At 40.3% G+C, this 144,179-nt stretch overlaps 6 protein-coding genes, 1 long non-coding RNA gene, 3 other non-coding genes and 1 pseudogene across 14 annotated transcripts; 4 read left to right on the top strand and 7 right to left on the bottom strand.

Annotated features, from left to right (window-relative positions):
* Positions 1-16,067: 16,067 nt before the first annotated feature.
* On the bottom strand, positions 16,068-16,174 carry LOC141616527 (small nucleolar RNA R71). Its single transcript, XR_012530871.1, has one exon. It is a non-coding gene; the product is annotated as a small nucleolar RNA R71 (small nucleolar RNA).
* A 19,006-nt stretch (positions 16,175-35,180) lies between these two features.
* On the bottom strand, positions 35,181-35,287 carry LOC141616661 (small nucleolar RNA R71). Its single transcript, XR_012530994.1, has one exon. It is a non-coding gene; the product is annotated as a small nucleolar RNA R71 (small nucleolar RNA).
* Positions 35,288-47,890: 12,603 nt separating this feature from the next.
* Positions 47,891-47,997, bottom strand: LOC141616660 (small nucleolar RNA R71). Its single transcript, XR_012530993.1, has one exon. It is a non-coding gene; the product is annotated as a small nucleolar RNA R71 (small nucleolar RNA).
* Positions 47,998-60,085: 12,088 nt separating this feature from the next.
* LOC141614352 (SAP-like protein BP-73) lies at positions 60,086-61,549 on the top strand (annotated as a pseudogene).
* Positions 61,550-65,972: 4,423 nt separating this feature from the next.
* On the top strand, positions 65,973-71,664 carry LOC141612083 (uncharacterized). 2 transcript variants are annotated; one of them, XM_074430794.1, is made up of 4 exons: positions 65,973-66,090; positions 66,780-67,076; positions 68,770-68,828; positions 70,532-71,664. In XM_074430794.1, exons 2-4 carry the CDS (start codon positions 66,822-66,824, stop codon positions 71,439-71,441), a joined length of 1,224 nt encoding a protein of 407 aa, XP_074286895.1. In that variant the 5' UTR covers positions 65,973-66,090; positions 66,780-66,821; the 3' UTR covers positions 71,442-71,664. The 2 variants fall into 2 exon arrangements, with proteins under 2 accessions (XP_074286895.1, XP_074286896.1); XM_074430795.1 differs by having other exon boundaries at positions 65,974-66,090; positions 66,792-67,076.
* Positions 71,665-74,254: 2,590 nt separating this feature from the next.
* Positions 74,255-81,555, top strand: LOC141612082 (uncharacterized). Of its 2 annotated transcripts, XM_074430792.1 has the most exons (14): positions 74,255-74,417; positions 75,637-76,037; positions 76,630-76,804; positions 77,586-77,669; positions 78,176-78,417; positions 78,501-78,714; positions 78,932-79,011; positions 79,441-79,525; positions 79,712-79,843; positions 79,938-80,051; positions 80,134-80,181; positions 80,538-80,622; positions 80,716-80,772; positions 81,126-81,555. In XM_074430792.1, the coding sequence occupies exons 2-14, from the start codon at positions 75,814-75,816 to the stop codon at positions 81,260-81,262; spliced, it is 1,677 nt and encodes a 558-aa protein (XP_074286893.1). In that variant the 5' UTR covers positions 74,255-74,417; positions 75,637-75,813; the 3' UTR covers positions 81,263-81,555. The 2 variants fall into 2 exon arrangements, with proteins under 2 accessions (XP_074286893.1, XP_074286894.1); XM_074430793.1 differs by lacking the exons at positions 74,255-74,417; positions 77,586-77,669 and having other exon boundaries at positions 75,697-76,037.
* Positions 81,556-93,847: 12,292 nt separating this feature from the next.
* On the bottom strand, positions 93,848-95,080 carry LOC141614351 (uncharacterized). The gene has a single exon (XM_074433103.1). The coding sequence runs from the start codon at positions 95,078-95,080 to the stop codon at positions 93,848-93,850; it is 1,233 nt and encodes a 410-aa protein (XP_074289204.1).
* Positions 95,081-99,378: 4,298 nt separating this feature from the next.
* On the top strand, positions 99,379-102,319 carry LOC141612081 (uncharacterized). Its single transcript, XM_074430791.1, has 2 exons — positions 99,379-99,620; positions 101,696-102,319. The coding sequence occupies exons 1-2, from the start codon at positions 99,457-99,459 to the stop codon at positions 102,018-102,020; spliced, it is 489 nt and encodes a 162-aa protein (XP_074286892.1). The 5' UTR covers positions 99,379-99,456; the 3' UTR covers positions 102,021-102,319.
* Positions 102,320-102,446: 127 nt separating this feature from the next.
* Positions 102,447-110,860, bottom strand: LOC141612080 (11S globulin seed storage protein 2-like). 2 transcript variants are annotated; one of them, XM_074430789.1, is made up of 4 exons: positions 110,750-110,860; positions 103,607-103,881; positions 103,055-103,522; positions 102,447-102,969 (listed from the first exon to the last, which is right to left on the bottom strand). In XM_074430789.1, the coding sequence occupies exons 1-4, from the start codon at positions 110,778-110,780 to the stop codon at positions 102,580-102,582; spliced, it is 1,164 nt and encodes a 387-aa protein (XP_074286890.1). In that variant the 5' UTR covers positions 110,781-110,860; the 3' UTR covers positions 102,447-102,579. The 2 variants fall into 2 exon arrangements, with proteins under 2 accessions (XP_074286890.1, XP_074286891.1); XM_074430790.1 differs by lacking the exon at positions 110,750-110,860 and adding an exon at positions 105,865-106,282.
* A 177-nt stretch (positions 110,861-111,037) lies between these two features.
* Positions 111,038-116,389, bottom strand: LOC141612079 (protein root UVB sensitive 2, chloroplastic). Of its 2 annotated transcripts, none has more exons than XM_074430786.1 (10): positions 116,208-116,389; positions 115,957-116,109; positions 114,253-114,341; positions 114,090-114,174; positions 113,410-113,469; positions 113,236-113,329; positions 112,925-113,022; positions 112,572-112,751; positions 112,059-112,181; positions 111,038-111,768 (listed from the first exon to the last, which is right to left on the bottom strand). In XM_074430786.1, the coding sequence occupies exons 1-10, from the start codon at positions 116,223-116,225 to the stop codon at positions 111,343-111,345; spliced, it is 1,326 nt and encodes a 441-aa protein (XP_074286887.1). In that variant the 5' UTR covers positions 116,226-116,389; the 3' UTR covers positions 111,038-111,342. The 2 variants fall into 2 exon arrangements, with proteins under 2 accessions (XP_074286887.1, XP_074286889.1); XM_074430788.1 differs by having other exon boundaries at positions 115,957-116,088; positions 116,208-116,310.
* An 11,265-nt stretch (positions 116,390-127,654) lies between these two features.
* Positions 127,655-129,914, bottom strand: LOC141615201 (uncharacterized). Its single transcript, XR_012529706.1, has 3 exons — positions 129,785-129,914; positions 129,579-129,687; positions 127,655-127,812 (listed from the first exon to the last, which is right to left on the bottom strand). It is a non-coding gene; the product is annotated as an uncharacterized LOC141615201 (long non-coding RNA).
* Between the last annotated feature and the right edge of the window lie 14,265 nt (positions 129,915-144,179).

Raw genomic sequence — 144,179 nt, 5'->3', positions numbered from 1 at the left:
AAAAGGTAAATAACAATAAATAAAGAAGGATTTACACCCTCAGACTTACATGTTTGACGAAACGAGATGAACTAAGTTTATGATTAGTAATGCTCGACTCGAATGTAACGAAAGTGCCCTCGTAAGAGGAAAACGATAAAGATTATTAAGTTGATTGATTGTGGAGTTGGTCAAATTGGTCGGTCATGCAAACGAGGCTGGTACTCAGAAGGATCCGAGCTTACGTGGTCGAATGTTCAAGCACGTAGACGCCAAAAAGTAAGAACGTGATCTAGAATGCAAAGGGAGAAGAGAAGGGAGGACACTCACGTGAGAAATATGAGGAGCGAAGGCTCCTATTTATACTAATCACGTGAAGGAATAGGGTTTTCGGAGAAACTTTGGAAGTGAATCTCGAAAAGATATGAAAAGATACGAAAAAATACGCAGAAAAGGACCTGGGAAGAGGCGCAGCAGTCACTGCGTCTCTTGGAAGAGGGGCAGCACCTGCTGCGTCTATTCCCAGATGGTTTCCTCCTGCGGAAGAAAGATTTCCATGTTTGGTTTATGGAATAACGGGATAATCTTATTTTCCTTAATATTTTGTATGAATATTACGGGAAATTCTTTACCCAAGAATAAAAGATTGTGAAAGATTTATAAAATATGGAACATCCGTAACATTCCAGAACATTCTGACTCGGGATTTAGCAGTTATCAGAAAATGAAGACGGTTTTAGGCCCGGACTCCAAATGTACTCTAATTACTGTCAAAACAACCGTATCGGCGCGTAGATGACAACTAAGAGGTAGACATCAGTGTTTCAGCAATCACTTGACGATAAACTTACGAACTGTCACAAATCGTTCCGTGTACCAAACATGCGGCCCAATCATCACCGGGTGGTTTGCGGGAGGTGTAGAAATGAGGTATCTACAGAGCCCCCACTTTGACTGAGGCTTTGACAAGGCGAAAGTCAAAGTATACCCATTAGGTCAATCGAAGATTACAACCTGACGACTATGGCGACGCAAGGTGGCCCAAGGGGTCTGAACCAAGGACCTGTCGTCGGGAACATTTTAGAGTCTGTCGACTATCGGGGAGGGTCGTTTAAAGTCCATTAGACTACGTAAGGAAGCTCGCCAGCCATAAGAAGAGACCATACCTGAAACTTCTTTTTTGAGAGGCTTCCAGAGATGCATGGGAGCTAAGGGTGAGCGTAGGATCTAAAGGATAAGCGTAAGAGCTAAAGGATAAGACCTAAAAGATAAGTAAGGATTGTGTTAGGGTGTGGGATCCCAAAGGAAAGCATCAATGGGAAGGAGGCCTAAAATATAATTTCAAACTGAGGGGTAACTAAGGCTTGAGTGTAAGAACTCTGCCGGTCTGGGAGCTTCTGGAGAACAACACCTTTATCGCACTCCGTGGGGAAATAGGAAATATTGTGGGTAGCAGGACACAGGCGGGAACTGCTGGGAGAAATCTTCTTGGGTCGTCTTCAAACAAACTTCAGAAGAACTCGAGAAGGACGATTGTATGTCACGAGCTCTCGTTGGGGAAACTTTATCAGGAATTTATCTCCATGTCTCGAGAGGGATTGTCTATCCGCTTACTCTCGCTGGGGGAATATAATGAAGGCGTGTCGAAACACCTGTCAAAGAATACCTGCTCGTTGTGACAAGCAAGGTCTTGGAAGCAATAAATAATGTATAACAGTCTATATTTGGCTTAGAAAATGCGGGTCTGAATGAAGAATTATCGTCAAACAGACCAAAAAAGATAAAATGGCATCGAGGAAGAGGCGCACCAAAGATGGGCCCACAAATAACGAACTCATAACGAATTTTTGAAAATTCGTATGAAGGGAAGCTAAGAAAGAGGCGCAGCAAGAGCTGCGTCTGTTGGAATAGGCGCAGCACCTGCTGCGTCTGTTCCCGGAGGTGTCTTTTCTGCGTAAAAACGCGATGAAACAGAGGGTTTCATTCATTTGTTTCGAAACATAAATCATCAATTTCTCTCTCAAACTTCAACCATTTTCGCCAAAATTTGATCCAAAAGCTTGCATTCGCCATGACTAATCGAGGTATGTATATCATTCTTGCATTAATCTTCTATAATGGACGAATTGGATTGACAAAATTTTGGGTTTTCAACCCTAAAATGTCGAAAATTTGGGGCTTTTCCCCCAAATGATCTTGCCTTGTAAAATTGACCATGTAAATGGCTAATTGGTAGTATATGGATCATAACCATGTATTTGTTTCGAATTTTCATTGAGTTTTGAGCATTTGAGTGAAATTGAGACGGTTTCACAGCTAAACCGTAAATTGCTTCGAAAACGGCCTTAGGCTTGCCCATTTGCGATGAAACTTGACATTCGGAATCCTTGAATGATGGGTAAACTGCCTACCCTCTTGGAATTTTGGTTTCTGACGGCTCTTTCATGGCACTTTTCTAGGGCATACTCGCCGTTATAACGAAATGCTGCCGAAATTTCGACTCGAACCCATGACTAGGCTTCAACTTAGGCTTGACTTAACCCAAATTACCACATGAGTGATCGGGTTTGTGGGAAAATTGCCAAAGATGGCGAAAAAAGAGCGATTTTGGGCTTCTAAAAACCCAAAAATCTCCTAATCAAGGCTCGTCGTCACTTGACGCGGCCTAAAGTTACTTTAACGTTGCAGGTGACGAGGCTTCTACTTCTGGGAGGGCTCCCATGGAGATAGACACTGCTATTGACGCTTCTCGTGCTCTCGAGGAGGCTTTTACTGCGGTGATGGCTGCTGAGGACGAGGTCCAGGAGGAGGAGGCTGCTGAGGAGGAGGAGGCCCCGAGACGGGCCAATGTGGGGCGAGGAGGTCGCCAGCTGAGGGGAGCACCTGCGTGGGCTGAGACCTGGGACACAAGGCACTTGCTTTGGGCTGCGGAGGGTCACCTGTCCTATAGGACGGTGAAGAGCTTGGTAATCCTTGAATTCATTACTCATCACTCATATTCTTTCGTTTCATTTGCTCCAATTTCTTTTCCAATTTCATTCAAACTAACGATAGCTTTTGTTTCAAATCACAATAGGAGCCCGGGAACATCAGATCGTTCTCGGGTTACACGACGGCTATGGAGTGTTACGAAAGGCTGTCGGCGAAGGAGCGGGCCATGATCGAGCGGGGAGCATTCGGCGCCCTGGTGTAGGCTTGGAGGGATATCGCGAAGAGGAAGCTGCGGGCTAACCTCAGCCTGGTCCGCGCTTTCTTGGACCGATTCTGGGATACGACTTCCACTTTTCACATGCCTTTTAGTGAGGTGGGAGTCACGTTGGAGGCCTACGGCATGATCTCTAGGCTGCCATGTGGGACCGAGGTGGTGGAGTGACCGGAGACTGCCATGAGGGTGGACTCGGCCGAGGCTAGGAGGTTGATCGGTTGGAACTTGGCGCCGAAGGCTGTTACAGTGCCTGGTTTGGTGCCTAGTTCTTATGTCCGAGACTACTTTGCGGGGAAGACCCCGGCGCTGGTGGTGATCGACGGGAGAGAGATGGCTCCTCCTCCCTGTACAGCTGAGAAGAGGGCCCGCTTGTGGCTTTGGTGGTTTCTGTCTTCGATCTACCTCGGAGACAAGGGAGAGAGGCTGTCGACGAAGCTTCTTCCCTTTCTTTCTAACCTGAGCTCCCTAGGGCGTTGGGACTGGGTCACTGCTGGTTTTGCGGTCGTCATCTGCTTCATGAGGGCCATGGTTCGTCCGGAGTTGATGGAGAAGGGGACTTCTCCTGGTGCTGTTGGCCCTGGACTACTGTTGGAGGTATGAACCTTCATTTGGACTAATAGTCACTTCTTTTCCTTATCGAATTACGAAAGATCGTTTATTGACTATCTTGCTTCACAGGCGTGGGTGTACTCCTACTTTCCGAGCCTCTCGCCCAAGAGGACGGAGCCGCTGGAGAAGGCTTATCCCGTTGTGAGGGATTGGGTGATGTGTCGTACGAGGAGCAAGCGCTCCTCTCACGGTGTCTACCGGCGGGATGTGAACGCTCTTCAGCTGGACAGCGTGAGCATCTCACTTATATTCGTTTTGCTTCTTTATTACTTTTTAACCGATCATAAGAATGATTTCTTGCTTGTCTTTCCCCAGTGGGTGCCAAGGCCTTGGGCAGATTACGCTGGCGCTCCACCTTTTGTGGCTGAGGTCCTTCGACCTAGGAGCTCGAGCCGGTTGCTGTTGAGGACGTCGATGGGTCCTATGTGGTACTTGGGCGAGCGCTTGGCTCGTCAGTGCTCTCGGGACGTCTTGACGGTTCCCATCGATCCTCCTAGGACGATGTTCAGGGAGCCTTCTGAGGCTGAGAGGGAGGCTGACTTGGCTGGCGTTGGTGGTGACGCCCTCCTCTTTCCTGGCGAGGACTACTCGGCGTTCCTCTACGGGAGGTTGGCGTAATGGCCGGTTGTGGTAGGTGCTTTATCCTTCTTTATTCTTGCTTTTTGAGAATACGATGAAAGATCACCGATTAATGAGAATCATTTGGCTTTGCAGGAGGTCGAGGCGGCGGGCATCAAGCCCCCAGAGTACCCCGAGACCCTTGAGTACACTGGCGCGGCCGGGAGGACGACGATCTCCGAGTTGCGTGACTTTGACGTGGCTGTGACGGATGCTGACCTGGACGATTGGCAGCATCTGGTTCGGAGGGTGAGCCTCTAATTTGTATGATCTTTTGTGTAAGAACACATTTGATTGAACTTATCCAATTATTAAGAACTTCTTTTTTTAAAGTGCAGGTTGCGCCGTCCCGGTTTGTGGTGTTATGGAGGGTAGCCAACTGGCTGCGAGCTACTGTCGTCGAGGCACTTGTCGACGGTCGAGGTCGTCAGGTATGAACCTTTCTTCATTTTTGAATTTTCTTATTTCTTATGATTGCTTGAAATGATTGACATGAGCCAATTTTGTTGCCTGCAGAGGGAGCGTGAGCTGGAGCGAGAGCTTGCCCAGTCTCGGGAGGAGACAGCTCGTCTGCTGAGAGAGCTCGAGGTTCGCAACGCCGAGGTTTCTGCTCTCGAGGCGAGAGTTGCGGAGTTAGGCGGCGACCAGTAGTAGCTTTGTTGTTGTTTGTTTTTGTTGGTTGTATCTTGCACATTTGTATATTTTAGGACCTGTATTTTGGACATTTTGGATTTTGCTTGGGGCTCGAGCCCCCAATTTGTTGTACATATCCCTCTTTTTGGTTGTATATGATGGCCTGAGTGCCTTTGCTGCTGGGTTGTGTTGCTTGTACCTGCATGTTAGCTTTGAACAGGTTTGGTAGATAACGGTTTACGTCGTCATGCTGCCGAAATTTACATAGAAGTTCACGTAAAACATACATTTGACGATGTATGGCCTAAATTAGCGCAAAACAAATGACTCACAAGTGCGAAAAAATGCAAAAAATGCAAAAAATTTGCCGGAAATGACCGGACGGTAGGGAGGGTTACCCCCAAAAAAATGAAAAAAATAGAAATCTATAAGTTAGAAATGTAGGAGCGAAATGATTCCCCAACAAAGAAATAAAATAAATATATAAGTTTGATTTCCTAAAAAGGAAGAAAATAGAAAGAAATATATAAGTGTGCTAAAATGACGAAAATGCTGATATTGCTTCGAAATGCGCATCCGCGAAATTAGGAAACACGAACTATGGTAATTTTCACGTATTTACCAAAATAATAACCCGTATGAATAGGAAATTATTCGTTAAGGAATTTAGGAAAGATCCAACTCGGAAATTCACAGAAACAATGCTGAGGAAGAGGCGCAGCAGGAGCTGCGTCCCTTTGAAGAGGCGCAGCAGGTGCTGCGCCTGTTCCCTGGTGTTTCCGTCCTGGCGGATTTTAGGAAACAGATTTTAGTATAAATAGAAACGTCGATAGAGGTTTTATTCACACAAATCTTCCGTCTCTTCCTCGTCTTATTACATAAAGTCCTCAAAATAATCCTTCATCATGAATACTTTAGAGATTCGTCTAAAAGAATGGACCAACGAGTTTTCCAACGTGGAGAAACACGACATGGGTGCTTATAATCTTGGATCATTGTTGAGCTTGAAGCTTATCAAGGTGGTCAAACCATTCCTAGATGCTTGTCTTGATTATTGGGACCCGAATTATCATGTTTTTGCTTTTCCCGGAGGTGACATTCGCCCATTTCCTGAAGAAATTGCCGCGATCGGTGGGTGGGACCCAGAACACTTGCCTGCTATTCCTTCTACTTCACAAGGGTATAAGAACAAATTTAGAGACTTGCTTGGATTGTCAAGAATTGAGGTGGACCGTCTAGTGACCTCGAAAGGAGTGCGAATGTTGGACTTTATTGACCGATTCATTAATAAGGCCGACCCCACCGTCTCTTATGTTGCCAGGCGAAGGCCTTTCGGATTTTGCTTGTTACATGTATATGTCCTTCAAGGGCATGTTGATGAGGATTTGAGAGATGATCCCCGTCTCCTGGGCCTAGTTGAGCAAATGGAACTGCGCAGGAGCCCAGCCTGTTTATGCTTAGGAGAGATCTTATTGGGTTTGGATAACAGGAAAGCCAATCGCGACCTACCTTATTTGGGAAGTCCCATTATTCTGCAGGTAAAAGAACGCTTTTCTTTTTCTTTTCTTTTCTTTTTTTTTCGTTTCTTTTTTTTTCTTTTTTTTTTCTTTTTTTTTTCGTCGTTTTTTTTTGTTGTTGTTTTTAATACCCGTTTTTGGTAGGTCTGGCTTATGGAGCGCCTTTGATTGATCGAGCCCCCAGTTCATGTTCCTTCTTATCATGCTCGCTCGATTGCAATGAGGACCAGGCTTTACATGATGGACTTCACTCGGGTCTGCAATTACTGGGGAAAACAAACTGAAAAGTGATGATGGCCCTTTGATTAGTTGGGTTGTACCATGGTGGCATCTCAAATCTGTCACTGGAGTATCTTCCTTGGATCCTACCCGATCTGTGCGCATTCCTGGCTTGGAATTCATGGTATGCATCTTCCCGGAGAGGTGATGAGACAGTTGGATCGGCGAGATGATTCCGAAGCTTGACACTGTCCCGCAGACTGCCGTGGTGCTTACTACTGAGAGCCGAAGGGAGTGGGCCATTAAATGGGCTCAAAGAAACGTATGGTTCTTGAACTCTTCTGTTAGTGCCTTATGGGTGTCGGACTCCTATCTGCGGTGGAGGAAAGCTACTACTTCGGAGGAGCGTGAGAGATTGAGGAAGCGCGAGCCCGTTGACTACAAGGTGCGCGAAGTGGAAAAAGAGAAAAAAAAGCATTTGACTGAGGGAGAGGAAGAAGCCGGGTTTCGAGTTGTTCATCCTTCGAAGAAACCGAAGACCTCTCCTGTCGTGGACAAAGTGATTGACAAGAATGGGAAGGCTAGGCCTCGAGAAAGACCGTTGGTAATTAGGTCCGAAGTGGCGCAGGAGCGTCCGGCTCAAGGTCGTGACAAGAAGTATGACAAAAATGACAAGGGCAAAGGGAAAATACAGGAATAGCCCGAGTCTTTATTATTATTTATTATTGTTATTAATGTAATAAGAAGGTGGGGTTTTTAGAATCCTAGCCTATTTTTATTTATTATGTAACGTATTATTATTATTATTAGAAATTAATGAAATAAAAGAGGTTAATTGGTTATGAAACCGTTGTGATTTTCTATTTATTATTCTTGTCGAATTCCAAATGCAATTGTAGATGTCCTTTTATTTACATTTTGAAATTAATGGGTTGTATCCTGTGAAGGATTGCCTACGTATTCATTTAAAAAATGAAATCAAACCCTTGCGCGTAGTTCAAGTAAATGTAAAAGAATAATTGTTCTAAGCAAGAGCTTGTAATGAACTTTAGAAGATAAGCATGAGCTTTTTACTTACTCTTAAGGTGCAATTTAGTTTATTTGATGATATGAGGATGACAATTTGTCAAAATGCAAGAGTAGAGTGACATTAGCTTATTTCAGCTTTGGCCAGGGGCCGTTTATTTCGTGCCACAAGAGCGGCACGTGAGGTTACGCGAGGCGCGTTTTTGTTCCTATTCTAGGAATAATACCGCTTTAGTTGGTCGAGGTTTGTCGGGTTGGCAAATTCATTCCCATCTAGGTCTGTGATTCTAACCGCACCCCCTGGAAGTATGGACTTGACTAGAAATGGCCCAGCCCAATTAGGTTTGAATTTTCCCCGTGGATCGACAGGTAAAAGTGCTCTAACCGACTTGAGTACCAAATCTCCTTCCTTGATGTTCCTTGGCTTGACCCTTTTGTTGAAGGCTCGTTTGATACATGCTTGATATGTTTGGACATTATGTAATGCGCGTAGCCTACGTTCATCCAAGAGAATGAGTTCTTCGTATCTATCCCTCTTCCAATCGGCTTCCGGGATTTGACTTTCGAGTAAGATACGCAATGATGGTATTTCTAACTCGACTGGCTGTACAGCTTCCATGCCGTAGGTCAAATAGAAAGGGGTGGCCCCAGTGGGCGTCCTTACAGATGTGCGATATCCCCACAAAGCAAAGGGTATTTTCTTCGGCCAATCTCGATAGTTGTCAATCATTTTCTTGAGAATTGTGACAACGTTCTTGTTTGCCGCCTCTACCGCACCATTAGTCTGTGGTCTATATGGCGAAGAGTGGTGATGCCTAATTTTGTGATTGGCTAGAAATTGCTCCGTCTCGGCTTGGAAATGGGATCCATTGTCACTAATGATCTCATGTGGGCAACCGTATCGACAGATGATGTTGTTTTGTATAAACTTTGCCACGTTTTTAGCCGTGAGACTAGTGTAGGAAGCCGCTTCTACCCATTTGGTGAAATAGTCAATTGCCACGAGGATGAAACAGTGACCTCCTGTTCCGGCTGGAGTTATCTTCCCGATTATATCGATTCCCCAGGTAGAAAATGGCCAAGGAGATGTCATCGTATAGAGCAAAGAAGGAGGGACATGTTGTACATTCCCGAAGATTTGGCAGTTGTGGCAATGTTTTACGTATTTGATGCAATCGGATTCCATTGTGGTCCAATAATACCCAAAACGTGTGATCTTCTTCGCCATCATGGGCCCACTCATGTGAGGACCGCATTCTCCATCATGAACTTCCTCCATCACTTTCCGCGCCTGTGAATGATCAAGGCAACGTAGGACTACACCAAGAGGTGTTCTTTTGTATAACTCTCCTCGCATGAGAACGTATTGGGAAGCTAGTAGGCGTATAGCCCGTTGTCCCCTTTTGTCCATATCCGGTGGATAGGTACCGTTGAGTTTGAAATTTAGGATTGCTTGGAACCAAGGCTCCTCTGTAATTTCCTCTTCATCGGTAATTTGGTGGACATAAGCTAATCGTCGTTCGATACACAAAGGCATTTCCACCATGTCATCTGGCATATTAATCAAAGATGCGAGTTTTGCAAGAGCATCCGCAAATTGATTTTCTTCCCGAGGTAGGTGTAGATAGGTTACGTGATCAAAGAATTGGGCAACTTGGTCTATTATGGCTTGATAAGGTGCTAAGCTTTCGCTTCGGATTTTCCAAGATCTCGTAACTTGATTGATGATCAGGGATGAATCCCCATGCACTCGGAGGTTTTTAATGCCTAAACTCGCTGCCGCCTGTAGTCCAATGAGACAAGCTTCGTATTTTGCAGCATTGTTCGTCACCTTGAAGTCGAGTTTGACAGAGATCGGTGTATGCTCGCCTTCAGGAGAAATGAGCAACACTTCTATTCCAAATCCTCTTAAGTTTGATGCTTCATCGAAATAAAGGTCCCAGGAGTCTACATCGGTTTGGAGTATATCCTCGTCTGGAAATGACCAAGTATCTATAGTTTGTGCATCATTGATGGGATTTTCTGCAAAGAATTCGGCAACGGCGCGCCCTTTTATAACTTTTAGGGGCACGTATTTGAGATCGAACTCTGAGAGCATCAATGTCCATCTTGCTAATCGTCCGTTGAGGACGGGTTTCTCGAAGAGGTATTTAACTGGATCCATTTTGGAGTATATTTTGACGGAGTAGCTAAGCATGTAATGGCGTAGCTTCTTCGTCGCCCACACAAGAGCGAGGCATGTCTTTTCGAGTTGTGAGTATTTACACTCGTACTCCAAGAACTTCTTACTAAGGTAGTAGATAGCCCTTTCCTCCTTTCCTATGGTTTGGGCTAGCATGGCGCCCATGGATGTTTCGATCACTGTGAGATATAAACCAAGAGGTTGATCTCGTTGAGGTGGCATGAGCACGGGTGGTTTAGCTAATATCTTCTTGATTCAGTCGAACGCCTTCTAACAGTCGTCATCCCACATGGTGTGATCTGTTTTCTTTAGCTTCTTGAAGATAGGTTCACAGATCATGGTGAGTTTCGATATGAATCGACTTATGTACTGCACTTTTCCCAGGAATCCTCTGACTTCTTTCTCCATTTGAGGTTGCGGCATTTCGATCAAGGCTTTGATTTTGGAAGGGTCTATTTCTATACCTCGTTGGCTAACGATGTATCCCAGGAGTTTGCCAGACGTTACTCCGAATGTGCACTTCTTAGGATTGAGCCTCATGTTGTACTTTCGTAGCCTTAAGAAGAATTTGCGAAGGTTCGCAATATGCCCCTCTCTATCCTTGGATTTGACAATCATGTCGTCTACGTATACCTCAACTTCTTTGTGCATCATGTCATGTAGGAGTGTGGTTGCGGTGCGTTGATATGTAGCTCCGGCGTTGATTAACCCAAATGGCATAACCGTATAGCAATAGGTTCCCCATTGAGTGACAAAGGCGGTCTTATGCATGTCTTCTATGGCCATCTTGATTTGGTTGTAACCTGCGTACCCATCCATGAAGGATAGTAACGCGTGATCTGCGGTATTGTCCACCAATATGTCGATATGTGGTAGAGGAAAGTCATCTTTAGGACTTGCTTTGTTTAAGTCTCTAAAATCAACACAAACGCGGATTCTCCCATCCTTTTTGGGTACGGGTACTATTTTGGCTACCCAGTCGGAGTACTCGGGAACTTTGATGAACCCGGATTTGAATTGCGTATCGACTTCTTCCTTAATCTTGAGAGCCCACTCTGTTCTCATTCGACGAAGCTTTTGTTTCACGGGCTTGAAACATGGCTTAATTGGGATTCTATGTTCGGCGATATCCCTGTCGATCCCTGGCAGGTCTTTGTAGGACCAAGCGAAAATGTCTTTGAACTCGTGTAGGAGGTCTATGAAAATGGCCCTTTCGGTAGGGCTCAGGGTTGTCCCTATCCTATGTTCTTGGGGTTCTAGTTCGGTTCCTACATTGATGGGTTCAGTGTTCTCTATTACTGGTCCCCCTTCCCCCTCTTGTAGTATTTCCTTGGCTATGTAGGGAGGTATCTCAATTGAGTCTGGGTCTGGGTCATCCTCAGTATCATCATAAACAGAATTGCATTCAAGATAACACAAAGAGTAAGCAGAACCTGATTTATTCATATTAAAGTTTGAGAAAAGTTGAAACAAAGAAGCCATCTGATCTGTGGTCAGTGGTGGTAAAGGGACAGCTGTTGGGGCATTTCCCGAACTACTGCTATTATTTGATGCTAAGCTAGGAGAAACAAAGGGAATGGGGGTGACGACATGAGGAGACTCCTTAGCGACTTCTCTAGACTCTGACTCTGACTCCGGCTCTGACTCGAATTCATCGTCTTCTGGTTCTCCTTTGAACATTACTCCTTCTCCAGTGGTGAGCTTGAAGAGTCTTCCTTGATTATTGGTCCACTTGATTGATTTTCTCCATCCTTTCTGCTGATTCGCGTTTGTTTCTGTGATTAATGCGGTAGGGTTGAAGTGGTTGTCTTGAAGTATCATGGGAATGATCTCATCCTGCGCGGCTCTAACAAATCGATCTTCTCCAAACAGTAGACTAACAGCTTGTTCGTCTAAGCAAGGTGCTTGACGGGCTTTGACGGTAGGAACCGTTTCTGGAGGAATGAAGTAGCAATCGTGAAAGATCTCGATTCCAGCTATCTTCCTTCCGAGGTGGTGCCAAGGTTCGGGAAATCCGTGAAAGAGTTCTTGACTTCCTTCCCTAACAAAGTATCCATTTAGTGTAGGGAAATATGGTCGCATTTGGACTCCTACGTGCTTACGGTTTTGAACTTGAGCAAGCATATCGAGGACTTCCTCTTTCGTGGGTTTGTATCCTAGGCCAAGTGGTATTCTTTTTTAGTTGCCTTCCTTGTAGGGTGCGAAGGTGTTTCTTCGGACAGGGTTCAAAGGCATTCCAGGGAAGTATCCCTGGGATTTGAGTATGTGGTTGACCACCAAGTTGGAGTAGGGATCGTAGTATAGGGGTGCCAATTCGCTTTCTATGACACTTATGCTTTGAAAGCCCCCAAGTTCATGTACTGGATCCGCAAGGACTTGATTATTTGACTTCTTTTCGATTATAGCCTTGATGGGCGACGAAGTGATCGTCACCACTTTGCCATTTAGTGGAATTTTGATCTTTTGGTGAAGGGTGGATGTTACCGCTTTGGAAGCGTGAATCCAAGGCTTTCCCATAAGTATGTTGAAGGAAGCTTCAATGTCCACTATTTGGAAGTTAACCTTTCGCTCAATTGGCCTTGTGGCTATGGTTAGGTCAACGAGTCCTACGACCTTTCGTCGTGTACCATCATATGCACGAACACCTTGATTGGTAGGGGTCCAATCCGACTCTTTCATGCCTAGTTTGTATGCCGTTTTGAGGGGTATGACGTTGACCGCGGAGCCATCATCTACCAAGGTCATTGGCACGTTCTTCTTTAAGCAAATGACAGTGATGTAAAGTGCCAAGTTGTGGCTAGCGCCAAAGGGTGGCAAATCTTCGTCTCAGAAAGTAATAGGATTACTTAGCTTCGGTGATTCTTGGAAGACCAAGTTGACTACATCGTCGGGTGTGGAGTTATGTGCTACATTTAGCTTGGCCAAAGCTTGCAGTAAAGCTTGGCGATGTGGGAATGAGCTTTCTACTAATTGCCAGACTGAAAGATCAGCCTTTGTCTTCTGTAAATGCTTGAGCAAATGATCAGTAGAGTCATCTTCGTTATCATTTGGTGTGATAACATTGGTTGGACCATTTTGAGTAGTACTTTGATATGGACGCCCCGAATGAGTTAGGTGGTCCACGTCTTGGTCTTCACCATTTTGGACTATTTCCTTGACTAGGGAGTGTTCAATGAGATAATCGTCTTCATCGTCATCGGCCCATACTCCATTTACTGTAGCTAGTTCCCTCATTCTCATGATCTCGTCCTCTAATTGTGTGATTTGGTTGACTAGTTTATCAACCAAGGCGACTATTTCTTGCATAGTGGCATTTTGAGAAAATATTAGTGGCGCATGTTCTTTAGGTGTCGCATTGGGGTCATGTAAAGTTTTCACCACATTTTCCAATTCCCAAACTTGCCTATCCACACTTTTTGCCCATGCTATGAAGTCGGCAATGGTAGGGGAAATGGTAGAGTAGAACCCTTCATTCTCGATCGCGTGGATCTTGTCTTCGACTGGAGAAATGAGGTGTGAACAATCTAGGGTAGATTCTTCACTTGTGATCACTAGAATTCCAAGAGGATTCTGAGTGTTGTTGGGCTTACCTCCCGGCGGTTTTGGTAGTCGGCCATCCTTTATCATGTCTTGAAGCACATTTTTCAATTTGTAACATTTTTCTGTGTCATGCCCCTTACCCTTATGATATTCGCAGTATGAGTTCTCGTCCCAGAACTTGGACTTCTTTTCAGGTTCGGGTGTAGGTCCTATGGGTTGGAGTTTGCCTTGTTTCATTAGCCTTTTTAGAGCATTGGAGTAAGTGTCCCCAAGATTTGTAAATTTCCTTGGTGGGGCACTCATCTTGGATGGTGATAAGTGCATATTTTATATACTTTCATCCCCTATATTAGCTCCATTTTATTTGTCATTTAGCACTTATCATAGTGTTTTGAGCTAATATTTGTTATTCTAGTGCATTTGTTTGTCTCCACATGTTTTGTAGGATACTTAAGCTTTTTGGAGCTAAAATACTACAAGATGAGCTACTAGAGTGCAATGGCTAAGCAAGACCAAATATTGGGCTATCATGGAGTGTTTGCATGGGTTTTTCATGAAGAAGTTGATGGACTAATGTGTGCAATACAATTGTTGTCAACAAACCAAAGTCAAGCCCAACTTCAAGTCCAAGTAAAGGTGGAAAAGATAGGATTCCAAGCTACCTAGGATGCCAAGAATTAAGGTCTTAACCGGGTGATTAATCGCACAATTAGTCACCAACATAGGATTCTCCAAGCAATTAAGAGGAGAATTAAGGCAAAGGAGCTGGAAACACACGACCCCGATCGGGGTTGCATGCCTCTTGGCTTTTACGTTATGCTCTCCTCTCCTATAAATAGGAGAGGTGTTCCAAAGCTTTAGGCATCCAATTTTACGTCCAAGTTTTAGTTTACAATAGCCTTAAAAATTATATTTCTCTCAATAGTTTTCATATTAGTTTACAAATTAGTTAATCTTGTAGTTCTTCAAACATTTGGTTCTAAGTTATTTCAAGCTTTTGGTTATACATTGTTCTTCCATACAAGTTCTCTACTTTTAAGGTATTTCTACTTATAGTTTATATCTCTACATTTCTATTTCAATTTATACATAGTTTATAATTAAATAATTTGTTAGATTACTTTAGTTTAATTCTTCCACATGTTAAATCAATTAGTTTATATAAATCATACAATTATGTTCACCATTTCTCTTAATTTAGTTTGCAATTTACATTTTAGTATGAGTAGCTAAATTTCCTAGTCTAAGGGCTAGGGGAGCCATGCATAAATCAAGTATATAACATGATAAAATAGATTAATAATAATATTGATCATATTGCTTCTATCACATGCTTGTGCCACAATGTTTAATCTCTGTTCAGGGCCCTATTCAATTGATTAAGTTTGTTTATTCGTTCTATAAGTCGAGAGGCACGGAATTGAATTAGACTAAGCATGTATAGTAGGACGACCTAGTCATGGACGAGAGTTTCTCTAGGACCCGGTCTATGGTTGATGCTAATGCCGCAAGGTGGGTATCTTTAAACCTAAGCAATTGACAATGTTATTAGTACCGAATTTATCATAATCATATGTTTACATTTTGCATGTGTGACCCAAACCCCTTAGACTCTCTTTTATTATATAATTTACATCATTATTGTTTTCAATCAAACAACCAAACCAAATCAAATCGTAATCGACCTTGATAAAAATCTACCCATAGCAATTCACGACGTAATTCCCGTTTCCTTGTGTTCGACCCCTATTGCTACATTAACTTGTTGTTTAGGTTAATTATCTTTGCATAGGTACGCGATAAGCCTATCAAATTTTGGCGCCGTTGCCGGGGAAACGGTTTTATTACATTTTGAATTGTCGATTTTTATCTTGTTTTATTTTGTCTTGGGGAACACTTGTTCCTTGAGACCGTTACTTATCATTTTCCTAGAAATTGTTGTCTTATGCCCAGGTCCTCTCATAGTGGAGAATTGCTTTCACCGGATTCCGAGCCCGAGAAAACCTTTAGGAAAAGACGACGTTTTTGGAGGGAAGTGAAAGAAGCCACTTCTCCCATACAAGTTGAAAGTGCTAGAAAGTCTTACTTAGACGATCTAGAGGTTCTTGAAGAGGAGGAGGTTTCTTGTTCATCAACTCCACCATCATCACCATCTACTACCAGAAAGATGGTGAGACTTTCCAATCACTCAAAGCCCACCGCGGCCATGCTTCCGGCCGGCATCACAACCACTCAAATCACCGCGTCGGACTTCGAGATCAAACCGGCTTTCATTAGCCTTGTGGAGAGAAAGCAATTTGGAGGAAGTCCTTTGGAGGATCCCAATTTGCATGTCCAAAACTTTTGTGACTATTGCTCCATGATCCGTCAAATGGGCGTCACCCAAGCCCAAATAAGGGAAATACTTTTCCCTTTCTCTTTGAAGGATAAGGCCAAGCTATGGATCAATAGCCTTGACCGCACCACCTTGGGAATCACCAATTGGGAGACTTTGGCTCTAGCCTTCTATCAAAAGTTTTTTCCACCGGAGAAAACTCAAACTTTGAGGAGCCAAATCACCGGATTCCGTCAACAAGCTCTTGAGAGCTTATATGAGGCATGGGAGAGGTACAAGGAGTTGCAAAGACAATGCCCACATCATGGGCTAGATGAATGGTTTCTAGCAATAACATTCTACAATGGATGTTGTGCCGAGTCCCGAAGGATTCTTGATTCCGCCAACAATGGGCGGTTTGATCAAATTGACACCGATCTTGCTCATTCCACGATCGAATCATTGGCGATCCATGATGCCCAATATGTCAATTCCCGAGTTGTGTCATCCAAAGGTAAAGAAGAATCCTCTAACAACTCCGTTTTGCTAGCTCAAATTGCCTTGCTCCAACAACAATTGGCAGAGAGAGATGCTAAGGATTCCATTCAACAACTCAATGTTGTGTCTTCAACGAGCCAAATCATCGTTTGTGATGGATGTGAAGGTGCGGGTCACTATGCCGCTCATTGTCGAGCCCCTATGGAAGAGTTAAATGCTTTTCAAGCTCTAAGACAAAGTTCATATCCACCGGGTACATTTTCCAACACATATAACCCGAATTCAAAATTTCATCCAAACTTGTCTTACACTAGCAATAATGTGCTTAACCCTCAACCCCCACCACAACAAAATGCCTATGTTCCTCAACAACAAAAGTATATCCCTCCACCGGGTTATCAAAATCAACAAAGGCCCCCACAAAACAATTATCAACAAAGGCCCCCACAAAACAATTACCAACAAAATCCACCACAAAATGGCCAACAAAACAATCAAGGAGTGGGTAAGCTCGAGGGCATGATCATCCAAATGCAAAGGGAATTATTGGCTCAAATTCAAAAGAACGATCAATCTCATAGTGTCGCGGTCAAGATGTTGGAACAACAAGTGGCTCAACTAGCCGCTTCTAATTCTCAAAGGAAGAATGGTCAACTACCTCCCCAAGGTGAGCAACCACATGAAACCGTTAATTCTATTTCCTTGAGAAGTGGTTCAAGCTATGATGGGCCATCCATGACTTTGGATGATGAGGTGGTCGTCAAAAAGGCTAAGCTTGGGGGAAATGACAAAAAGAAGGCTAGTGAAGAGCCTATTGTTAAAGATCGTGTGCCATTTCCTTATCGATTGTTGATGCTAAAGAGGAAGAGCAAGCTTGATGCCAAAGATGTTGGGTCTTCTATGCCAAAAGAAAGTGATGAGGTGGTTATTGAGGAAATCTCTCCTAATACTAAGGAGAGTGATGTCACTTCAAACAAAGTGGATGCTCCCAAGGAGAATGAGAAAGAGATAGTGAAAGGTGTGGAGGATGCTCCTCCCAAAGAAGTTGTTCAAATACCATTTCCTCATCGTCTAGCAAAGCACAAGAAGGAAGGTAAGTTTGCTAAATTTTTGGAAGTTTGTAAGAATTTACAAGTCACCGTCCCATTTTTAGAATTGTTTACCCAAGTCCCCTCCTACGCAAAGTTTATGAAGGAAATCCTCTCAAAGAAGCGATCCTTCAATGAGGTTGAGACCACTGCTTTCACCGGAGAGTGTAGTGCACTCTTACAAAATAAGTCTCCCCCGAAACTTAAGGACCCTGGTAGCTATTCTATACCTTGCACTATAGGCACATATACCATTGATAAGGCCTTTTGCAACCTAGGTGCTAGTGTGAGTGTCATGCCTTACTCTCTTTATGAAAAACTTGACATGGGTGCTTTAAAATGCACAAGTACAACATTGCAAATGGCGGACCGTTCTTTAAAGCGACCTTTAGGTGTCTTAGAAGACGTACCCGTCAAAGTTGGCAAGTTTTTCATACCCGTTGACTTCCTCATACTTGACATGGCCGAGGATTCACAAACCCCAATTATATTGGGTAGGCCATTTTTATGCACCGCGGGTGCGCTAATTGATGTGAAAAATGGGAGGTTGACATTGGAAGTGGGTGATGACCGGGTTTCCTTTAGCAAAAACAATATCATTAGAAGCCCAATGTTACAAGAGTCTTGTTATTTACTTAGCATTGTGGACTCTTCTTATGCCTCTACTACGCTTGGATCCTCACTAACGGATCCGTTGGAGGACGATATGGGTGTTGTTTGCTTTGTAGGTGATGATGCTAAGGACGCTATTGCTAAAAGTGAAAAAAGGAAGAAAGGGAAATTTTATTTGAAGAATTTCAAATGGTTGAGAAATGCAAAGATAGCTATGAAATGGAGCTTGGTTGGTGGCAAGCTCAAAGACAAAACTTGAATCAAATAGCTTCTTACGTCGTGCGGGACGTTAAACCAGCGCTTCTTGGGAGGCAACCCAAGCCTTTTATTGCTTTTATTTATTTTTGTTTTTAATTTTCTGCAATTTATTGTTTTTCGTAGATTAGTAATAAAATGTTCGACTTGACGATGTTTCTTTTTGTGATTCTTAGGTGAAAATGAAGAAATGAGGTTTAGAAGTAAATATGGCACGCTTCCCCATGCAACAATCCCGTTCGGGGACGTGGTTTTCGAAAAAGAGAAGGAAATTACATCAACGCGGAGAAGAGGCAAAACCTGAAGAGGAGGTCAACCCCTATCGGGGTTGGTGGCCCCGATCGGGGTCGTGGTTCTGTGAAATTTCGGCCTTTCTTCCTTATGCGGGTAAAGAGTGAATCGTTTTATCATTCTTATATAAACCCGATGGTACCTCCATTCTCTTTCCCTACCATTTTTTTTTCTTCACTATTTTTCACTTTGGTCACAAAGAAACATCTACATTCCCCCGGATTCATGCTAGCTTGGGGGAGATTAGCAAGTCGAGTATGTTTTTCATTGCTTTGCATATTAGTTTAGATCTTGCATCCCATTAAACATAACCTCTAGTCCTTCTTGTTTTGTGCTTTGAGCCATTTTTATAGTTTGATTGGGTGATTTGATAGTTGGCACATTGAGGACAATGTGATGTTTAGCTTGGGGGAAGATATTGCATTTGCATATAGTGTAGTTGCATGTAGTGTAGAAATTTTGAAAATTTTTGAGAGAAATTTTTGCTTTGTGCTTGCTTGTAGCCTACTTTCCTCTTTGCTTATCCTAATAATGGCTTATTGCTAATGATTTATTCTTTCATGTTGGGATATTAGCTACATGGGGATGTCTTGACATAGTAGGTGGGAGATGGAGAATGAACCGAATAGGCTTGATCTTGACTTGTGGCAAGCTACAAAATGGTAAGGTAGAGCCTCTTTTTGACCGATGTATCCATATCCGGTCTCTCTTAGGTGAGTATAGGTGTCTCCTTATAATGTGTGTTTCATCAAAACGCACAAGTATGGTTCTCATGTCATCTCTTGGTAAGCATGCATTCACTTGTTATAGCATTTTGGAGCCATTCACATGATATATTAGCCTTTTTGACCCCCTTCACAAAATTTATCCCTAGCTACACATTGAAATTGCCTACCCTTGTTGAGCTAGTAGCTTAGTTGGATAATGTTTGGGTGCTCATTGGGATATGGTTTATTGTTGGAAGTCATGTGAGCTTGGTCTTAATGCTCAAGAAAGAAAGAAAAAATGATGAATTGAGAAAAATGAAAAGGAAAAGTGAAAAAGAAAATGAAAAAAATAAGAAAGAAGAAAGAAAAAGAAATGAAAAAGCATGAAAATGAAAGAAGAAGTATGCATTGGAAATAAAAAGAGAAGAAGAAGTTGATGAAAGAAACTCTCATGCATTATTCATACATTTTGGAGAGTTTTCTTATGATTTGAATTACAAAATTGGGTTAGAATTGGGATTGAGCACCTTTACAATTTGGTAGTTGCTAGCTTGACTTAGCTCCACATTACCATAATTCATTTGTTCCCCCTTCTTACCCATCACATATTGCCTTCTTCCTACCCATTTGGCTTCTTATTCATGCTTACATTTGATTGTCTTTGCTTGCTAGTTTGACATGTTTACCATATTAGATTGCGGGCACATTATCATAAGTCGAGGATAGTTGAGTGTTTATTCACAAAATTGTCCTTTCACATATAAAAGAGTTTGAGTGTCCCGTGAGAGTCCATAAGTCAAAAGATCATGCAAGAGCTTAAAGGTTCATTCAAAGTTTTCTATGCTACGCCGTCGTGTAAATCTCAACCATGCTTTGCTTTATTCCTTGCCCATGTTGTTTCGGGTTTTTAAATCATTATGATTAGCTCATTGGGATATTGCAATTGATGGGATTTGGTTTCTTGCTTGGGGACAAGCAAGGGTTTAGCTTGGGGGAGTTTGATAAGTGCATATTTTATATACTTTTGATACCGTCGTTTAGTATCAAATATAAATACCTAACTCAACTAACAGAAGCTAGTGGAAGTAGGGTCGATCTCCACAGGGAGGCTAAGTTGCTATCTATCTTTTAAACTCGGTCTGTTAGGGTGTCACAAAAGTGGGGGTTTAAATGTGATTTTCTAAACTAATAAGAGTAAGGAAAAGAGAATAAGAGAAAGGGATTAAACAGATAGAGAGAAACAGCTAAGACAAACGGTTCACCATAATCATCCAGTCAAGTAATCTAGGCTCAGGTCAATGCAAATACGGTCTAAGGGGTAACGAACGTCACCTTTCGGTCCTTGATTCACCCTAAAGTGTAAACAGCTTAACTTTCGCCCTCACTGCAATACCCTATTGTTCGCTACTAGTCTCGCCTCTTCCAACCTTTCGGTCCAGGTCAAGGATCACTAAGAATTAAAGGTCTAATTGCGTCGACTCAATCAGACGGTTACAGTTAATTATAGCATTTAACCAACAAAGACCTTAAAAGCATTAACCCAATAATTCGATTACTCTCCCTTCATAATTATGGATCCCCTATAGTCTTAGCATAAGAAAATTAGCTACTCATGGCCAACGAATTAACAATAACAGTCATATACGAATAAACTAGATCAAGAGGCATAATAAGGGAATTAATGAGATCTACTAGCATAAGAGAAATAAATAACAGTAGAGAAATTAAGGGCAATAAGAAGGGAATTGAGAATAAAACTAAATAGAATTAAAGTCTAAGAGAAGAGAAGAAGTTACAAAGGGATCCGACGGAGAAGCGAAGAACGCCGCCCAAAACGTTGTAACGTGCTACTGAGTAACAGGAAATGTAATTGATGTTCTCTTAGGTCTAGGTGGTCTCCTATTTATAATAAGAGAACTTATTGTCTAAGATAAAATAAATATAACATAACATAAATAAAGTCTCGACATAAGCCTTCTCGATCGAGTGACAATGGGCTCTCGATCGAGCTTCCTTGCGTTAATTCTTCTCGATCGAACAGACAAGGAGACTGTTCGATCGAGCATCTCCATTAGAAGCTCCTTCGATCGAACAGACACGGAGACTGTTCGATCGAGCATTCCAGTAGCAGCTTCCTTTCGATCAACCTGTTTGAACACTCAATCGAACATACTCTTCAACGCAGCTACTAGATTGACTTTAACGCCTTAAGTACGACTTCACGCACTCCAATGCAGCGACATTTCCACTTCAAATCTACTCTTTCTCCAAATGCATGCAAAACGAGCGGTAAAAGGCTTGATTTAACTACTTTATGGTCCATTCCTGCAATTAAGACAAGATACACCAAAGTAGCATATTCGGGGCATTTCGTAGCATAAAACCACGATAAAAGCATAGAAATACGTGCATAAAATAGGCTAAAAAGACTATATAAAATGCACGTATCAAATCTCCCCAAACCAAACCTTTAGTCGTCCTCGAGTAAACTAAAATGCAACTAAAGAAACAACAGTGGAACGGGACCAACGCATCAGCTACAAATCACCCACTAAAACCAATTTAATGCAATAACTGACAAAGTGGCAAATGAGAAGTGCAAACGAGTTAAATCAATGTTTCGAACTTACTGAACCGTCGACCTTGCGAGACTCAAAAGATATCGGACTCTCACGGTCGCTCGTCACTCAAAATTAGGCACAAGGTGAGTATATATGTGAAAGATAGAAAGAAGTAAGACACTCACCTAACTCGACCTATAAGAACATGCATGCAGTTAACATGAATAAAGTCTCTACAACCGTACATATGTATTCCAACCATACTAATGACCAAGACACATGCCGAGGACTTACATTTGGGTAAGTGAGGTAATGGGCAAGAAGGGGCTAAAATGAATTTGGATATGTGGGGTTAGTAGCCAGGCTAGCAACAACAAATCCAAATATAAACTGCATCCCAACTTCGTACTCAATATAGCAAGATGAAACGGTGCAAAATCATGCACTAAACTCACAAAACACCAAGAATCGTCAACTCCCCATAAGATATAAATAAGACCTGGGAGTGAAAATCTTTGTACAATTCTCATTTCTTTTTCACATGATTTTTTCTTTCTTTCTTTTTCTTCTTTTCTTGTTTTGTTTTTTTTTTTCTTTTTTTTTCATTTTTTTCATTCAACAATTCTTTTATTTCATTCCCTTTGATTCTTCCACCATCCTCTGAAATCAGATAAAATAACCATATTGCAATAACACATTCCAACAACTACTCGTCACTAGCTCGGCTAGGGTAGGAAGTATTATAGAAAGTAGTTAATAGGACAAAAAGGCAATTTGGCTATGTGGGGTTCATGGGTAGAATGAAATAAAGGGAACAGCCTCTCCTAACATGTGTCACCATCCACAGACCGAATGCATACAGGTGTTAAGAAGACTAGACTCATGCTATGCAAATTGATGTTACATGCCTTAAAGAGAGCACTACTCACATCCTAAATGAAACCGGTCATGAATGTCACCAGTTTATAAAGCTCTAACCTCAGAATGTAATGTAGCTCGCCGACATAATGAATCAAGTCTATTCGTTCAGACAAGAGAGAAACAAAAACTCGTAGATTATGCACATAATCGTGCCAACTAAATGTCAAGAATAAGCAAGGCTCAAGTAAAGGTTCAAAGTAGCGTCAATGTTCAAACGTTCCGACTCAAATTAAACATGAAAATTTTGAAAATTTTTGAATTTTATGATTTTTATATGAATTTTTATATGATTTTTCGAATTAATTAAAACAACAATGCATGCGAGAATAAATAAACGTGCAAGCAAAAATGCAAGAAACATGCAGACATAGATATGGATGCATACCTCCCCAAACCAAACCGTACAATGCCCTCATTGTACCAAAAATAGGGAAAGAAATGCAAACTGAAAGGAAACGGAGAAGTGGAGTCGGAAAACTTACAAAACGTCATAAGGAGGGACCTCCCCAAACCGACCATGAACATGGGAGGTCAAGAAAAGTCAAGCAGCGGCTCCATAGACGGAAAACATCAGCTGGGATTCAAAACTACTCGATCGAGCGCTTGGAACAGCTCGATCGAGTGAGCTGGGAATTGGAAGGACTCGATCGAAAACCACTCGATCGAGTAAGCATGAATCTGACATTGATCGATCGAGGAAAATTGTTACTCGATCGAGTGAAGTCTTCCCCAGAAAGTGCTCGATCGGGCTGAAAACCACTCGATCGAGTACTTAGACCTGCAAAACACGCATTCCAAGGCTAGAAAAGCATAAAGAGTTCGTAAAACAGCGTTTAAAGTTCAACGTAAAGCTAAAGAAAACAAAATGTTTAACAAAAGTACAATAAAACAGTCCGGGCTGCCTCCCGGTAGCGCTGGTTTAAGAGGTCCCGCACGACCTTCTTCTTATCATCCAACAGCACAGATTATTGGACCACTACTATGCCTCTGACTAGACGCGGTAGCTTCAGAAATCGTCAGGCGGACATCCGGCCTCCACAGCTTGGCAATGTAAGAACAACAGCTTCTCATTGCGTCCGGGTCCCAAACTATTGTCTCATCACGCAGCTTCTTCCTAGACGGTGTAGCTTTATTAACACCTCCTCCTGGGTCGTCTATCCAGGCAGTTCCAGACTTCATGCTAAGAGCACCCATCTCACCTCCCGGGTCTTTGAACTTGTCGCGACCTGCAGAGAGAGAAACAAACAAATGTTCCTCCAATTTGCTCCCAGAATGGGGCGGAGGTGTTACAACAGCAATGACAATATGTGACTCAAAAGACGGCTCAGACGAAATGTCAACGGAGTCTACAAGGGGAATATCAATGCAAGGCATGATAGGTATGGATTCCCTAGGGTCATCGGACTTAGTAAAAACCAAGTCCTCTCCTCCGACCTGAAAGGTAAGTGTCCCTAACCCGACATCAACAATTGCGCCAGCAGTGCACAAAAATGGTCGTCCCAAAATAATGGGAACATTGCGGTCTTCGGGTATGTTTAAGACAATGAAATCTGCGGGGATATAGAAATTCCCGATCCTAACAGGTACGCCATGTAAAGCTCCTTTGACCAGTACATAAGAATGGTCAGCTAGCTGAACAGTCGTTTTAGCGCGTGTGAACTTAGTCAACCCAAATTTCAAGGCAAGAGACAAAGGTAAAACGCTAATACTAGCTCCTAGGTCACATAAAGCATTGTCAATTGAATGGGTCCCTATTGAACATGGTATAGAAAAACGACCTGGGTCAGACAATTTGGGAGGGGTCCCATTTCGAAGAAGTGCGCTGCACTCTTCAGTCATAGAAACATTCATTACCGTCTTAACATTACTAACATCCCTCTTAGACCAATCAATTTGATCAAGAAATTCAGAGTAAGAGGGTACCTGAGCAATCATTGCATTGTAATGATCAGCGACATTAAGATCTCGGATACGGTCCAGGAAATTGCAGTCACGGTATGGTAGCGACGATTTTGAAAAAGGAACTCGAACAGAATAGGATTCAACCGTATGTTCCTTTGTATCGTTACTCGAAATAGGCATTATTGACGTATCAGTGCTGTCCATAGCAAGGCAATTCGATCGAGGTATCACAGTACTCAATCGAGAGCTTTCTTCACTCATATTGCTCGATCGAACAGTCACAGAGACTGTTCGATCCAGATCTTGTTCTTCAGCCGTGCTCGATCGAACAGACTTTGTGACTGCTCGATCGAGGTTCTCCTTCCCAGCAGTGATCGATCGAACAGTATCTGACTCTGTTCGGTCGTGGTAATCCCTTCCAGCTTCGTTCGATCGAGTGATGGGATGAAGAAGTTCACTCGATCGAGTTGAATTTTCACTCGATCGAGTGTCTGTATTGCACGCAGCAAGCATTAATTCCAAAAACTCGTCTAAATCATCCTCCGGGGTATCTTCATGAAACGGAATGGTGTCGGTGTTGATAGCATACACCGTCTCACATTGCTCTTGCTCGGTAATTAATTGATCACACCGGGCCTCTAGCTTCTTCATACGGCTATCAAATTCCTCACCAAGTGCCCTTATCATTGACTTAACTTCTTCAGCCTCATCATTCCGAGCAAGTGGGGGAATTGGTTGCGGTGAGAAAGAATAACAAGGCGGTGGATAGCTTTGTTGCGGCAACGGTTGTGGTCTAGGCCTCAGTGGAGGAGCAGCCTCATAGTGATTACCACAACCCCAAGATTCTTTCCTCTCCCAATTAGTAGATCTTTCAGTTTGAGCTTCAAAATGAGCAATAAGTCGAGAGACGGACGTCATCTTGGCAAAAGGGTTGAAGGTACTCAAGCCTTCCCTTCGACAATCTCTTTCTAAAATCTGTTTAATAGACCTGTAAGACCTATCAAAACAGCACTAAAGAAAAAGATAAGAGCGGCCTCAAGGTACTCAGTCTTCCATTGAGGCGGAAAAACAGACAAAATTACAACAGATAAAAAGCGTCGCCTCCCCGGCAACGGCGCCAAAATTTGATACCGTCGTTTAGTATCAAATATAAATACCTAACTCAACTAACAGAAGCTAGTGGAAGTAGGGTCGATCTCCAGAGGGAGGCTAAGTTGCTATCTATCTGTTAAACTCGGTCTGTTAGGGTGTCACAAAAGTGGGGGTTTAAATGTGATTTTCTAAACTAATAAGAGTAAGGAAAAGAGAATAAGAGAAAGGGATTAAACAGATAGAGAGAAACAGCTAAGACAAACGGTTCACCATAATCATCCAGTCAAGTAATCTAGGTCTCAGGTCAATGCAAATACGGTCTAAGGGATAACGAACGTCACCTTTCGGTCCTTGATTCACCTTAAAGTGTAAACAGCTTAACTTTCGCCCTCACTGCAATACCCTATTGTTCGCTACTAGTCTCGCCTCTTCCAACATTTCGGTCCAGGTCAAGGATCACTAAGAATTAAAGGTCTAATTGCGTCGACTCAATCAGACGGTTACAGTTAATTGTAGCATTTAACCAACAAAGACCTTAAAAGCATTAACCCAATAATTCGATTACTTTCCCTTCATAATTATGGATCCCCTATAGTCTTAGCATAAGAAAATTAGCTACTCATGGCCAACGAATTAACAATAACAGTCATATACGAATAAACTAGATCAAGAGGCATAATAAGGGAATTAATGAGATCTACTAGCATAAGAGAAATAAATAACAGTAGAGAAATTAAGGGCAATAAGAAGGGAATTGAGAATAAAACTAAATAGAATTAAAGTCTAAGAGAAGAGAAGAAGTTACAAAGGGATCCGACGGAGAAGCGAAGAACGCCGCCCAAAACGTTGTAACGTGCTACTGAGTAACAGGAAATGTAATTGATGTTCTCTTAGGTCTAGGTGGTCTCCTATTTATAATAAGAGAACTTATTGTCTAAGATAAAATAAATATAACATAACATAAATAAAGTCTCGACATAAGCCTTCTCGATCGAGTGACAATGGGCTCTCGATCGAGCTTCCTTGCGTTAATTCTTCTCGATCGAACAGACAGGGAGACTGTTCGATCGAGCATCTCCATTAGAAGCTCCTTCGATCGAACAGACACGGAGACTGTTCGATCGAGCATTCCAAAGAGTGACTTCCTTTCGATCGACCTGTTTGAACACTCAATCGAACATACTCTTCAACGTAGCTACTAGATTGACTTTAACGCCTTAAGTACGACTTCACGCACTCCAATGCAGCGACATTTCCACTTCAAATATACTCTTTCTCCAAATGCAAGCAAAACGAGCGGTAAAAGGCTTGATTTAACTACTTTATGGTCCATTCCTGCAATTAAGACAAGATACACCAAAGTAGCATATTCGGGGCATTTCGTAGCATAAAACCACGATAAAAGCATAGAAATACGTGCATAAAATAGGCTAAAAAGACTATATAAAATGCACGTATCAACTTTCATCCCCTATATTAGCTCCATTTTATTTGTCATTTAGCACTTATCATAATGTTTTGAGCTAATATTTGTTATTCTAGTGCATTTGTTTGTCTCCACATGTTTTGTAGGATACTTAAGCTTTTTGGAGCTAAAATACTACAAGATGAGCTACTAGAGTGCAATGGCTAAGCAAGACCAAATATTGGGCTATCATGGAGTGTTTGCATGGGTTTTTCATGAAGAAGTTGATGGACTAATGTGTGCAATACAATTGTTGTCAACAAACCAAAGTCAAGCCCAACTTCAAGTCCAAGTCAAGGTGGAAAAGATAGGATTCCAAGCTACCTAGGATGCCAAGAATTAAGGTCTTAACCGGGTGATTAATCGCACAATTAATCACCAACATAGGATTCTCCAAGCAATTAAGAGGAGAATTAAGGCAAAGGAGCTGGAAACACACGACCCCGATCGGGGTTGCATGCCTCTTGGCTTTTACGTTATGCTCTCCTCTCCTATAAATAGGAGAGGTGTTCCAAAGCTTTAGGCATCCAATTTTACGTCCAAGTTTTAGTTTACAATAGCCTTAAGCATTATATTTCTCTCAATAGTTTTCATATTAGTTTACAAATTAGTTAATCTTGTAGTTTTTCAAACATTTGGTTCTAAGTTATTTCAAGCTTTTGGTTATACATTGTTCTTCCATACAAGTTCTCTACTTTTAAGGTATTTCTACTTATAGTTTATATCTCTACATTTCTATTTCAATTTATACATAGTTTATAATTAAATAATTTGTTAGATTACTTTAGTTTAATTCTTCCACATGTTAAATCAATTAGTTTATATAAATCATACAATTATGTTCACCATTTCTCTTAATTTAGTTTGCAATTTACATTTTAGTATGAGTAGCTAAATTTCCTAGTCTAAGGGCTAGGGGAGCCATGCATAAATCAAGTATATAACATGATAAAATAGATTAATAATAATATTGATCATATTGCTTCTATCACATGCTTGTGCCACAATGTTTAATCTCTGTTCAGGGCCCTATTCAATTGATTAAGTTTGTTTATTCGTTCTATAAGTCGAGAGGCACGGAATTGAATTAGACTAAGCATGTATAGTAGGACGACCTAGTCATGGACGAGAGTTTCTCTAGGACCCGGTCTATGGTTGATGCTAATGCCGCAAGGTGGGTATCTTTAAACCTAAGCAATTGACAATGTTATTAGTACCGAATTTATCATAATCATATGTTTACATTTTGCATGTGTGACCCGAACCCCTTAGACTCTCTTTTATTATATAATTTACATCATTATTGTTTTTAATCATCAAACAACCAAACCAAATCAAATCGTAATCGACCTTGATAAAAATCTACCCATAGCAATTCACGACGTAATTCCCGTTTCCTTGTGTTCGACCCCTATTGCTACATTAACTTGTTGTTTATGGTAATTATCTTTGCATAGGTACGCGATAAGCCTATCAGATGGCTCGAGGAGGTTAACTTCATCGGTCTTGCTAGTGGAGCCATAAGAACAACTTGTTGAGCCTTGATATCCTCGACCTACCGTTTTGGACAAGAGCCCTTTACGGATGTCATCTTCGATCCTCGTTCCTAGTACGGTTAAGTCCTTGAAAGTTTTAATGTTTTGGTACCTAAAATGATTGGCATAGATGGGCTTTAGGTTGTCCACGAATTTCTCCACGAGGGTAGCCTCATCTGGGCGTTCAACTACTTGGGTACTAGTCTTCCTCCACCTACTTAGGAAGTCGGTGAAACCTTCTTTGTCATTTTGGGTAAGAACCTCTAAAGTGCGCATGTTAACTTGGATCTCAGCATTATCCGCATATTGCTTAGCAAACTCGACCGCGGCGTCTTCCCAAGTAGCGATCTTCTTGTGTTCTAGAGAGTAGAACCATTGCTTTGGGATGGTGTCAAGAGATGAAGGAAAGATCCTTAAGAACATCTCGGGTTTAATGCCTTTGATAGACATGTAGTCCTTGAAAGCTCGGATGTGGTTCAAAGGGTTTTCATGCCCCTTGAATTTAGGGATATCCGTCATGTTAAAGTTGGTTGGCAACTTGGAACTCACGACCTCATACTTGCGATTATTCTCCATATAAATGTCATCCCCTTTAAGATACATCAATTGCTCCTCTAAGTATTGGAGTCGTTTCTCAGCTGCAGTCATACCCATGGGAGGGTTTTCGTCCCTGAAGTCATTCACGAAGTCATCAACGATTTCACTTTCTCGAGGAGATAACCTTGCTTCTACGGCATCGATCCGGCCCTCGATGGTGTCAAGGCGATCATACACTTGGTCTTGGGTAACTTGGAGTTGAGCTAGCGCGGTTAGGATTCGATCATTACCATCTTGGAGTTGATTGAAGTTCGCGTCACTTGTTTCAGGCATCTTGGAAACTGGATAAGAGATCGACGACGAATCAAAACATGATCGACCATTCTAGCACACTTACTAAGAAAGAAATGTTTTGACTCATGAAGTGGGTGTGTGCCACTTGTGTCAGTGAGCTTTTGAAGAAATGACAAGATTTGAAAAATGTTGGTTTTAGTGTAGTTGCAGGAGTGGACTCGAAGTGAGGTTTTGAAATGGGCTTGGGCCCGAAATTTGACTTGACAAATGGACAGAGTTTTGACTCGGTTTTGCACTAATTATTGGCCTTTTTTCGAAATTTACATTTAAAAAGGGATTTTGATTTTGCAAAAATCGTCATGGTTTCGTTTAGAAATGGTGATCACGTAAGGTACAAACAATTATACAAGCATTATAACGGGATGCTGAGTGTATTTAAAAGGGTCTTGGTTTAAAGGGTGGGTTGCCATACCGAACAATCAAACCCGAAGTCTGTGGAGAGGCTCGTACCAAACAAGAGTAAGGCCGATTCCTAGTCCATTTCCTCAAGTAGTGAAAATCCTTGATACAAACAAGAGTAAGTACCATGGTATGGATGACGTCAATCGTTATCCATCCTTAGGCCCAAATAAGAATTAGGACCGTTTAGACGGGACGATTGGTCGAATGGGTTGGGTTGGGCCTAGGAAGGCCGAATAAACGATCTAGGAAGACCGAGTTATGAAAACCGACAATTGTCTTGTACAAACTATTCCCTAACCTTGTTCAAGTTTCACCCTTGGCTACACGTAAGTGTATTATCCCCAGCAGAGTCGCCAAACTGTGGACATGGGGCCACGGGGGCGCTTGGGAAACAAGCGTTTGCATTTGTGGAGTCGTCGCCAATTTATTGTGGAAAATTGGAAACCATTCGAATACCTCGTGCCATGTCAAGACACAAAGTAGTGACATGAACACCAAGAACTCGTTACCCTTAGCATTCTATGTCTAGAATGACTCTCGTGGATGCCAATGAACACGGATGTTCACAGAGATCTGGAGTAAGGGGTGAGGGTACGTATTAGGAAGCTCTTTTGATCGAACACCTAATCCCGCCCGCCTTGATAGCGGCCTCTACTAATGATTAGGGAAAATCGTCTATACTCGATATATTGTCGATTATATGCATGCAATGCAACATCCAACGTTTTAATCCTAATATGTGAAGAATTAGACTAAGTCGGTGAACAATTAATTTAGCATACAATTAGGTCGAAGTAGGAATTTAAGCTCAATTATATGTGAAGGCATACAAATGGTACAATAAAATAAATACAATAAAGAAGATTACAATAATTACAATGGATTCAACTGATTTATGTCGAAAATACTTCCAAAACGGATAATTTGAGAAAGAACAAAATAAACGAACAGGAATTAGGCGATAATACGATTAATAGTTAATTAAATACGTAAGCTAATTAAACTAAATCAAGGCAGAACGGAAGTTCAGAGACAGAAGTCAACCTGGAACAGGCGCAGCAGAGCTGCGCCATCTAGAAGAGGCGCAGCAGTTGCTGCATCTGTTCCAAGGGTGAGTTCTGGCTGTGAAGCCGGAACTGCAAATCGTTAACGTTAATCGGTGAATTCAATGATTAATTATGATATTCGACTCGGATGGAAGTGATTTAGCAGATTAATTACATGCGAATGAGTCATAAAAGCAACAAAACATGGATGAGACGAATGCAAACGAATTAATTACATGAATGAAAGATTGATTAGTGACATATGTGAACTAAATAGGTTAAATATGACAAATTAATGACAAATTAATGACAAATATGACAATAGACAGATGGAAATATATCAAAGGTCGAATTCCAGAAACTCAATATGAAAGAATTGAATCTCTACAACCCGGATTGATTTTAATGACGAAAACCCGCAAATATTGGATTACTTGGGATTCGAGTCGGGATTTAATGATGAATTAAACGTATTAATGATGATAAATAATATACATATGAAATTATTATACTATTATGTCAAAGAAACTGAAGAACAAACGAAAACAAATAATGAAAGACGAATTGACAGAGGACGAAGGAAGAAGAAAGGAAGCAGGAACTGCGGCAGCCTCACGGAGAGGCGCAGCAGTTGCTGCGTCCTTTCTCGACGGTCATCTTCTGGTAATCCGTAAAAAAGGGTTTTAAAGCATGGTTTTATAAATCGGTTTTAAGAAGTATTTTCGACATAAACCTTACATTAATGATACAAAAGGTAGATAACAATAAATAAAGAAGGATTTACACCCTAAGACTTACATGTTTGACAAAACGAGATGAACTAAGTTTATGATTAGTGATGCTCGATTCGAATGTAACGAAAGTGCCCTCGTAAGAGGAAAACGATTAAGATTAATTAAGTTGATTGATTGTGGAGTTGGTCAAATTGGTCGGTCATGCAAACGAGCCTGGTACTCAAAAGGATCCGAGCTTACGTGGTCGAATGTTCAAGCACGTAGACGGCAAAAAGTAAGAACGTGGTCTAGAATGCAAAGGGAGAAGAGAAGGGCGGACACTCGCGTGAGAAATATGAGGAGCGAAGGCTCCTATTTATACTAATCACGTGAAGGAATAAGGTTTTCGGAGAAACTTTGGAAGTGAATCTCGAAAAGATATGAAAAGATACGAAAAAATACGCAGAAAAGGACCTGGAATGAGGCGCAGCAGTCACTGCGTCTCTTGGAAGAGGCGCAGCACCTGCTGCGTCTGTTCCCATATGGTTTCCTCCTGCGGAAGAAAGATTTCCGTGTTGGTTTATGGAATAACGGGATAATCTTATTTTCCTTAATATTTTGTATGAATATTACGGGAAATTCTTTACCAAAGAATAAAAGATTGTGAAAGATTTATAAAATATGGAACATCCGGAACATTCCAGAACATTCTGACTCGGGATTTAGCAGTTATCAGAAAATGAAGACGGTTTTAGGCCCGGACTCCAAATGTACTCTAATTACTGTCAAAACGACCGTATCGGCACGTAGATGACAACTAAGAGGTAGACATCAGTGTTTGAGCAATCACTTAACGATAAACTTACGAACTGTCACAAATCGTTCCGCGTACCAAACTGATGTGACCATAATTATAGCATATTTAGTCCCCGAATTAGCCTTGTTCCCATGCTTTTTAGTGCATATTTGGGTCATTTATTGTCTTTAATTCTTTGTTTTGCATATTCTTTGAGGTTTTGATCCCTTGGTAGGAAAGAAGTGCAAACCTTGCATTTTCATGGCAAAACGAGACTAAATTGATTGAATTCAATGACCAAGCATCAAGGAGAGACAACATTAGAAGGCCTTTGTACATACTATAGTAGATGGGCAATGATGAGAAATGATCCTTGCATCCCCGAGGAAATCCCCAAGGATCTTATGAAGAAAAAGGAAGAAAAGAAGATGAAACGAAACTGCCCAGCAATCCGTGCGGATTGTCCTGAAGATGCCCGTCTCCACAACCACAAGACGCCCGGGCAGCAGCTCCAGAAGACGCCCGTCTTCTCCCCAAGATGCCCGGGCAGAGACCACCGAATCCACCCGTCCCGTGCTAAAGACGCCCGGATTCCCAGGCAGACCCATTTCGTCTTCTTCAAGCTTCAAAGAAAGATGCACATCTTTTTCTATAGACCGGAGTCTCCCTAGAGACCGGAGTCTTTCCAAAAAGACCGGCGTTTCCTTAAGTAGGGACTTAATCATCATTTAAGCCCTTAGTTAACCCTAATTCACACACCTAATCCCCACTATAAATACCCCATTAGTCTAATTAGAAGAGCATGTTCTTCTTAGCAATCTTTAGTGTAGTTAATATCAATCAAATCTCTCTTTAATCTTGTAATCAACAATTAATCAAGTTTTAATACAAGTTTTATTTCCTTAATCTCTCTCTTGTTCATCCTTTATTTTGGGTAATTGAAGATTATTTGGGTTATTATTGGGAGATTTACAACCTTCCAATCAAGAATCAAGTACTTCTTTTATTCTTTTCTTTATTATTGGAATCATTAGTAGGTATAATTCTCTTAATCCCTTTTTAATTATTGTTAATCACTTTCATTTATTCATCATGTTTCACTTTGTTGGTATGATTGACAACCTTGCTAACATGTTCAACATGATAATGAGTGAGTAGTTTCCTTAGCTAGGGTTAATGGGTAATTAGGGGAAACCAACATGGGGAATGATTCATGCTTAAATTAATATGCTTTCATAGTTTATTTGATTGCTTGTTGTGATCTCAACTCATGCACATGTTATGTTTGATGAAATGTGAGCCTATGAATCCTTGCATTTTTTACCCATCACCTATCTTTTCAATGAGACTTGTAAGACATAAACCAACTCGAGTCTCATTAGACCATGCATGTTGTTGAGTAGGGAAGATTAAGTCGACTTGTAGGTGTTGTACAATCTAATCGATTCGGCTCCGGGACCCAAACTTTCCTAGGATCGTAAGATATAAACCAACTCAATCCATCACAACAATAATTGTTTGCTTATATTTTGAGAACATGTTTGTATGATCAATTCCCATGAATCCCCTATGACCCCATGACACCCTAGTGCATTTTATCAATTGTTTACAACCCTTTTAATTCATCTTGCTTGTTTACTTTCATTGTTATTTAGTTTGGTGACCTTCTACATCAACCCCAATTGTGACACCCCTAAGACACCGCTAGTTGCAATAGAAATCTCATCTCAATTCCTGTCCCTTGGGATCCGACTTTTACTTGCCTCTTTACTAATTGTAGAGTTGTTTGTGAAGCTATAAATTGTGTTTTGGTCTAGGTGCTCCTAACGACAAGTTACCGAAAAGACATAGTCCGACCAAAAATGGCGCCGTTGCCGGAGACAGTGTTAACTTGATTTAGATTTTTTTACATTGTTATTAGTTGTGTCTTTCTTTGCCTTGGGGAAGTAAAACTCCTCAAGGTTTGTTCTAATTGTTTTCGAGTTGTTTGATATTTTGCATGTCTAGAAGGTCACAAGGTGACTTGTTACCTTTTGATCACGAAATTGAAAGAACTTTGACAACCAATAGAAGACTTGCTAGGAGAACTTTGAGAGGTATTGGTGAGGTTGTAGATATTCAACCAACTATTGAGTTCATCAACCCTTTTGCAAGAGAAGGTGAGGAGAACCCAACATAAAATCAACCCACAATGCCTAAGTTTTCATCATATTCCGTACCCACCGAGGAGAACCTACCCAATGGCACTCCCACACCACAACATCTAACCGGAAATTTTATTGCCAAATCCGCATTTATCCAATTAGTCGAAAGAAGCCAATTTGGGGGGATGCCTAGTAAAGACCCTTATTCTCATATGGAGACCTTTTGTGACTATTGTGATGCGATTTCTCAAACCGGTGTAACTCAAGACCAAATTCGATGGGTCTTATTTCCTTTTTCTCTAATTGGCACCGCGAAACAATGGTTGAAAGGCCTTGATAAGGCTACTCTCGGAATTGATTCTTGGAAGAAGTTGGCTCTAGCTTTCTACAAAAAGTTCTATCCACCGGAAAAGACTAACATGCTAAGAGCTCAAATTACGGGTTTTAAGCAAAGGGATGAAGAATCTTTGTATGAAGCTTGGGAGCAATTCAAAGGAATTTATCGCTCATGTCCTCACCATGGACTTAGCGAGTGGTTCTTGGTACAACAATTTTGGAACGGACTTTATAAAGATTCAAGGAACATTCTCAACATGGGATCAAATGGAATGTTCACCGAAGTTGATGACAATCAAACTTGGAACAAAATTGAGGAAATGGCGGTCCATAACTCACAATATAGTAGACCTTGCAAGGCTACTAGAGGAGGAAAGCATGAAGTGGACTCCATTACTCAATTGGGTGCTCAACTTAGTGCTCACATTGATACCATCAATTTGAAGTTTGAAAAAGCTATGGCTAGACTTGAAGAAGCCTCAAAATCACCAAAGCATCATGTTAATGCCATGACGGCATCTTCATCAATCCCAAGTGGGATATGTGAGAATTGTGGAACTTTGGGACATGACCAAAGTGAATGTAGGGGAACAAATGAACAAGTGAATGCTTTCCAAGCATACAAGAGTGGTACCCCTTATTCCAACTATTACAATGAAAACACCAAATTCCATCCAAATCTCTCATACAAAAGCCAAAATGTTCAAAACCCTCAACCAACATACACCCCACCTCCCATGAGAAACCAAAATCAAAGACCCTTTTACAACCAAAACCAAGGTTACCAAAATCAATCTCCATACAATCAACAAAATGACCAAGGTTTTGATGTTCAAAAAGCGGTCCTTCAAATGCAAAAGAATCAACAAGAGTTTTTCACTCAAATGCAAAAGGATAGTCAAGCAAAGGAAACCACCATCAACAACATCCTAGCTCACACTAAAATGTTGGAAACCCAATTGACTCAACTAGCATCTTCAAGCTCACAAAGATAAAAGGGGCAATTACCACCTCAAAGTAATCCCCCAAGACATGAAACGGTTAGTGCCATTCACTTAAGAAGTGGTACAAGGTATGAAGCACCGAAGAAGCAAGTTGAGGATGAAGTTGTGGAAGCTAGTGACAAAGAAGAAATTGTGCAAAACTCCAAGGATGGGGAACCATCAAAAGAAGAAGTTTCAAAGAAAAATGAAGACAAGGTCAAGGAGAAGGAGCCCATTGTGATTAGACTTCCTTTTCCAAGTCGTCAAGCCAAGCCCAAATTTGATGACCAACTTGGAAAATTTATGGAAATTGTGAAGAATTTGGAAGTCTCGATTCCTTTCACGGAATTAATCAATCACGTGTCGGCCTATGCGAAATACATGAAAGACATCCTCACAAAGAAGAAGTCGATCCGGAAGCTTGAGACTATCGCCTTCACTAAGGTGAGTAGTGCAATACTTCAAGGGAGTTCACCTCCAAAACTCAAAGATCCGGGAAGCTTCTCAATACCGTGTACCATTGGCGACACCACAATCAACAAAGCCTTATGTGATCTAGGGGCTAGTGTGAGTGTTATGCCGTACTCGGTGAGTAAAAGGTTGGGGATGGGAGAGCTTAAATGCACCAATATCACACTCCAAATGGCCGATAGATCGACGAAGACACCATTAGGGATATGGGAAGATGTTCCCGTACGAATTGGGAAATTTTTCATCCCGGTGGACTTTGTCATTGGTTACATGGAAGAAGACTCCAACATTCCAATCATTCTAGGAAGACCTTTCTTACACACCGCGGGTGCGGTGATTGATGTGAAGCATGGAGAGCTCACTCTAGAAGTGAGAGATGAGAGCATAACTTTCAATCTTGACAAGACCATGAGAGCTCCCCGTTTGCATGAACCATGTTTTATGATTGATCATTATAGCCGGAAGGATGATAGGAAGAAGTCGGAACTCCAATGGAAGAAGAAAATTGAAGATGCTCCATTCAAAGAGCAAGTGAATTGCAACAAAGAGAACTTGAAAAGCTCACCAAAGTCAAGTAATGAAGAGGATGGCCTCATTGGCCAAGACAAGAAAGTGGGAGAGTTGTCTCTATCAACTCAAGAGATCTTTAGTGATCAAGTAGATGAAGTTTGTGGTCTTTGGGACGATGAGTTTGAAGGGATTTTCAATCCCTACATTGGTAATGCTATCGATCAAGACCGACAACAAGGGCAAAGATCTATTGAAGATCTTTATCATGATAATGAACAAGCTTTTGATTACTTCTTCAAGGTGTTGAGCGACATCAACAACACCTTGGACATGCCCCCATGACATCTCACTAAGGATGAGAGTTTGGTGGAGTCCTCCCTAAACCACCATTTGTAAATATTTCTAACTCCCTAACTCGCATTTTAATTCTTACATTGCATTTTTGTCATTTTTGGGTTTTTATGCCTTGATCAAGATAATTATCATTTTTGAGAGAAGTGAGGAAGGGACTAATGATTTCAATTGATGTGTAGTGCTTTAGCTTAGTGTGGGGATAGCAATTGCCTAGGCTATTCATGCCTTAGTAGTGCCCCCACAATGAAGAACATGGGATTTTGAAGAATGAAAAATGACACGGGATATGCAAGTACACGGATGGAACTGAATCCGGGTAAATGGGGTAGAATCCGAGCGTTTTCTAGAGAACCCGCCCGTCTTCAGGCAACCCGGGAGTCTTGGTCAAAATCCGCCCGTCCTTCTGAGCTGAATTTTTGAAATTTTGGGACTGTTAACAAATCCGAGCGTCCTGCAAGAGAAGACGCCCGTCTCCAGAAAGACGCCCATCCTGGAAGAAAAGACGCCCGTCTTTTTGGCTGAGAAAAACAAGAAAATCCACTGGAAAGGAATCCGCCCGTCTTCAGTGAAAGACGCCCGTCCCACAGTTGAACAATCTGAGCGTCTTTGCTGAAAGACACCCGTCTTTAGGCGAGAATTCCTGAAGCCAAAACAGACAGAATTCGGCCGTCCCGAAGGAAAGCCGCCCGTCTTCCCTCTGCAATTCAAAATTTTTCGGGTCTTTTATAAACCCCCTACCACATTCATTTCTTCATTTTTTCATTCAAAACACTACCCATAAACCCCAAAACTCAAAACCCTCATCTTCTCCATCACCAAAACAAGATTTCCTCAACCACATTCATCAAAATCAAATCAAAACTTCCTTCTAACAACAATTAATCACTCCTCTTTCAACAAAAATCAAACCAAGCACCAAAATCTTCAACCTTTGAGTCGATTTTTGAATTTATAAAGGCAAAGCCTTTCATCTTAAAATCGATTTGGGTACACTTGGAAATTGAAGATTTTCACTCTTTTCTTGGTTCAATCATCAATGGCAAGGACAAAAGGAGCAACAAAGGCACCTAAAGCAAAGGCACTCTCAACAAGACAAAAGAGTCTTCAAGCAAAGAAAGCCTCATTGGCTATGGTGGTAGCTAGTTGAAACTTGGAAGTACAACAACAACAACCTCCCTTGGAAGAAACAACATCAACTACTCCGGAAATTGCTCAACTTTTGAACTATCCGGAGGTAATTTTCATCTCTAACTCCCATAGGGAAACTTTTGCCAAGTATGCTAGAAAATCCTTTCTATCCACCAAGTTTATTTGTGAAGATGCCTTGAATAAGTTGGGTGTCCTTGAGCAAACTAAAGCCTTCTTTGAAGCCATGGGGTTGGGCAAATTGTTTGCTACGCTTACCTTAGAATTTTTGAGTTCTTTGAAAGTTACAAAGGTAGAGACTATGGAAAACATCGAGTTCCGCCTAGCTAATGTGAGTAGGCGCATCACCTTTGAGGAATTGGGTAAAGCATTGGGTCTTAGTGATTCACATAGTTATTTCAAGAATCCCGGAAAGTATGACCCCGCTCCTCTTTGGGAGGCGATTTCCGGAAGGAAATTTGAGAACTATCATGCTAGTCGCGCTCTATTAATCCACCATCCGGGCATTAGAGTATGGCATAAGGTCATTGGGAATACCATCATTGCAAGAAAAGACACCAACCACTTTACCAAGCTCGATTGTGTTCTTCTTGAGTCGGCCTTAAATATTGGAAGGGAATTCACCAAGCCTTTCAATTCTCTAAGGCTTTTGGTGGATAGATGGCTAAATGTTGATTGTGGGAAGCAAGGTACCACCGTTATTGTGAATGGAGGTCTAGTCACTCTTTTAGCTAAGTACTTTGATCCGAACTTCAACAAGGATAGCAAGTATGTGGCAAAAAAGGGGGTCATCTCATTGATTTGGATGCTATGATTAACAAATACAAGTGGGTCTCTCATAACCCTCTTGACACCAAGTATGGGTGGCTCACCAATGAGGCTAGATCTTTTACTTTGCCTTCGAAGATTTGTCGTTTAAGTGTCCATCGGACGAACTACCTCCTTCCCCTCTCAAAAGAAGCCGAATACATCATCTGACAACAAAGGGATGAAATTGAAATGCCCTCCTCTTCCATTGTCACACCACCCTATCCTTTCAAGTACCAAGAGTTCAAACCCGAAGGTGTTGAAGCAAGCAAAGATTATATGACTCTACTCATGCAAGAGATGCACAAGCAAGCTTTTAAGGATCGGGAAGATGCTTATTTAGCCCAATATCCACCCCTCCTTCATTTAGCTAGGCAAGGATTACTTGATCCTTCATGTCCTTTGCCTAGTTGGGCGGATAGGGAAGTCTTCTTTGCGAGTGCATCTAGGGGTGAGATTCCGGGTGACGATGAGGTTGTCGGTGATGCGGTTGTTGATAGCATTGATGAAGAGGCTAGTGAAGAAGAAGAAGAGGATGATGAACAAAGTGAACAAGAAAGTGAAGAGGGAAGTGGTGATGAGTCCACTTCTATTGAGGAAGATGATGATAATGATGATATGATGGAAGACTAGCAAGCTTTGGAGGCTCCTACCCTCTTGAGGTTTGTCTAATTCTTTCTTTGTTTTATTTATTTGTCTTGATCATGGTTGGAGTAGTCCTAGCAACATAGAGGACTAACACCTCGGCCCCATTGAGGTGTTCTTATTTTATTGTTCCCACTTTTGAAAATCCAAAATGACAAATTTAGTTTCATGCATTGCATCTTGTGTGCATGAACTACACCCAACCTTAGGACATTAGAAATAATGTCTAACTCGGTTTGGGGAAGTACATGCATACGCAACGGGAGGTAATCTAAATTACGTTCTCCGTCATAAACAAAAACCCATGCATCATGTAGTGTAGATTAGTGTAGCTTGCATTTAGTGTAGAATTCATGCATCATGCTTGCATGATTTCCCATCATTTTGGCCATTGAGGACAATGCCCATATTAGTGTGGGGATGGGGAATTCTAACTTAACTTTTATTCAAAAATCCAAAAAAAATTAAAAAAATTCAAAAACCATAAAATTTTGAAAAATTGAAAAACCAAAAACAAGTTCATTTCCTTTGTAGTGTAGTCATGTATATATTGTGTTTGTTTCATCCTTGTTCACATTGATCAACTACACCACATCCGAGATATGAGGATATTGAAGACCGCATGGTATGATCTTTCCAATCTCCTTTTTCCTCTTTATGTTAATGACTATGTGGCTTTATTTTGATTGATGCGGTACAACAATGTGAACTTAGGACTTGCATTTAGTTTATATGTCATATTAGTTGGTAGAATCATATGCATTAGGATGTATATATGTTAGTTGCATCATGGCATGTAGTTGCATGTTAGAAAATTTTGTGAAACCGTCTACTTGGGAAACTTGACAAGTGTATATAGGCCCTAGTAAATGTTTTATCTTCTTAAGACTTTGCTTGTTAGAATAATACTTGTAAAACACCCTAGGATGTGTCATGCTAGTATCCTTTGACCCATGGATTAAGGCCTAGTCAAGAGTACCTTGTGGTGTGATAACTCCTTGGCTACCGTTTATTCCAAGGTGACCCTTGAAACCATGCACTCATCCATCCATCATCCATGTTCTACCGCATTTTTGTCACAAAAGGGAATGGGCACAAAAAGAAATCAATTTGAGTTTAATGAAATGAAAAGTGAAAGAAAGTTTGCAAAAAAATGCATCAAATGAAAAGAGGAGCAAAAATAGAACTCCTAAAGCTTCAAATATGAGCCACCCTCACTACATATGGGGTGACTTTGAAAATGTTCAAAAGAAATGCAAAGAAAAGTTGAAAGTTGTCAAGTGTTGAAATGCCAAAAATCAAAAGAAATGGCAAGAAAGTGTTCTCAAATGTTATATGCCACAAGAAATTGGGGGGAAAAACAAAAACAAAAGCAAACTCCTAAAGTGAAACTCAAATATCTATTGATCCCTTTATCCATCGTATCCACTTTTGTGCATGGTAGAGAGGGGACGACCCTTCTTCTTGTCTAGGCAAGAGGGGGAATTCCGCGATCCTCCAGTGTTTCTAACACCATAGGGAGTCTACTCTTGACAAAAGCATTTAACGATTGAGGACAAAGGTACCCTAGCTTGACACAACTTGGAGGTGATTTATTGGTATCCTTCTAGGCTTAGTAGTTTGAAGAAACCACCTCTATGAAGGAGTGTGTACCCTTGAATTGCTTCCCTTGTAGATAATTTCCGCCACTTAGATGAGGAAAGTGGCTATTCTTTTGTAGATGCATCCATTATTTGATTTTGTGTGCTTAATGTTTGGATGTGTCGCCATTTTGGCAAGACCCACCTTGCCTTGCAAGAAGGCATCCTACCTCATGGTTGTCTTGTTGTGAGTTGAAGGGGCGGAGTGAGACCCGCTAATTGTCTCATATCGGCTATGTTATTAGGTTAGTTTAAATACTGGTCCTAGTCTTTGTCACCTCTTTACTCGGGACGAGCAAAGGTTCGGTTTGGGGATATTTGATGTGACCATAATTAGAGCATATTTAGTCCCCGAATTAGCCTTGTTCCCATGCTTTTTAGTGCATATTTGGGTCATTTATTGTCTTTAGTTCTTTGTTTTGCATATTCTTTGAGGTTTTGATCCCTTGGTAGGAAAGAAGTGCAAACCTTGAATTTTCATGGCAAAACGAGACTAAATTGATTGAATTCAATGACCAAGCATCAAGGAGAGACAAGATTAGAAGGCCTTTGTACATACTATAGTAGATGGGCAATGATGAGAAAAGATCCTTGCATCTCCGAGGAAATCCCCAAGGATCTTATGAAGAAAAAGGAAGAAAAGAAGAAGAAACGAAACTGCCCAGCAATCCGTGCGGATTGTCCTGAAGACGCCCGTCTCCACAACCACAATCCGTGCGTCTTCTCCCCAAGACGCCCGGGCAGCAGCTCCAGAAGACGCCCGTCTTCTCCCCAAGACGCCCGGGCAGAGACCACCGAATCCGCCCGTCCCGTGCTAAAGACGCCCGGATTCCCAGGCAGACCCATTTCGTCTTCTTCAAGCTTCAAAGAAAGATGCACATCTTTTTCTATAGACCGGAGTCTCCCTAGAGACCGGAGTCTTTCTAAAAAGACCGGCGTTTCCTTAAGTAGGGACTTAATCGTCATTTAAGCCCTTAGTTAACCCTAATTCACACACCTAATCCCCACTATAAATACCCCATTAGTCTAATTAGAAGAGCATGTTCGTCTTAGCAATCTTTAGTGTAGTTAATATCAATCAAATCTCTCTTTAATCTTGTAATCAACAATTAATCAAGTTTTAATACAAGTTTTATTTCCTTAATCTCTCTCTTGTTCATCCTTTATTTTTGGTAATTGAAGATTATTTGGGTTATTATTGGGAGATTTACAACCTTCCAATCAAGCATCAAGTACTTCTTTTATTCTTTGCTTTATTATTTGAATCATTAGTAGGTATAATTCTCTTAATCCCTTTTTAATTATTGTTAATCACTTTCATTTATTCATCATGTTTCACTTTGTTGGTATGATTGACAACCTTGCTAACATGTTCAACATGATAATGAGTGAGTAGTTTCCTTAGCTAGGGTTAATGGGTAATTAGGGGAAACCAACATGGGGAATGATTCATGCTTAAATTAATATGCTTTCATAGTTTATTTGCTTGCTTGTTGTGATCTCAACTCATGCACATGTTATGTTTGATGAAATGTGAGCCTATGAATCCTTGCATTTTTTACCTATCACCTATCTTTTCAATGAGACTTGTAAGACATAAACCAACTCGAGTCTCATTAGACCATGCATGTTGTTGAGTAGGGAAGATTAAGTCGACTTGTAGGTGTTGTACAATCTAATTGATTCGGCTCCGGGACCCAAACTTTCCTAGGATCGTAAGATATAAACCAACTCAATCCATCACAACAATAATTGCTTGCTTATAGTTTGAGAACATGTTTGTATGATCAATTCCCATGAATCCCCTATGACCCCATGACACCCTAGTGCCTTTTATCAATTGTTTACAACCCTTTTAATTCATCTTGCTTGTTTACTTTCATTGCTATTTAGTTTAGTGACCTTCTACATCAACCCCAATTGTGACACCCCTAAGACACCGCTAGTTGCAATAGAAATCTCATCTCAATTCCCGTCCCTTGGGATCCGACCTTTACTTGCCTCTTTACTAATTGTATAGTTGTTTGTGAAGCTATAAATTGTGTTTTGGTCTAGGTGCTCCTAACGACAAGTTACCGAAAAGACATAGTCCGACCACAAACATGTGGCCCAATCATCACCGGGTGGTTTGCGGGAGGTGCAGAAATGAGGTATCTACACATTCTTTCCTTTCCTTTTTCCACTATCCCTCACAACCACATATAACTCATGTCCTTCCTATCCAACACGTATCCCTCACAAGCCGGCATTCTCCCTATCATAGCATTTGGTAACTTACGTATCAAGACCGTCACATATATAAAAGAACGCTTTAAGACCCAAAACATACATGTGTACATACCCTAAGACTCAAAACAATGTAAGAACATATCCATTGACTTAATATGACCGTCCATTGAGGTACTCGGTCGAGTACATAACATACTAGGCCGAGTACAGGATACTCGGTCGAGTAATGAGACTACTTGGCCGAGTTCACGACTTCAGAAGCTGAACAGAATTATCACAGAAAGATTACTCGGCCGAATATGGCATACTCGGTCGAGTATGAAAGATACTCGGCAGAGTACGGCCTACTCGGCCGAGTAGGGCCCACTCGGTCGAGTATCGGCACAGTTCTCAACACCGTCCAGTTTTCGTAAAATAGTCATAACTTACTCGTTACTTGGTCATTTTGGGCGTGTGACCTATCGTTAGAATCGTAAGAGGACAAACTATCACCTCCAATTAGAATCACAGCAATATTATTTGTAGAACTCGACTTATGACATTTTTAAGACAACCCTTCCAAAATCGGTCTTTATAGAAAACAATAACGACCCAGTACTTCAAGAAACCAGTACATAGATGGACCTTTATCATACCCACATGCAAATTAAACACAACATTCATGTATATAGACGGATGACCTTAATCACATGCTACTACCAACAAACCAAACATCAACATCATCATGATCATATACACATGTACAACTACCCTTTTGAAAGCCACATAATAAACACTTAACATGCCAACATATTTCATGCTTAAAGTTTAACATGAACAAATTTTCGATACATCTTTCAACTACTATCACGTTCCACTTCCTTCGTCATTTCATTCAACCATGCACAACACTCATGCCACATGTACTACACACACATGACTCGACACACAACAGTCCCCCTCATGTGACCGGCTTGAGATCGTAAGGGTCTTAATGCGACTTCGGGACGTCTCCCAAGTCTTTGCGGTAGCACCAAACAACTCTCCCCGGGTTCATTTTATTTAGACCCCCTAAGTTCATTGGGTTCATTAGTTTTAGGTGCCGGAATCATCGGCTCTGATACCACTTTGTAACACTCCCTCATACCAAGGTACCTTACCAAGGACTACCCTAGCATGAAAGGATGTTACCGTCTCGGTTTTCCGAGGTTAGTATATCAAAGTTACCAATTCCAAACATTATTTATTCAAGTATAAAGAATAAAGTTTACATGTTCTCCAAAACCGAAAGCCAAATTACAACGGTGAAAGTCTAACAACTATAAATGAAAACTAAGTCTCTTGTCGGCGGAAGCTAGACTCGAGTGATGACTCCCCATGACTGCCCCATAGCTAAAGAACTCCATCACCTGTCACAATCTGCTCACCATCCCCGAATGGATCACCACAGATTTTATAAACAACAACGGGGTCAGTTCTGCATAATTTAAATAAGACAAGTGCATAAAGTAACCAGCTGATCATCCTCCATCCCCGGTCTCCCGATCTCACATAGTAACCGACTACTGATGTGACCATAATTAGCGCATATTTAGCCCCCGAATTAGCCTTGTTCCCATGCTTTTTAGTGCATATTTGGGTCATTTATTATCTTTAGTTCTTTGTTTTGCATATTCTTTGAGATTTTGATCCCTTGGTAGGAAAGGAGTACGAATCTTGCATTTTCATGGCAAAACGAGACTAAATTGATCGAATCCAATGACCAAGCATCAAGGAGAGACAAGATTAGAAGGCCTTTGTACATATTATAGTAGATGAGCAATGTTGAGAAAGGATCCTTGAGTCCCCAAGGAAATCCCCAAGGAATTTATCAAGAAAAGGGAAGAAAAGAAGAAGAAATCCTGCTGAGGCACAATCCGTGCGGATTGTCCCCAATCCGGTCGTCCTCCACCTGCACAATCCGTGCGGTTTTCCACCAAGATGCTCGGATTCCACTTCCACAATCCGCCCGGATTCTCTTGAATCCGCTCGGATTCCACCGCCAGAATCCGCCCGTCCCGACTCCTATCCACTCGGATTCCTCTACAGCGCAATTTCGTCTTCCCCAAGCTACAAAGAAAGAACCCTTCCTTCGAAAAATACCGGCTCCTCCCTGCTCAATCTCAAAAGTGTAATTACTAGTTTAGCCCTTAGTTAACCCTAATGCATCCTCCCTAATTTCCACTATAAATACCTCATTAGTCTAATTAGGAGAGCATGTTCTTCTTATCAATTCTTAGAGTAGTTAATATCAATCAAATCTCTCTTTAATTTTGTAATCAACAATTAATCAAGTTCTAATACAAGTTTTATTTCCTTAATCTCTCTTTTGTTCATCCTTTATTTTGGGTAATTGAAGATTATTTGGGTTATTATTGGGAGATTGCCAACCTCTCAATCAAGCATCAAGTACTTCTTTTATCTTTGCTTTATTATTGGAATCATTAGTAGGTATAATTCTCTTAATCCCTTTTAATTATTGTTAATTACTTTCATTTGTTCATCATGTTTCATTTTGTTGGTATGATTGACAACCTTGCTAGCATGATCAACATGATAATGAGTGAGTAGTCTCTTAGCTAGGGTTAATGGGTGATTAGGGGAAACCAACATGGGGAATGATTCATGCTTAAATTAATATGCTTTCATGGTTTATTTGCTTGCTTGTTTTGATCTCAACTCATGCAAATGTTATGTTTGATGAAATGTGAGCCTATGAATCCTTGCATTTACCACCATCACTTACCTTTTCAATGAGACTTGTAAGACATAAACCAACTCGAGTCTCATTAGACCATGCATGTTGTTGAGTAGGGAAGACTAAGTCGACTTGTAGGTGTTGTACAATCTAATCGATTCGGCTCCGGGACCCAAACTTTCCTAGGATTGTAAGATATAACCCAACTCAATCCATCACAACAATAATTGCTTGCTTATGATTTGAGAACATGTTTGTATGATCAATTCCCATGATTCCCCTATGATCCCATGACACCCTAGTGCTTTTTAATCAATTGTTTACACCCCTTTTATTTCATATTACTTGTTTATTTTCATTGCTATTTTAGTTAGTGACCTTCTACATCAACCCAATTTGTGACACCCCTAAGACACCGCTAGTTCCAATTGAAATCTCATCTCAATTCCCGTCCCTTGGGATCCGACCTTTACTTGCCTCTTTACTAATTGTAGAGTTGTTTGTGAAGCTATAAATTGTGTTTTGATTCGGACGTAACCCAACGACCACACCTTTAATTGTGAACACGAACGGAACCGATCAAAAATGGCGCCGTTGCCGGGGACGGTGTTAGCTTGATTTAGATTTCTTTAATTGTTATTAGTTGTGTCTTTCTTTGCCTTGGGGAAGTAAAACTCCTCAAGGTTTGTTCTAATTGTTTTCGAGTTGTTTGATATTTTGCATGTCTAGAAGGTCACAAGGTGATTTGTTGCCTTTTGACCGTGAAATTGAAAGAACTTTGACAACCAATAGGAGATTTGCTAGGAGGAATTTGAGAGGTATTAGTGAGGTTGTTCAACCAACTATTGAGTTCATCAACCCTTTTGCAAGAGAAGGTGAGGAGAACCCAACACAAAATACCCCCACAAAATCAACCTACAATGCCTAAATTCTCGTCACATTCCGTACCCACCGAGGCGAACCTACCCAATGGTACTCCTACACCACAACATCTAACCGGAAATTTTATTGCCAAATCCGCTTTTATCCAATTAGTCGAAAGGAGCCAATTTGGGGGGATGCCTAGTGAAGACCCTCATTCTCATATGGAAGCCTTTTGTGACTATTGTGATGCGATCTCTCAAACCGGTGTAACTCAAGACCAAATTCGATGGGTCTTATTTCCTTTTTCTCTAATTGGCACCGCGAAACAATGGTTGAAGGGCCTTGATAAGGCCACTTTCGGAATTGATTCTTGGAAGAAGTTGGCTCTAGCTTTCTACAAAAAATTCTACCCACCGGAAAAGACTAACATGCTAAGAGCTCAAATTACGGGTTTTAAGCAAAGGGATGAAGAATCTTTGTATGAAGCTTGGGAGCAATTCAAAGGAATTTATCGCTCATGTCCTCACCATGGACTTAGCGAATGGTTCTTGGTACAACAATTTTGGAACGGTCTTTATAAAGATTCAAGGAACATTCTCAACATGGGTGCTCAACTTAGTGCTCAACTTAGTGCTCAACTTAGTGCTCAACTTAGTGGACTCCATTACTCAATTGGGTGCTCAACTTAGTGCTCACATTGATACCATCAATTTGAAGTTTGAAAAAGCTATGGCTAGACTTGAAGAAGCCTCAAAATCACCAAAGCATCATGTTAATGCCATGACGGCATCTTCATCAATCCCAAGTGGGATATGTGAGAATTGTGGAACTTTGGGACATGACCAAAGTGAATGTAGGGGAACAAATGAACAAGTGAATGCTTTCCAAGCATACAAGAGTGGTACCCCTTATTCCAACTATTACAATGAGAACACCAAGTTCCACCCAAATCTCTCATACAAAAGCCAAAATGTTCAAAACCCTCAAACAACATACACCCCACCTCCCATGAGAAACCAAAATCAAAGACCCTTTTACAATCAAAACCAAGGTTACCAAAATCAAAATCCATACAATCACCAAAATGACCAAGGTTTTGATGTCCAAAAAGCGGTCCTCCAAATGCAAAAGAATCAACAAGAATTTTTCACTCAAATGCAAAAAGATAGTCAAGCAAAGGAAACCACCATCAACAACATCCTAGCTCACACCAAGATGTTGGAAACACAATTGACTCAACTAGCATCTTCAAGCTCACAAAGACAAAAGGGGCAATTACCACCTCAAAGTAATCCCCCAAGACATGAAACGGTTAGTGCCATTCACTTGAGAAGTGGTACAAGGCATGAAGCACCAAAGAAGCAAGTTGAGGATGAAGTTGTGGAAGTTAGTGATAAAGAAGAAATTGTGCAAAACTCCAAAGATGGAGAATCATCAAAAGAAGAAAGTTCAAAGAAAAATGAAGATAAGGTCAAAGAGCCCATTGTGATTAGACTTACTTTTCCAAGTCGTCAAGCCAAGCCCAAATTTGATGATCAACTTGGAAAGTTCATGGAAATTGTGAAGAATTTGGAAGTCTCGATTCCTTTCACGGAATTAATCAATCACGTGCCGGCCTATGCGAAATACATGAAAGATATCCTCACCAAGAAGAAGTCGATCCGGAAACTTGAGACTATCGCCTTCACTAAGGTGAGTAGTGCAATACTTCAAGGAAGTTCACCTCCAAAACTAAAGGATCCGGGAAGCTTCTCAATACCGTGTACCATTGGCGACACCACAATCAACAAAGCCTTATGTGATCTAGGGGCTAGTGTGAGTGTTATGCCGTACTCGGTGAGTAAAAGGTTCGGGATGGGAGAGCTTAAATGCACCAATATCACACTCCAAATGGCCGATAGATCTACAAAGACACCATTAGGGATATGGAAAGATGTCCCCGTGCGAATTGGGAAGTTTTTCATCCCGGTGGACTTTGTCATTGTTGATATGGAGGAAGATTCCATTCCAATCATTCTAGGAAGACCTTTCCTACACACCGCGGGTGCAGTGATTGATGTGAAACATGGTGAGCTCACTCTAGAAGTGGGAGATGAAAGCATAACCTTTAATCTTGACAAAACTATGAGAGCTCCTCGTTTACATGAACCGTGTTTCATGATTGATCATTATAGCCGAAAGGATGAGAGGAAGAAGTCGGAACTCCAATGGAAAAAGAAAATTGAAGATGCTCCATTCAAAGAGCAAGTGAATTGTGACAAGAAGAGCTTGCAAAGCTCATCAAAATCAAGCAAAGAAGAAGAAGATGGACTCATTGGCCAAGAGAAGAAATTGGGAGATTTGTCTCCATCAAATCAAGAGATTTTCAATGATCAACTTAATGAAGTTTGTGGTCTTTGGGACGACGAATTTGAAGGGATTTTTAATCCCTACATTGGTAATGCCATCGATCAAGACCGACAACAAGGACCAAGGTCTATTGAAGACCTCTACCATGATAATGAACAAGCTTTTGATTACTTTTTCAAGGTGTTGAGCAACATCAACAACACCTTGGACATGCCCCCTTGACATCTCATCAAGAATGAGAGTTTGGTGGAGTCCTCCCTAAACCACCATTTGTAAATATTTCTAACTCCCTAACTCGCATTTCAATTCTTATATTGCATTTTTGTCATCTTTGGATTATTTACTTTGATCAAGTTAATTGTCATATTTGAGAGAAGTGAGGGAGGGACTAATAATTTCAATTGATGTGTAGTGCTTTAGCTTAGTGTGGGGATGGCAATTGCCTAGGCTATCCATGCCTTAGTAGTGCCCCCACAATGAAGAACAAGAGATATGAAGAAGAATGGAAGAATGACAAGGGATATGCAATGTACACGGATGGAACTGAATCCGGGTACAAAGGAGCTGAATCCGAGCGGATTCAGGAGAATCCGCCCGTCCATGGACAATCCGAGGGTATTGGGTAGAAGACGCACGTCCCTATGAGCTGAAATTTTGAAAGATTTTTGACTGTAGGAGAATCCGAGCGTCTTAGAAGCAATCCGCCCGTCTCTGAGAATCCGTCCGTATTGGGTAAAAGACGCCCGTCTTCTCTGCTGAGGAAAACAAGAAGAAAAATTCCTGGACTGAAATCCGTCCGTCTTCAAGAGAATCCGCCCGTCCCGTATAAATGAATCTGAGCGTCTTCTCTTGAATCCGCCCGTCTTTAGGCGAGATTTATCAAACCCAGAAAGTGCATAATCCGCCCGTATTAGGCAGAATCCGCTCGGATTGCCCCTGCAGTTCGAATTTTTCGGTCTTTATAAAATCCCTCCCACCTTCATTCATTCATTCATTCATTCACAACACTACTTCAAAACATCAAAACCCTCATCCTCTCCATCACAAAAACAAATTCCTCAACTACATTCACAAAAATCAAATCAAATCATCCTTTTAACAACAAATCAATCACTCCTTTTTCAAATAAAAATCAAAACCAAGCACAAAATCTTCAACCTTTGAGTCGATTTTTGAATTCATAAAGGCAAAGCCTTTCACCTTTAAATCGATTTGGGTATACTACAAATTGAAGATTCTTCATTCTTTTCTTGGTTAATTCATCAATGGCAAGGACTAAGGGAGCCACAAAGGCAACAAAGGCACCTAAGACACTTTCACAAAGGCAAAAGGCTCTTCAAGCGAAGAAAGCATTGGCTATGGTGGTAGCAACCCCAAGCTTGGAAGTGCAACAACAACAACCTTCTATGGGAGCAACAACATCTTCTACTCCGGAAATTGATCAACTTTTGCATTATCCGGAGGTAACTTTCATTTCCGAAACCCATAGAAATACTTTTGCCAAGTTTGCTAGAAAATCATTTCAATCCACCAAATTTATATGTGAAGATACCTTGGATAAATTGGGTGTTCTTGAGCAAACTAGAGCCTTTTTCAAAGCAATGGGGTTGGAGAAATTGTTTGAATCAAAAGAATTGACATACCCCTCCCTTACCTTGGAATTTTTAAGTTCTTTGAAAGTCACCAAAGTTGAGACTAGGGAGAACCTCGAGTTTCGTCTAGCTAATGTTAGTAGACGCATTTCCTTTAGGGAATTGGGTGAAATTTTGGGTCTTAGTGATGGACCGAGTTATTTTAAGAATTATGGAAAGTATGACCCCGACCCTCTTTGGGAGGCTATTTCCGGAAGGAAGTTTGAGGACTTTCATGCGAGTCGTGCTCTTTTAGTCCACCATCCGGGCATAAGGGTATGGCACAAGGTCATAGGAAACACCATTATTGCAAGGAAAGATACCAACCATTTCACCAAACTTGATTTTATTCTTCTTGAATCGGCTTTGAACATTGGAAGAGTGCACACCAAGCCTTTCAACTCTTTGAGGCTCTTGGTAGATAGATGGCTCAACATTGATTGTGGGAAGAAAGGCACGACCGTTATTATGAATGGCGGCTTAGTCACTATCCTAGCTAAACACTTTGATCCTAACTTCAATAAGGATAACAAGTATGAGGCAAAGGAGGGTGGTCATCTTGTTGATATGCATACTATGATACACAAGTACAAGTGGGTTGCCCAAAACCCTCTTGACACCAAGTATGGATGGCTCACTAGTGAGGCTAGTTCTTTCACTTTGCCTTCAAAAATTTGTCGATTGAGTGTCCACCGGACCAATTATCTACTTCCCCTTTCAAAAGAGGCCGAGTATATTATCCAACAACAAAAGGGTGAACTTGAAATACCCTCCTCTTCCATTACCACTCCACCTTACCCTTTTGAGTATCAAGAGTTCAAGCCGGAAGGAGTTGAAGCTAGAAATGATTACTTGACTCTTCTCATGCAAGCAATGCACAAGCAAGCCTTTGAAGATCGGAAAAATGCTTACTTAGCTCAATATCCGCCCCTCTTACACTTAGCTAGGCAAGGACTACTTGACCCATCATGTCCTTTGCCTAGTTGGACGGATAGAGGAGTCCTATTTCCGGGTGCATCTAGGGTCGTTTTGGGTGATGATGAGGTTGTTGGTAATGATGAAGAAGTTGATGATAACATTGTTGAGGAAGAAGGTGAAGAAGCAAATGAAGAGGGAAGTGGCAATGAGACCACTTCCAATGAGGAAAGTGATGATGGTGATGATATGATGGAAGATTAGCAAGTCTTGGAGGCTCCTACCCTCTCATGGTTTGTCTATTTCTCTCTTTGTTTTAAATTTTCTTGATCATTGTTGGAGTAGTCCTAACATCATGGAGGACTCACACCTCGGCAACATTGAGGTATTCTCATTTTATTGCTCCCACTTTCAAAATCCAAAATGACAAATTAGTTTCATGCATAAGCATAGTGTGTGCATGAACTACACTCATCCTTCGACATTAGCAATAGTGTCTAAACCGGTTTGGGGAAGTTAATGCATACACAACGGGAGGTAATCTAAATTATCCTCTCCGTCATAACAAAAATCATGCATCATGTAGTGTAGCTTAGTGTAGATTGCATTTAGTGTAGAAATCATGCATCATCTTTGCATATTTTCCCATCATTTTGGCCATTGAGGACAATGCCCATAATTAGTGTGGGGATGGGGAATTCTAAGTTAACTCTTATTCAAAAATCCATAAAAATTGAAAAATTTTGAAAAAACCAAAAACAAGTTCTTTTCCTTTATAGTATAGTCATGTATATATTCTTGTATATATTGTGTTTGTTCTATCCTTGTTCACATTGATTGACTACGCCACATCCGAGACATGAGGATATTGAAGACCGCATGGTATGATCTTTCCAATCTACTTTTTCCTCTTTATGTTAATGACTATGTGGCTTTATTTTGTTTGATGCGGTATAACAATGTGAACTTAGGACTTGCATTTAGTTTATATGTCATATTAGTTGATAGAATCACTTGCATTAGGATGTTTATATTAGTTGCATCATAGCATGTAGTTGCATGTTAGAAAAGTTTTGAGAAATGCCTAATTAGGAACTTTGACAAGAGCAACTAAGCCATTATAAATACTTGTTCAACTTAAGACTTTGCCTACTAGAATGGTTGTAAAACACCCTAGATAGTGTCATACTAGTGTCTTTTGACCCATGACCCAAAGCCTAGTCAAGGGTTTGCATGTGAGTCACCTATCCAACCCCGTGATGCGATGTGGACTTGGTTAACTTGTCTAGGTGACCTTGATTGACCTTGTGGTAAGGCAACCCAAAAATATTTTCTATCAATAAGCTTGAAGTGCTCATTTCAAAGAAATTTTATCATGTGGAAGAAATTTAATGCCAAGGAAACCTCAAATGTTATGAATTGTTGAATGTTGAGAAATTTAAACTGTTTTGATGGAGGCGTACCACTTCGATGTGCTTTGGTGCGGGATCCATTGAATTGGGCCCCCACACGGTTGTGAATTCGGCCGCCCAGAGACAGAGTGACTATCACCCCGAAAAGCTATTGTCTAGAGGTTAACCGGTTGCCTAATAAGCGATTGGCGAAAGCAAAGGACACTAGCCCGGAAGGGACAAATCCCATCTTAAATTTTTGAAATGTGAAAGTGAAATGAGGACAATTTTGAATACTAGCCATATCCACCCGTTGTGTATAAAGATTTGAGCATTTCATTCCCAAAAAGCCTTTTTTGTCAAGCCACTTGGTCGAGCTTGGGACGATCCATGACCTTTACTTTTGTAGAGAATTCGAGACTTGTCATGTCATATGCTACTAGCATCATAGGGATCATCATTCCACCACCATCCGATCGCTCTTGACAAAAGCATTTGGAAATTGAGGACGAAAGTAGTCTAGTTTAACACCATTTGGAGGTGATTTAGTGCCATCCTCTTAGCCTTAGTAATTTGTTGAACTAGTATTTGTGAAGGATTACATGCTCTTAAATTTGTTCCTCTTTAGTGCCTCCGCCGCTTGATGAGGAAGTGCCTATTCTTTTGTAAATACATCCATTATGTGATTGTTTGTGCTTAATGTTTGGATGTGTCGCCATTTTGGCAAGACCCACCTTGCCTTGCAAGAAGGCATCCTACCTCATGGTTGTCTTGTTGTGAGTTGAAGGGGCGGAGTGAGACCCGCTAATTGTCTCATATCGGCTATGTTATTAGGTTAGTTTAAATAATGGTCCTAGTCTTTGTCACCTCTTTACTCGGGACGAGCAAAGGTTCGGTTTGGGGATATTTGATGTGACCATAATTAGCGCATATTTAGCCCCCGAATTAGCCTTGTTCCCATGCTTTTTAGTGCATATTTGGGTCATTTATTAGCTTTAGTTCTTTGTTTTGCATATTCTTTGAGATTTTGATCCCTTGGTAGGAAAGGAGTACGAATCTTGCATTTTCATGGCAAAACGAGACTAAATTGATCGAATCCAATGACCAAGCATCAAGGAGAGACAAGATTAGAAGGCCTTTGTACATATTATAGTAGATGAGCAATGTTGAGAAAGGATCCTTGAGTCCTCAAGGAAATCCCCAAGGAATTTATCAAGAAAAGAAGAAGAAATCCTGCTGAGGCACAATCCGTGCGGATTGTCCCCAATCCGGCCGTCCTCCACCTGCACAATCCGTGCGGTTTTCCACCAAGACGCTCGGATTCCACTTCCACAATCCGCCCGGATTCTCTTGAATCCGCTCGGATTCCACCGCCAGAATCCGCCCGTCCCGACTCCTATCCGCTCGGATTCCTCTACAGCGCAATTTCGTCTTCCCCAAGCTACAAAGAAAGAAGCCCTTCCTTCGAAAAATACCGGCTCCTCCCTGCTCAATCTCAAAAGTGTAATTACTAGTTTAGCCCTTAGTTAACCCTAATGCATCCTCCCTAATTTCCACTATAAATACCCCATTAGTCTAATTAGGAGAGCATGTTCTTCTTATCAATTCTTAGAGTAGTTAATATCAATCAAATCTCTCTTTAATTTTATAATCAACAATTAATCAAGTTCTAATACAAGTTTTATTTCCTTAATCTCTCTTTTGTTCATCCTTTATTTTGGGTAATTGAAGATTATTTGGGTTATTATTGGGAGATTGACAACCTCTCAATCAAGCATCAAGTACTTCTTTTATCTTTGCTTTATTATTGGAATCATTAGTAGGTATAATTCTCTTAATCCCTTTTAATTATTGTTAATTACTTTCATTTATTCATCATATTTCATTTTGTTGGTATGATTGACAACCTTGCTAGCATGATCAACATGATAATGAGTGAGTAGTCTCTTAGCTAGGGTTAATGGGTGATTAGGGGAAACCAACATGGGGAATGATTCATGCTTAAATTAATATGCTTTCATGGTTTATTTGCTTGCTTGTTTTGATCTCAACTCATGCACATGTTATGTTTGATGAAATGTGAGCCTATGAATCCTTGCATTTACCACCATCACTTACCTTTTCAATGAGACTTGTAAAACATAAACCAACTCGAGTCTCATTAGACCATGCATGTTGTTGAGTAGGGAAGACTAAGTCGACTTGTAGGTGTTGTACAATCTAATCGATTCGGCTCCGGGACCCAAACTTTCCTAGGATTGTAAGATATAACCCAACTCAATCCATCACAACAATAATTGCTTGCTTATGATTTGAGAACATGTTTGTATGATCAATTCCCATGATTCCCCTATGATCCCATGACACCCTAGTGCTTTTTAATCAATTGTTTACACCCCTTTTATTTCATCTTACTTGTTTATTTTCATTGCTATTTTAGTTAGTGACCTTCTACATCAACCCAATTTGTGACACCCCTAAGACACCGCTAGTTCCAATTGAAATCTCATCTGAATTCCCATCCCTTGGGATCCGACCTTTACTTGCCTCTTTACTAATTGTAGAGTTGTTTGTGAAGCTATAAATTGTGTTTGATTCGGACGTAACCCAATGACCACACCTTTAATTATGAACACGAACGGAACCGATCAACTACACACCAAAGTGTGTAGCCCTGCCAGACTACCCATCGCAACAGGTAGTCAACGCCGCCAGTGGGGGACCGCAGCCAATCCCCACTAAAATCCCGCTCATCAACGAGCGATAACCCTATCCCTTAGTGTGCACATCCCCTCCCGTGACGGGTTCCACAAAGGGCGAACTAGGGCGTGAAGCCACTCCCGCAAGTGACTCCACCACAACCATCACAACATCGTCACAACCACCACCACCACACCAACACTCCGATAATCAGCAGAAAACAGTCATACACAATACAATCACATTCTTAAATCAATTAACAGTAACTGAGTAGGAAAACCCTACCTTTTCGCAATCCAATCACACACAAGCAATCAATAGCAATTCCTCATGACACCGTAACCTACACACAATAATCACATAATTCCAATTACCACATGCCAAAACTCCTTTCCCCCAAATCACAATTTAGGGCAAAACCCTAAAAACAAATTAATGAAACTTACGAAATTAGAGGCTTACCGACATAATCGACGCAAGGAAAGGTGAACTAGACTCACGAACGATCCACACAATAAGGAGAGATTTGGAGAGGATTAGAACGTCGTTGAGTGTTTAGGTTTTGTAAAAATATAATTAGAAACTAATTACGCGTATTATATAATTCTAACCATCTCCAAATCAAACCGTGGAAAAACACTCGTCCGACTGGATACTCGGTCGAGTATAGAGTTTACTCGGCCGAGTACCCTCTACTCGGTCGATTATTCCACATACTCGGTCGAGTGTTCCTGGGCAGTAGCCAAACAGGATACACGACACACTTTACTCGACCGAGTAGTCCATACTCGGCCGAATACCAGGCTTAGGAAAACCGTAGTATTACAACATGGGTTATCACTCGTGTGATGAGCGGGGCTTAGGTGGGTAAGGCTATGGTCCCCCACTGGCAGGGCTACACACTTTAGTGTGTAGTCAGTTGGGAGATGTGATTGGGAGTTGGAGATTTATGATGGAACAGCTGGTTTATCTTTGTTGTATTTGCTTATCTTTATTATTCAGTGAACTGACCCCGTGTTGTGTTTTCAAAACTGTGATGATCCATTTGGGGATGGTGAGAAGTTGTTTAGCAGGTATAGCTAGTCTTGATGCTTGCGGGACATGGAAGGAAATCGAGTCATCATGCTACCGAAGTAGATATCGCTGTCATTCATGTCTAGTAGTCCCTTCAGTTGTCTATGTTGTATGTTTGTCACGTTGATTATTAATGTAACGTATAAAGCTATTTAATAAATGTTTTACTATTATTTATTTGATCTACTTACCTCTGAAAACCGAGATGGTAGCACCTTTATACACTGGGGTGGTACTTGGTAAGGCACCTTGGTGTATGGGGGTGTTACATTATCTACCCATGTGGGTTCATTTGACCTGTCACAACACTCACAAGCTTGTGATGGATATACCCGTAATATGGGAGACTTATTTGTAGAGTATGGTATGAGAGAGAGGTAACAAACATAGTACAAAGGAGTGTAGGCGTGAAAAAGGGAAAAAAATACAAAAGAAGGAATCAAACGCAGCGTTTAGATGGCCAAGGCTATTGGACCTAACGCTTCAATCCATTAAACAGAAATGCATTAGTCTAAGCGATGAGCAGGATCCCAACAAAGAGCAAAAAAAATAATTACAAATGATAGACAAATAAGAAAAATGGAAGATCGTTGGGAATTTGCCGCTTTAGGAAATGCGAAAAATCTTAGAGAATAGAAGGGAGTAGTAGACTAGAAGTATTTTATTAAAGTGAGAAGATAAAAAGAAAATGGAGGGAGTATTATTTCAAAAATTAAATAAGTATTCTCATGTCCTAGTGCAGGAACGAAGCTCGAATGGAAATTGTCAGGGGGCCGAAAAATTATATTAGTCATAAAATAAAATTATTGTTAAAATGTAAAGTACTACCATAACTTACTTTTTTTTATGAAGAAGAAATAAAAAGGATGAGAGCATTAAAAAATAAAGAGCAAAATGCTTTATTGGAAGATCAGTCATAAATTATTGAAAACAAAGAGATAATATGTAAGTCGAGGGAAAATGAACATAACAAATATGGAGTATACCAAAAATACAAAGTCTCATTGAAGACGGGCATATCCGTAGCATTCTGCTTATGTCTTATCTACCCACTTGGGTATTACCTGACCCGTCTTTAGTTTGTGACAGATATGCCCATCTTCAATGAGACTTACTATAAAACACATAATTGTCCATAAGCTCTATAAGAGGAGAAAAACCCGTGTTTTCACAAATAAATTTTTTTGTATTTATATTTACCAATTAAGCTACCTCTTTAAATTAACTATATATTTATACATATATATATTTATTTATTATTGGCCCGAGCCATGGCCATGTACCCAGGCAATAAACATAACATTGCCTTTATGTCCTACTCGTACATTTGATGAGATGTCTCCGTGTCCATTTGTTGCTACCAAAATAAGCACCAATCAAAGTAAGAACTTGTTGATCGACATATATTTAGGAGAAGACGTGTAGCTTCCAAGTCCCAAGTGCAAAGCGCCAAATAATGAAACTCAATCGGATATACTCCATATATAAAGTTGTTGAAGAAATTCAAATAAAAAACGCCGCCATTAAAACACCATTTGAAGGTCATGTCTCCTGCCCTAAAAATTATCTCTACCAATCTTCAAGGTACCCTTTTTCTTATAGTTCCATCATTTACATTTCCAATTGAAATCATGGGTGTGTGAATTGTTAATGTAATAGAGTAAATCGGAACAAATGTGAGGGTTTTAATTGAAGTATTCTCGTAAAGTTGTTGTTTAGTGGGGCGATAATTCCTGATAGTCCCTCGCTCGCTCCGTTAAGAGACGGATTAATCATGATACTGTTCCTGAGGAAGTAGACTTGCAAATTAATTTATCTGATTCATCTGATTGTTTTGTTTGATTAACGTACTCTTATAAGAAAGAGAAATAATCGTAAAGAACAAGATGAGTCGGAAGAAGTAATGAGTTGGGTGGGCGGCAACACTCCTTTTAATTGGTTTTGAACTTTCGCGAAAATTGAATCAGGGGGAGTAAATGAGTAAGTGGGCAAACTGTATGTAGCGCTTCTTTAAATTGGTGTTTGTGTTTGTGTTATAAAGTTATTAACTTTCGCGAAAATTTGGGTGTTTTAGTAGAGCTATTGATGATGCTCACCAAGTGTATATAGAAATGCCAAATGCCGTGAAATGGCTTGTTATTTGATTTTTTCATAATTAGAATCTAGGAAAAGAATTAGGGGAAGTCGCGCTTTTACTTCGCTATAATGTGATTTCAGAGTTCCTTTGAGTTATCTTGTCCTACCTAGGATTACTAATTTCGTGATGGTTTTTGCATATGTCGTTTCTAATTTATCTGTCGAGTTGTGGGCTTCTTATTGCAAAGTTGAGCATATATTTTTGCGGGTATAGTTATTTCTAATGCCAATGATAATTCGGAGATGAATTTTGAAAACTTATGTATGGTACATTATCCTTAGCCTGATGGAGGATTGATATGCCAGCATTCTGGTGTTTCTTCAATTAATGTGAGTTTGACCAGTATATTTGCATTTTTCCAGCACTGTGTCTTTGACTTGATCATGGGTAGTTAAAGAGATGTACTAGTTTAGATTATTGAAGATCATGCTGTAAGATGTTGTTAATGATATGATATGATATGTCTTTTTCTCTGACTTTCTAGGTTGAGATCTTTTTTCGGGATTCAAAATGAGTTAGTCATATGAGTAGATGACTACCAATGTTTTGTGGAAGATGAACTCGCAATTGGTTTTACTATTGTATCCATGCATACCACTTGTGGTTAGGGCCTAGGGGTGTGGGTTCAATGTTTGTGCTCTATCACGCTTTCATTCTAGAGTTTGTGTGATTTTTACATGTATTTCATGGTTTGGTTTTCTCTCATTCCCTTGCTATGGAGTATCTAGGAGAGCAATCTCCATATCACCTTGTTCTGGAAGTAGATTTAAATCATTTCCGGCAAAAGTGATTTTTGCCAAGTGTTCTTTTAAGCATGCGTCGTTTGTCTGCAAGGCAGGTTCTGGTGGTCAGAGTAGAAATCCGGACTTTAGGCATAATAGGAATATATTCTCTAGAAGTAGGAACAAATACAATGAAGAGAGAGACAACTCTGAGAACCTTGATGAATCTGAACTTGTATCAACAAAAAACGGGCCAATACTTTCTCTTTCTAACAACTCAAAGCCCAATGCCACTGCTGCTCCAGGATAAAGAGATGGAGATATTTTTGAACTTTTTCGGAAGGTCTAGGCCAAGCTTCGTGAAAGGGCGGCTGTCAAAGAAGAGAACAAGTTTGGAGCAATTGAAGTACAAAGTAAAGAGAGTGAAATAGTTGATTCCCTTCTTAACCTCCTGAGAAAACATTCAGCCGAGCAAGGTCAAAGAAAAGTTAATGGTGGCAATGGCAGTGAGTTCAGTGTTGACCGTACTAGACCGAATGCTAAATCGGTCGGAGATAAGAACAAGAGATTTACAAGACCTAAAAGTGTTAAGGAAGAGCCGCAAGAAACCCATAGACCTTCGGTTGGCAGGCCTGTTTCAAATTTCAGGCGTAGGTCTCCAGTCCCAAGGGTCAAATATGAGCCGATTGTCTCTAGTGAATATACTTATGATTCGCTAACTCAGACTGAGCTTGACGTAAACATGAACGAAACTCATTATGAACCAGTCACTGATTATGAATCCGATTCTGATTTGGAATCAGAAATAGATATAACATCAGGGCTAGAACAAGAAGAAGAAGAAGAAGAAGAAGAAGAAGAAGAAGAAGAAGAAGAAGAAGAAGAAGAATTGGATCCTGAAAATGAGTTTGTAGACGAAACAGCCACCTTATTGAAGGCCGATGATTTAGATGTTGAAGAAGTTGTTAACGATGAAAAAGATACAAGTAAACAACGTATCGAGCTCAATGATTTGAATAGTATGAAAATAGTAGAGTTAAAGGTGCTCGCTAAAGCTCGAGGCATGAAAGGGTTCTCTAAGCTAAAGAAGTCTGAGCTCGTTGGGCTGCTCAGTGATGATTCATAATGTCTAAGTGACTAATGGCAAAGCCACCTTAAGGTCACGAGAGATGAACAAGTTATTTTTTTTTGGTTTTTACTTTTTTTTTACAAGTTATTATGTCGAGTTAGGTACTTAGGTCAAAGGAAAGTAATTGTTTTAATCTTTTGCTTGATGATCTGTAGTCTACTGTTTAGTATAGGCATATAACTGAGAGTTTTGGGCTATGCCTCCATGTTTTTCCTGTCAAGAAATTTGTTTTTGTAAAACTACTGTTAGAAAGTTTTGCTACTGTAATACACTTATGTAGGATGGATGAAAGGGGAGAGATTGAACTACTACTTTATGATGTATGCTTGAAGCATTTTCTTCTCGATGAAGTATGTCGTCCGTCATCAAGGCTGATTACCACTACAAGAAAACACGTTAAAGGCGTCTAAAGTAGGCGACTGTAAGAACAGTCGCCAATTTGGCGACAGGAAAAAAAAACGGGCGACGGAAAACAGTCGCCAAATTGGCGACTGTAGCATCTTATCCCAAAATCCGCAGGAAATCCAAGGGCGGCGGAATAATATCCAAATTGGCGACGAAAAACGGTCGCCAATTTGGCGACTGAAAACGGTGGCTAATTTGACGACTGGAAACGGTCGCCAATCGTCTGATATGTTTTTTTTTCCCTTCCTTCTTTCACCCGTCATTCATTCTAACATTTCACTATTAAAAAAAAAATCGCAACACACCCGACGGCCGACGCCACCACCATCTACCACCACCGGACCGAAGAGGCAATACATCCACGCACCACATCACCACCGACCACCCTCCTTCACTGTTCTTCTTTTTTCTAAAGGTTTGTTTTCGACTCAAATTGATTTAATTACTTCAATCCTTCATATTTTGTTTAATTTGTGATGCCTATTTAGTATCTAGTTGTAATTTATACATTAGTGATGCTTATTAATGTATGTAGTTGTAATTTAATTAGCATTTTTCTTAATTAATTTTAGTTAGGGTTTGAAATTGGGGGTTTTGTTAAATTAGTAATGCCATATGATTAGGGGATGTAATTGAAGGTTATCTTGATAATATTAGTATTATTGAAGGTAGTAACTTAGTTTTAGTAATATTGAAGTTAGTATAGTGTTAGTATTGTTGAAGGTAGTATAGTGTTATGAAGGTAGTATAATGTTAGTATTGTTGAAGGTAGTATATAATGTTAGTATTGTTGAAGGTAGTATAATGTTAGTATTGTTGAAGGTAGTATAATGTTAGTATTGTTGAAGGTAGTATAATGTTAGTATTGCCAATTTTTTTCATACTTTAGTTATAAAACAAATTTGACTTATAATTGACAAAATTAAGTTAGAATGAGCATGATGTATAAATTTTATTTTTCAAAATTTTATTTAAATTTTTGACAACTTGTTTAAAATATAATGACCTATTACCCGTTCAAAAATTACTCATTAGGAGCAATTCTTGAATAGTCCCCATTTTTGGACTGTCTTTGTACGTTTCAAGTCACTTAGGTAGTAAACACATAGTTGTGATTTTATTAATGAGAAAAGAGTTTGGTTGCAATTTCTTCAATGTTCTCTGAATACATATGTGGAATATAAATCTATTTCACATTGTGTATTTGGAGAACTAAGGGGAATTGCTGCCGAATTTTTTTTCTCATTAATAAATCACAAATGTGTGTTTGCTAGTGACTCGAAACGTACATTGATGGGTTTAGGTTGGAGTGATAAGGACCCAGTTGAAATCTTGAAGTTAGCATAAAATGGAGGATGAGATAACCATAGTTGATGTACTATAATGTGATAAGTTAGTACAAATTTAAAGTAAATTTTTTTTGTAGAAATTAAATATTATTTAAAATGGTTAGTTTGCTATATATTGTCTAGATTAAAATGAAGAGATCTGAACGTAGCTGGATGTACGAAGAAAGAGTAGATAAGAAGAAACGTCATATCGCTAGATTTGTAAAGGGAGTTCGTGGATTTGTAAAGGGAGTTCGTGGAGCGGGAGCAAGTTTCCCGGTTATGTAGCTTTTTAGAGAAAACGTTATTTTCGGATGATGTTAGAGCACCAAAACTCGTACTTGTGTGTATGAAACATGGTTTTATTTATAAAATTTGGTCGTGTTTGGCTTCCCTTGTGTTCTCTGCTGGTGGTGTTGGTTTATTTGCAGGTTTTTACGTATTTGGCTAGGCCAAAAACGATTTTTAGGCTAAAAAACATGTACAATTGGCAACTGAAACTGGGCAAATGGCGACGGAAAACATTCGCCAACCTTCTGATGTAAAATTAAAAATGGCGACTGAAAACGGTCGCCAAAATGGCGACTGATAACCGTCGCCGAATTGGCGACTGAAGCCCGTCGCCAATTGCCCCCATATGGAGGTGACGTGGCCAGTTATTGGCGACGGATGACAGTCGCCAAATTGGCGACTGAATAGAAAAGTCAGTCACCAATTTGGCGACGGTTATCAATCGCCCGCTTTTAAAAAATCAGTCGCCAAATTTAGCGACTATGACCCGTCGCCAAAGGCGACTAGACCTTGCTACCAAGTACGGGCGACGGTTGTTAGTCGCTGTATTTATAATGGCGACTGAGAACAGTCGCCTTCTATGGTCGCCTTTGTTCTTATTTGTTGTAGTGTACATTCGACTCCTTACTCATTATAGACGAAATACAAAGAAGTGAGCAAATTTAAACATTCGACCTATAGGAGGTCTGTCTTAACCACCAGACGAAAATGATTTTTCATACCAATTTTAAGAGATTGGCTATCGAATGGCCACATACTCGGGTGAGACAATACATAAATGAGATCGGTTTACATACTTATTTTGTTTATTTAGTTCATAAACTATGTCATACAAGAATGTCATATGAGCTGTTGTAGCCTTTGATTTGTAACAGATACAGAGTACTAGTTTTCCACTTGGCAAAAAAAAAAAAGAATGTCATACGGAGTATATAAGTGGTGATTTGATAGTATTCGGTAGAGGTGTTCAACGTTGGGCTAGCCCAGTCCAGCCCGTGTTTGTGGGCCAAAAAATGGTGGCCCGGTCAACACACGGTACAACCCATCCCAACATTAGGGCATCCCCTAGTGCCGGGCTAGTGCCACGACTTTCTCGGCCCGGCCCGGTTCAAGCAAAAAATGAAAAAAATATACAAACGTCCAGCCCGGTCCGGCACTAGCCCGTTACTAAGTGGGCTTGTCTAGTACTCGGTATGTAGGAACTTACAACTTGCAATACTCGCAAAAATATCGCTTCTACATAATTTCATAACACCAGGGATTGAAAAATGCTACTCTTTAAACATGTAGAGGATAAGAATCCTAATTTATCTAGAATGAAAGTCTATTTACCTAAAATCAAAAACATTCTAATGTTGACGTATTTACACCAAATTTGCATAAAAACGAATTCAATTCACAAAAGAAAACAATCACACTCCATTTAAAACCGTCTCAACCAAATATCCCCTATTTACTAAATGAATAGGCGAAACTCCAACTTTTCCCGCCTAAAACATATTTCCTAGGATATTGCTTGGTATTTTTAGCATATAATATAGGTGTGACATGATAAGTTATAAATGGATATAATCTTTTGTATTTAAATATTTATAACATTTAATATTTCACATTCTGCACAAATTTATTTCCGATCTTTTCAAGATAAGGAAATTCTTTTTTTTTAAAGAACTTATTGATAAAAATTATTGACTTTTTATGATAAAAAGTTGCGGCTAAAAAATATGGTATTAGTAAATATTAAAATTCATTGACTCTTTATGATAAAAATTAGCAGCTAAAAAATATGTTATTAGTAAATATTTGTAAATTAACATCATTAATTTCTCGGTTAAAAACAAAAAAAAAAAATCAAAAAAAATACTCATTTTATTACTTCTTACAATTTAAATTTTATTTATTTCTCTAATCTAAATACATTAAGGAGAAACCTGAAAAATAAGTGAATTGTCAACTTAAATTCTTAAATAATACACTAAAAAGTAAAAAGTAAAACTTTATAAATACCGTGCATATATTGCACGGGTCGGTCTCAGTAAGTGGATTATACATCTGATGTAGTACATCAGATGTTGTAGTTTTTGAGCATTAATATAATGTTTTTGAGTTTTAATCTAAAATTTTTGAGTTTTATTTTAAAGTTTTTGAGTTTATTTACTTAAACTTTAATCTGAAAAAGTTACATTATAACTCAAAAAAATTACATATAAGCTCAAAAAGATTTGATTTTTGACATCATAAAACTAAAATGTAATTTATAAACTCTATAATACTCGAAAAAAAATACACAAAAACTCAAAAAGTTATTAAATATGATGTAGTACATCCAATGTATAATCCTTTTTCTCGGACTATATTAGTAACTTTATAAATACCGCACATTTATTGCGCGGGATCTAAAGTAGTTTATATACAAGCGAACATCATAAATCAAAATCAATTAAAACAACTGAATATATCGGATGCCCCAAAGGAGTGAACGACAGTACGACACCCTCAAATTTCCCTCGGAATTTTACAATTGATCCTAACAAATAAACCCTAATTATATCGCTGGTATGTTTCCTTACTGTTCATTAATTCCTAATGCTCATACTTTCAAGTCTATCGCTAATTGAACTTTATTATGCCTAATTTTAAAACCCTAATTATATGTTATTTGATTGAATTGTTGATGAACATCTGTACTTAGTTTTAGTTTTTAATTAGGTTGTTGTTGTTGTTGTGTTGGAAAGCCGATAGCTTCTCGTGTTAGCTAGGTACTTATATGATATGGTGTGGCGGGCGTAGGGTATTCCTTATTGGTGTAGTTGATTGAAGGGTATGCTTGGATACATGACAATAGAGCCTTAATTCCAAAATGATGATTTTGGATCGGTTAGTATGAATTATCTGAGACCGTCAATGATAAGTAAAATAATGAATTATCAAGGTAAAAAATGATGATTTTGGGTAGGCTAGTTACTAGTATGAATTATCATCTTAACCTGTCAATGATAAGTAAAATAATGAAATTAAATCAAGTGAAAGAGAAAGGAAAACACGATATACTTCTTTCTGAATCAAGGTTAAAATTTATTGCAAGTGGTTCTTATTTTCGAGTGATTTGATGTATTGTTGGCGGTTGCTGACATGTATTCAGTAGAATTTTTTTTCTGGGTTAAACCGATTGTCTGTTAGACTGATTCGCTATTTTGTTGGCTGATTTGCTGATTTGTTGGTGTGTTTGCATGCATTTGTGTTAGTGTTGTTTTTAGACTGAAGATTGGTGTGGTAGCAAGAGGACAATGCTTCAAATTCGACTTAACAAAGGGTCATCTGTAGATGGAGGCATTGGTGCCAAGTCTTTGCCGGAGGAGACAGTGACTGTGGCATGTCCTGATCACCTCGTTCTTGCTGATTTGCCTGTGGCCAAAGGTCTTGGTTCTGCAACTTCTGCTTCGATGGTGAAAATTGTTGGTCGTAGGTCCCGACGACAGCTTGCAGAGCGAGTCCACTTTTGTGTTCGTTGTGATTTCCCTATTGCAGTTTATGGTCGCCTGGTATGGTCTTTTTACTTCTTTTATTCCTTTCTTAGGATGATGTGCTTTATAATCTTTAATTTTATGGTGGTTGGTATACTTCTGCTACAATTTGGCCTTGCACCGTATATAAATTGTACTACGTATATATTTGATGCATGCTATGAATATCATACTCATCGTTAGCGTCTGAGATCAATGCCTGAGCTCCTTGTTCAAATGTGGTGACCTATTCATTTCATAGTGTTCTGAAAGCTGAAGCTCTATAACTGTATCGTGCGACAGTCAGTTTGTCTTTTATATCTTAATTAATTTGCTTACTGAATTATGGTGAAATGAGTACTAGACTACTACAGAGTATCCATTAACTTTTTTCCTTTTTATTTGCGGATGGTCCTTTCAGTCTCTCGTCTTTTTCAAATTTCTCTTACGTATTCTGCTAAATTGTTATAATCCTTGGAACCACCAATTGGTTTCAATTCTGTTCCTGTCTTATCTAAACAGCCCGGAAGATTTAGCTGCACTGGTTTTTCCCTCTCATTTAAATGTAATACTGGACCAACCTTGTCATAGAGAAACTTAATCATGTTAATTCCCTAAGGAATTGTTTGGAATTTTGGTTTGCAAAATAGGAATTTTGGTTTTTCCTTCTTTTTCAACAAATCTTTTTTCCTCTATCCATTAAAAAGCTGGAATGAGATATCTTCAAAATCTGCAATTAGCATAAGAATTCTACATTGGGGATCTGACAGCGCTAGTAAATCCGTAAGGACACCATGACGCCTTCTTGCCATGTTCTATAGTACGTTCGATTCTATGCCTATGTCAATGTGGTGATGATGAACTCATTGATGATGCTCCGGCGATTATCTGGGCATTATTCAATGATGAGTAATAATGTTGTTTAGACTGGATCGCAACGCCACATTGCATCTACTTTTTATTGGTTTAAAGCTTTTGAAGGTTACTGAGACTGCATTTTGAGGTAGAATCTGCCGATTTTATGGTGCAGCGGCTGAAATTACTGCGCTGTGACTGATTTCATGATCATGACTAGAAACGATATGTGACAACTACCGTTTATTTTTACTCTGGTAATTTGATATTTTGATATATATATTGATCTTTAAGTTAGGTATCAATAGATTTAGTTCATGCTTTTATAGGCAATGCTGAAGATGTTATTCATAGTGGCCATGCTGTTGTTTGATGTGTAGAGCTCTTTGTGATGTGAACTCCTATGAGAAAAATGTTCTTACCAATATGCAACCTTTTAAGCCACAGTTACTTGTTTGTATACTGTGATCACAGAACTTACTTTTTTATACTTCCTTAAAATGATATTATTGTGGTTTGATGTCAGCAAAATAATTGCATTGCAGGTTAGATACAAAAACATCTGCTATACTTCCTTATAGTGGGTTTAGAATGTGTATTTTGGTTGTATTATGGTACAAGTACTAGTGATGATGATAGTGTTATACTACTGTGATATTTGTTTACCTTACAATTAAAATGGCTTGGGTGGAAATTGTAAGAAAGTAAGAAACATAGATCTAAGAGAATCTAAAAGGGACGCAAAGTATTACATTGTTTGGGCATTTTATTATGATGAAATTAAACGAGAAAATGATGTTATCTGTGCTGAATTCCTGATGTTGAGTTAGTGATTTGATTATTTTTCTCTTGCTAAATTTTCTTACAATTTTTGCAGAGCCCTTGTGAGCATGCATTCTGTCTTGATTGTGCAAGAAGTGACTCAATCTGCTATTTGTAAGTAGTTCCTCCACTATATTTTTCTTTATGCCTTAACGTGAACCCCAATAAATTTCCTGTTGCTGAAACTCTGAAAGCTATATACTGAATTGTTAAGCGATCCTTGGTTTGCAACTATAGTTTATTAAGCCAACTTAATAAATTTTATGAGTGTACGTGTGATCATTTTTCTTTTTATACCTCTATTGGTGCACCACCTATCCTGAAAAAGATTTTCACGTTCTCAGACTTCTCACATGAGTCTACTTCTGAATGTTACTGTTGAGAGTATGGATATGGCTAAGAGTAAGGCTGAGGCTTACCGGAGAGGTCATTATTATGTCCATAACTATGCTTAAGTTTGCCTGTTGTTTCACCCAATTTTTCTCCTTTTTCCTAATTTTCAGTTACTCTGACGTTTTTCTCATCATTTCCTTATTCTTTTTTATCCTTTTTTCTCGTTTCTATGAAGCCCTTGGATTGAAGGATTCGGAGGGAAAAGAAAGGGAGGGAGAGTAGGGGATTTAAAATCCCTTGTTTGGATAGCAAATGAGGGTGTAGGTAAATGGAGGGGGAGAGATTTGGAGGGATCCAATTTCCCTCCTCCATACCTAATCAAAATCTCTCCACAATAGGCAAGATTTGGAGGGAAATTGTATCCAAACACCCACAACCCATTCCCCCTCCCCTTCCTTTCTCTCCCTTTCCATTCCCTCCTTCCCCCTCCCCTCCCATTCCCTCCACTTTTGTTTGGAACTTTGGATTGAGGGATTTTGAGGGAAAAGAAAGGGGGGGAGAGTAGGGGATTTAAAATCCCTTGTTTGGGTAGCAAATGAGGGTGGAGGGAAATGGAGAGGGAGACATTTGGAGGGATTCAATTTCCCTTCTCCAAGCCTAATCAAAATCTCTCCACAATAGGCAAGATTTGGAAGGAAATTTGGAAGGAAATTGTACCCAAACAACCACACTCCATTGCCCCTCCCCTCCCTTTCCCTCACTTTTGCCATCCAAACACACCTTTAGGTATGTTTGGATAGAAAAAGTGGAGGGAAAGGGAGGGGAGGGAAAGGGAAGGGGAGGGAAAATGGAGAGGTGGAGTTTTCCCTCCAAATCTTTCCTATGGTGGAAGGATTTTCATTAGGCTTGGAGGAGGGAAAATAAATCTCTCCAAACCCCTCCCACTCTTTCCCTTCTACCTCATTTGTCATCCAAACAAGGGACTGTATATCCTTTCCCTCCCCTCCCCTCCCTTTCACTCCATCCAAGCACACCCTTATTTGCTATCCAAACAAGGGATTTGTAATCCCCTACTTTCCCTCCCTTTCTTTTCCTTCCAATTCCCTCAATCCAAACACAGCTGAGCTAACCTGAATAGCTGGCGAAGTCATTGACAGCTTGTACTCAGGACGTGGGCTGTAACCAGTCAGCATCAAAACTACCCCTTTACGTCCCTTCACTCCAAAATAACAATGCCTTAGTCTGTACTTTAGTTCGTCGATCTGTTTGTTACTCTTTCGAGTTTTGAATGAAAAATTGCAAGGAAATTTTGTGAATGAGAACGTGTTTCCTCTTGTTTCTAGCTTGTTACCCGCCCTTTTCCAATGTATTTGTAGACTGTTTGTTGTCTTCGTAGAGTCTCAGTCATGTTCTCAGGGGTATAGTCAACCGGGAGGGTGCTTTGAGCCTTTGAGTACAAAATTCACAGTTTTTGTGTGTGGCAGATGCGATGAACGGATCCAGAAAATTCAAACAATCAAAATGATGGAAGGGATATTTATTTGTGCTGCTCCTCATTGCCTCAAGTCTTTCCTGAAAAAGTCCGATTTTGAGTCTCATATATACAATAGCCATTCTGACTTGCTTCAGCCTAATATGAAGAAGGAATATTATAATGAACCCGAGGTATCAGGCAGTAAACAGGCTCCAACGATGGATCTTCGTGGTCCACCAAGGCCTGGCTGGCCGTCTAATTCAGATCCTCCGTCCAATGATCGTGATGATAAAAATCGCCGCCCACAACCGAGAGACCAACCTCCTCTTCGACCACTTATGCATCCAAAACTGCCACCTCAATGGCAGCCAAACCCGTCTGAGCCTCAGCCTGATCACTGGCCTATTGGTATGCAGCAGCAGCAAAATCCTGACCCACAAATGTACCCTCAACAACCTCCTAATTTTCAAATGCATGGTAATCCAAATCCAATGATGATGGGCCCGCCTCCATTTGGTTTCCCTCCTTTTCCATCTGATGGAGCTCCACCGTTTTATGGTGGGCCTGCCCCATATGATCTGACACGATCAGACTCGACACCAGAAGTTGGATCAGATCAAGGATCAGTAATGGGCTTCACACCTGGACCAGGAGGTCCTGTGAATTTCCAAGAAGGTTATTCTCGTCCTTGGAATGCTGGACCTAACAACGCTCCTTTTGAAGCTAGCCAAAACGGACAAGGTCTACTGGGAGCACCCCAAGGCATGCCTTCAGGCCCACCACCACCTCCACCGGGACCACCACCTCCTCATATAATGCAGCATCAAAATAATTACATGTCAGCTGATATGAATAATGATGGAAGGAATTATGGGTGGCAGTCTGAGAGACGTGGTAGCTTTGGAGGCAAACAGGACTGATGCAAGCCTACTAGCGTTATTTCATTGCACGTCCTTTTTTTTTTTCCTATTCCCGTAAGTCTTGTATGAGATGGTTTTACATGTAACCGTTTCATATAGTTTGTGTATTAATTATCAATAACTGGCTGTTTCTGGAAGTATCTCATATTGGTGCGACCAAAGTTTTCCCCAGAAACGAGTAAACGGGATACGAGAACTGAGTAATGTGAGTTATTATTCTGAATTATCTGTCATTAGCTTGTTTTTTTTTCCCGGTAATTTGAATCCGTGCCGAGTCTGCTACAGGAAGCTTCCAGTGTAGCCAACATATGATTAATAATAAAAAAAACATGAAAAAGGGAAGGGTCGGGTTCGGGTCACATGGATAAGAAAACAAGAATCTGAAGGCAATGAGTCAACCCACATGTAGAATCTGAGAGATGTTCAACAATTCAAGTCCATAACTATTCTGGTCTGTCTAATGTTTGTATTATGAGGAACACTTCTTAGCTTCGATGAAACTCTTACTCACATGAATCAATTAATGCAAACTCAATCTCAGATTTATACATTAACAGATATGTTATGATCTATTCCCTCTTTCTCCATTTATGATCAGTTTAGTATTGCAATGTGAAGGTAAATTTGTAAATAATTATACATAGATCGGGTTTTTTTTTTTTTTTTTTTTTGACAACGGTAGGAGAATATCTTACAATGTTCTACAAGCAACAATGTAAGCTACTCGACTAGGTAGCACCAGGAGATCGACTGCTAAATCTAGCACTACAAAGCCATACCTAAGACAAACATGGAAATTATTTAAAATTAAAGCTACAACATAAAGATAGACTAGATCAGCGATGATAGGATGGATAAGGGCGGAGGAATGGCCACGAACAACCGATCCAGCTTCACAAGCACACTTGACTTCCAGAATACATCGACGCAAACAAGTCTTCGAGTGGCAATGACAAGGTGTACTTCCGCCCTTGCGAAAAGAGCGAAGAAAGACAAAGAGATGAACGAGACAACGAAGTCTGTCATCGGCGGAGATAAAACTCCTACACCTTAGAAATCGAACTCTTTGGCCGAGCGACCAACACATCAAGGAAGTCACCACACAGAGAAGAGAGGATAATAGCAGTCCATAAACCAAAATCCAGTCAAAAGAGCCCATAAGACGACATTTTCTGTCAAACCCAATCCTCATCTTACTACTAAAAGCCTCGATACTGATTACGGGACAGGACACCCATAAACAAAGGGAGGTTATTATTGAAAAAAATAGGAAATAACAGCAAGAATAGTGGATCATCAATTAGAAAGGGTAACCAACACATCCGAACCAGCCAACGACACTTCCAAAACCCCGACATCACCCAACCCACCCCGCCTCAAAAGCAACACAAGGAAACCCAGGCAGCCACGATCTCGCTCCGACAACAAAAAGGACGGCCAAATCATAAAAGTCACACAAGGCAGAGTCGGCCCAACATAAAACAAACCTAAAGAGAAACCAAACAAGGCCGAGAAACAACACGCACCCCCCAGGACCGTCGGAAAGCAAACAACAACCCCAGCGACTCAAAAACACCGGACAAGACACAGAAACGATACCCGTTTCACCAAACGACACCTCCCAGGACCACCGCCACACTAGCAAGAAGATCAAATCAGAAAAAACAGACATTGGCAAGTGGAAAGGGGCAAGGGATCGATAGGTGGGGGGAATGGGGGAATCACCATATCTGACCCTTAAAACAACCACACAGAAGACAAGACAAATGGCTGGGCTATACCCATCGAAACAGACGAACTAACCTTAACAATCAAGCCAACCCAGAGGTGGGGGGAATGGGGGGATCACCTATGGGTTGGAAAGTACGACCGACGGTGACAGGACAAGGGGACGGAGGGACGGGACCGACAGAGACCATACCGGAAAGAGCACCAGGGGAAGGAGCAAAGGGGTTGAAAGCAAGACAACGACGACAGGACATGGAGCGGAAGAACGACCAAACTCAGATCATCGGGGAGGAAGACCGACGCCGCCGACAGACCACCGACACAAAGCCATCGGCCGTCAAGAGGAGGAGCGAGATCGACACCAACAGACGGCTAACAAATGGTGAGGCAAGGGCGATCGCCGGAGTTAGGCCAAGGGGAGAGCCTAACTCCGGCGAAGGGTAGGAAGAGATCAAGGGGAAGTGTGTGGCTGGGGGAGGCGGCGACTCAAGGCTATTGGTTAGGGTTCTGTTTTATTTTTAGAGATGGGGTAGATTTAGAGAGAGAGAGAGCACGAGAACAAAGGTTAATTTTAAAAAAGAAATGAGGTTGTGAGACGTCACAAGTAAGACTTGATGTTAACAAAGTTAATTTCATTGCTGTTCAATTTGTGACCTTGAAACTCGTTGAGTCAAATTTGAAATTGTGTTTCGATTAGAAAATGTATATTGTAGTGTAAGAGTTATGGCCAAGTTCTTGTAATCCTCTATTTTATGTCTTTTCGAGTCTAATTCATAAAAATAGTGCGGAGTCTACTTTTCCATTACAAATTACCATCAACAAATGGTACTGTTTGTAACTACATAAATTAAGTTCAGTTTCAACTCTAAATCTTAGGTCGATTTAACTAACGAGAACTCCTGATTCGACTACACCAAAGAGAAAATATACTCACTATTTCTCCTCACATTTCTACTAAACTATCGACACAGTTTAAATATTTTAATCAAAATGTGAAACAAATAGACTAATAATAAAGTGGGACCCCATGTCCCCATGTGATGATGAGAAAATAATACTTAAATTTCCCCCCAATTTTCATATTCATAGTATCATGCGGACAACAAGAATTACTCTCCCGCATTTTTCGCTTCCCTCTCATTCTTCTCTTTAATCTTCCGTTCTTCATTTTTTTCCAATTTTTCTCGAAATTTTAACGATTTTACGATCATCATTGCAATCGCTTCTTCGCTCGGTGAATTTCTCACGGTATTCGATTTAAATTCCGCTTTAATTTCCGTCTTTTTGGTGTTTTTCGACTGTTTTTTTTTTTTTGTTAATTTGATGTGTTAGGGTTTCAATTTGGGGAATAATTGAGTATTGTTATCAATTTGATGTTACTGGATTGTATCTCGATGCTTTGCTTACGGTTTTTGGAGTAATGTTATTGATTGTAATGTTGTATCAAATTTGTTGATGTTTGAGTTTCTTTGTTTAGAATGTTGTGTTAAAGAACGTAATTTGTACCGATTTTGATTGAATTTTATGTATTGTGTTAGCTTAGTTTCTTTGAAATTGACTGATTGTGTGTAGGATTGTCTATTTTAGCACCGAATTACTGTAGATTTTTCGGTATTGGATTGTGATAAGATCGGATCAAACGTCGAGGACAAGTTTCTACATTTATTTGTTTTGGTATTATAAGGATGTTGAGCTGGAATCGCGTTTTTGCATTGCACATAAACTTGTAAAAGCTTGTACCTTTGCAATGTTTGCAATGCACTTAAGCTTGCAAAAGCTTGTACAATAAATGGACCCGATAATGTGTGTAGGATCGTCAATTTTAGCGCATTAACCATTCATTGTGATTGTGGTTGTCGGTTGGTGCCAACTATGGTAGATTTGTCAGCGTTGGATTGTGATAAAATCGACTCAAACGTCGAGGACAAGTTTCTTCATTTTGTTCGTTTTAGCATCATAAGAATGTTTAAGGAGGGAATCACCTATTTGTCATGCACCTAAACTTGTAAAAGCTCGTACCTTCCCCATATTTGCAATGGACTTAAACTCGAAAAAGCTTGGACTAAGCCTTTTTTTATCGATTTCTATGGAACTTTAATAACTAGTTGAGGCTATTGTTTCTCTAGTCCTTCTACATTCAGTTTTGGTTTGTCACAAAATAATTGATCAATTTCGATCCTAGGTATTTGATCTCCATTTATTACCTTCTTTTAGAAGGAAAAAAGGGTTTAAACTGAAGGACAACTTTATCATGGATGAAGATGTTTAACGAGACTATTTTTGCCTATTTATCAGAATAAACTTGTGCATAATATTCAAATATGTAAATCTGCGGTTTTATTGTTCTTAAGAAATTTTTATATTCTATATTAGATTTCTATGAGGTGAAGGTTATTTGGATATGATTTTTGGGTTTGGAATCCGACTTGCAGTTGGCTAATACCCTCTCTTTGATTTACTGTTGCAGGTAATGTGAGACTAGTATATTTACTTTTCTACCAAATGAAGTTGGATTGCCTTACTTTGAACAGTTTCAGATGAAGTGGTTTACGGTTGGCTACTTGAAACGTCTTTATTGCTGATGTTGAAGTCCTGACTACCCCACTAGACCGTTGAATTTTTGTGGATTCTCAGTGATAAGAATATGAGTTCGGCTAAGAGTTGGTTCCACAAACTTCAACCTCGTGATAAGTTGAGGTCTGGTTCTAAAAACAAGGATTCTGGAATGGGGGGCAGGGAAGGTTCAGGTTCAGCGTCAGATGATGACACACCTTCAAATATTACAAAAGAAAGGGTTGCAGCCGCAAAGCAATATATTGAGAAACATTACAAGGAGCAGATGAGGAATTTACAAGAGAGGAGGGAACGGTATGTTAAAAAATCTTGGATTATATGTGATCTGTGTGCTTCTTTATGACTTTGTGAATGGTTGACTTCTATATTGTGGTTAGAATCTGCTTCTATCTGCCCAACAAACGAAGGTCATGTGTTTATTGCTGAAGTTGCTGCATTTGTCATAATGACTGTCCACTGTAGGAAAAATCCGTCTTACCCGTTCTCATTATCTATTCTGTTTTGCTATTTTTGCATTGTGTCTCCAAAGGCATATATGCTTGATTTTTTTTATATTTATCTGATTATCTCTTCCTTTAATCTACACTTTTCTAGAATTTTTCGTAGCCTGTGTTTTTTTCTTTTTAATCATTGCATGTTTTTAAATACTTGGCTAGAATTTTTACTTTTTAACTATAATTGGGATTTCATTTAAAATCAAGAGGATAACAGTTTGGAGCCAATTTGATCATTTTTTTTTGGTCAATCGAAGCGCGCACTTAGTCGCATTACAATAGAGGGGAGGGGGGATTCGAACCTGGGACCTATTGTCCACAATACCTCCGTCTTAACCACTAGACTAAGACATCTTCGGTAATTTGATCATACAATGAGTATCTGTGAACAGTCGAAGTGAATTAGAGAAGAAGTTGGCTGATGCTGATGTGTCTGAAGAAGACCAGAACAATCTACTTAAGTTTTTAGAGAAGAAAGAAACTGAATACATGCGTCTTCAAAGGCATAAAATGGGTGCTGATGATTTTGAGTTATTGACTATGATTGGGAAGGGTGCATTTGGCGAGGTATGCAATTCTGAACTTTTGTAACTCACATATTTGATTGTTTCCTTTGTCTTTTGATGTCATTCTTATTTCTTTTGTGTGAGTTTGTATTCTGTTGATATCTCGTCATGTATGTTTGTATCCTGACTCTCCTAGGGATATTTTTTTTATGTATTATGTTTGCAAAGCATGTTGAAGTTCTTGCCCCATGTCAAGCATGCATTCCGAGCTGGATTTGTTGACTTGTGATGTTTTAATATTCAACAAATAGAAGCATTTCTGCCTGACTATTGCTAGTATGACTGTCTGGTGGCCTTGGTTTTAAATTTTTGTTCTTGATGAATAGCTTGGTAGAATTTTTGTTCATGATGATATTGACGGATAATTGTGCGGTTTGTGCCATATGCCAATACCTGGAAACGAGTCTTCATTAAAAAAAATGGCTATAGGAATCACGACGATGTAGTAGAATGGGCCTATAAGGAAGTGCAAGACTACATGTTAGACTTGACTTCAAGTATGATCAACAAAATGGGTGGGGTGGGTGCTTCTGAAGTTGAGCCTTCTGACTTTGTCAATCTTGCTAAGGCCTATCAACATTGCTTCAGAATTTTCTTGATTGGCTTTTAGTAGGAATTATGTTTGTTACATTGCTTCAGATATTTTTGATTGACCTTGGAACTCTTAAGCATCGTGCTAACTGTTAACGATATATCTATCTCTGTACACATAACAGATCAGATATGATATGTGTTGTATGGTTGTATGTGCGTATGATTAGACTGTTATCTTTATGTGATAGGTCAGAGTTTGTAGGGAAAAGACAACTGATCATGTATATGCCATGAAAAAGCTCAAAAAATCAGAGATGCTTCGTCGAGGACAAGTATGTTTATCTGTACTGATTCTGACTGGTAGCAAATATTTGTAGTTTTGTACAGATTACAGATTCTTTGCAAGGTCATGAAATGGCTTTTTTTTTTGTTGTTGTGCTGGGGTGGGGCCTGGGGGTGAGTATGGCGAAAGCAACTTATAGCATCCGGGGTCCCTGGCCGTAGGAAATAAATCTTTTTGTGCATTTTGTCCATTTTCTGTGTTGGAATATTTGTAAATTTATGGGTCTATCACAATGTGAATGCATTCTGTATTGGTATATTCATAAAACAATTATTAGCAAGATCTTCAATATTTGTTGCATCACCTATTTCCTAATGCTAGTGTTTAGAGTGTTACGACTTTCATGTAGTACGTTAATACATTTAACTTGATGTGAAATCTAACAAAGAGAGATCAATATCACGATTTGCTGACTTGAACAATAAGTTGAACATCAAAGTTACTTGCCTGTTTCATGATTAACTCAAATACAGCCAAATAACTTTTAAATTGCAGGTGGAACATGTGAAAGCGGAAAGGAATCTGCTTGCTGAAGTCGACAGCAATTGCATTGTTAAGCTTTATTGTTCATTTCAAGACGAGGAATACTTGTATCTCATCATGGAGTATCTTCCTGGTGGTGATATGATGACGTTACTTATGAGGAAGGATACATTGACAGAGGATGAAGCAAGATTTTATGTTGCAGAAACTGTATTAGCCGTAAAATCGATCCACAAACACAACTACATCCACAGGTTTCTGCAAGAGTTCTCTAGTTTTGATTATCTTAGTAACATTAACCAGTGAACAGTGCTAACCTTCATGTGTATCTTTTCAGAGACATTAAGCCTGATAACCTGCTACTTGATAGATATGGGCACTTGAGACTGTCCGATTTCGGCCTCTGTAAACCATTAGATTGCAGTACATTAGAAGAAAATTTTGAAGTTACCAGTTCAAATGGAGGATCACCCACCGACGATGGCTCTTCAAAGCCAAGGCGAACTCAGCAAGAGCAGCTTCAGCATTGGCAGAAGAACCGTAGAATGCTTGTAGGTTCACTTTGTTTTCTTTAAAGGATTGGTTTTTAGCGGTTTTACAATATTTTATTTAAATTCTTGATGACTTTTCATGCATGCAAATATTACATGTTTTCTCATTTACAGCTGTTTTTCTAAATTATATGGCTTAAAGTGCCGGAGACTCGGGGATTTCTTTTGGGATGGCCGTGAGTCAATCTTCTGATGCTGGTATATTGGGGTATTGCAGGCTTATTCCACTGTCGGTACACCTGATTACATTGCACCTGAAGTACTGCTGAAGAAGGGTTATGGAATGGAATGCGATTGGTAAGGATTCCAGTTAGTTCTGCTCAGCTAACGACAGACGTATTAAATTTTCCCTTTCCAAGCTTGTAGTTATGCTGATGACATATAAGAATTAGATAAGCTGATTTTGCTGAATCAGTGTTAATATGGTAAAAGTGTAAAATACTTGCCAATCCACCCCCACCCCACCCCCGTTGCTCTCTCCAATCTTACAGTGGCAAATGATGCTACATGCAGATATTTTTTTTAAAGGAACCAATCAAATTTAATAACTCTTATTACTCTAACATGTGGCCAATCAATTCTTTTCTGGTATTTGCTAATTTTGTAAAGTTTTTTTTTTGAGGTAAACTAATTTCGTAAAGTTGATGATGCCTTTAAAATATTTCTGATGATTTTGCTCTGTGATTTGTGCCCTTATGAATATTTCCCTGATTGTTCTTTTCACAGGTGGTCGCTTGGCGCAATAATGTTTGAAATGCTAGTAGGGTATCCACCTTTTTATTCAGATGACCCCATGACAACTTGTAGGAAGGTAAATACTGAAGTTCACTCTTTTGTTTCACTTTATCAGTGTCACTCCCTTGGTCTGAAACTGTAAGCTTGTACATGCCAATTTTCTTGGCATATGTGAAATTGTAAGCTTGGAAAATTGTCAGTACATGCCAATTTCCATATAGAGTTAGAGTCTAAGAAGGGTTTCCTCTTCCATACTGTGCAGATAGTAAATTGGAGAACTCATTTAAAGTTCCCTGAGGAAGCGAAGTTAACTCCTGAAGCAAAAGATCTTATCAGTAAACTGTTGTGCAATGTCAATCAGAGATTAGGTTCAAATGGCGCTGATGAAATACAGGTGTTGTATGGTCTGTCCTCTTCAACAATCTTGTAGATTCTGTAGAAATTTTGCACGTAGATAAAGGAGTTATCTTTGTTTTTGTTGACATAAGGCTCATCCCTGGTTCAATGGTGTTGACTGGGAGAGAATATATCAAATGGAGGCTGCTTTTATTCCCGAGGTTAATGATGAGTTGGACACACAGAATTTTGAGAAGTTTGATGAGGTAAAATAATTACTTGTATGTTGCGAACCTTCTTTATGTATATTTTTCATGGACTTACTGCACTTTTTTTGGACATGTGAAGGCTGACCATCCATTGCATTCAACATCAAAGTCAGGTCCTTGGAGAAAGGTGAGCACACTACACTGGGTTTGGTTTTGCCATTTTGTTTTCATTTGAGTGTTTATTTTAAATAATTATACCTCAAAAGAGAAGGGGGTATTTGTCTATTTGGAGACATGCGGAGTTAAATTGAGGTGCTACCTTCGTGCTTTGTGAAACTTGCATATCAGAAAATTAGTTTGGGCAGCAGAGTTGGGTAGTTACTCTTAGGCCTCAACGAGGATATTTTTCTGAAATGATACTCCCATCAACCAAATTATATATAGTCCCCTTTTAACTTTGGTGGTCAACCGATGTCGGACTTGACAGTTAATTCACTGGCTTGGCACATCCAATTGTTATTCTGATTTGTCCTGGTTCTACAGATGCTTTCGTCCAAGGACCTCAATTTTGTTGGCTACACATACAAGAACTTTGAAATTGTGAATGATTATCAAGTTCCTGGCGTTGGTATTGTTGTCTTGACCCTCTGCCTATCTGCACATTCTAACTATTGAATTTCATAACTGTTGTTTGACATTTCATCTTCTGATGCCTATACAGCTGAAATAAAGAAGAAAGACACCAAAACTAAGAGGCCGTCGATTAAATCACTTTTCGGTATGTTTAAACCTCTTTGTTTACAGTGTTGGATGTCCTTGGATGTTTACAAGTAAGGAAACCACTCTCAGTTTACAGTGTTGGATGTTCTGAATAATTGTGGTAGTTACACTAGTAAGGAAGTGACAAATTTTCGGATAGCAAATGTGCTGATGTATATTTTGTTTGTTTCTTATCTGGTTAGTTTATTTCTAGCTACCTGCCTGAAATGGATTTATCTTTTAGAGAGGTGTGTCCAATCTAGCTCAAAGGATAGAATGACAGACGGGCTTTAGGTTTGCCTAGAGCGTAATCAGCTAGTCGTCTTTTCTTTCCTGTTGGTGCATATAGGTTTATTCCTTCTATTATTGCAGAGGAAGATTCATCTGATTCATCGGAAGCTGCAACAAGTGGTGACCAATCTGTTAAAGGGAGTTTTCTAAACCTCTTACCTCCGCAGTTAGAAGTGGCCGACGATCAAACTGACGCCTCACTTCATAAAACCTCCTAAGTGAATACGGAATGAATAGAGTTTAGGTACATTGTGTTTTTTCACAATCTTTTAACACGGGAATAGCTGATTAAAAAAACTTGTAAAGTGAACACTATTTTTTGGTGATTAAAACCCATTCGTTGTTGTTAATTTTGTAATGTTAATGCCGAAAATGTATTTTGTACAATTGATTGATTATGTTGTGTTGTCGAGAGCTTGAAGCTTTCTTAACACAAAGACAGATTATTCAAATATGTAAAACACACAATCGGGAAGATCACTTACTCCTCGGATTGAGGCGGTTCACCTTCTTATTTGGTTTGTGAATTAGGGTCAGATTGTTCAAACATTGATGAGTTTTGCGCTGCGCAAAGTTGTCGAGTTTGATTGAATGCCACTGCGGGCATATTTAGGCTAACTCATTCAACGCTTAATGCTTTTGGATAGGGATGTCAATGGGGCGGGGTGGGTGTGGAGGAGGGGTAACCCGCACCCGTATCCGCGAACTATAATGCGTACCCACTCCCGCAGCGGGTTGAACTTTTTAAACCCGTCTCCGCCCCATGGGGACCCGTTGCCCCGCCAAATTATCTATCTCCTCACAAAATCATTTTTAAAAATATAAATATTGAATCTAAAACATACTAGTCTCGTACTCTCGTACATCTTATACAAATACGTTTCCGCAAAATGGTCTAACATTTAATTACCTAGTACACAAGTTTTTCAAACCACGAAATAGTTTGAGGATTAGCTTTTTTTTTTTTTTTTTTTTTTTTTTTTTTTGGGTTTAGGTGGTTGGGTATTTGGGTGGGTAAGAATTAAGAAGTAGATGGAATTTGTCTAGGTTTATGAAAAAATGGTTTAGGGTTTGTATGTAAGTTATAAATTTTATTTTTATATATTACAAATTTGTCTAGGTTTATGAGTAAGGCAGTTATAAGCGGAGCGGGGATATGCGAGGTGGGGCGGGTCTCACGTGATACCCACACCCGCCCCACGACCCGCGACGAATGACACTTTTGAAACCCATCCCCGCCCCACGACCCATCAAATCTTTACCCGCACCCGTCCTAAGTGGGGCGGGTGTGGGGCGAGACCCGCCAAAACCCGCCCCACTGACATCCTTACTTTTGGATCAAGATATATATCAATGACTTCACCAATGTCAGCTAACTTAACTAATAAAAATAAAATTACGAGGTAGGATATTTTGAAGTCTATTTTTTGATAAATTGTTAGTGAAGTATTGTACTCTGTAGCTTTTAAAGTAGCGCAAATTCTTATTTCAGACCGTAAGATCCGTCTGAAATAATAAGATGAACCATTTTCTCTCACAAAATACTCATTTAGGAAGTGAGTGGGAAAACACATGGGATGTCCCACCACTCATGTGATTTCCACTTGTGAGATGTCTTATTGTTTCAGACGGATCTTGCGGTCTTAAGCAAGACGGACTGTTAAAGTAGAGATGTGTACTCCATGCATAGTTTATGTTTTGTTTCGCGTCATTTTATTTTTAGTGAAGATCACAAGTTTTTTTTTTTCTTTTTTTTTTTTTTTTTTTTTTTTTTGACAGCTGTAAAGAAAGTTATCCTAACTATTTGTTCCGGGTGTAATTCCGGAGCAGTGATTAGTTACCACCCGTGGTTTGTCGAATAATGTCTTGAGTTGAAACCTTCTTGTTCCTATCGTTCCCTTCGGCCTCTCCTGCAACAATGAACGAACTGAGGGCTTGGCTGTGTGCCAAGCGTACTCACTCCGACGCTCAAGTCAGTAAACCTAGAGGATTAAGTTATGTTACTTGGCTAGATATGTATTGTAGAGAGATAAAGGAGATATTACCAAATGAATAGTGTATTTAGGTTATGATTGTGGGATCCTTTCCTCAATGAAGGTTGAGGAGTATTTATAGACTTTCACCTTTTGTCACGTAGTGGCCAAGTGGCCAAGTGGCTTAGCAGGTGGAAAGACTGATCTACCCCTCGGCCGAGGGACCTATGGCAGGCCGGCGGACAATGTTGACTCACCGCCGAGGGGTCTTGGACATGAGTACGCGGACATGTGTCCCGGCTGGCAGGATGTCATGCCGGGACCCAGGTGACAGGCCGATGGGATGCATCGGCTGGGCTGTCTAAGTCGTTGACTTGCTGTGGATGTCTTTGACCTTGCTCAGTGTGTTGACTTGGTCAGCGGTGCAGAATATGCCCCATCAATTTGCCCCCAGCGTAGTCTATGCCGTGGTATGGGTTCCGATGTACGTTGAGCATATATTCTGCACAAGTAATTTTCAGAAAATTTCTGCATCGGCTTCTTCTTGTGTATCTGCGTGGCTCTTGCTAGGCCGTGCCGTATACCATAGCCCCCCTCCACATGGATGCGTAAAGGGCACTCGATGTGGAAAAGAATATGACGCTGGCCGTGACCGAGGCTGAGAGTGCCGGTTGATTTTGATTGCCCCCGGCCGGGTGCTTCCTAGCTTGGTTGATCTGGTGGCCGGCGGAGACCAGATACCTAGGAATCTGTTGAGGAAGATGAATAGTTGAAGGGATGTGAACGGGCGTGTTGAAGACGCTTGGTCACTGTTGCATTGATTGACGTTTAACTGTTGCGACGATTGACATTCCGTGGTTGCATGTTCGACACGTGTCTGCTCGCTGATTGGCTGTTGCTTCATGGGCTGTGCTCTGATTGGCCCTTCTTTATGGGCTTTTTTCCTATAAATAGGGCAATTTTTCCGTGATTTTGGTCACTAATTTCATTCTCTCAAATTTTCTCCAAAATTTTCATCTTGCTAAACTTAAGGGCTTCCTTTTTCTTCCAATCTTCAAAGTCTTTGATCCGGCGAGCATTTTTTCCTTTTAAGGTAAATAAACAAACTCTTCTTTTCTTTGCTAGTAATTTGTTGTGAACATGTCTTCTGCTGATGCTGGACCTAGTGGGCCTGTGTCGAAGGGTCCTAGGTCTCCTCCTCCTGAGGTTGATCCTCAAATTCTGGAGGAATGGGAGGATGAAGATTCTTGGGGTGATTTTGGTGACGACTTCGGTGAGGAGGAGGAAAGGTCTCGCCCTAGCGAGGGGAGACGGCACGTCATGGATCACGGTGATGCCTGTAAAGCTTGCCTTGACCGTGTTTGGTCTCATAAGCTTGCCAGTTGTTCCGGCGAGAAATTTTTCGAGGGCCATTTTTTCTTCGGTAGGGGGTACAAAATTGTTATCCCTGGGGAGGGTCAGTCCGTCTGTTGTCCTCCTCCGGGCCACACTGGCGTGTACCTGCGGCATTTGGAGTACGGGCTCCGGTTTCCGCTGAATGGGTATGTTGTGGCCATAGTTAAAGCTATGAACGTTGCCGTCGCCCAACTGCACCCGTTGGCCATGAGGACTATAATTGGGTTCGTCTGGCTTTGTCTCTTCAAGGGAGAGGCTCCGACGGTGAATTTATTCCGTCGACTTCACCATCTGAAGCCATCAATCTCAGGCCGTGTCGGATGGTACAACGTGCAAACGGAGCAAGGTTACGTCTCTGTTGACAAGGTCTCTTCTTGCAAGGACTGGCAGGGTCAGTGGGTGTACGTTAAAGTGCCGGACGACTATCCGCTGCCCCGCTCCTTCCAGCACCGGGTTAATTTGCGGTGTGAGACTAGGGCGGAGCATGACAGATGGGTCACCCGAAAACATCTGAAAATGGATGCCAGTAGGGTCCATCTGAAGGAGGACGAGAGGCTGGCGATGAGGCTCTTCGAGGTGGACAGGAGTGGGGTGCCGAAGAGATGGATTCCCCCGACGCAGATCATTCTTCAGGATGAGCCGCTTTGCTATGTCGGCCTCATACCGGCCCTAGCGCAGGGTGAGTGGGGTCGGTGTGAGGCCCATCACCGCTCTCAATGTTCCTGTTTTCTCGGCTCTCGATTTATTTCTTTTACTTGACTCTTGCTTTGTTTCTTTCGCAGACCACTTCGGACCGGACCTATCTGAGGATCTTCTTCGGAGAATGGGGCTGCACAAAGATAAAACCGTTGCTAACTTGCATCCCAAGGCTCTAGCCCATGATCGCAGGGCGTCGCCGAATGACCTTATGGAGCAGCGGCTGAAGGCCTTGAGCAAGGAGGAGGCGCAGGCGAGGGTTGTTAGCGGCGTAGTGCGTCGGACGCGGAAAACGGCGTCGACACCGGTTCCAACTCCCATCTCCTCCCCTAAGAAGGTGGAGATTGTTGATATTCCTGATGAGGGGGACTCTGATGCGGAGGGGTCTCCCCTTATCTGTAGGAGGAAAAGGACGGCTTCTACCGTCGGCAAGGAAGTGCCTTCTCCGGCCAAGAAGGCCAGACATGGTATCCGTCTATCCTGTGGCTTAAATTTAGCCGTGCCATTAGGTGTTCCTGATAAGTCAATGTTAGTACTGATGTTTTAATCGGATTTTTGCAGACCAGCCGCAGTCGGCTATTGCTCACGTTGGGCAGCAGGCGGTGGGTTTCTCTGCGCAGGTCGGTGATCGGGGCGTCACCGTCAATTCTTCATCCCAGAAGGTTTCCTTCTCCCGGCCGGAGGTTGGTGGTCAAAGTACCACCGCCGTTCCTCCCCCCCAGAGGGCTTCCGTCTCCCAGCTTATAGAGGAAGGCACAAAGCTGATTAAGGAGCTGGCGAGGTGGAGCGTGGCTACCGGGGCTCGCCTCATGGAGCAGGAGAGGACCATTGCTCGAGCCGTTTCCGAGCGCAATGCCACTAAGCAGGTGGCTGCGTCGGCGAAGCTGAATCTCCTCAATGAGCAGAGGCTTAGGGGAGATGCTGAGAAAGCGCTCTCGGCTGAGCGAAAGCTTCGGGAGGACGCTGAAAGGGAGGTCCTTGCCGAGAGAGCCAAGGCCGAGGCTGCTGCAGCTGAAGTAGCAAAGCTGCTGGAGAAGTGTGACCTTGCGCAGAGGCATGCTGACCTCTGTCTCCAGCAGAAGGATGAATACAAGGGCGTGTGTTTAAGGCCCAGGCGGAGGTGGTTCGGGGCAAGGAGGCCATCATCAAGCAAAAGGAGGCGGACATCAATATGCTCCAAACCGTCATGCTCCCCAAACTGTGCGCCGAGTTCCGGGACTTGGCCGAAGATGCTACTAGGGAAGTTATTGGGGAGCTTTTCCCTCTTGATGGGTCCTTCCCTTGGGGCAGGTTCGACGTGCTGCTTGATGACAAGGTCGAGGCCAAGGAGAAAGCCGCGGTGGAGAAGGCCAAGGAGGCGGCGAAAGCGAAGATGGAGAGGGAGGCGGCCGCGGAGAAAGCGGCTCTTGCTGAGAAGGCTAGGGTGGCTAAGGAAGAGGCCGAAAGGATGAGGGCAGCTGAGGATGCCGAGGCCAAGGCTGAGGCTGCTAGAGAAGCTGCTGGGTTGCCTACTGGGGAAGATGCGGCCGCCGATACTGATGGCAGGCAGCAACAGGCTTAGGAGAGCAAGTTTACAGCAGATCTGTATCAGCTCCTCACTAACATGTGCTGCTTGATGAGAACAAGTTTACAGCAGATCTGTTTCAGCTGTCCGTGGGCCAATTACTCAGCTCTTCCTCCCCGCTATCTCTTGGTATATGAACATAACTGTAGCTTTTGCTTTTTGTACAACTTTTAGTAGGTTGCGTTTCGGATTATCCCTGCGGGGACGGCCGTCGTCTGTATTCTTCTCATTTGTAAATCTTGTAACTTATCTTCTAATAATAATTCGCTTCTTTCGCCTGCGGCCTGACCGTAGTCTTTATCTCATCTTTGTCAGAGTTGTCTTCCTGTATTCTTAATTGAGCGCCCTTTTGTTTTCGCCTCGGCTTGGCCGGGGCCGTTTTAGAGTGCGTTTCTCAACTGTGTTTCAACGCTTCTAAGACACTTCGAATGCTTTTGCGAGTGTAATGTGCGATGGCTCTTGTTGGGTTGACAGGGGAAGCCGGCGTTGGTTTCTTGACGGAGACTGGCGCTCTTGTCGGTATGACAGTGTGAGCCGGCGTCTGCTTCTTAATAGCGTGTTACGTGGCGTCTACCACTTGGAGTGACTGCGACGGCGTCTACCTCTTGGGGTGACTGCCGTGGCGTCTACTACTTGGGGTGACTGCGACGGCGCTGTAGTTCTTCACAACGACTGCCGCTCTTGTCGGTATGACAGTGTGAGCCGGCGTCTGTTTCTTGATAGCGTGTTACGTGGCGTCTACCACTTGGAGTGACTGCGACGGCGTCTACCTCTTGGGGTGACTGCCGTGGCGTCTACTACTTGGGGTGGCTAACGGACAATGTTTGTAGTTCTTCACAACATTTGCCGCTCTTGTCGGTATGACGGTGTGAGGCGTCTGTTTCTTGATAGCGTGTTACGTGGCGTCTACCACTTGGAGTGGCTGCGACGGCGTCTACCTCTTGGGGTGATCGCTAGTGGCGTCTACTACTTGGGGTGACTGCGACGGCGCTGTAGTTCTTCACAACGACTGCCGCTCTTGTCGGTATGACAGTGTGAGCCGGCGTCTGTTTCTTGATAGATAACTGATGGGAAAAATTTCGCTTGGTTGGAAGGCTTGGGGGATTTTTCATTAGGTAAAAACATGCGTTGGGGTGTCCACAGCTATTTTGGACACCTCCGCGGCTACATAAATTTCTACGAGATTACCGATGCCCTAATGGCTCATCACAGTCACACCTCCCCAGTCAGCCCCTAGTTGTATCCATTTGGTCGTCCTCCTGCTGCAAGGACGGACTCTTCCCTTTTTCGGACTTTCTTGCCTCTTTGAGGGATTGCATGTTGCACCCTCGGGCGGCTATCTGGACGTTGATCACCTTATCCTTCTCGTCTTTGGAGATGAGCTTATGCGCCTCCCCCCGGTCCGAGACGTACATCAGTGTTAGGGCCCGGATGGACATCACTGCGTCGGCCTCGCTAAGGGTGACCCGGCCTATGAGGACGTTGTATGCGGACGAGCCGTCGATGACCACAAACTCGGCTAGGACGTTCTTGGCTGACGTCTTTTCGCCGAATCTCACCGGGAGTCTGACTGACCCCAATGGTACCAGGCCGGCCCCAGAGAAGCTGTATAGCGGGTTAGTGCAGGGGCTTAAGTCTTTGATCTTCAAGCCGAGGCCGAGAAAGCATTCTCTAAACATGATGTTTGTGTACGCGCCCGTGTCAATCAGGCACCTCTTGACCAGGTGGTTGGATATGTCTAAATTGACTACAAGTGGGTCACTGTGAGGGGCGATGACCCCTTCGTAGTCCCTTCTTCCAATAGTCATGTCGGGGATGTTTGCAGAGGGGACCCCTGAGTTGGGCACAAAGTTGATGGCCTGATATAGCTCGTTTAGGTGCCGTTTGTGCCCCTGAGCGGACCCTCCGTTCTCGTTGCCCCCGATGACAACATGAATCACTCCTATCCGCTCGAAGACGGACTTCTTATCCGAACTGCCGGCGTCAGTCTTTTGGCCTTTTGCAACGTACTTGCCGAGGCTTCCCTTCCGGATCAGTTCCTCTATGGCATTTTTTAGATGGCGGCAGTCGTTGGTTAAATGGCCGGTGTGGCCGTGGTACTCACAGTACTGGCTCGTGTCACCGTCACTTTTTGGCTTGGGGGGCCTCTCCCACTTCTGGCCCTCATTTTTGCTTAGGGCGAAGACCTCGGCGGCTGATACGACGAGGGGGGTTTTTTCACTATACCGCCTCTGGTGGTACGTTCCCGAATTCCAACCGGCGTCTTGCCTTCGGTCGGATCTGTCCGATCGTGATCTATTATTATCACGGCGTTTTCCATCGGACCGCGACCCGTTGTTGTCGCGGCGTCCTTCGTCCTGACTGTCTGGCCTGCGACTCTTCTTTTCTGAGGGCTCGGCTTCACTGGGATCTGCCCAGGTCTTGTGATAGTCTTCCACCTTGATGGCTTGGTCGGCCAATTTCCTGGCGGCGTCCAAGCCTAGGCCTCCGCTCTTGATAAGCTCGTTTTTTAAAGCTCCCCTTGGGAGGCCCTTCATCAGCGCGAAGGCCGCCAGCTCGGGATTAATTTCCCGAATCTGCTGGACCTTTCCATCGAACCTTTTCACATAGCTTCGTAGAGACTCGCCCCCCTCCTGTCTGATGGTCAGGAGGTCAGATGTCTCTACGGCTCTTCTCTTATTGCAGGAGTACTGGGCTAGGAAAGCGCCCTTCAGGTCGGCGTAATAGTACACCGAGCCATCAGGAAGCCCTTTGTACCAGCTCTGAGCCATCCCATGCAAAGTTGTTGGGAAAATTCGGCACCAGACCTCATCGGGCTGCTCCCATACCGACATGTAAGACTCGAAAGCCTCAGCGTGGTCGGCCGGATCACTATCTCCCTTGTATGATAAGGGTGGCAGCTTTAGCTTGTTTGGCACCGGGACTTCTAGGACGTAGGCGTTGAGGGGCTGCCTGACCACGTGTTGAATGACACGTGGCGATCGGCTCCTCGCATCCCTATCCTGGCTTTTCCCCTCGTAACGGGAGGGGCTCCTTCTTCGGCTATGACTTCTCCTCCAACTCTGTTGAGTCGGACTCCTCTGGCTCCTTTGGGGTATGCCTCGTTCGTGTGGCGGGGACGCTGTCCTTCCGTGAGTGCGGGAAGGACTTAGGTCTACCGCGCACACTTTGGGCTCCCCCGGCGTCTTGACTGGGTCAACTTCTCCTAGTGCTCCGTTCAGGTTTCTCGGAGTCACGTTCTGGGCCCTGGTATCCTGGACGGTTTCCGCCGCTCTTGTCGGTGTGACAGTGTGAGCAGGCGTGTTGCTGATTAGGTCCAAGAGCATTTTTAGCTTTACTACGTCAACCACATGCCCCATGATGGTGACCTGGTTGGCTGGCAACGGCGCGTCAGGTATTATTGGCATCCCGAACTCCGGTTGGGTTACTCCGCCGGTGGAGAGCTGCATGACTCCGGAGTTGTTGAAAGCGTCATCTTGGTAGAACGCGGTTTCATCGGTCACGACTGCGTCTTGCTGTTTTGACATTTTCTTAGCTTTTTGGGTGGGTTTTTATTTTGAGTTTTGTTTTTGTTTGGGAATGAATGTGACTAGCTTCTAGTGTCTTTCCCCACAGACGGCGCCAATTGTTCCGGGTGTAATTCCGGAGCAGTGATTAGTTACCACCCGTGGTTTGTCGAATAATGTCTTGAGTTGAAACCTTCTTGTTCCTATCGTTCCCTTCGGCCTCTCCTGCAACAATGAACGAACTGAGGGCTTGGCTGTGTGCCAAGCGTACTCACTCCGACGCTCAAGTCAGTAAACCTAGAGGATTAAGTTATGTTACTTGGCTAGATATGTATTGTAGAGAGATAAAGGAGATATTACCAAATGAATAGTGTATTTAGGTTATGATTGTGGGATCCTTTCCTCAATGAAGGTTGAGGAGTATTTATAGACTTTCACCTTTTGTCACGTAGTGGCCAAGTGGCCAAGTGGCTTAGCAGGTGGAAAGACTGATCTACCCCTCGGCCGAGGGACCTATGGCAGGCCGGCGGACAATGTTGACTCACCGCCGAGGGGTCTTGGACATGAGTACGCGGACATGTGTCCCGGCTGGCAGGATGTCATGCCGGGACCCAGGTGACAGGCCGATGGGATGCATCGGCTGGGCTGTCTAAGTCGTTGACTTGCTGTGGATGTCTTTGACCTTGCTCAGTGTGTTGACTTGGTCAGCGGTGCAGAATATGCCCCATCACTATTCATAGCCTTTTCCGCAAGACTATGAGCATACATATTACATGATCTCGGAATGTAACTAAACGAAAGACAATGAAAAGAAGCGGAAAGAGAGTGGATATCATCCAGGATTCCCGAAGCTAGATGGTGTGCTCGTTCAATCCCTGCAAGGTGACAAATAAGAGGAAGACAATCCGAAGAAATCTCCAAGTGCCAATATCCAGAACTCACCGCCCAAAGAATCACGTCTTTAATAGCCATTGCCTCAGCTTGTGTAGCAGACTCAGCCACAATTGCCTTACCATATTCATAGAATCCACTTCCCGTACTCGAAAGTGCCACCCACCCTATGCCCGCTCTACATGTAGACTTCCACCCCGCATCCACCATGACCCTTATCTGCTCACAAGAGTTCGGCACTCCAATCAAATGAACAGGATAACTATTTCTGATCCTCACAAAATCATTCTCAAAAGGCTCCTGCTCAATCAAAGGCTCTACATCCTTACTCTTGATGGCTTTTTCAATTGACAAGTCAGCCGTCTTAACCACTTGACTCCACCAATTGAAAAACATATTAGGATGAAAAGGCTCCCCCTTGAAAAGCATCCTATTTCTAATACCCCACAGACACCATCACGTAGCCAAAAACCGGACCATGCGAAATTCCGCATCATTCATTTTTTCGAGGTAGGTCATCCAATTTAAGATCCAATTTGCGAGAGAAATAGATGCGCAATTTGTCGTCCTGATTCCCAGAATAGAGCACACCCACAATCTCTTAACGATTTCACAATCCCTGAAAAGATGTTCCATTGTTTCCATGACCCCACCATCATTACTACAGAACTTACAGCCATGATCAAGATCTATATTTCTTCTTGCAAAGTTAACGCCTACTGAAAGCGTGTTAGTTAAAATTCGCCACACAAGAATTTTCCATACCGGCGGTCCCGGTAAACGCCATAGTCTGGTCCTGCAAAAAACCCGGCTCTCATGACTTAAGCGAGTCATGTCTTTAGGGCTCCCTTTCCGCTCCATATACCTTCCATGTAAAATACCATATCCACTTTTAACACTATACTCACCCTTACTAGTATACGTCCATGCGACTTCATCAACGATCCTTGAATTGCAAATAGGCATAGCAATAATTCTATTAGCCGAATCCTCCGAGAAAATCTGTCTAATCCAGCCTTCATTCCAACAGGGCACGCCCTCATTGCCGTCAAAATGTCGGAGGTCTCGGATCTCAGTATTACATAGGCCTACAGAATCTAAGGACAGCAGGTCGTCCTTAGATTCCGGATTCTCTCCATCAACCCATCTAGTTGTCCAGACATTCTTAGTAGAGAACAGGCCAGGCTTCCAAGCCATATATTGTTGAACAAATTCCAGACCATAAAGAATACTCCTAGCTCCCCAAGACAGATTGCTGGCATTCTGTGCTCTCACCTTCAGAGACCGATCTTCCATATTAATAAACTTTTGTTGGAAAACACGACAAAGCAAGGAGTCATTCCCTTTAACAATATTCCAAGCATGTTTAGCTAGCATAGCTTGATTGAGACATTCAATATTACGTATACCAAGGCCCCCCTCACTCTTTGGAAAACTTAGGAATCTATTACTACACCAGTGAATAGCTTTCCCTTCTTTACATCCCGCCCACCAAAAATGTGCTAAGATAGCATTAATCTTCCTAGTCACACTTACCGGTATTTTAAATACCGATAGAAAATAGTTGGAGAGGTTTGATAGGACTGATGCAATTAGAGTCAATCTTCCAGCCGGAGATAGAAAAATTCCATTCCAAGAGGAAATACGCTTCATGACCATATCAATAAGACCTTTAAAAAGGTCCCTTTTCGATCCTTGTACCTCCGTGGGTAGACCAAGATACTTTCCCAACCCTTTATTTCCTTGAATTTTAAGACTCTTAAGACAGTGACGAGCTCTAGCCAACCTCATGTTTGGACTGAACAGAATCCCTGATTTTTCCTCATTAATGACTTGTCCGGAAGCTCGACAGTAACGATCAAGAATAGTCCTCAACTGACCCACCGAGTCTTTATAATCTTAGATGAAGAAAACCGCATCATCCGCAAAGAACAAATGGGAAATATTAACCCCTCCCTGTCCTAGACTAATACCCTTCACCATACCCAAATCCTGAGTTCGCAACATGGCGCAAGACAAAACCTCCATACATAGAACAAATAAGAAGGGAGAGAGAGGATCTCCCTGCCTAAGGCCACACTGGGGTCGAAAAAGGGTCTGAGGCACCCCATTGAAAAGGACTTGGTATGAAACACTAGTAACACAATTCATGATCAAAGTCACCAATTTATCAGGGAAACCCACTTTATGCAACACTGCTCGGAGGAATTCCCACTTCACACGGTCATACGCCTTGCTCATGTCAGCCTTAAAAGCAAAACGACCCACCTTACCTTTCTTGTGAGAGTTGATTCTATGAATAGCCTCATTGGCAAGCAGAATATTATCAGAGATATGCCTTCCCGGGATGAAGGCATTCTGGTACTCACCCACTAAGTAACCTATCACCTTTGAAAGGCGATTCGAGATACACTTCGAGATAATCCGCATAAGGACGTTATAGAGACTAATTGGCCGATAATCTCCTACCGTCTCCGGATTATCCAACTTAGGAACCAACGTAATGAACGTCCTATTTAATTCAGATAGGACCATACCCGAGTTAAGAACAGAGAGGACAGCTTTGGTAACATCCTTTTTAATGAAGTACCAACATTTTTGAAAAAACACACCTGGTACGCCATCCGGTCCCGGAGATTTAAGAGCTCCCATCTGAAAAACGGCTTTTCGGACCTCTTTGGCAGTAAAAGCACGGTTCAATCCATCAAAATCGTCACTTTTAACTCTAGTTGTCATATGTTGCAGTAGCTCCTCCATGACCCGCAAGTCCTCAGTATTCTATCCATTCGTGCGGTCTGAGAACAACGCAACAAAAGTATCATGAAAAGTTCGACTGACTCTATCCGGTTCATAAATCCACGCTCCATCGCTATCTTTGATACCAAGAATAATATTTCTACACGCCCGGCCTTTTACCCAGTTGAAGAAATACCTAGTACAAGTATCCCCATCAACCATCCATTTTAATTTCGCTATTTGCCTCCAAAAAACCCCAGCAGCTTTCGAAAACTCTTTAACTCTCTCATTTACTTCAGTATAGGGTACCTCATCACCATCCGTAATAGCTACCTCCATACCCTTTTCAAGTTCCACATCAAAAGAGTCCCATTGTTGTCTCCATTCTTGACGTCTATCAAGTGCCCAACATTTTACGTGATTTCTAACTCGAGCCAGCTTCCTTGAAAGTTGATAAGCCGGGGATCCCTCCATCCGTCTCAGCCAAATCTTCTTAATACCAATAATACACTCCTCATGCTCCAGGGCCCATGCATCAATCTTATACGGCTTCTTGCAATTATTACACGTAAGATTCAAGTCAAGTTCAATTGGGGCATGATCCGAAATTTGAATTGGGTAATGACGTAAACCAGTATTAGGAAACAAGAATAACCAATCCTTCGACCCAAGAGCACGATCAATTCTTTCATAAACCCTATCAGCTCCTTTCCGATTATTACACCAAGTGAACCTCGGCCCTTTATACGGAATATCAATAAGCTCATTGCGCACTCTCCACAGATTAAACTCATGTGCCCCCTCAATTGGCCGTGAATTCTTACTAAGCTTGTCATTCACAAATTCCACTTGATTAAAATCGCCCATAATCAAATAAGGATGCTTTATAGAAGCAAGGCAACACTCTAAATCCTCCAACACAACACTCCTCTTTTGTGTACAAGGGTCACCATAGAAGAGAACGAGATACCACAACCGGCCAACATACTTTTCCACTAGTAGAATGATGAAATTAGTACAAGAGAAAACATGTCTTAACTTGGCTTCCCTACGCCACTCTACCCATAACCCACCCGAACTTCCCACGGCATCAACGCCTACATATCTCATAAAACCAAAAGGACGAAATAAAGGAAAAACACTACTACTTGTACACTTAGTCTCAATAAGGAAACAAAAGTCGTACACCTTACTACTAAATAACGCTCTTAGTTTCGGAATTGTAGGGGCTAGCGTGTTATTAAGACCCCTACAATTCCAAGTGAGGCCAATCATGGCTCATTAGGAGGTTGAATTGGCCCAACCTCCGTAAAGCCTTCTTCCTTGACAGCATCCGAGGAATCAGTGGACTCCTCCACCTCCATATCATCAACGTGCATATGAAAACCAGCCACAGAACATCCCCCCTCCCCTTTAGAAACACCATTGCCAACACACCTTCTTTTAGCCAATTGTGTCAGGTAACTCTTAGCCCTTGAAATAGACGTAACAGCCTCCTCAGGAACAAGCCCCTCATCAATCTGGGAGCAGCACTTTCTTTTCCTTGCAGCCGAGATAACATCCCCATAATCTTCCTCAAAGCTTGAAATATGATAACAATCCGCCAGTCCCATCAAATTATCAGAAGAACCTGCAACCTTACTCTCACCATCCATGTTAGCAATTAATTTGGCAGAGACACCATAATGAGGAAAGTAGAATAACTCAGGTTTCTTTCCCATAGCTTCCAACTTATCCTCACCAGCCTTAAAACCCAAGTTAGAGCCCCCAGCAACAGTGGTAACAATCATACCAGAGCCTCCAACCCCTTCATCTTCACTTACCTTATCATTAATACCCAAGTTAGAGCCCCCAGCAACAGTGGTAACAATCATACCAGAGTCTCCAACCCCTTTATCTTCACTTACCTTGTCAATAATAACCACAGTCTCTGACTTTTGAAGAGCAGCTGAACTCTCTTGAATCTCCCTTTCCTTATTAATTATGGCTTCTGGAACAGAATCCAAAGTTACCCTTGGTACCCCTGTTGAAGAGTTCCCACCTTGAATCCCAGCAACATTAAGATTACCCACACTAAGCCTGAGCTCAGTGGTAACCTCTTGAGAGTCCAAAGATGATGAAATCAAGTTGATGGCAGAGTACTCCCTATCATCTGAATCTCCCTCATTGTTTTCACTCCAATCATTGGGATCAAAAGCCCAATCAGCAGAAAAAGGGCTCGTGAAATCAGAATTATCAGTATCTCCATCCTCAGAAATCAGAGCTAATAATAATAACATCTGATTGATTATTCACAGCAACTCCAAGGTTAAATCCCAGCCCCACCTCCACATCCACTTCCACATCTCTCATCTCCACATTAACTTCCAAACCAGCAGCCACTCCCCTATCAACATTTTCAATGTCCATCTCAGCTCCCTCCCCACGTCCTAAATTCCCTTCTCCTCCTTGGTTACCCATAGGTATCACATCATCTCCATAATGATAGACCACGGGAAAACCCTCTGGTGGAGGGTCAAAGGTTTGATTATAGCCCCTATGGTCATCATCCATCCTCGCCCACTTCCTGTCTCCTTCTACCCTGTTCAAGATGGCTTCTTGGATCCTAGCATCTCTATCCAGCACTCCCTTGGATGACCCGTGACCCGAGTACAGCACATAGGGGTCATCAATCTGCATCAGATTAAGCTGCATCTGATTCAGAAATCTCTGTGTCCCCTGCATACCTACTCCTGGTTCATCAAAATCCTCATCTGCACTATGAAATTCATCCTGATCATTGGGGCCATTTTCATCCAGCCACCCCCCATTAGCCCTTCTATGGTGCAGTCCTATACCTTGTCCCCCTGTCCCCCTAGTATCCCCACCATCAGCATCTCCCTCATTTCTCCCTGGGTTCCCAACATGTTCCCTCCCATTCTCAGCCACATCTTCATTAGGTACCCTATTATGAACATTCCTAGCTTGCTCCATCCTGACATCATTCACTCGTTCAGACCCAACATTAGGACCCCCACATTATTAGCCACTCCCCCTTCATGCCCCAGATGGGCAGCCCCTAGACCCACCTGAAAAATAACCGGCCCTGCAAAAGGTTGGGCAGTCACTGCGAAGCTCATTCCAGGTAAGACACGCCCACCTGGAGTAATTCCCAGGTCAAAACTCACCATCCTCTCCCTTTCATTCCTCCCATTGCCCTCAGTTGCCATCCTCCTATCTCCCAAATGCAATCTAGAGGATAAGTGTTTGGTAGTACAAGGGGTAGCCCTCAAATCAAGATTAAACATAGTATGGTTCCCAGTTGCTTGAAAAATCACAAAACCTCTTTCCCCAGCACGATCAATCATCCCATTTATCCCTGACATGATTGTCATAATACTCTCCCTACACTGAATACCTTTATGCCCCACCTTCCCACATATAATACAGTACTTAAAAATTTCTTCATATTTAAACTGGACCCATAACAGGTATCCCCCCTCCATCGAAAGAAAAAACCCCGGCATCAAGGGTTCATTCAACTTCAGGCATACCCTTAGCCTCAGGTAATCATTCTTAGGAATAACCTCAAATGGTTCCACATAGTAGTGATGACTAAGGAGCTTACCAACAACATTAGCCACATGCAGATTCAGGCACTCAAAGGGTAAGCCGCAGACACGAACCCAAAGCTCAGCATAAGGAAACCTTACAGTCCTGGGCACCGTATCAGGGTACCATCTCGCCAACACCATCACAGCCCCGTCTATGGTAACAGTCGTCCTTGCAAGCAGTCATTCCATATCCCCAACATCTTCACAATGGAATACATAGATTTCCCCCATCCTAAACACAGTAATCCTACCATTAGTACTCCACTTTCTTCTGATAAGGCTATTGATGAAAGCATCATCAAAGAGCCGGTAATCAACCAAAAAACCCAAACAACAGCGACCCCAGAACTCCCTTGAACGCCCCAGCTCCGCTGGGTCCACATTAATGACACCCCTAGACCTAGGGTACCTCCATAAATTAGCATGCAGAGGGTTGGAAGGGTTAAACTCTGTATTTGGGTGTGGCTGATGGAAATTTTGGTGGTTATAGAAATTATCATGGACATCAGCAGCTCCTCCCATTCCATGATCCCCATTACCCTGAACACCACCCTCAAAACGACCAAATTGCCTTTCAAACTCCATTGATGATGACAAAGAATCACCAGAAAATAGAGACCTCACCAGTAGAGAATAGCAATCGATACAAATTCTCTACAGGTCCCTTTAATCTTCAATTGGCTACAGTAACCTCGAGCCTTAAAAAAACTCCAGAAAACCAGTTAATTGCTCTGGAATACAATGATTAGCAATATTAATGCAAGGATTATACGGTAAAGATTGGAATATTGTTCGTTTGTTAGAAGCAGAAGTCTAGGGTTTGTGAACACCCAATTAATGCAAAGAAGAAATTGCAGATTTTGATCTGATTAAGAAAGATGAAATGATTATGGATAATTAAGAGCATCTGCAACAATGGAGCTCCCCATATTTTATCTTTCCTTTTCTTATTCGTCCACCTAATTTTCCACTAACTTTTTCATTTACCCTCCCCATTTCATAACTACATCTCTGCAACAATGGGGTTCCCCATTTCAACTCCACTTTACCACTTTACTTTTTTCACGTTTGTCAACGCGGTAAATATCGTTAGCTACGTATTTGCAAAAATTATAAAAGTTCGATATTTTTAATGTACTCGTAAAGACGAATCAAACAAGATCTCACATGAATATATTTGGTCCACTTTTTAATAGAACTTGACCCACTTTTTCATATGGGAACCTTCCCTACAAATGGTGGAGCCTCTAATTAAGGAGAAGTGTGTGCAATAATGAGGCTCCCCATTTAAGGAGAGAGAGTATATATGGGGAGACACCTCCCCACCTTTGCGGATGCTCTAAATGGATAAGCATTGGAAAAAGGCTAGAAGTAGCACGTGCTCTCTAAAAAGAGAGAAAAAGCTCTCTCTAAAAACAAGAGAGAGAAAGTACAATTCTATTGTTGATTTCTAAGTGAACACAAGTTAAAGGACCAGCAAACCGTCACTTTAGTTCGAAAATAGAGAGCAGACAATCAGACAACTACAAACCCCCTCTACACCTCTTTTTAACCCTTCTTTTGTATTTTAATGACAACCGATCTTAATTATGTCCGTTTTTATATCCCGTTACTTCTACCTTTTAACACATCATCACAATTCTTTTAATCGAGGCAATGTAACAAAAAGATAAATGGCTAGACATCACCAGATAAAACGTAAAATGGGATAGAGAATTTGTAATTTATTGAGTAGGTCTTCAGAGAGACGACTTTTCAATAAGTTTATTGAAAAAGTATTTTACAAGTTTAAGAAAAAGTGGTACTAAAATAATAAAATATATATAATAAATCATGATTAGAAATTAAATAGGTACATTCATGATGTAAATAAATAGATACAAAATTATTATATCACGATAAAAGGATGTTGAAAGACCGTCTCTCCCAAGTTTTAGTATTTTAACACGAAGTACAAAAGTAACATTTTATTTTTTTAATCCACGAGTCATGACAACTTTTTATGAGCTTTATCTTTAGGAAAGATAAGTATAAAAAATAGTGTAGTGTTTTTTTCTTATGGTAAAGAAGATTCAAAATTTGAGAGCAAAAATGGTGAACTATTCTGCTAGTTTATTGACTCAACTCATTCACTTACTAATCTTATGTTGTTTCATATCTTCTTCAATGGCTGCTCGACCGGGTTTCGTCTTTACTAGGCACAGAGGTCACTGCACTCCCCAGTATGTTTCTTTTTTAACAATTTCATTCGTTATTTAATCCTTTTCCATTTTGTTATTCAACAAGTCTCACAACCCTCTTTTCTTTTTAACATTATTTAAATGTTCATACAAGCATGTGATTATTACAAGTGAGAATGTGTGTTTGTTATTTTAGATTGGGGTGTTGAGATTCATTAAGAAATATTATTTGATTTTTGTGAAATCGATTATCGAGCTATATTAAAAAGAAAATGAGATTTAGCGTTAATGATAATGTCGTTTAGTATTACCTGTGCTTGCATTTCAAATTATCTCCTTTTTTGGGTAGGATCCGATTTGTACATTTGTCATTTGAAAACGTAAATAATTCAAATTTCAACATCTTTATAGGTTCAAATTTGTTAGGTAGACATGTAAGATAAATTATAAGGATCAATGTATATGGTACATACCTTTAACGAAGTAACAGTAAGATCGTCTGGAGCGTATAATAATAATAAGTAATAGTATACTAGAATTTTCTTCTCACTCTTTAGGTTTCTTATGACAGACAATCAATGGGGTATGTCATCCCAATAACCTATTTATATAGGTTAGAGGTATTCTAGACAGAAAGAGAGAGCTAGCCATAATAAAACTGTATTTGGATCCCCCATCAGCCGCCCAAAGTATATAATAAAGGACTCTACACTTATCAAAAGATTATCACACTATGTCTTACTTAACCGTGATCGATCGCATGACCTGCACCTAACCCGATGGATCATATAATTGTAGTGGGCTTTATCGGTCACATTCAACCCATTTTCATAAATAAGAAAACCAACTAATGGAAGTCCAAATCCAACGAGGCATACAAAGGGTTTTGAACTTTTCCCAGCTGCCATTGTGACAAGCTGACAATGTGACACCGTTTAATTATCATTAGGAAAAATTACAAATAATCACCCCGTATTTGCGTATTTTTACAAATAACCACCATGTATTTGCACTTTTACAAATAACCCCCAAACTTTCATCTAAACTCCCCAATTACCACCGTATATTTGCCCCGACTCTTATTTTTCTTATTTCCCGACTCGTTAAGTAACATTTTACATAAAATGCCCATAATACCCTTCCCTCCATTTCTCCCAAACATACCCTTGTCTTTCTAAAAATCATCAGCATACTCTCAAACTTATGAACCATAAATTTCCAAATTATTAATCCCTAATTAATTCATAGAATCCATCAATCAATCAGGCGACAAAGACGATAATTTGCGGATTATCAACGGAAAACTCCTTGGAATTGGACATATGAAGACTGAAGTATAAACAAAGGGTAGAGTAAACTTTTATGTAGACACTTGGTAAGAACAACAGTAGTCTCCTGCACTTTGTTAATAGATACAAAGTGTTTACCTTTTCATGAATTAAACACAAAATCAACGAAAAATCCTTGGATTTGGGCATATTAGCCGAATCAGCATCAACAATAGATGATGTTTCGAGTGCATTTGCGAATACATCTGTTTTTACAACGGAAGAGCTAAGTTTAGAATCAAATGGAGAGGGAGAAATTGATGATGAGCAGCTTAGATTATTAGGTTTTATCGTTGAATTGTTGGTTAAATCAATTGGATTTTAGCTAATGATTGATGGATCTTTGTGAATTAATTAGGGATTATCAATTTGGGGATTTAGGGTTTATAAGTTTGGGAGTATGCTGATGATTTTTACAAAGACATTGGTATGTTTGGGAGTAATAGAGGGAAGGGTATTATGGGCATTTTACGTAAAATGTTATTTAACGAGTCGGGAAATAAGAAAAACAAGTGTCGGGGCAAATATACGGTGGTGATTGGAGAGTTTAGATGAAAGTTTGGGGGTTATTTGTAAAAATGCAAATACATGGTGGTTATTTGTAAAAATGCGCAAATACGAGGTGGTTATTTGTAATTTTTCCTTATCATTAAGATAAAATGAGACACTTATATGGCAATATTATTATTATTATTATTATTATTATTATTATTATTATTATTATTATTATTATTATTATATGTTTTTAGATACACTAATTTGAGTGTGGACTAATTAAACCATATATAGGTATTGGGGAAGTAGGAGGGAAGAATGGCCAAGGATGATCCCACAGAAATCAACGGTATCAAAGGTGTTTGGATCGAGAGCAGTTGAACGGTACAGATCAGATCTTACCTTGTTAGAAGCAGCAACACGAAACGACGACGTTGAGAATGTATATGTGAGGTTGTTGAAGCAGTCTACTGCTGCATTGTTGAACTCTTACACTAGAGTGGGCTACTCTTATAAGGCCTGGGAGGTCAAGTCACTCTTTCTATTGGGCCTTGTCTCTGAAACCGATGCGGCCCACCAGGCCCACCTTCTTAAGCTGGCTAATGATGCTTGTAATTAATTAATTAATTGCTAGTTCGCTCTTGGTGGAATTTCTCATTTCACTATTTGTAATTTAATAGGCAAGGAATTAGTTCATGGACTGTCTTTGTAGCATAACATGAAGTTGATTTCATGTTTTAAGGTTGCTGAAATATGTTTGTTAATCTAGTAGTATTAAGTAGTCTTATTATTTGGAAAGTTTGCATCATCATAACCCGCTTGGTGTTTCATGTGGCTTGTAAAACAACTAATCGAACCATTAAATTGGTCATCGTGTCTCCTGTCCTCGCCTGTGGTATAGGCAGTAGCACTTTGGATGATCTCGGAAGATCTATAATCCAAGTTTAAGACGGTTTTAAGAAAAATGGTGCTGAGCCTCGAAAGTAAAATGTCTTAAGAACTACTACACTGGTTGGAAACAAAAGAAACCAAAGTTTTATTACAAACAAACATGTTATTCTAAGCAAACTCACTACCATTACAGCCATCTCTCATAAGTCGAAAAAAAACACTAGCATTATTTTCATTTTCAACCTCGAGCAAACGAAGGAGGCTGAATAACCCACAGTAGAGTTTCTCTAAGAGCTACGGCCGCTTTTGGCCTGTGGAGAAAGGAAGAAAGTCTGGTGCTGCCTCCCAAACTTGAGTTCTTGAGCCTGGGAAGGGGAGATTCGGAAGGAATTGGAAATGACCTGCAGGGGCATTGCCCTAAAAACGGAGGTATACCCTACAAGAGGGCTCTTCATTGGGCTGCTTGTTGTCTTGAAGGAGACGTATTCGAATCCATTGTTTCCAGCCTTGCAAATTGAGGTGAAGAACTGTGGAATGACAAACATCTCGCCTTGTTTGACAGTGTCGTCCATGATGGTTTCACCATTGTTTCCGACAATTTGGAGTTGTGCATCGCCCTGTGTCACGTATACTGCGCTGTGGCTGTTCATTGCCCAGTGTGGTGAGTAGATTGTGTTCTGTATGTTTTAATTTGCATGAGTTAGGATAATTGGTTCGAAACTAAGCATAAATAAATAAAAATGGAAGTATATATATATATACCGGGAACATATGTCCTTTCTCGACACTCATGTCCAACTCCCTAAGAATAGGAAGCTTGTGTTGATTGACAATGTTGAGCCTTCCACCACGGCGTGAGAAAACATCAGCCTCACGACGATTGTCAAGGTTGTGGCGCAACCTCATCGTACAAACGGTCTCCTCCAACCCATTCACGTCGTCGAGGAGTCCCATGTACTTGCTCCTCCTCCTCTCTTCATCTTCCTCTTCCTCTTCCAAAGACCGGGGGCTGAGGATCCTCATCTGTCCTTTCTCAGCTCTCACAATGAGAGATCGGTCCTGGCTTTGTTGCATCCTCTTTATCAAGTCCTCAGGCACATTAAAGGCCTCCGCCATTAATTCGCTGTCGAAAGTGCTGAAGATGTTTTGGAATTGTTGGAATTGTTGTTCCTCTCCCCTTCTCTCCCTTAATCCTGATCTTCCCCCTAGTCCTCCTGCCAAGAAGGATGCCTACATCCACAATTAATGGGTACGTGAAGTCGAGTCATTTATTGGAATGAGATCGAGTACTTTATTAAAAGCAAACAAACATACCCTGAAGTTTTGATCAAGCTGGTTAGCATGGTTGTTAAGGTCATTAACAGCGATGGAAATGATTTCCTCGTTACCGTCATTGTAGGACCAGTGAACGGCACCAGGTGGAATAGCCAAGATGTCCCCAGCACGGAACCGGTGAACCTTCTGATGAAGGTCACTTTGGCCTCCGGACTGCCACTCGCGTTCTCCTCGTCGACCCGACTCTTGTCTCCTTGAGGTTGACTGGTATGTCTCGGGGCATCCTGGGTAGCTTACTCCCAATATTCCTTCACCTGCGTTCACCCATTCCACACACCTTATTTTATTTCACTTGCATCAATTCCCGTCTAAGGCGGTTTTACACTAAATCCTTACATTTTACCTACACGTCCTCCTAGGGTGTTAATGAGACGAGACAGCTCGCGAGCTACTCTTGGTCAAAGCTCGGCTTGTGCCAGCTCAGCTCGAGAGCTTAACGAGTCAAGCCGAGCAAAGGCCGGCTCGACTCGAAAAGCTCGTATGATTACATGATTACATAGAATATTGCTCATATTTTTTAAAAATATTTTATCATGATTATATTTTTGTATCACATATATCAAATGTCTCACTGGTTTGAGAAATATTTTTATATATAACCTTCGAGCCTTGTTATTGAAAATATCGAAAAAGAATAATAAAAAAAAATACAATTTTACATAGGCTTGATTTGGGCTCGAGTTTGACTCGAGCTCGCGTTAAAGCGAGCAAACTTTATAACGAGCATATTTTTTTCAAGCTCGCGTAAGCTCGAGCTTGAGTTTTGGTTCTTGAGCATAAGCCGAGCAAGGCCAAGCTCGGGCGAGCCAGGCTCGTTAACACCCCTACGTCCTCCCATAACTTTTTTTTATTTAGTACAAATGTTTTATAAAGGGATGTATATGTCTTTAATAGCTATAAAACCGTTTTATACAAGATCAACTCATTTGATATGAAAAAGGAATACCGTAAAAACTCAAACGTCCCACCTTAAGATGATGCGCGCCTCTAAATACATGGGATAGTGTCGCTTTATTCATATCTTAGGAGTATTTTAATTAAATGTAAATAAGCAAACTTAGTAAGATATATATAGATATACTAGTATTGATGTCCGGCTTCGCCCGGGCTACCTCTACTTACCATTAATTTTTTTTTTCATTAAATAAAATTACTTAAGTTGCATAACCCATAAATTTATTATTAATATATTTTTCTATGACATATCCTAAAATTATGATGAAATAAATTTTGAGACAAATTCACTACTCCCGCTATTAATATTTTACTCTTATTAATGAAACAATAGTACTAACATTTCACTACTTGCCCGTAATCATTGTTACTTTCACTACTCACGCCGTAATTATTGTTACTGTCACTACTACCGCATTAATATTGATAATTTCACTACTCCCGCCGTAATTATTGTTACTTTCACTATTGCCACATTAATATTGATTATTTCATTACTCCCGTTGTTGTTTCTACCACTTTTACTATTCAAATGAGTGATTACTATCATATAACTATATCTAATGTTACTACCATTCTTTTCTTTACTGACGAAATTACTTCTTTGACTACTTAGACATGCAATTTTAAGAGGATATATTTATATATAAATATATTACATATATGCATTAAATCAAATCAAAAGAATTATGCAATATTATATATTATGGAATCTAACTTGAATTATTTATAACCTACGTATATTATATTTTTGTATGTTAAATAATTAACATCTCTATACATCTAATAAACTACAGTATAAAGTTTAATAAAATTGCATAAATTTTAAATTTAATATATAATTTTATGATGATAACAATTAATATCATAAGTGTGCATGTTTATACTAATTAATTATTTTATTTTAAGGAAATTTACCGTCTTCTAGTCTTTCATAAATATTTAGAAAAATTACCAAACATCTTCTTTCTTTTAGTCTCCTTGAAATTTACCATCTTAATTAATTATTTATTTTAAGGAAACTGACCATCTTAATTAATTATTTTATTTTAAGGAAATTGACCATGTTTTAGTCTCTTACAAATGTTTAGGAAAATTACCAAACTTCTATATAATTTAATTTTAACCAAAACTATATAATATTTGCATTTAGATCCCTTAATCGGGTCCATCACACGGTGCTAGTAATTTAAAACTATATATTATAATTAATTTGTATAACTTTCTTTAATTACATTGAAGTCCCTTGGTTTCTGGATTTAATATATAGTATTGATTGATACCTTGTTGGATGTAGACTAGACGAGGAAAAGGGTGAAAACTAGGAAGAACAAGTGAGTTAGGTTGAATAGTAATCCTCCTAGCATCAATTCCACTACATTGGAATTGTTCATCATTCTCATCCCAAACCTCAATCAACCCTCCTTCACACTCAATCCTCCGACTCGGCTCATTCGAAGTAATTCGATTAATCCGGCATTGTTGAGCACTATAGCTCAGCCTCCTTTTAACACTTAACTGTCCCAAACAACACCCCGCCATCAGACATACACATAATGCTACAAACACCTTAGTAGTACCCATACTTGCTCAAATTGAGAGGAGAGGAGTGTGTTAGTTATTGTTGTATTGTGAGATGGGTTGGATTGTTCAAGGCCCATTAGTTATATAGATAGTGGTTCGGGCCGTGTTGAGCCCATGTGCCCCAATATTTGCTGCATGAAACGGCGTCGTGGTTGCCACATATCAATAACATTGGCATGCATGCATGTAAGTGTGTCAATTTGAGTCTGATTTTGCCATACATTTGTCTTATGCTTTTGTGTTTTGTGTTGGCTGAATAGTCCCATAAACCATGCAAATATTCGACATGATTTTTTTTGGATTACTCTTATGTGAGGCGGTTTGATGTACAAATTGTGTAAAACGGACGATCTAAATCACAAGAAAATTGTTATGTTCATATTGCTGTAAAATTATTTGTTTACCTTTTTTTATTTTTTGTGATGGTTTTTTTTTACTCAAAGGTAAACAAATGATTGAGAAAGACGGAGTACTCGCATAAAGTTGATGTCTTACACAAGTATTTATGGTTTTTTGTCTCCTTTCAGAAATACGACAATCTTCTTATACAAGTATATGGTTTTCACTAGAACATAAGTTACTCGTATACTTTTATTTCGACAAATTATTAGCGGTTTATACTTTATAATGATGACGGCCGACAAATTTAAGATGAGTGTTATCCGGCTTAAATTTGGTGACATAATATGGCCTGGCCAAACCGATTTTTTGTAGTATGGTTTATAGGTATTTGCCTTGTTTGTCGTCCTTTATTTTCTCAAACCCTTTTTTCGACCGGCGACACTCCCCCCAAAACTCGTTTCAACTTCAAATGAGAATAATACTGTCCTTAATTTCCTCATGACTAGTAAAATCTTTGGATTACATAGAAAGGACGTAATAAGTAGAAATATCACTAGGCGGTTAAACTGTATATCCATATATCACATATACCCCGTAGTTGTTTTAACCATTAGACTAAGACGCCAAGTGTCACGGTCCGGTACTTTTGCCGGATCGTGGCGCGCACCCTTGCCCGTCTCAAGGCAAGATGCAAGCGACAAGGAACTTCGAACTAGTGAAAAATCGCTCACTAGCACGATACTCGGGTCTCGGCAACACTCGACAGGATGCAACGAGAGCGTTAGGCACTAGTGTTTGTCAAGCACTAGGCACTCGTAATCGGTCTCGGGGGTGTGAGTCGGGATCCTAGTGTCGATCCCACAAACACGGCTTGTTAGTAAAGTGAAGGCTAAGAGTCGTTCACAACAAAGCAACAACAAGCAATACGAAGGCACAAGGTAGGAAGCAGATTTTCATTCACTAGTACTCCCTAAAGAGGGAAATATGATAGTTACATCCTGGTAGCAGGAAACATTGAAATTACAAGTTTAGTGTAGAATAGCGATATACCTATTTATGGAAAGAAAAGCTATTCTAAAACTATGCTAGACTAAGAAATTACTTACTACAAATGTACAAGGGCAATGAAATTACATAAATATAAGTAAATCAAAGGGTTCAAGTGTGCGGATCGTCACACTCTCCCCCCACCTAATCTGTTGCCGCCCTCGACAACACAAAAATCTTGAATGGTGCTTCAGTGAGACATCCTCGGTGAGCTCTGACTGTCCATGCAGTGTTGAGGATTGTCTTGTACAACTCGGCTTGAATCTGCGCTTCGTCCCAAACAATGACAGGCATCTTCGTCCCTTCAAGGATAGGCTGGAGGTCCTTGGCATAGAAGCTGCCGAACATCATGTTATCCAAGTCCACCACGTGCTCCTTGTCTTTCGGGAAAGTCCACTTTGCCGCTGCTTGAAAAGATCTCTCTCGGGCTTTCTCCAAGTACTGGCTCCAACGGACCTTCATCTTGTCTCTCGTCACTTCAGCATCTGCATTCAAGGGAATGTGAGATCTCCAGGACGCCGAATCAACATTTCGGCGCGGCCCCCTGATGGTACGAGGCCTTATCTCTTGGGTCGACCGACCGCAAACCAGGACGTCGATTCAAAGACATCGACGTGGCCCCCTAATGGTACGAGGCCTACTTCTTTGGGCATCTCGGCCCTCATTGTCTACTCCTCGGTGAGGGGGTAGACTCTTCTTTCGTCCCCCAGGTCACTTAGCATCATAGTTAGCCTGGGTCTTGTTCGCCCTCGGCTCTACCGAACCTTTAGGCATTCTCCAAGGTCGCATCCCTTGTTTCGGCGTCGGTATCACCCTCATAGCCGAAATTCGATCTTGCCCCCTTGTCTTTCGTCATTGTCTACCGTCTTCACTACGATAGACCCCCATTAGTAGCATCGATCCGTCACTCGGTTTCAATACCACCAATGCTTTCGAAAGAACCGCATCCCGAGTACTAACTTGAAGTCATCCAAATGAACGGTGGTGAAGTCGAGCTCCCCGCCCACTCGCCCACTTGGACCGCGACCTTCTTAGCCACTCCTTGGACGCATCTCAGTTTCCCATTGACCGCTTTAGGCGGTGTTAGCATCCCGAGAACTAGCCCCAACCGATCGCCTTCCTCTTTCGTAACAAAGTTGTGGGAGGCGCCCGAGTCGATCAAGGCTCGTGCTTGCTTCCCATTCACCATCAAGTCCACGTACATGAGCCCGTTGGATTTCTTGGCGCAGGAATCTTCGTACTTCCCCATCGCGCTAATCCTTTGAAGTGAGCCCATCCGTGGTTGGTCTTCACCATCACTTGAGTTTTCGTTACACTCTTGGTGATAGTCGGCCAACGCCCCATCGAGACGTTCTTGAGCCCTCTTCGGCATTTTCTTGAACATGGCATTGAACTCCGCTTTGTTCAGACAATCGGCCATCTTGTGAGGACCCTTGCACACAAAACACGCGAACGATCTTTTCGTTGTGGAAGCAGTAGAGTTTCCCGCCTTCGAAGACGAGCTTGAGGGCGAGTTTGTAGTGCTCGCCGATTGGGCTTGACTTCCTTGTGAGCGGAACCGGCTGTTCCCAACTGAAATGGCGTTGTTTTGTGGCCTTTGTCCATTGTACCCACTTTGTGACACACCAGTGTTCCCCGTTGGTGCCACAACTCTTGGTGCCTCTCGTTCCCCGTGAAAGACGAGCAGGCGCTCCGCGGCCGATATGGCCGAAGACAGAGTTTTGGGATTCTGCCTCATGACCTCTTGTTGTGCCCACCTCTTCAACCCATCAATGAATTCGAATGTCCTATCCGTCTCGGACATTTCGGTAATCTCGAGCATGCACGCTAAGAATTTCCTCACATATTCCCGGATTGATTTGGTGTGCTTGATTTCCTTCAACTTCTTCCGAGCAACAAACTCCGTGTTCTCGGGGTAGAAGTGATCCTTCAAGATCCTTTTGAAGTCGGCCCACGATGTCACCGTAATCGTGCCCGCATCAATTTCCTTGTACCTAGCCCTCCACCACATCTTGGCATCGTCGACTAGATACGTGCTTGCCGTGACAACTTCCGCGTCTTCGTCGAGCCCACTTACTCGGAAGTATTGCTCCATATCGAAGATAAAGTTATCGACCACTTTCGAATCCCTCGCCCCATCGTAGGCACGAGGTGGAGGTGCCTTCACCTTATGGCTCCCCACAGATTTCCCGTCATTGGCCACCGCTTTCACGAGCGTGGCACAAGTGTTCTCTAACATCTCGACCTTGCGGTGCAGATGATTGATCTCTTCCTCCCGATCATCGGGGATCGCAGCACTGATCGCTTGGATGCGGGTGTTCATCCCGTCCACCTTCGTCTCGAGTTCACAAACCATCTTTTGCAACTCCTCGAGGCTCGCAGCCATCCGCATAACGATGCTCTCGAGTTTGGGAAGCTTGACGTCGATTGTATCCTCTAAGGCATCCACTCAGTCCTCGATTGTTTCGCCCATTTTCTCGATCTCGATGAACAAATGCGGCGTGCAGAAACCCGTCCGAAGACCGGGCTCTAATACTAAATGTCACGGTCCGGTACTTTTGCCGAATCGTGGCGCGCACCCTTGCCCGTCTCAAGGCAAGATGCAAGCGACAAGGAACTTCGAACTAGTGAAGAATCGCTCACTAGCACGATACTCGGGTCTCAGCAACACTCGACAGGATGCAACGAGAGCGTTAGGCACTAGTGTTTGTCAAGCACTAGGCACTCGTAATCGGTCTCGGGGGTGTGAGTCGGGATCCTAGTGTCGATCCCACAAACACGGCTTGTTAGTAAAGTGAAGGCTAAGAGTCGTTCACAACAAAGCAACAACAAGCAATACGAAGGCACAAGGTAGGAAGCAGATTTTCATTTACTAGTACTCCCTAAAGAGGGAAATATGATAGTTACATCCTGGTAGCAGGAAACATTGAAATTACAAGTTTAGTGTAGAATAGCGATATACCTATTTATGGAAAGAAAAGCTATTCTAAAACTATGCTAGACTAAGAAATTACTTACTACAAATGTACAAGGGCAATGAAATTACATAAGTATAAGTAAATCTAAGGGTTCAAGTGTGCAGATCGTCACACCAAGGTTGTCATAAAAAGGAAGTAATTATATCCTTGCGTCAATGAAGTCGATTAAACAAGGAACATGAGATGTAAATGACTGTCACCTAGCAAAAAAAATTACCTGGTAGGTTGAAAGAACAGATGTGCAGCATCTGTAAACAGTTGAAGTACTCTGAACTGTTACACCTGAAAATCTGAAATGCTCATTTGTCTTTCACACACAAAAAAAAGAAAAAAAGAAATTTCGAGAAAAACTTTTATAAGGTGCACAACCACGTTTCAAATACTTACACTGGTGTATCGGTGTCACACCAGACCAACTGATACAACGATTACAAGTCAAACACATCAAAGGGTAGTCAATCATCCATCAAGGATTTCAAATCCAAACATCCGAGACTGTTCTTCAAATGTGAAGAGAAAGTACTATTCCCAAAGGATTCAATGCCCTCAAAACGATTTTTTGTGTGTGTTTACGACACGAGAGTAAGGTTGCCTTGTGTAAATCCGACAAAGTGACCCACACAAGATCTACTAAAACCATATCAAATGGCTCATGAAAGGATGACTTAATCTTCCTTCAGGTTAAAAAAATATTACACGAGTTTACAGGGTAATTATATCGTTTTTATTCGGCAAAAAAAAAAGAACTAAACTTGAAAAATCTTTACTTGGAAATTTGAACTTTCAGCAAAGGATCAAAGTATCAAACTGCTAAGATGCAAAACGGCTTCCTGTCCCATCCAAAAAACGATCTGTATGCCATCCTTTTTGTTGGAGTTCAGTCAGAAACTGTGGAAAAACGGTCTCCATTTTCTCGTAAGCCTGGTATAGACAGTTAGGGCTTAGTTCATCGATAGATGGCTTACTGTTTGATGCATAGGCTGCAATTAGCCATCCCCTTAAAGCGTCTTCCCCTGTGGCATTTTGGTCCAACACCATGTCAGTCCATTTGTTTCCTTGGCTTAAAACAAACTTCTCATCGGGGAATATCTCTTTCCATCTCCGAAATTTTGAGGGTGTGGCAACCTTATGTAGACCTCTTCCAATTTTCACTTTCCCAGCATCCTCTATGAGGCGTCCGGGGAACAGAAGGTCTTCCTTGTATCTGAGGTCAGCTGGACTCGATATCTTGCCCATCTGTGTCAAATTAACGGATAATGAAATTGGTCACGTGCTGTACAAGGTATTACCTCCATTCGATTTATATTATTATACACAACTGGCTATGATGTGAAGTGATTCAACTTTGACTATTAGTTTATCCAACTTCGACTGAAGACATATGAGGTTTAATTCGACGCTATCGGTTTTAAATAGATGTATATTCAGATTGGTCATATTTGTCCTTTGATAACCAAAGTCATATGGAGATGAAATGTGATTGATATCACACATTGGGTGGCTGAGGTTCACCATCTATACGTTACCTTAACAAAATCGGCCACTAACATAGCAGTTCTCTGTGGATTTAGGGTGTTAACGGGAACAGCTCGCATTTCTTCTACAACACTGTATACATGCAAAACCGACAGAAGAGGTGCAGCAATCATCTGTAAACAAACATCATTTTCACTCTATTAGAGCAAGTCTAGGATTAGACTGGCTGCCAAAAAATCAGAAATGCCAGCTGTTGGAAAAAAATGGATGTTTGAATAAATCCGGAAAAAAACCTTTGTTACAAGTTGATGAACAAAACCACTAAGCCGGCTATGTTGGTGATTTCAATGAGATTCAACAAATGAACCACAACACAACAACTACACAGAAACTTATATGAGGCGTTCTTGCATGTGAGGAGACAACCCATTTACCCTATAATTACACAAGGAATGCGCAAGTATTGAAGTTGGTCTCATATGTGAGACTGTCCCATATAAGAGTTATGGTCATTACTAATACACCTGGTTCCTATGGATGAAAAAACAGTAAAAGAGGTTCACCTTTCCTTGAATGGATGAACAGACGGTGGATGCGAGAGAAATTCCTACTCCAATTCCAACAACATTGAAAAGCGTAGAAATGGCCTCTCCTTTAGCAAACAAATCACTGAGGTTTCCTTCTTTTGCAAATGAAGAATACAACGGTAATCTCGTAGCTCTAGCAGCGACAACTGCCATTCCCTGACATCAACGGTTGAGCAAATTATCTAATTGATTGTTCTTGATGCTAGCAAAATGATTCACAATTTTACATTGTACGGCCATTCAATGTAAAGTAAAGACCTAAATATAGCATGGAGATAAACTTTACGACTAACATTTCAGTCAGTAGAGGAATGAAACAAGATTGATACCTTTGCAAAATTTCCAAGGCCAGCCATTTGAAGAAAAAGATGTGGGAATAATGGAGACATAACTTCTAGGCCAGTGCCGAAATCATACAAAACATCGGCTGTAAGAAATGGAAACCAACATTCATATGAGAATCAATAACAATACTACCAATACACAAAAAGACTGTTTCCAGATGACCCATATTCATATGGGAATCATGCGGAGATAATGACGGAAGAAAAGAAGTTAAAAAAAGACAAGGCTGGGCGGCTAAGGTACTTCTCTATTTACGTTTTCATTACTTGAGAACTCGAGAAGATGAAATTCTAACCCAAGATTCTCCAACGTTTCGGTTCAGAATCCATTCTTGCACCAAGATTGCTACAAATCAGCTTTCCAACATGCTCCATACCATCTTTCAGTATCTGCAAGACAAAGATGTATACATCTAAAAAATATTAAATTGGTTTATGAAAGATGAGTTGTTCTGAGAACAGTGGCTCACCCAGCTTACAACAGTTGCCTGAGCAGGTGTTGGCCGTAAACCTGCAGCAAACAGCAGTGACTGCAGAAGAGTTAGAATATGATGCTACAGAAGATGCATAATGGAGCGTCGGAACATATTTCACAAAGAAACCCCGCAGTCAGAACTCTCAGAAGTCAAAACAGTAAGTATTTCTCCAAGTTACTCTCAATAATACAAGGCTCTAAAGCCATTAAATTTAGCATTTTTTTCTCTCCCTCCAAACTACCCATACACCAATGGTGAAAAACATGTCATATACCAGTAAATACTCGAACAAGGTAAAGATAACTAACAAAAATACTTTTGCCAAATCTCCTTAAACGTGGTTGTAAAACAAGGTATCGTTCCATTTTTAGTGACCTACCGTTAGGCGTTATTGCGTTAACTATCATTTTTCCCTTAATGAGTGGTTTTGTAATATATTATTGAAAGGCCCCATTAACAGAAACTTATTGCTAGAGGCACTTGAAAGCTATGTCCACATGATGCAATCACATACCCTCGACAACAAAAAAAATGCATGAATGCATCAGTTGAATGTAGTACAGTCTACAAAATAAGGGATCTCGTCATATCCATGACACATCAGCAATCAAGGCACTAATCATAAAAAATGAAGTCTGCTTTAAAAAATTAGCCAGCAAGAAACAAGAGATGACCTGAGTTGAAAGGACAGATAGCGTAGCACTTGTAAAGTGTTGAAGCGCTCTGAACTGTGTATACCTGAGATAACCCTCATTCACACTGCAGTTACAGAAACATTTGTGAGACACAGGACTGCCATATTACGGGAAAAAGGATTATGACTTGAATAAATCCTACCTGTATGGATAACCAGAGGGAAAGAACGTATTCAAGAAGGATTCAGTAACCTTTTTGAATGCAGGCCTTGAATCATCAAGCACCTTTACCTGATAAAACCCACATGAACTAAAACTTAGCATATGATTAAACCATCTTATTGTACGATTTAGATATAAAAAGGAAAAAATATCGAATTGTAGACAGTATCTTTTAAATGAAATACTACTGTACGAGTAGTAGCGCTTTGCTTTTAAAAACTAAAATATTTGAATTCATAATCATGTTTATGTATTAAAAATGTGCCCTAGCAATTTAAACCTCATTTTGGGACAGAGTCCCCACTATCTAAAGTTGAGTAATGTCTTAGCCTAAGTACTTCCAAGTCTGCAATTAAGCAAATAACTCAGTATTCACTAAAAGGGGGCCTTACCAGCTACTCATCCTCAAAAACAGTTCTAAGATATAGAGGGACAACATAACATCAAAAACTCAGAAACTCTAATAAGCCATTTTTCAACATTCACACGATAGTTAATATACAGCTTAGCGATAACAGTTACGAGACAGTTGCATCCAAAAGTTAAGTTCAAATGCCCTCAAATTAGCTGACAAAAAGTCCATTTCTTTTCAGTTAACTCTCAACTTGTATCAGTACTAAAGTAGAGCTAAAAAGAACAGCACTTTGCTCAAATGCACAGTAAGCTTGTCACACAAACTGATAAATATGAGACCCAACATCACATAACTTCCCTACACGACATTACAACTCGAAATTACTTACTTTGCCAATAGTTTATTAGTGCTCCTTATAGAATCAAGAATAAAGCATCATTGTAATGAACAAAATGCAGATTGTTTAAGTCATATAAACATCAAATGACGCATAATGACCCTCAATTCTAATAACTAGTTAATGAAGCCAGCTTCTTGAACTCAAACTATACAACTTAACCAGCTAAGTTCAAATGCCCTCAAATTAGCTGACGGAAAGTTCATTTCTTTTCAGTTAACTCTCAACTTATCACTACTGAAGTAGGGCTACAAAGACCAGCACTTTGCTCAAATGCACAGTAAGCTTGTCACACAAACTAATAAGTATGAGAGTATGAGACCCAACTTAGCATAACTTTCCTACACTACACTACAAATCGAAATTACGTACTTTGCCAATAATATGTTGGTGCTTCTTATAATCAAGAATAAAGCCTCGGTGATAAAGCCAGCTTCTTGAACCCAAACTATAAAAATTGACAAAGCTACAAACTTGTCAACTGATCATCACTACTACTAGAACTAACAATGAAACCATCAACGCTTTAAATCTATCTTACTCCAACTCTTCATATATCCTAAAATACCTGTGTCCAACGCTCAACACTTGAACAAAAATATGACACTTGACACTTCCACACCTCATTTTAACCCAAAATATGCATACTTTTCCTAAAAACAGCCCGGTCCGACACTTGGACACGCACCCGTGTCGAATACTTCTAAACAACTCTAACTAATATAGCAAATAATTACAAATTACATCCAATCATATAATCAACAAAACGAAATCTAACAAAAATCTAAAATTTCACAATAAACCCATCGCAATAAATTCTTCAATTCCTCAAACATCAAAATCACAAAACACCCTATTCAGAAACCTTAATTAGACCACAAATTCCACAAATAAAAAAATAATTACAAAAAAACAAGAAGATTAAATCTTACAGAAAGATTGGAACTTTGATGTGGGTCAAAGCAAAATCTGCGACTAATTGAATCTGCAGATTTTTCAACCCAACAAATTGGTTCTTGCAATTCATCTTCAACCCTAAGTTTATCATTATCTGGTTCTTTTTTCTGCAATGTCACAATTTTATTCTGAAACTCAACAAAATAAAACAGGAGAAATGTCAGCAAACAGAGAAAATTCATCGGTAAGAAATACTTAAGAAATTGGTGTGAAATTATGAACGTACCAATAAATCCATATTCATAGAAGAAAAATTGGAGAGTGTCGAGCTATTGTTGTCTCTTTCTTTGTAGAAAGGAGCTATGGATAAAATTAGAGCTCAAAATGGTCCTTTCTCTATGATTTTATTTAGGGGTAAGTATCGGTTCAAAATCAGTAGTTCGAATTAAAACGAACCAAATTAAAAACGAAAATTAAAATTTTGGTCAATCTTGGATCAAAACCGAAATACTCTACTCCATCCAGTCTCACCTACAAATGGACTCATGGTCTAGTTTTAGACCGAAATAATTTAGAGGTGGCCAACTGACCGACTAGACTCGTGCGCCATTTTTTTAAGAGCCTACCCCGTCCAGCTCGGATAAACCCGCTTCTCCAATTGGACCATGCTCGATTTGAAAGTCTGCAGCTCGGCATGACCATGGCCGGGCAAAAAGCAAAAAAAATATTTAAAAAGTTTTATCAATTTCTCATACACGAGTTGGGATTACCTCAATCATGAAAGAACCTCGAGGTTATAAATAGTTACATATTACTATAAACTCAAAATGGTAAATAGTAATCTACTATTTGCGGAGTAGCATATAACAAAGTTTATCTCCTTCATAAGTGAAAGGAATAGCCATAATAGATCATTATTTCAAATCACAAAGCACAAAGGATATGATGATAAGATAGCATTATCGTCCGCTAATTTACCTTTAATCTCAAATTATATTAACTATTTTGAACTTAGGTGGTAAATTTTTTCTTTTTGTATGAACTAGTTGTTGCACCGCTTCTACCGAGTGCGGTGCCCCAATTTGATTAATCTTATAAGGATTCCCGTCAGCGTGGAGGGTAATGCATAGTGACAATGTGAGCGGCACTCCCCACAATTTGTGTACTATGCGGTAGGTCTACGATATATATGGCACATTACGAAAATATCGGAATTAATAACATTGTAAAGTGTACATAACACAATGCTCATTAGTAAAACTCGCAATGAGCACAACTAACATCTAATGCGAAAGATCCTGCGTTTGTTAATAACAGAGTGTTGTGTTAAAAAAATTGACATTATAAGTGCGGTGTAATACTCAGGATATTTAAGGACTCTGTTGACCGACCCTATTGACCAAGAAAGACCTTGGGGAGGAACTGGTGAGGAGCTAGGATGGGAATATGAACTTTATAGGGTGGTTACTCGACCTAGCAGAGGCTACTCGGCCAAGTATCATCAATACTCGACCGAGTAGAGTCTACTCGGCCGAGTACGCCGGTACTCGACCGAGTACGACTGCTGTTGACGCATTAATATAAAACGCTAGTTCGCGAAATTCATTTCATTTTCTCTTTTCTCGACGGTTCCTCTTTCTCTAACCCTAGCCTATCATTCTCTCCTATCACCCCTACCTTTATGCACTCTCATGTATATAGCCTACACCTTCACCATGGGAAAGACGGGATTCGCTTAGGAAGGTTGCGTGCGTGGTCATCGTCCGTGTTATCGTCGATTCGCGTTATTAGGGAAGTCTCTGCCTTGTGTCTCTTTTAGTAGATTTTGAGGATAGTGGTATAATAGGTGATGGCTATCGTTGTAGGAGAGTCTTGCTTGGCTGTGTGTGGATACTTTCCCTGATTTGCAATGAGGTAGGGTTTCCCTACTCAGTACTGTTAATTGATTAAGATTGTGTTTGTTTCATAATTGTTGTTATCTGCTGATCATCGGAGAATGGGTGTTGTGGTGACGGTGGTGATGTGGTTGTGTTGTGACGTTTGTGTTGTTGTGACAGCTGTGATGCTGTGGTATGTGTGATTGTGGTGGAGTCACTTGCGGGAGTGGCTTCACACCCTAGTTCGCCCTCCGTGGAACCCGTCACGGGAGGGTATGTGCACATTAAGGGACAAGGATTGTTAGTCGCTCGTTGATGAGCTGGACTTGGTGGGGATGGGCTGCGGTCACCCACCGACGGAGTGGATTACCTGTTGCGATGGGTAATCCGGCAGGGCTACACACCTCGGTGTGGAGTCCGTTACTGTGGAGATGATCAGCCGATTACATTGTTTGTTTGACTTTAATTTGGTTAGTCTGTACTGACCCCGTTGTTGTTTTGTGGTATCTGCGGTGATCCATTCGGGGATGGTGAGCAGTTGGCTTAGCAGGTACTATTGCTTGGTGGCTGCTGAGATTGGAGGGATCGAGTCATCACGCTACCGGTCTAGAAGTGTTGTATCATGAGTTGTAGTAGTCTTTATCTTTTTATATAATGAGTTTATACAGAGTTGTATCATATAGAGTACATTAATGTATTATAAATGTTCTTTTATTGTCCATTTGGTCTACTACCTTGGGAAACCGAGATGGTAACACCTTCATATACAGGAATGGTCCTTGGTAAGGCATCCTGGTGTACGAGGGTGTTACAAAGTGGTATCAGAGCCAGGTTTTTGGAACCTGAACCAATGAATCTAATGAAAATAGGGTGTCAACTAAAATGAACCTGGTGTATGTGCGTTGGGAGCTCCAACTGATGCTAGATTTGGGTGAGTAGGCGCACTCATTTCCAAAATCATGGCCCCTTCGTACTTAAGCCAGCCACGGAAGAAGGGTAGCTAGTAAGAGTCTTTGCGTAACGATGGTTATTGTGTGCATATGTGGATAGAATAATGTGTATCAATGTGCGCGGAGGAGTCTAGAATTGATGAATGAGTTTTCCGAAATGTGCGACAAGGTTAAGTCAAATGAATTGGCTGACAATGGTTGCGTTATATGATGATTTCTGTCTTGCAAACGTTTTGTCTAAGGTGAGTATCACATGATCAATGAAATGTGTAATGATGTGATATATGGATTAAACTTGCGGGAAAGTAGTTAATTAACATGTATGCTTATGGGTGGCATGGGAGTTGTTCTAATAGCAAAGTAAGGAATGTACGTAGAAATGTTCATTGAGTTGGTAATGGACGTGCATAATTCGTGTTGATGCGTGTTTATGTGGTAGAAGTAAGCTCTAACAGTGACGAGCCGGTTACACGGAACTCCGAACTATGCTAATTGTTTTGCAGGTGCATTAAAATTCGAGATTTTATCTCAGCTTTCTGGACACTCGACCGAGTATAAACACGTACTCGACCGAGTGGGCCACACTCGGCCGAGTATGGTTGTGCCCGACCGAGTGTCATTTTGTCAGAATTAAGAATCGCTACTGCTCTTGAAAACTCGACCGAGTATACAGAATACTCGACCGAGTAGTCGACACTCGGCCGAGTAAACCCAGTACTCGACCGAGTATGTTTTATCGGGAGGTATCCGGGTTATACAAAAACCCTATTTTCGCTACTTCTTTTCTTATTTCCGCCTCCCATCTCTTCTTCTTCTTCTTCTTCTTCTTCTTCTTCTTCTTCTTCTTCTTCTTCTTCTTCTTCTCTCTAAACCTCCATACTTCCTAGTTCTCAAGCTCTTGGGTAATCTCTTGGTGGATAATTGCTCTTGTTTGCCAAAAATCTCTTCAAGGTAAGGTTCTAACTCAATTTTATCCTTTATTATCAAAATTATGACATGATTTTTGCCTATATTTCGAAATTTCGTCCCGAGTGACTGAAATTAAGCCTCTCTCTCTCTCTCTCTCTCTCTCTCTCTCTCTCTCTCTCTCTCTCTCTCTCTCTCTCGTGATTTTCGGATTTAATAGCACATAAACATTGTTTATACCGATTACTAGGGTAATTTCATACTTTTAATTGGATTTTTAAGTTTAAGGGTTGTTAAAATCGAAATACTTCATCCTTTGTTAGATTATCATACTGTTTCAAGCTCCTTGATGTTGGTAATGGCGTTTTGAGTAAAATGCTTGGTGATTTGCTGAGAAAATTTGCCTTAATAGTTCGACTCAAAAATTTTATACAAGTAAAAACAGTCCATTATTTGCAAAATTTTGGTGTGCCTAGTACCCTTGTTAAAGACTTGTCTTTTGCAGTATGGTGAAAACCAGAGGTCTAACCAACAAGAGGACCCGTCCTAACGTTCAACTTGAGACGGGTCAGTCTAGCAGTGAGCCCGTAGTTCCACCGGTGGAGGCATATCCATCGGTAATTTTCTCCGATTTCAAGCAACGCAAAGCTTTCTTTGTAACACCCACGAATTTCCCATTTTGACATTTAAAATTTATTAAACCGTTTAATCATTTTATTATATATTTTTGAATTATTCAATTTAATTAATTTTATGTCAAACACGATTTTTATAAACGTAATATATAAAAGCTCACTTATATAAAAATACGTATTATTTTTAAATTATATTTTTAAGACATAATTTATATAAGAATATATGTATGTGTATTTTTGTCGGACAAGAATAGTGAAAGTGATAATATTAGTTTCCGTCTCAAGTTAAAATAAACTCGAGACATTATTCCGTCTAGCTATAGACCGTCACATTTCACCTTGTACCTACTTTAATCCGGACCAACCAGAAATCGACAACATGCTCACCTACCCTCTTACACTCCACCTTTAAAATATCTCTCCTATTATTATTATATATATTATTATATATATATATATATATATATATATATATATATATATTATTATTATTATTATTATTATTATTATTATTACATATTACTATATATTATTATTATTATTATTATTATTATTATTATTATTATTTTTGTGGGGTCATCTTTATCACCCGCCCCCACTTCCCCTTTTCTTCTTTATTTCCCTGCGAGAAACAAGAACAACAACAGCAGACTCAAACAAGCTCCACGCCATTTTTGCCAAGCTTCAACCCGAGATCCCTCCCTTATTTCTCAACCAAATCCCCTAATTCTTACACCATTAGCTTCCCCTGTTCGTCCTTCATCTTTTGAGGTAAGAAAGGTCCCTGCTTTCGTCCAAATTCGCGATTGACATCCTTCTTAAGGCTCAAATCTTGCGCTAATTTCTTTCGTCTTCGTGTCTAGGTGCAAGCTTGACAACGCGGTATAATTTTTGAGTCGAAATCGTGCCCATTAAAGAAGTTATAAGGTAACGGTGATAGGTTACTCGACAATTAGTTGATATTTCGCCCCTTTTTCTCAGTTTTCATTCTTATTTGTTGAAAAGTTTGGTTCTTTATGTCTCTAATTTACGTGGTTGTATATGCGAATTCATTGGTCATTGTTACATGGTCGTCCGAGTGTGACACCCTTAAATCTAGCCTTAACTAATTAGCGTTATCTAATTACCTAAAAGCGTAAATTCTACGGAAAAACTGGTAGGATATGTTTGTAAATGGTTCAACTAGATAAAACCTGCAATTTCAAAAAATTTTCTTCCTAAACCATTCACAACCAATCCAACTCAAGAAGAGTGTCAAAAATCCTGCAAAAGCTGATAAACTAATTTACATCCATAACTTAAGACGCGGAAATATAGTGATACAAACCCAAAATAGAAAAGGGAGACATATGTCCCTTCAAATTATATACAAACCAAAAGTGTAAAAGATTTACTAATAGAATAGCCAAAACTAGGTCCAAGGTTCCTTGCTCACTAGCTCGTCAAATCGTGACCCCAACTAAGCATCAACAAACTTTGTCAATCGCATTTTATACAAACACGAAAGCCACAATTCAGTGGGGAGTAACTTCGAGTCCTCCCAGCCACGAATCGTCAAAATTAATGTAACATGTAGTAAAACATGTAAACAATATGATAAACAATGTAATTATCATGTAATCTAACCTATGACCCTTAAACTGACCAAACTAAACTATCATGTGAATCATATAATTCAAATAGTAATCCAAACTTTATCAATCAGAACCGCTTACATCTCACCTATTACAGTTCATAAAATCATCATACAAGAAAGGGCAATATATCAAAGACAGGCATAAGTTCTTAGTACGGTCAATAGTCACTTTGTAACTCGAGTCTATACCACGAGGTAGGGAAGGTAATCGAACCGGTATCTTGGCTCAGCGGTTAATATTAATAAAACATGGCCAAGAGACAACACAACCCTAGCCTAAAATCTGCGCAGACCTAGACATGCGGATACACACCACCGCACCCAAGACCCACAACTTTTTTTTAAAACAAAGTGAAGTGAGTACCCTAAGGAGTCCACCAAAGGGTTGGCTAGTACTTAAGCTGACCACTTACTATCAAAATAAGTAACTGAGGTCATGCCCCAACTTGGATATAAATCCACTAGTCAGGAACACAAAGGCTATCAAGCAGTGAACATATACTCGTCAAAGACTATAAAGACTTATCTATGATGAAGGCCGAAATACTCACCTAAGACCTAGTCCCAGCTAGTCCCAGCTTGAATACTTTAGCCCACACCACACAAGACTCACCACACAAGTCAAGTAAGACACCCACTTAACCATAAGAGGGCAAAAAGGTCCTACTTACCAACATAAATTCTAATATTCTATCATGTGAAAGGCTATATAAATGTCTAATCAGCAGATAAACCAACAGAATCCTCAATACCAATTTCCAATTCTAACAATATTAACCAAATTAAAGGCTTCGGGGAATCTAGGGCCATTACTACATAATAAGAAGCTATTTAAATTCAACTAACTAAATAAGAAGCTATTTAAATTCAACTAACTACACATGTGAAATAGAGATATAATAAATGGCCTAAAGCAAGAAAAAGGCCGATTATCTAATTCATTCAACCGAATTTTTACCCGCAACCCCAGCCCTGCGACAGGTACGGGTCAAATTGCGGCTAACCAATCACTCAATTAACTGACATCGCATCAGTCAAAGGGACTAAGGCTCAGTTTTCGGCACAATCAACAAAACATTACATTTATCGCTATAAAATTCATTTTGAGCCTATTAATTACAATTTCATTTTGTAAACTATCCTAACATGTGATAACTATTAATATAAGCATAGTTTTACCATTAACATAATTTTTATTACTAATATGATTCAATTCCTAAAGTGTACTCATACTAACTATGTCATTAATAAACCCGAAATGACAAATTTTGCATGGAAAACCGCGAAACAAGCAACGGACCGACCCGGGCCATCTGTGGGCTAGCCGTGGGCCTGCCACGGGCCTGCCGGCCTGCTGCCCCACCCATACTCCTCTTTTTTTTTTTTTTTTCCGTTTTTCTTCATTTTAACTCGTTTTAAGCATAATCTAATCGTTCCCATATCATTTCCATGCTATTATGATAATTTAAGCTAACAATTGACATGCATGCAACCATTCTAAACATGTGAAAATTACTATACAAACAAAAATTACAAAACATACAAAAACAACACAGTTTGTGACGATAATTCGTCGAGTAACTCGAAATATGTTACCTTAAGCTAGAAAAAGAGCAATTAGCACCTCAAAACCCAAACCCTAACAACAACTAGCCGCTATCCTCTACAATATACGAGTCCCCGAACTCGTCTTCCAATTCTTCACCTAAATAAACAATTAAAACACAATAATAAGTACATAAAACCGAATTTCCGAAATTTCATCTTAAAACAACTTCAAGAAAATTAAAATTAAAACATACTAGGTTGTAGATCTCGGCGAGGGGATTCTGGAAAGGTAAATTTCGTGAAAATCCGATAAGAAACGAAGAAATTATGGCCAAAACAGCTTGATTTTTGGTTGAAAATGGTGTTTGTAAGATTAGAAGTTGAAGATGATGAAGGATAGAAGAAAAATCAGAAAAATGAAGGGGAAGGGGGGTTTGGTCCGCGGGAAAGGGAGAAAGAAAGGAGGAGAGCGGGTTTGAGTCGGGATTTTTCGAGTCGGTTTTGACTCGTTTCGATAATAATTAAAACCGTAAGTCAAATGCAAAGTCCGTCAAGACCAAAGTTCTTAAACACGAGATTACAAGAAAATTGAATATTTATACTACCCATTTCCAAATTCGTTTACCCAATGTTCAAAAGAATTGTTATTTTCCCCCCGATACGCCCTTATTTCGAAATAAAAAGTTTTACACGGTTTAAACTATTTTTAAACATCTCGAAACTATCAAAATAAATACTTTTCTTCAAAATATAATAAAATTATATTTCTTTGAATTATTTTTTTACTTTAAATACTTAAATATCAACTTTTATTTGATTAATAAATTATTTCCGAAATATATTAACGGTCCGAAATTACGGGGCGTTACAATCACCCCTCCTTTTAAAAAGTTTCGCCCTCGAAACTTAGAAGGAGAAATTATAGTTATAAGAAAATATAGGTATCTTTTCAATGAAACGGTGATACTCTTGTTGATCAGACAAGAACATCCATATTCATATCAAGATATAAAAATATTTCTACACCAATAAATGAGAAAACTCATTATTGGGACGTCTCCAACAACGAGATTTAACACTCACTAATGTTAAAACCATTGAAAATCATAAAAGCATTTTCAAACTTTTAGTTCAAAGTTCTATAGTAAGAATAATATCTTTACTAATTATGATTAAATAAGGCTTAGTAACTCGGGAAAAGAGTAAGAAAAGGAATCATTACACAAAACGAGAAATAGCTTAGATATCCAATCGAACACTAGGGTTGAAAGAGAGTGAGAAATCATGTTCAAATGTTATAGAAAAAGGTCAATTTGTAAATTTACTCCAAGTAAATGAACCAAAAGTTTACTCAAACTATATAGAATCTATGCAAGATGGAAAACAACTCGGAAATGAGAAGTGCAAGTCGCGATAGGGAACTCACACCCAACAGACAAGAAGGAATTGAACTTTTAAAGGTGGAATTTTTGGATGAAGTCAATAAAGATGTCAACGAACAAGACGCTTTACTCAAGAGGTCAAATGAGTTCCATAAAGTCGAGCACAACGGAACAAGCCAGAATGGCAAGAATGACAATTGTCGGAGATCGGAATTAGGAAGATCGGTACATCAAGAAAGGTTCACTCAATTATTCAACCACAGAGTCATCCTACTAGGTCCTCCGAACATCAACAGGGCAACAACCAGAGGCCACACTAATCCAAAGAGCCATCTGAACCACTCCTCGACAAGTCTACTCATAAGTTAATCCTTGAGACAATCCTATCCTCTACAATTATAACTTAACAGTTTCCCAATCAAAATGTTTCCACCAATATTCTCCATCAAACAAACGCAAAATCCAAAGTCGAAACTAGTAACAATATTATACCCTTACCAAGATTCCATATTCTCAAACGCATTCATGCTTGAAACTAACCCACAAGCAACAAGTTGCACTATCTAATCCATAATTAGCACTAACTATAAGATAAATGAGTTCATCACACAAATCATCTGATCGGTTTACTCAAGGTTCACTATCCTACTTCCCAACAATATTCCAATTCCAATAGAAAGATTCCTCAAAGGATTAAATATAAGGTCCAAATTTACAATAACAATCCACAGACTTAACTATCAATCCCCAATTCCGTAAAGTAAGGATCAAATGACAAACGACAATCCCCGAACGACAATGCCCAAAACAAATCCAAAATAACCATAGAAATACTCCACCCAGGTAAACTAATCCCATTAGTCTCATCATCAAATTGAAACCAAAGTGGGTCTTATACCACCAAAACACGCGAACCTTAACTCGCAAGGAGACTACAACATTGCCATCATAAGAATTCCACCAAAAATCTAGCGCTCATATCACATGGTCCAATACAGACACAAACTCCTACACTAATTTCCGACAAAAATCAAAATACAAAAATCCTCAAATCACATCCCACTAACTCTGTAAACATGGTCAACAAGGTACCAACTATACTAAGTAGATAAGGAGTTATAACGGAATAGAGAAACGGTAAAATATTTTCGAAGGATGCATGAGCCTGACAAGTTAGGAAACTAAGGAGTCGGACCGTAAAAATAACGCAGTTGTGTAAATAAGAGGTACTCGAGTTAAGAAGATATTTCGGGCAAGAAGAAGATACGTAAACTTCGGCATAAAAATAGGGTTCAACAAATACTAAAGAGAAGGAGAGGAGAACAACAGCGGCATAATGAAAGGGTTACCGCTTAACCCAAACACTCCTCAAAGCTTATGATTGCTATGATAAAGTTACATCACTAAGGTGCTCAACAAAGACTCAAAAGTCTACCATATCATAGGATTAACAAGGACTCACAATGGTAGGTTTTACTCAACTCAATTGGTTCCAAGAGCCAAAATCAATTCACCACACAAATTCATTTGTTACCATCCAAGTCCCAAGGTATCTCCTTTACAATTCTCGTCATCGAACTTCACTTGCTATGTCATCCCCAAGTACCATGGCTTGTTTACTCCCTCATCTCACCACTTAATACTTCTAGTCTCCGATACCATGACTTAGAATCGCATCTTTGAACTCACGAACTACATCGAACAACTTTCCACCAAAATTCCCAAATTCAGATACGATTAATAAAGTCAACAAGGGCTACTCTATACTAAATTTGGTCAACTCAAAAGGTTTAACAAAACTAACTAATTCCAAAGTACGATACCAAACCATTAAGCAACGTCAATGTCCTATTGTATTCCTTTCAAGGCCTACAAGGATTAGGGCTAACTATCATTCCTTTAATTCTCCATAAGAAACATCGAGACTCTCAAATGAAGTAACTCAGGTTCATTCCATCTTATGTGCTAAGGTAGTACCCATGCTCAATCATCTATAACAAATAAGCTCGCAATAGACATAAATCCAAAGGTATTCCTCAACTCACTAGGCTCTCATATCATGCACAACTAACAAGTCTAGCCAAAGGATCCCAAGTTATATTCTCCTATACCACTCAAACCTTAACCAATCAATTTCTCAACTCGTTCACGCCCTCCAATGATACATTCTCTCAAAACCGGGTTCTCTTGAACAAGGGAACTATCCCACGGAATAAAAGGAAGATGTCCACATGGGCTTTATTATAAGAAGAAAACGAACCTAAGATGAATCGGGAGAAGGAATTGAAAGGTAGTTACCAAGGCGAGAGAAGAGGAATTTGAAAGACGAATAAACAACGAGATTGGAAGACTAAGGTAAGATTGCATTATCTACATCTATTGGAGAGCCATCTTACAAAAGATAAAATCAATTAGTACCTAACAATTAGCAATCACAAACAGACTACCACATAAAATCCTAAATCTACCCATCCTACCCTTCTCTCAAGTTTATTATTTAAAGGTCAAGTGATTTTTAAGTGGGGTGCACAAACGTGCGTCGGGAGCAATAGGCTCTGATACCAACTGTGACACCCTTAAATCTAGCCTTAACTAATTAGCGTTATCTAATTACCTAAAAGCGTAAATTCTACGGAAAAACTGGTAGGATATGTTTGTAAATGGTTCAACTAGATAAAACCTGCAATTTCAAAAAAATTTCTTCCTAAACCATTCACAACCAATCCAACTCAAGAAGAGTGTCAAAAATCCTGCAAAAGCTGATAAACTAATTTACATCCATAACTTAAGACGCGGAAATATAGTGATACAAACCCAAAATAGAAAAGGGAGACATATGTCCCTTCAAATTATATACAAACCAAAAGTGTAAAAGATTTACTAATAGAATAGCCAAAACTAGGTCCAAGGTTCCTTGCTCACTAGCTCGTCTGTGACCCCAACTAAGCATCAACAACCTGTCAATCGTATTTTATACAAACACGAAAGCCACAATTCAGTGGGGAGTAACTTCGAGTCCTCCCAGCCACGAATCGTCAAAATTAATGTAACATGTAGTAAAACATGTAAACAATATGATAAATAATGTAATTATCATGTAATCTAACCTATGACCCTTAAACTGACCAAACTAATCTATCATGTGAATCATATAATTCAAATAGTAATCCAAACTTTATCAATCAGAACCGCTTACATCTCACCTATTACGATTCATAAAATCATCATACAAGAAAGGGCAATATATCAAAGACAGGCATAAGTTCTTAGTACGGTCAATAGTCACTTTGTAACTCGAGTCTATACCACGAGGTAGGGAAGGTAATCGAACCGGTATCTTGGCTCAGCGGTTAATATTAATAAAACATGGCCAAGAGACAACACAACCCTAGCCTAAAATCTGCGCAGACCTAGACATGCGGATACACACCACCGCACCCAAGACCCACAACTTTTTTTTTAAAACAAAGTGAAGTGAGTACCCTAAGGAGTCCACCAAAGGGTTGGCTAGTACTTAAGCTGACCACTTACTATCAAAATAAGTAACTGAGGTCATGCCCCAACTTGGATATAAATCCACTAGTCAGGAACACAAAGGCTATCAAGCAGTGAACATATACTCGTCAAAGACTATAAAGACCTATCTATGATGAAGGCCGAAATACTCACCTAGGACCTAGTCCCAGCTAGTCCCAGCTTGAATACTTTAGCCCACACCACACAAGACTCACCACACAAGTCAAGTAAGACACTCACTTAACCATAAGAGGGCAAAAAGGTCCTACTTACCAACATAAATTCTAATATTCTATCATGTGAAAGGCTATATAAATGTCTAATCAGCAGATAAACCAACAGAATCCTCAATACCAATTTCCAATTCTAACAATATTAACCAAATTAAAGGCTTCGGGTAATCTAGGGCCATTACTACAAAATAAAAAGCTATTTAAATTCAACTAACTAAATAAGAAGCTATTTAAATTCAACTAACTACACATGTGAAATAGAGATATAATAAATGGCCTAAAGCAAGAAAAAGGCCGATTATCTAATTCATTCAACCGAATTTTTACCCACAACCCCAGCCCTGCGACAGGTACGGGTCAAATTGCGGCTGACCAATCACTCAATTAACTCACATCGCATCAGTCAAAGGGACTAAGGCTCAGTTTTCGGCACAATCAACAAAACATTACATTTATCGCTATAAAATTCATTTTGAGCCTATTAATTACAATTTTATTTTGTAAACTATCCTAACATGTGATAACTATTAATATAAGCATAGTTTTACCATTAACATAATTTTTATTACTAATATGATTCAATTCCTAAAGTGTACTCATACTAACTATGTCATTAATAAACCCGAAATGACAAATTTTGCATGGAAAACCGCGAAACAAGCAACGGACCGACCGGGCCATCTCAGGCTATTTGTGGGTTTGCCACGGCCTGCCGGCCTCTTTGCCCCACCCATACTCCTCTTTTTTTTTTTTTTTTTTTTTTTTTTTCCGTTTTTCTTCATTTTAACTCGTTTTAAGCATAATCTAATCGTTCCCATATCATTTCCATGCTATTATGATAATTTAAGCTAACAATTGACATGCATGCAACCATTCTAAACATGTGAAAATTACTATACAAACAAAAATTACAAAACATACAAAAACAACACAGCTTGTGACGATAATTCGTCGAGTAACTCGAAATATGTTACCTTAAGCTAGAAAAAGAGCAATTAGCACCTCAAAACCCAAACCCTAACAACAACTAGCCGCTATCCTCTACAATATACGAGTCCCCGAACTCGTCTTCCAATTCTTCACCTAAATAAACAATTAAAACACAATAATAAGTACATAAAACCGAATTTCCGAAATTTCATCTTAAAACAACTTCAAGAAAATTAAAATTAAAACATACTAGGTTGTAGATCTCGGCGAGGGGATTCCGGAAAGGTAAATTTCATGAAAATCCGATAAGAAACGAAGAAATTATGGCCAAAACAGCTTGATTTTTGGTTGAAAATGGTGTTTGTAAGATTAGAAGTTGAAGATGATGAAGGATAGAAGAAAAATCAGAAAAATGAAGGGGAAGGGGGGTTTGGTCCGCGGGAAAGGGAGAAAGAAAGGAGGAGAGCGGGTTTGAGTCGGGATTTTTCGAGTCGGTTTTGACTCGTTTCGATAATAATTAAAACCGTAAGTCAAATGCAAATTCCGTCAAGACCAAAGTTCTTAAACACGAGATTACAAGAAAATTGAATATTTATACTACCCATTTCCAAATTCGTTTACCCAATGTTCAAAAGAATTGTTATTTTCCCCCCGATACGCCCTTATTTCGAAATAAAAAGTTTTACACGGTTTAAACTATTTTTAAACATCTCGAAACTATCAAAATAAATACTTTTCTTCAAAATATAATAAAATTATATTTCTTTGAATTATTTTTTTACTTTAAATACTTAAATATCAACTTTTATTTGATTAATAAATTATTTCCGAAATATATTAACGGTCCGAAATTACGGGGCGTTACACCGAGTGTTTTCGTAGTCGAGTTTACCGTGATGAAAACGGGTATGGGGTGGTTGTTTTGAGTGCAATTTCCGTCTCAAAGGACGGGTGTGTGTAGCTTCTCATTCTGGTTTTTGGTCGAGTATGATGGTGATGGGTCTCGGTGGTCATTCACATTTTTAGTCGTGTTTATTTCCGTCTCAACCTTGCTTTCATTTCCGTCGTAATTTCGGGTCGAATAGATAGTTGTGAGTCTATGTTTGCAGCCGAAAAATGGACTATTTGGACTCTGTTTTGGGGATGGTCGGTATGGTGGTTATGTGCAGCCAGTATGGTGGTTGCGGGCAGTCTTGAGTCGAGTCTTGGTGGCTGTTTTGGGGAAAGCGAGTGGCTGGGATGGGTGGTTTAGGTGGCTGTTGGATGGGCCGTGAACTGGGTCCTTGAGTCGTGGTGTTAGTATGCTCTTGGTGCAATGTTAGTCATTTGAAATTATTAAATTTCCGTCTCATATTTATATAATGCAACTCGTTAATATTTCGTTTACTTATTATTCCAATTGGGTTTATTTGACATTAAAAGTTGGGCTCATTCTATTCTAGTTATTGGGCTTGACTTGTAGTTATTAGGCCGCATTCATATTATGGGTGTTTTCGGCGCCAAATTTAGTATATATGGACCGTTTAAATTCCCGTCTCGAATTTTATAACGTGATTCGTTAAATATCGCTCATTCATATATTTTTCTCACATTAATTATAAAAGTGGAATTTATTATTTATTCAAGTCAAAATTCAATGAAATGTCTCACTTACCTATAATATGAATTTTTAATCCGTTCATTCTCATTTATTTATCGTATCTCAAATATGAGTGAATCATTCTAATTATTTAATTAAATTGAGTCATTTATAATTGGATGCTTGTTTTGCTTATTATAAATGGTTCATCTTCGTTTGTTTACATTTTTATTCAAATGACAAATATTGAAGAAATGGGTTACTTATTCATATTCATGATTATGTTTTGGCATGAAATGTCTCACTTGAATTATCAGCGGTTCATGTAGTAGTAATCTCTTTCCAAGTTGATTCGTATCGCTTGGTTGAGTCGTATTCTTATGATAATGCCTTTATACTATACCGTATTGCTTGACTTATCTTTACGCCTCTTTCGGACTGTCCTGCCGATTGTGGGTTTAGCTCATATTTTCCGCCTCTTTCGGATTGTTCTGCCGATTGTGGGTTCTCGATTTCTGATCTGTCTTCGAGTCTTGGATGCGGACTGTTCTGCCGCATGTCGAATCGGGACCGTTCTGGCCCGAGAGTCTGGCCAGATTTAGACTAGGGCTGAGTCTTGGGAGTACCATTGTCGTCCTACCAGGGGAATTATATATTTATATATGAGTAGTAAAGGTCTTGCTTGGTTATAGATATTGATATCTATCTTTCAAGGTAAGAGTTATGCCTTGTGTTGTTTGTCTTGGTCCTATCGGATACTAGGGGTGAGCTATAAGCCCTCTAGTTGCGATATGATTGTCGGGATTGATGTTCCTATCCGTTCTTATGGTGAGATGCAAGCTATAAGTATGAATGTGACATTAGTAGCCACGTCCCGTGCAATGTTTGCTAAGTGGTTTTCCAAATAATGGCTGCGGTTTCTATTCTTGTAATTTGCATTGGTTGATCCCTTACTTAACTGTTTCACATGATTCGGATTCTAATCTCATATCTATGTTGTAATTCCTAGAAATGTGTGCCTTTGCATAAATGACCGTATTCTTATCTTTCATATTATTTAATGATTTCACCTGAATAATGAGTCTCCATTATGCTAATATTGATCTATCGCATTCCATCTCATTTAATTGACATGTTTAAATATATAAACTTGATGTTAATATCTTTTGTAAGTATATTACATGATTTATCTAATTGAGTTCTTTGTTGTGTTCATTTCGACATATTGTGGCTGGGAGAACCTTGAGTTACTCCCCACTGACTGTGGCGTTCATGTTTACATGAATGACAGGTTGTGAAGATGCTTACGTGGGGAAGACGTGTGGGCTAGCGAGAACTAAACCCTTGGACCTTAGTTTCTAGTTTAGAAACCCCTTATATGTTTATTCGTGGGATATTTTTTCCCCGTTTGCTAGACTTGGATTGTAATAACCTAAGTCTGCCTATTATTGTATTTGTTTCATTTCATTTTTGGCACCCGCGTGTTAATCCTTAACTTATAACAAAAAGTTTTTAAAATCTCACAAATTCCGCTTTAATTTATTAGTTATATTTTCCGCTTTATCGCGGGGTGTCACAGTTGGTATCAGAGCATATGTTGCTCCCGACGCACACACGTGTACCCCAAATTTAAATGTGAACTTGACCTTGAATAATGAATGAGAGATGGGTAGACTTAAGGACCTAAGGTGGTAGTCTGTAGTGTGTTTGCTCTTTGTTAGGTTCTAACATATTTGCTGATTGTCATTTTATAATTGTTGTGCCCTTGGATAAATAACCGTGAACTTACCAACGTGAAGATCAAGATATGGCGCCTATTACCAGAAATTGAAGATTTGTTCAACTTTGAAGAATGCTTCTACTTCCTCGAAGATGTTTATCATTCTTTGTGTACCTGCCCTGTTCTTTACTTCTTAATGCTTATTCCTTCTTCTAAATCCTCTTTTCTTTCTCCATGTGAGTCACTCTTGTATTTCCTAACTTGTCCTTTGTTCCTTGCTTATCCTTCCTTAACACCTTTTGATAGTACCCTTTCTTTTGAGAAATGTTGACCTTGGTTGGAAATTTTGACCTTTGAGGAGATTGTTTGTGTTTGACCCTTAATCCTGGTTTTGAGAGGATTTGATGTTTTTTTTTCGAGAGAAAAGAACAATTCATTAATAGAACGCCATACGGCACTTACAAAGAATAATTATTATCGAAAACAAATCTAATGGAAACCAAAGAAAAATAATTTTCTTATAAACTAGGGATCTCAAAACAGCATATGACAATTCGGCTCGTCCTATTATCGTTATCTTCATGTAGCTTTTGAGGGGATCCTTCGTTTGATTTATGAGATAAAATTTACCTCTGACTGGTTCCAAAGATCGTTGACAAATTACTTTTACCCTTTGAAAGAACACGCTGCAAACCATCAACGAACTACTCTTGACTATATTATTGATGAAACTAACCCCACGAATAAATGGAAAACCCCCGAAATAAGGAACGGAAAAACGATTCTCACCAAAAGGGAGACTTTTATTGAATAGAAAATAGATATGCATACTATTGAATTATTGATTGAAATTTGAAATAATTTTGGGGCTTACCATCGTTCGATTAATCGATGGTAGCCCCTTGTATAATTTGATGGAGGCTAGGTTTTTTTAGAGAGAGTTTTTTAGAGAGGATTTGATGTTGGAAAGACATAGGTAGTGTGATGAGACATACTCGATGGTTCCTATACCTAGTTCCTTGATAAAGCGAGTGTGGTTGTTTAGTGGAATTATTTGTGTTGTCAAGTCTGAGTCGCAGTTGTTACTAAGGTTATAGAACTTGGCCTTGTTGTTTATGTTTGGGATTTGAAAGGCTTGGGAAGTGTAGTGTGACGTGTCTTGGGATACTAGTGCTTAGTACTTGATTTAAAATGGATGAAATTGATTGATGGATTTGAGGATGTAGGATTGAATAAGTAGTCGAGTTTGTGTTTGGCTTCCATAATCACTTTGGATATGAGGGTTTGATAATGTATTGGTTACCATGTGATAAATGCTAATTGTGGGATTACTAATTGGTCTAAGTGAGCGATCTTGATTACTACTTGAGGTATGGTGCGAGTTTGAGACCAAGCTACATTGTTGGGAAGTCTTAGCGCTTATTTTAGTAACTAGAGGGGATAATGGTATGGTTGACGCCAATTGTTAAGTTAAAGGACATAGTTTCAATTTTTGGTGTTAGGATGAGAAATATGAGGTGATAAAGCGTTGTTACAACTAAGATCTTGTTTTTTGAGAACTCGATGGTAAGTAAAGTTCTAGGGTGTCAGATTTGAAAGAATACATTTTGGGATGTAGATGACTATAACGGATTGGTGATGTGATTTGGTATTAGTTGGCTCTTGAGAGTTCTTGAGTTGAGAGAGACCTAGTATTGAGAAGAATTTGTTAACCCTATAATTTTATAGACCTTGAAGTTGTATTGAGTACTTGAGATGATGGGATGATGTTGTAGTTGAGTGTAGTTCCGCTTTTGGGAATCCTTAATAAGTAAAAGGATAGCGAGACTCGAGATCTCATTGATTTTTCAGACTTTGGGTTGACATGTTGCTACCTTGCCTTATAGGAGAACCTTGTGGAATATTTGAGGAACCCTTTCTGGGAATTTAGAGCTTAGTATTCGGATATTTGATTGGGGATTTTACCATTTTGAGAAACCTGTGGTTGACACTAGTTGGATATGCGTATAGCTTTGTTGGAACTTTGACCTTGATCTTGTGGAAGTCGTTTGTAGATGTTTGAGGTTTTGCAGTAGTGAGATCACACTTATAGTGGAGTACCTTTTTTCATGGAATTGCTTAGGATGAAGTAACATGAGTGTTTTGAGGAAATCCGTGGAAGTGTTGTGATTATGAGTTTTGTTGTTAGGAAGTTTTCGGAACCGTTTAGGAAGATGTTGTTGTTTGAGGTTTGAGTACCTGGCGTTTTGTTGTTGTTTAATTCTTCCTCTTCTTTGACCATAAGCGTTACCGTTCATACCTCTCTTCCTCGCTTCATCTTGCTCCTCCCTTAAGTTTGATGCTAGTGACCTATAAAAACTCTACCCTTGACATTCTTATTGTTTTGACTTCAATTCTTACCCTATGAAGTTCATCATAGCTCTTTTTGTTGGTTAAGTTTGGATTCTCTTAGCGTACCTGGTATTTATGTTGTCTAAATTGCTTTTCATTTCATACAATTCCTAAATATTTCAAGCTACCAGTTTTGATATGTTGTTAAAAGTTTGATATTACATTTTCAGAAATTTGACTCCCTTTTGAGTTTAAAGGTGGAACCTTCATTCTTATTTTGGCTTTTGCAAAAGAAGGTTTGAGTAGATTACCTTTTCTTTTGATTTTAACGTTGATCGGATGTTAGAACTCGTTATTAGAGACGTTTAATAACTTGTTCTATGCTTGTCGGCGAATGATTTTTGTTTTAAATTTGTCTCTGACTTGGAAAGTTAGCGTTATTGTGTGCACGACAAGAGCAATTTCGTTCCATGAATGAGACTTACACTTTTGAAAACTCTTCATTAATGTTTTTGAAAGTATTTTGGTTTTGATTTATGCAAATAATTTAATTTTCGATCGGGTTCTGTCGGAAAATTTTATTTGGAACTTTTGAAAGAATTTTGATTCTTACGATAAGTAACCTTTAAAATGTTTTGGTTACCAATTCCAATTCCAGTTTTATTTTTATAACCTTTCACTTCTACTTTCAAGTTTCGAGGACGAAACTTTTTAGAAGATGGGGTGATTTTAACACCCGCGAATTTCCCATTTTGACATTTAAAATTTATTAAACCGATTAATCATTTTACTATATATTTTTGAATTATTAAATTTAATTAATTTTATGTCAAACACGTTTTTTATAAACGTAATATATAAAAGCTCATTTATATAAAAATACGTATTATTTTTAAATTATATTTTTAACACATAATTTATATAAGAATATATGTATGTGTATTTTTGTCGGACAAGAGTAGTGACAGTGATAATATTAGTTTCCGTCTCAAGTTAAAATAAACTCGAGACATTATTCCGTCTAGCTATAAACCGTCACATTTCACCTTGTACCTACTTTAATCCGGACCAACCAGAAATCGACAACATGCTCACCTACCCTCTTACACTCCACCTTTAAAATATCTCTCCTATTATTATTATTATTATTATTATTATTATTATTATTATTATTATTATTATTATTATTATTATTATTATTATTATTATTATTATTATTATTATTATTATTATTATTATTATTATTATTATTATTATTATTATTATTATTATTATTATTATTATTATTATTATTATTATTATTATTATTATTATTATTATTATTATTATTATTATTATTATTATTATTATTATTATTATTATTATTATTATTATTATTATTATTATTATTATTATTATTATTATTATTATTATTATTACTATTATTATATATTATTATTAATACATATTACTATATATATTATTATTATTATTTTTGTGTGGTCATATTTATCACCCGCCGCCACTTCCCCTTTTCTTCTTCATTTCCCTGCAAGAAACAAGAACAATAACAGCATACTCAAACAAGCTCCACGCCATTTTTGCCAAGCTTCAACCCGAGATCCCTCCCTTATTTCTCAACCAAATCCCCTAATTCTTACACCATTAGCTTCCCCTGTTCGTTCTTCATCTTTTGAGGTAAGAAAGGTCCCTACTTTCATCCAAATTCGCGACTGGCATCCTTCTTAAGGCTCGAATCTTGCGCTAATTTCTTTCGTCTTCATGTCTAGGTACAAGCTTGACAACTCGGTATAATTTTTGAGTCGAAATCGTGCCCATTAAAGAAGTTATAAGGTAACGGTGATAGGTTACTCGACAATTAGTTGATATTTCGCCCCTTTTTCTCAGTTTTCATTCTTATTTGTTGAAAAGTTTGGTTCTTTATGTCTCTAATTTACGTGGTTGTATATGCGAATTCATTGGTCATTGTTACATGGTCGTCCGAGTGTTTTCGTAGTCGAGTTTACCGTGATGAAAACAGGTATGGGATGGTTGTTTTGAGTGCAATTTCCGTCTCAAAGGACGGGTGTGTATAGCTTCTCATTCTGGTTTTTAGTCGAGTATGATGGTGATTGGTCTCGGTGGTCATTCACATTTTTAGTCGTGTTTATTTCCGTCTCAACCTTGCTTTCATTTCCGTCGTAATTTCAGGTCGAATAGATAGTTGTGAGTCTCTGTTTGCAGCCGAAAAATGGACTATTTGGACTCTGTTTTGGGGATGTTCGGTATGGTGGTTATGTGCAGCCAGTATGGTGGTTGTGGGCAGTCTTAAGTCGGGTCTTGGTGGCTGTTTTGGGGAAAGAGAGTGGCTGGGATGGGTGGTTTAGGTGGCTGTTGGATGGGCCGTGAACTGGGTCCTTGAGTCGTGGTGTTAGTCTGCTCTTGGTGCAATGTTAGTCATTTGAAATTATTTAATTTCCGTCTCATATTTATATAACGCAACTCGTTAATATTTCGTTTACTTTTTATTCCAATTGGGTTTATTTGACATTAAAAGTTGGGCTCATTCTATTCTAGTTATTGGGCTGGACTTGTAGTTATTAGGCCGCATTCATATTATGGGTGTTTTCAGCGCCAAATTTAGTATATATGGACCGTTTAAATTCCCGTCTCGAATTTTATAACGTGATTCGTTAAATTCCGCTCATTCATATATTTTTCTCACATTAATCATAAAAGTGGAATTTATTATTTATTCAAGTCAAAATTCGATGAAATGTCTCACTTACCTATAATATGAATTTTTAATCCGTTCATTCTCATTTATTTATCGTATCTCAAATATGAGTGAATCATTCTAATTATTTAATTAAATTGAGTCATTTATAATTGGATGCTTGTTTTGCTTATTATAAATGGTTCATCTTCGTTTGTTTACATTTTTATTCAAATGACAAATATTGAAGAAATGGGTTACTTATTCATATTCATGATTATGTTTTGGCATGAAATGTCTCACTTGAATTATCATCGGTTCATGTAGTAGTAGTCTCTTTCCAAGTTGATTCGTATCGCTTGGTTGAGTCGTATTCTTATGATAATGCCTTTATACTATACCGTATTGCTTGACTTATCTTTACGCCTCTTTCGGACTGTCCTGCCGATTGTGGGTTTAGCTCAAATTTTCCGCCTCTTTCGGACTGTTCTGCCGATTGTGGGTTCTCGATTTCTGATTTTTCTTCGAGTCTTGGATGCGGACTGTTCTGCCGCATGTCGAATTGGGGACCGTTCTGCCCCAAGAGTCGGGCCAGATTTAGACTAGGACTGAGTCTTGGGAGTACCATTGCCGTCCTATCAGGGGAATTATATATTTATATATGAGTAGTAAAGGTCTTGCTTGGTTATAGATATTGATATCTATCTTTCAAGGTAAGAGTTATGCCTTGTGTTGTTTGTCTTGGTCCTATCGGATACTAGGGGTGAGCTATAAGCCCTCTAGTTGCGATATGATCATTGGGATTGATGTTCCCATCCGTTCTTATGGTGAGATTCAAGCCATAAGTATGAATGTGACATTAGTAGCCACGTCCCATGCAATGTTTGCTAAGTGGTTTTCCAAATAATGGCTGCGGTTTCTATTCTTGTAATTTGCATTGGTTGATCCCTTACTTAATTGTTTCACATGATTCGAATTCTAATCTCATATCTATGTTGTAATTCCTGGAAATATGTGCCTTTGCATAAATGACCGTATTCTTATCTTTCATATTATTTAATGATTTCACCTGAATAATGAGTCTCCATTATGTTAGTATTGATCTATCGCATTCCATCTCATTTAATTGACATGTTTAAATATATAAACTTGATGTTAATATCTTTTGTAAGTATATTACATGATTTATCTAATTGAGTTCTTTGTTGTGTTCATTTCGACATATTGTGGCTGGGAGAACCTTGAGTTACTCCCCACTGACTGTGGCGTTCATGTTTACATGAATGACAGGTTGTGAAGATGCTTACGTGGGGAAGACGTGTGGGCTAGCGAGAACTAAATCCTTTGACCTTAGTTTCTAGTTTAGAAACCCCTTATATGTTTATTCGTGGGATATCTTTTTCCCCGTTTGCTAGACTTGGATTGTAATAACCTAAGTCTGCCTATTATTGTATTTGTTTCATTTCATTTTTGAAACCCGCGTGTTAATCCTTAACTTATAACAAAAAGTTTTTAAAACATCACAAATTCCGCTTTAATTTATTAGTTATATTTTCCGCTTTATCGCGGGGTGTCACATCCTTGGCCCTTATGAGTCGCTCTTTTCGACCACCCGTTGTATAAATCCTGATATCTTAGAGACTTTGGGGGTTAAGGGAGACATATTTCATATCTTTGAAATTTTGGGGATGGAGGGGTTGTACCACTTGAGGAAGAAGTCCTACCCCCACCTGACTTTAGAGTTTTTGAGTTCCTACGTTTATGACAAAAAGGGAAAGACTGTCTCCTTTCGCCTCATGAAGGAGGACCACGAGCTGACTTTGGACGAGTTTGCGGACCACCGTCTAGAGGCTGAGGGGACGAGGTACCTTAGTGACGTGGCCAAGAATAGTGGTGCACCGCTCTACCTTCCGTTTTTTACTGGCCGACCTGCCCCTAGCGCCAGTGCCATGTGCATCAATGATATACAACATGTTTCCCTTCGTATGTTTCTGAGGATGATAACCTGTTTGTTGTACGCGAGAGATGACGTGAGCAAGCTTTATTCTCATGAGGTCATGTTGCTTATATCTTACCTTAACCTGCACCGTAAGAAGCCGTTCTATTATAGTACTCCGGGGGTAGTGTGCTCTAGTCTTGAGCGCATGGCACAGTCCGAGACCCGACATATTGCTTGCGGGGCCATAGTGACCCGCCTAGCTCAGCGTCTGACTGATTTTGAGGCCCCACCTCTAGAAGGGGATGAGTATGTGGAGATCGTTCCTACCATGGACGCTCATTATTGGCGTTAGAACAGATGGTTGAGGAAGATGGATGATGGGTCTTGTGCGTGGAGAGTGAGAGGATCTATGTGGATGGTACTTCCAGACCTTGCCCGTCTCCCTGTTGTCGACCACTTAGCTGAGTGGGAGCCTTACGCTATCCCTAGACCTGAGCCCCAGACTTATCTGATTGATTCTACCTTCCTCTTGGACCTACCTGAGCCGGTCACAGTGCCTGAGGGATAGCAGGCACCTCCCCCACCTCGTGAGCGCCGTAGGGTCAGGCAGTCTAGGGCAGACCCAGTTGTGACTAGAGGTGGCAATCGGGTCAGTCGGGTCGGGTTTGGGTCGGGTCACGTCGGGTCGGGTTATATCGGGTTCGGGTCATATCGGGTCAGCATACCCTTTCGGGTCAAGTCGGGTTGGGTTCGGGTCGTTATCGGGTCGGGTCATTTCGGGTCAAATGATGTGCCGGGTCGGGTCGGGTTTGGGTCGGGTCGTTATCGGGTCCGGTAAGTTAATCGCATTACTATAATTTTTTACCATTAAATTTAGCTTTTAACCTATTATTTGGTTTAATTAATTCATTACTAAGTCAAACATATCAATCTAAACACAAAATTACTTTCATTTTGATCAAAATTAAGGTTAATAATTGTCGGGTCATCAATTTAATCGGGTCAGTATCGGGTCGGGTCAATATCGGGTCGGGTCTGGGTCGGGTTCGGGTCACTGATAATCGGGTCGTGTCGGGTTACGGGTCATCATCGGATCGGGTCGGGTCGGTTTCGGGTCACAGTATTTCCGGGTTCGGGTCGGGTCGGGTTTGCTCGGGTTCGGGTCGGGTCACTCGGGTCGGGTCAGACTTGCCAGCTCTAGTTGTGACCGAGCCCTCCTACTCCGTCCCTGACTTCTATCCTCATCAGTACTCGTCCTATCCCACCATGCATGACCCCATGATGCAGGTGAGTGACTTGACTGAGCGGATCTCCACCACCTTGGTGCTCCGCAAGATGCATGAGATGGCCTTTAATCAGGGCATAGGGATAGAGCTAGCACAACTGGTTTGGTGGAGAGGGCCTGGAATGGACTCAGGAGTCTTTCACAACTACAGAGTCGATCCCAGTTTCTGGAGACCACCGGAGGAGACTGAGTTTGGCTGCCTCGCAGGACCGTGAGGAGCCAACTATGGCAGTCAGCTAGGAGGGGACTACTCAGCAGCAGCGGGTTTTCAGGGAGCAGGTAGCTCAGGTACAGGTACTTCTAGTGAAGGTGGTGACGAGAACATGGAGGAGGGTCTTGGTTTTTGATCATTTTGTTGTATTTCTTGGATTTGTTTCATTGTGTTGGATATTTACCTTTTGGATTGTCTTTTTTTCTGTTTGGATGACTGTACTTGGCCATAAGGCCGCTACATATTTAGCATACTGTGTGATGATCTATTTGACCTGGATATGCTTGGCATGGTACTAGCTAAGTTTGGTTGCAGGTGACTTTATGGGTATACATTGTGTAAAATTGCCAGGGGAAAGCTCTCTTTCAGACAAAACTCGACCGAGTATAGGCACTACTCGATCGAGTATGCTACTATACTCGACCGAGTAGAGCTTACTCGACCGAGTAGCCATCCATGCTCGACCGAATGTTACTGTTACAGGAACTTTTGTGCTAATATTTCCGAACCATCAGATTCTTTGAATATTTGTATGTCAAAGCTTGTGGGTGTCATCGTGTTGTTTAGCATAACCAATTGTCCTAGTATGAATTACGATCATGCTTCATGAATGTATGTTCTTGGATAATATGTCAAATATGAATGCTTGTCATATTGCCATGGTCAACATGAAGGTTCTTACCTTGTTCAGGGTATTTCAATTCGATATATATATATATATATATATATATATATATATATATATATATATATATATATATATATACACACACACACACACACACATACACGTGATATGCGTATGATGATGTAATGACAAGAGAGTTGTGTAGCTGTCACGAGTTTTATGCGTATACATGTTTGGCTATTTAACGCAATCTTTAGTGGTGTCAGTGATTGGTTACGGTTATAACAGGTCCAATAAAATGAGTGAAACTTAATGGTTATTACGTGACTGAATAACAAATGATTGATAGAGCTACCATTATTCGGTAATAACATTTATATATATATATATAAATTACTTAATTTCCATCACATTTTATCGCTATGGATCGTAGTTGTGTAATGTCATAAATTAAGTTCTGTAGCATGAATTAATGTTGGTTGCGGTTTGTGAGTTATGTCAGTGTTAGTATATACGTGTCGATTTGTATTCGGGGAAACCGTTTAGTGGCGAACTTCGGGGACAAAGTTCCTTTAAGAAGGGAAGAGTAATGTCGCAAAAGCAAATGATGAATTAAATAAAATTATGTTATGTTGTTGAAATTGTATGTATGTTACATTTGTGTTGCAGTGTTTTGGGTACTTGGTGGCATTTTAAGTTATATGAGTGAACGCTTGAACAATTTTGTAGGATCGTTAGTGGCTATAGTACAGCCTTGTAAGACAGTGGGATGTATATTTTGTCGGTTGTGGAGTATATTAGGCTGTGAATCTGTGATAGGACTAGTTCATTGTATGTTTTGTAAGTGATAGTTGCTGGCCGGTAATACATGAAGGTATAGTGTAGTCGTTTGGACATTTGTTTGAACAATGGGATGTGGTGGTGGTGTAAATGATGGCTAATGTTCGTACGTCTTTGTGTATGTGAATCGTGTTCATAATGCGTAACCTTGCTATTAGAGTCGTGTGGGCTGAACTTCGGGGATGAAGTTCTTTTTAAGGGGGAAAGACTGTAATACTCAGGATATTTAAGGACTCTGTTGACCGACCCTATTGACCTAGAAAGACCTTAGGGAGGAACCGGTGAGGGGCTAGGATGGGAATATGAACTTTATAGGGTGGTTACTCGACCTAGCAGAGGCTACTCGGCCGAGTATCATCAATACTCGACCGAGTACGACTGCTGTTGACGCATTAATATAAAACGCTAGTTCGCGAGATTCATTTCATTTTCTCTTTTCTCGACAGTTCCTCTTTCTCTAACCCTAGCCTATCATTCTCTCCTATCACCCCTACCTTTATGCACTCTCATGTATATAGCCTACACCTCCACCATAGGAAAGACGGGATTCGCTTAGGAAGGTTGCGTGCGTGGTAGTCGTCCGTGTCATCGTCGATTCGCGTTATTAGGTAAGTCTCTGCCTTGTGTCTCTTTTAGTAGATTTTGAGGATAGTGGTATAATAGGGGATGACTATCGTTGTAGGATGCATATCGGAGTCTTGCTTGGCTGTGTGTGGATGTTTTTCATGATTTGGAATGAGGTAGGGTTTCCCTGCTCAGTACTGTTAATTGATTAAGATTGTGCTTGTTTCATAATTGTTGTTATCTGCTGATCATCGGAGGATAGGTGTTAGGGTGACGGTGGTGATGTGGTTGTGTTGTGACGGTTGTGGTGTTGTGACAGCTGTGATGCTGTGGTATGTGTGATTGTGGTGGAGTCACGTGCGGGAGTGGCTTCACACCCTAGTTCGCCCTCTGTGGAACCCGTCACGGGAGGATATGTGCACATTAAGGGACAGGGATTGTTAGTCGCTCGTTGATTAGCTGGACTTGGTGGGGATGGGCTGCGGTTACCCACCGGCGGAGTGGATTACCTGTTGCGATGGGTAATCCGGCAGGGCTACACACCTCGGTGTGGAGTCCGTTACTGTGGAGATCATCAGCCGGTTACATTGTTTGTTTGACTTTCATTTGGTTAGTCTGTACTGACCCCTTTGTCGTTTTGTGGTATCTGCGGTGATCCATTCGGGGATGGTGAGCAGTTGGCTTAGCAGGTACTGTTGCTTGGTGGCTGCTGGGATTGGAGGGATCGAGTCATCACGCTACTGGTCTAGAAGTGTTGTATCATGAGTTGTAGTAGTCTTTATCTTTTTATATAATGAGTTTATACTGAGTTGTATCATATAGAGTACATTAATGTATTATAAATGTTTTTTTA

This window comes from Silene latifolia, chromosome 11 (assembly GCF_048544455.1).
Source record: "Silene latifolia isolate original U9 population chromosome 11, ASM4854445v1, whole genome shotgun sequence".
Lineage (NCBI taxonomy): Eukaryota > Viridiplantae > Streptophyta > Magnoliopsida > Caryophyllales > Caryophyllaceae > Silene > Silene latifolia.
Note: the sequence above shows the minus strand (reverse complement) of the source record. Positions and strands in the feature narration are given on the sequence as shown.

What these genes read in the sequence shown, in the direction of transcription:
- LOC141612083 (XM_074430794.1), top strand. Translation starts at nt 66,822, where the DNA reads ATGCTTCAAATTCGACTTAACAAAGGGTCATCTGTAGATGGAGGCATT. An exon ending in TTGCAGTTTATGGTCGCCTG is followed by an intron (nt 67,077 to 68,769) that starts GTATGGTCTTTT and finishes CAATTTTTGCAG; the next exon opens with AGCCCTTGTGAGCATGCATT. An exon ending in AGTGACTCAATCTGCTATTT is followed by an intron (nt 68,829 to 70,531) that starts GTAAGTAGTTCC and finishes TGTGTGTGGCAG; the next exon opens with ATGCGATGAACGGATCCAGA.
- LOC141612082 (XM_074430792.1), top strand. Translation starts at nt 75,814, where the DNA reads ATGAGTTCGGCTAAGAGTTGGTTCCACAAACTTCAACCTCGTGATAAG. An exon ending in AGTCAGGTCCTTGGAGAAAG is followed by an intron (nt 80,182 to 80,537) that starts GTGAGCACACTA and finishes CTGGTTCTACAG; the next exon opens with ATGCTTTCGTCCAAGGACCT. An exon ending in GTCGATTAAATCACTTTTCG is followed by an intron (nt 80,773 to 81,125) that starts GTATGTTTAAAC and finishes CTATTATTGCAG; the next exon opens with AGGAAGATTCATCTGATTCA.
- LOC141614351 (XM_074433103.1), bottom strand. Translation starts at nt 95,080, where the DNA reads ATGATTGGCCTCACTTGGAATTGTAGGGGTCTTAATAACACGCTAGCC.
- LOC141612081 (XM_074430791.1), top strand. Translation starts at nt 99,457, where the DNA reads ATGGTAAAGAAGATTCAAAATTTGAGAGCAAAAATGGTGAACTATTCT. An exon ending in AGAGGTCACTGCACTCCCCA is followed by an intron (nt 99,621 to 101,695) that starts GTATGTTTCTTT and finishes AACCATATATAG; the next exon opens with GTATTGGGGAAGTAGGAGGG.
- LOC141612080 (XM_074430790.1), bottom strand. Translation starts at nt 106,165, where the DNA reads ATGGGTACTACTAAGGTGTTTGTAGCATTATGTGTATGTCTGATGGCG. An exon ending in TCTAGTCTACATCCAACAAG is followed by an intron (nt 103,882 to 105,864) that starts GTATCAATCAAT and finishes GGGTGAACGCAG; the next exon opens with GTGAAGGAATATTGGGAGTA. An exon ending in AGAAAGGACATATGTTCCCG is followed by an intron (nt 102,970 to 103,054) that starts GTATATATATAT and finishes TAAAACATACAG; the next exon opens with AACACAATCTACTCACCACA.
- LOC141612079 (XM_074430786.1), bottom strand. An exon ending in TATCTGTCCTTTCAACTCAG is followed by an intron (nt 113,470 to 114,089) that starts GTCATCTCTTGT and finishes ACTCTTCTGCAG; the next exon opens with TCACTGCTGTTTGCTGCAGG. An exon ending in GCCTTGGAAATTTTGCAAAG is followed by an intron (nt 112,752 to 112,924) that starts GTATCAATCTTG and finishes CGTTGATGTCAG; the next exon opens with GGAATGGCAGTTGTCGCTGC.